The following is a 142,110-nucleotide window of genomic DNA, read 5'->3' on the forward strand; positions in this document are numbered from 1 at the left end:
ACTCTTAAAAACTCTTCTGCTGTGGAGTTCACTCTAAATTCCTTTCACTTGCCATTGGCCAAATGGTTTTGTAGACAAAAGATTGTGCCTTAATTGACACCATTCCTTCAAGTGTAATGCCTCTGCCCTATTTTCTGTTTTCCCGGTTATGTTAATTGGTGTGACTCACCTGCTCTGAGGGGGGAGCAGTCAGCTCACCTGTTTCTCTGCCCGAATACAGGCAGTTGTTAGTGAAGCACATGGAAAATGTTCAGAATCACCACAGCTTCTGCGCTTTCGCCCCTAATTGGGTTGTGAATGAAGATTTTACTGTGAACACAACGTGGTGGCTGTGATGGACCTTGGCCACTAGTAGTGCTAACCAGCTGAAAACGTGGTTGAGAGATTCAAGATGATAAAAAAATCCCCAAATACTAATCTGATTTATTGGCAGCTGATTGAGTCCTTCTCTTCAGACTGAATGGTGCTGGCTGCAGAGAAATGAGCATAATTAGGGCTGGTGCATGGCTTGGAGAGGAGTGTGAGTGTTTGCTACAGGCTGGTGGATTTCTGTGAGCAATGAAAGAGGAGATGGAAATCCCATCCTGTGGCAGCGCAGTGGGGTTTAGGCAGGATTGCTAAACACACTGTTCAGTGAGGAGGGCTAGCATGGTTTAAAGTCAGGTGGCAGGAAGGAGACTTGACTGCTCCATCAGCTGTTCTAAAACCGTACCTTTTGGTCTCAGAGCTTGGGTAGAGTTGGCAGAATCCAGCTGTTGGACTGATGGAGGAGAGCTCTAAGCTTTCAGCATTACTTTACCAAAGTCCCACTTAATGCTGTCCCATCACTTGGCCACTCATCTGAACGCCTATCAGACTGAATCAGGCACCCTCTGTTTGTGGAGGCTAGGGGGTCTCCAAGGCAAAAACAACACTACTGCACTAGAGAACATGTAGCAGCTCTGGTTCTGAAAGAGGAAACCAGACAGATCTGAAGTGTCTGTCTGGTGACTGACAGGTTGTGCCCTATGCTTAGATGCATCCTGCTGGCCTGTGGTAGAGGGTTTCCAGCTGCTGTCATTTGCACACATTTCACAGCCCTGCTTCAAACGCTCAGGCAGAGCTCCCTGGTTTAGATCTGACATCCTGGAAGGATACCTTGAGAGGGACACAGATACATACCTTGTTCTTCCCCACATCCAGATGATGCAGAATAAATTCTGTCTTGAGGAGAGAAAAAGTGGTGAGTGGGCATACTGCTGCTGAAAGCTTTGATGTGTCACCTGCCTGGTTACTATCAAAAATCCCTCTGGAAATGGGAGTGGGGGAAACTTTTCTGAAACTTAATAATGTCAGGATTCTTTTTTACAGCAATAAACTTAGAATCATAACATGCCCTGGTTTGGAGAGGTCCTCCAGAGCTCATCCAGTCCAATGCTCCTGCAGTGAGCAGGGACATAGAATACCAGGTTGGAAGGCACCTGAAGGATCATCCAATCTGACTTTTCAGGGCAATAATACAGTAGAGATGGCTCAGCACTCTGGCCATTTGGGCCTTGGGGCACCCACCAGCTCCCTGGAGAGTTTATTCCACTGTCTGATGGTCTGAATAGCAGAAATATTTCTTCTACCATCCAGTGGGAATCTCACCAGCAGCAGCTTGTCCCCATGGCTCCTTGTCTTTGCCATGGGCCTCTGTACAAACAGCATCTCCCTCTTCATGATGACTACCCTTATGTACTTGTCTATGGTTAGAAGGGCTCATCTAAGGCTTCTCCAGGCTGAACAAATGCAGCTTTCAGCCCTCCTTCATAGGCCAGGGCTGCCAGTCCTCTGACCATTCTTGTGGCCTTTTTTTGGACCCTCTCCAGCCCATCCCCATCCTTGTACAGTGGGGACCAAGCCTGTGCAGGGTGCTCAAGGTCTGGCCTGCCCAGCACTGAGCAGAGTGGGACAATGACATCTTTATCCCTGCTGGTGACACTCTGATTAACACAACCCAGCAGCTTGTCGGCTTTCCTTGCCACTGCAGCTCACTGTCCAGTCATGCTTAGCCTTCTGTCCCCCAAGATCCCCAGGTCCCTCCAGTATCACTCTCCAGCCAAGTGGCTCCCAGTCTGAGCTGCGTTCCTGGATTGTGTGTTCCCACGTGCAAGACCCTGCATTTGGCCTCATTAAACTTAATACAGTTCCTGCTTGACCACTCAACCAGCCTGTCAAGGTCTTCTTGGAGGGTTGCTCTCCCTTCTGGAGTGTAAACTTCCACACTTATTTCTGTGTCCTCAGCAAATTTCCATCAGGGTGCTCTTAACTCCAATGCTGGAGTCATTAATGAAGACACTAAAGAGTGTTGGACCCAGTGCTGATCCCTAGGACCCCACTAGCAGCAGGCTGCCATTCTGAGCCATTTCCCTAGAGCTCATAGTGCACCAAGAGCCTGGGCCAGTGGCTCCACACTGGCAACTTAGAAACCAAACCGGAATCTGGAAGGCAAAGCATCTCCTCTTGTGAGACACAAACCCAGAGCTGTTACACAAGTTCCAGGTTTATTTTGGGCCTTTTTCATATAAACACATTTCCCTGCTTTTCCCTCTCAGTCCTGTTGTCAGAGGAACTGTGACTAAGGAGCAGGCGGGGGCTGGAAGGTAAGTGCACTTCTTCATTCAGGGAAAACAAGGTCTGTAAGAGGAGGCAAGTGTGACCAAATCACAGGTTGGAATTTCAGATGAAACACTGCTCCAGATTCAGTTGGTTGGAGGTGTGCCTCCACTCACCACGTCCTTATGCTCCTGTCACACACTCATTACTGCTCTTTGCTGCTGCTTCTGTCTATGCTGACCATGCATGGAAACTCAGGATATGTTTTAGGGGGCATAGCATAGGCTAGAGCAAAGTTTCACAGGAGAGAAATAGCTTTGTCGTATTGAGTGGGGTTTGGAATAATGTGTGTGGTGTATGTGAGTCTAGAATTTTGAGCAGAATGTTTGCAGGTGATGATTTTGAAGTCTTGTGGAAAGTGCAAGGTACCTTCTGTGTGCTGCAGTGATCACTGCAGTGTGGGTGCTCTGCAACTGCCAGAAGGCTGGAAATGGGTAAAAATTGCACTGGACTGTAGAAATTTTTAAGTGCCAGTGAAGGCACCAAAAGCCTTGCAGTGTAAGAGCTTCATGAGTCAACTCTGGTCTTCTGAGAAGTTATTTTGGTGCTTTAGTTTGTTTGGCGGTGCTCCTTCTGCAAGAGAATGAAGGCAGTCTGCTCACCTGAGCAAGGGATCAGAGTTCTTTGGTGTATAGACAGGGAAAAAACAAAAACAGAGCAAAAAGGCTGAAACGACAGCCTTGGTTTGGAATTAAGCACTGCTGCATGCCTTTTAAAGCCTGCACTGTGGCTTAAAGGCTTTCTTCTTCAAGATGAGTTGAAGTGCAGCTTTAGATCTTTTAAGTGCTATATGGCTAACAACTGCCTTTGGATGAAGACTGAACTGATGCAGGTTGCAGGTTGGGGCTCTGAGCAACCTGTTTCAGTTGCAGTTGTCCCTGCTGAGTGCAGGGGGGTTGGACTGGATGAGGTCTACAGGTCCCCTCCAACACGAATCATTCCGTGGTTCTGGACACAGCAGCCTTTAGAACACGAGGGCAGTGTCACCTGGAGTGGGTGAACCAGCAAGGCTGCAGTTTATATGCTCCTGGAATTTCTCAGGACTGGACTAGGAGAAGCCATGGCTGAGCTGCAGCTGGTGCTGATGGTGCTTCAGGGGGCAGAGGAGATCCCTTACAGATGATAATTTTTGTGTTTATGACAGCATCTTGCTGGGGTACAGGGCATGACCATGTTACCCTGGTCTTTCTTTCATCTCACTGCTGTGAAGCTGCCAAGACTCTGGCTGTGGTTTGCAATACATCAGCTAAACAAAAGCAGAGGAGGATCCAAGAGCTTCAAACCGTCATCAGTTCAGCTTTCTGACCTTGCTGATGGCTGCATCATCCCACCTTGCACCGACCTGAGACAGGTGATGGAGGAGGATCAGCACAACGAGGGGTGAGTGTCATGAGTGGGCAGATGATGAGAAGGCTCGACTGTGCACATGCTTCAGCACAGCAGTGTAAATCAAACTAAGCCTCTGCTGGCTGGTCCTCTCATGACTTCTGTGTACATCTTCCTCCCCGGATTTTCCCCAAACATAACCAGAGTTTTTTTGAGGGGTCACTTTGGGCTTTTTGGGGGGAGGTGTTTGGGTTTAAATTTTAATTAGATATATTAACTGTTTTCTGGTTTATGGATTTAGAACCAAAAGTGCTGAATGGTCAGAGGGATGTACTATCTAACATGATCAATTGATTGATCGGGCTGAAAGGCTTTGGCTTGGCTCCCAGCTGTCTTTTTTTTCAGGAGTTTGCAAAACCACCCCCCTCTGCCTCCCTTCCTGATTACAAAACCGACTGAGCGTGCCCTGTCCCTATCATAAATGTGTGCAAGAGTGGCCAGCGACCACTGCTCTCTGCTGCCCCATTTTACCAAGGGAAGGGCGGGCCCTGGAGGAGCCTTGTCTGAGCAGATCCTGCAGCGTTCATTCCATGCTTGACCCACTTTGCAGGCAGCTCCCATCCTTTTCCACTGCTGCATCTGTCCTCAGGGAAGATGAATGCAGCCCACTGCTGCTGGAGCAGGTACCTCTGCCCAGGAGAGGGGGTGCCATAGCTCCGTGACAGCATGTTGTCCTTTTCCCCCCCTTTCCTGGTGGTGGGTTGCATGTTTCTGCTCAGAAGCTCGTCTAGCTTTAGTTCAGCCATCTCAAAATTACACTAAACTGGCCCTGGCCCCTTGCAGTCTCACTTAGAAAAGCTGTACGAGTTGTACGAGTTCCTATGGCCTTGCAAACCTCGCAGCAACTGCTCTTTTACCATCTGTGGCACCAGAACCAGCCTGGAATCTGCATTTTGGACTCTGGACAGCTGCAAGGTTGAAGCCCAGAGCCACAGAGCCCTTCACAGCCAAGCCTCGTTCACTGCCTCTCCCGTGTGGCTCTGCAGGACACTCGCCGGTTTAGATGGTGGTTTCTAGTCCTTCTTAAGACCGTTTCTAAAGCAGGTCCCCTCTGTGCCCCCCGCCCACGGAAGACGCTTGGGGATGAGCCTGGTGGAGCACTCCCCCGTCCGTCGCAGCGAGCCGCGGCGCCCCCGCGTGGCCGTGTCCCGTGCGTCCCCGGCCGTGCCCGTGGGGCTGTGCCCCAGGGCCGGCTGTGCTGTCACAGCGGCTCGGATGCACACGCTGAACTGCCACGGGCATTCGCCAGGCGGCTTCAACAGGCTGGAGGTGGCAGACTCACGGAGCAGCATCTTCCTCAGCACCAACACAGCCACAGAGCCATATCTGGCTCCTCCTGAGCAACCCCATGGATTCCAAATGCTCCTGGGGCACAAATGGTACAAAAATTGGCCTTTTTGTTTGGAGATGGGAGAAGGATGAGGGTAGGAAGTAGATAAAATAATTGGAAAAGACTTTTAAGATCACTGAGTCCATCTCTGAGCCCAGCATTGCCGAGGTGCTGCAAATCCACTGGCTGTGGCTGTTTCTATTTTTAATCCTTTTGAAATTTTCTTCATCTATCTTTAGTTTTCTATCTTGGATCTCTGTAATTATGTTAGTGGAATAGGAATCTGTTAGAGGATGAAAAAGAAGCCAATGGAGAAGCAGAAGAGTTGGTGCCTGCTGGACAGGATTTGGTTGCTGGGCTGGGTCAGTCTGTGGGTGTTAACTGAACTCCTCATCCCACCAGCAGGCTGTCCCTGCTGGGGCGCAGCCTGCATGGAAAGCAGCAGAACCTTCTCAAGGATGCTCCTGTGATGCCACTTCTGATCAAGCAAAAACGCAACCATTGTGCTGAGAACAAGAATTTTCCTCCTCTTCTGCTGTTGTGACATAGCTTTAAATGAGTAGCACAGCCATGCCTTTCTGCCCTGAGTCACTGCTGTGTTCTTTTACACTAGACTGGACAGTTTGATTCTTTTCTAACTTGTTGAGGTGTTCCTCTTTTGCAGCATCTCACCCTCCTACATGTGGCTTAGGGTCTGGTCCAGACTGGCCTGGTCACACCTTGCTTTCCACCAAATCGTACCTGTCTCTCCTTCAGCAGCTCTGGGGATTTTCAAGCTCTTGCTGGCACCTCTCTTCCTGCAGTTCAGGGAATCCAGGCTGAGTTCTGTGGTGCTTATGGTTGGACTCCATGACCTTAAAGGTATTTTCCAGCCTAAATAATTCTACTATTTTAAGTTTCTCAACTTGTCAAAGGAGTAAAGCAGTGATGTCTCAAGCATGGCTCTCATTAGGCTTTGACAATGTCATGCCACGCTTGTGCTATTGAAAAATAATCCCTGTGTTATCTCCAGAACCTCTAACCCACCACTGGCAGAAAAAAATCCCACCAGTTTCTCTGTGAGAGAATGTGAGGTGCTCCGAGGGATGGAGAGGAGAGCACAGCAGTTTTGCCTGGGAGAAATAGCCAGGAAGAGACTGCAGGGCTGTGGAGTGGATGCAGGGCTGTGTCCGGGTGTTCAGCCTGCTCAAAGCCCCTTCCCCTGCGGCTGCGTGGCTGCTCAACTGCCTGCACCTCCAGCCCAGGGACACTGAGAATGTAGGTCAGAGCTCTTCTGTATCTGGGAACTGTTAAATCAGGCTTGCACTCACCTCGGGTGCTCGTCTTTTCAGGTATTTGCTTTAGTGCTTGGCTCCCCCTTTCCTCCTCTGGGGGAAACGTCCTTGCCTTGGAAGGTAGCTGTGGCTGAGACTTGGTGTTGATTGCTGGGGACGGTCTTCTCAGTAGGGCCTGCTGTGACAGGACAAGGGCTGATGGTTTAAACCAAAAGAAGGAGATTAGGACTGGATACAAGGAAGATTTTTTTTCCCCCTGAGAGTGGGGGGAGCCTGGCCCAGGTCGCCCAGGGAGGTGGTACATGTCCCATCCCCGGAATCATTTGAAGTGAGGTTAGTTGGGGCTCTGAGCAGCCGGCTCCAGTTGCGGCTATCCCTGCTGAGTGCAGGGGGCTGGAGTGAATGAACTTTGAAGTTCCCATCCAACCCGAAGCAGTCCATGATTCTGTGACTGTCTCTGCAGCTCAGGGTGGCAACGCTTGGGTTTAGGATTATTTGCGTTGCAGTCACCACCTCCGAGTCTAACAATCAAACTGGGCCCCCCACTTTGGGAAAACTCCCGTTCTTTGCCTGCAGGCTCGCCGAGGGGAGGGCTCTTCTGTCACGGACTTGCTGGCAGGATGGCAGCTATCAGTGCTGCAGCAGCTGCTTTGCCACCAGATAACAGCATCTGGCCGAGCTGGGGAGGTGCACTGTACAGCATGTGCGGCACAGTGGGAAGTGGCCGCGGTGTGATTATGGTCTATCTGTGACAGCCATCTGCCACTTTGTTGGGGCGTGGGGTGTTTTGGTTGGTTTAGCCTTTACAGGCTTCGAATGCAACAGCCAAATGTTAAGTCTGAAGATAGACTCTTCTTTAGAGAGCTGTATCAAGTGTAAAGCTCATCAGTAGTAGCACACTGAGTTAAATTCATCACAGCCCATAATTAAGCATGGATTTTAAGCCTTCTGCCTTACCCTTGATTTTATTAGCTTCAGCTCATGCAGAGAGCAAACCCCATCCCCCTAGGCTGAACTTGATCTGCAGTCTGAGAGCTTGTGCTTGCTGATCATGAGCCAAATAAAAAACACTGGTCTTTGGCAGCAGCAGGAAAGGGGATTTAGGGTTTGCAGATGTGTTTTGCATAGATCACCTTCTGTTATGGTTGGATCCCTGAAAGGAGTTTTAACATAAACAGCAAACAAAAAAAAGAAGAACATTTAAAGGAAATAAAAGCAGTTTCTTTTTGTAGTGCAATGAATGAGCACTGGAATACAAGATGGAGTGAGTGAGGAGGAAAGAGGTGAGTGTGAGGATGATACAATCAAAAAGTCACTTTAGGTGTAGTCTGGAGGCCTCGTACATCTATGTTTACAGATGTATATAAAAAATATGGTAACTAGGTCATAATAATTAGATAAGCTGTTTGTCCACCATTACTAATGCTAGGACCTTTGAGGAACCTCTGTTAGCATCAAAGTCTGCAGTATCACCTGACATCTCTGGATGCTCACTCAGCTGTCATGAAGAGTTCCACTGAAGCTTGTGTTCTGGCAGCATATAGTAATTCAGGCTGCAAGAGACCACTGAGCTCCACTGGGCCACACATGGAATTCAGATCCGTTTTCAAAGCTTGGTCAGGTGGCTCAGAGCCATCTTCAAGTGTGTTGCAGATAACAAGCTACTCAGTATCCTAAAACCTGAGAAACAAGATTCCCAAGTAAATCAGTTAGAGAATCCCAACTCCCTGCAGCCAACAGGGACAGCTGCAACTGAAGCAGGTTGCTCAGAGACCCAAACAACCTGACCTGGAATGCTTCCAGGGATGGTGCTTCTACCACGTCTCTGGGCAACCTGAGCCAGTGTTTCCTCACCCTCTGTGTGAAAGATTCATTTTTTAGACCTAGTCTAATTCTCCCTTTTTTGGTTTGAAACCATCAGCCCTTGTCCTATCACAACAGGCCCTTATGAAAAGTCTGTCCCCATCTTTCTCACTGGCCCCTTCAGGTACTGAAAGGCCACCAGAAGGTTTTCCTGGAGCCTTCTGCCAGAGGCACAAGAAGGAGGCCTTTGCCAGAGCCTCTGGAAAGCTGGTTCCAAGAGTTCCCTGGAATTTCTGTAGAAACCTGTTTCAATGATATGACCTGGTGCAGAACAGCTTCCCTGTAACCTGGGCTCCAAGAGGAGCTGTCTGGCTGAGCATCTGTACTTGAAGCTTCATCTCTCCAGAGTTAGCCCAACCAACAGACCGTATGAAACACTTCTGATGCTTGTGGTCTCACTGGTAACATCACTCAGGTAGGAAACTAAGCAAAGCAAGAAGACTTGATCCTTCCATGGCTGGGGGCTCTGAAATGATAAAAGCAAGCTTCTGAACTGAGACTTTCTCGGTCCTATATGTTCAAAGGTTATTCACTAGTGGTCATGGCTCTTGTTTGTTCACCAGTGTGTGTGGTGCACAGCTTGTGACCCTCTGGGACCCCAAGGAAAGGGAAAGCTGTGATTTGTGCTATAGTCATGCTCTGCAGGGCACTGCTGTTGAGATCTGCACTGGAATGGTTTGAAAACCTGCTCTGGTTCTAAAAACACCTGTGTGGTGGTTTGGGAGTTACCTGCCCCTCCCCCACACTTTGGAAATCACCCAGACTAGACTCATCTGTCTTTGGAAAATCTTGAACGAAAGCTTGTATTTACAGCTGGCACAATATACCAACAGATATTCACAGTATAAACACTTATGGACAGAAATAGACAAGGTAAAAGGTAATACAGAAACACAGCAGCCCTCCCAGAAACCTGAATGCCCAGAGGAGCTCCCAACTGCCCTTCCACCTTCTCCCACCCCTCTACTTACCCCAGACGTTGCCTTGTTGCCCAGGGAAGATGTGGAGGGTTTGGCCAGGGGGGTTAGGAAGCAAAGTGGATTAATCCAGAGAGACAGAGGGGTGAGGTTAGAGGAGAAATGCAGCCCACAGCCCGGACGAAGATGAATTACCTTAATCTATGTTGGATCCTTGCTCTTACACATCTCAGCAAGCTATGAGTGAAGTAGACAGCACCACTGTTTCTCTTCACAGCCCTGTGATCTAATCCTCACCAAAACATTCTAGCTAGCTTCAAACTAGCACAATTTGTCAGCAAGATTTGAAGTAGAGTTTTAACTGTGGGTTTTCACTGTGTAAATATCTAATCTAAAACCACTTTACTGATGCAAAAATACAATCAACAGCATAATGTGGAATGAATGCTGTTGTGTGAGAGCACAGCACACATCTCAGGCCGTCACGGTTTCCTCTGTGGACTCATTGCTCTGCCTCCCTCACTGAGCAAGAGCCTTCAGATCTCTCCTCTTCAGAGAATGGTAGAGCTTGGAATAGACCTTTGGAGATCCAAGTCCAACTCTCCTGCCAAAGCAGTTCACCTAAAGGTCACACGGGAGCACATCCAGGTGGATCTGGAGCCTCTTCAGCGATGGATACTCCACCTCTCTGGGCAGCCTGTTCCAGTGCTCCATCACTCTTAATTTATGCTGAAAAAAAATGACACCTGTTTCCCCCTGGCACATTCTGAACCTTTTAGCTGTTGCCTGTGCTGGGGTACACTGTTCAGGTAGAAGTTGTGATACAGCAGCAGTGCTTTGGCTGTATTTCAGCGGCTCCTAGCACCTTGCCTGTTGCTCCAGCGTGGTGGCTCCTTGTGCAGCCGGAGGTGATTTATCAGATGGCTGCAGCCATGTACAGAGCCGTAGCGGCCTCAGTTCCTGCTGGGGTCCAAGGCAGGTGTTCAGTGATTAGTAGTCAGACTCAAATCAGTTTCTAGCACAGTGAACCGTGCCGAGCAGTCGCTCGTGTTTCCACTCGAGAGCAGCTCGTTGTTGCCGACCTTTGAAGCGCAGGAGTTTGCCAGCTGCAGCGCTCTCCGCTGCCCGCGCAGCCGCCGCGGACCGCTCCGCACGCAAGGAACAGAAGCAGCCGTGCCCGGGTCGCTGCTCTGCGCTGCCCTCGCCAAGAGCCAGCACCCCCGGGGCCTTGGCCCTTTCCCCCGTGAAACCTGGCTGGGAGGAGAGTACCCAGCGTAGGCTTCCTGTGACCGGTTCGAGTTCCTCCTCCCCACCACCGACTTCCAGCACACAGGACAGCCATTTCCCGGTGAGAGCACCGGCCCGGCCCCTGGCCGCCACAGGCCCCGCTGACACCCCCGCCGTGATTTCCACAGATTTGATTCTCCTTCACCGGCAGCGGCCCGAGGCCGCCCCCAGCGCCACGCCCGGGCCCAGTCTCCCCTCCCCGCCCGGGCCACCGGGGCCGAGCAGAGGCCGCGGCGGCTCCTCACGGCCGCCAGGGGGGGGGGGGGGTGGGGGCCGCCACGGCCGTTGGCCCGCGCGACGGCGCCCCGCCCATGGTGCGGGTCCTGAGGCGGCAGCGCAGCCGCTTGCCTGAAAGACCCGAGAGCCGTCGCGCTGCCCTCCCGCCTCGGTTTGGCTCCACATCCCTTCTCCTCACCTCTCAGAAGCGCGGGGAAGCTCCGGCTGTTCTCCCGTCCGCGGCGCTGCTCCGCGTTTGGGCGCCAGGGCGCCGCGTTCCGCTCAGGCGGTGCGGGGGGCAGCCCGGCGGTTGCGCGGCAGCGGGGGGCGGGCGCTTCTCCCCGACTCCCCTCCCCGCCCTATAAAGCCGCCGCCGCAGCTGGGCCTCAGCGCTGCTGCCGCCAGCTCCACTCAGCACCGGGCCGGACGCTGCCGCTTCCTCACGGTGAGGCCTGCGAGGTTTGGGGGGAGGGAGCTGGCTAGCGACGGTTATCAGCAGGGCGGGCTTGGGCGCTGGAGGCGGTGCGGCCTGCTTGCTGCGGGAAGTGGGCCCGGCCTGACGCGAGCGGAGGGCGGCCGTGGCGGCGGAGCGCACAGGTAGGGGTCTGGGAGGGCCGCTGAGGGAGCAGGCCGAGGTCTGGGCTGTTCCTGGGTGATGCGAGGCTAAAACCTTCAAGCGAGCTATGAGGATGGGTGAGGAGGCGGCTGCGAGGTCTGGTGAATAAAGTAGAGGCGCTGCCCCCGCCCTGGGACGCTGACGCCCACGGAGCTGGGCCCTCCCTCACCTGCGCGTCTCTCAGGTTGCTCTGAGCCACCTTTGGTGTCTCTTTCTAGCGAGGGGAAGCTTATGAAGTGGCAGTGCAGGCAGAGGGTCCTCAGGTGTGGCTTCAGTAAATAAAGGCAGCGTTACTCCCAGCGGCGGGGAGAGGTGGAGAGGGGAGGAGCGGACACTCACCGGAATAGCTTGGGGAGGTTCGGAGCTGAAGTAGCGTTGCTTTGGATGTCTGAGCTCTGCATTTGGAGTTTATACATGCAAATTGCCATTGTAATTCAGGTTTGTCTTTGACTGGTTTCCAGCCTGTTTTGCTCTTGTTGAACAGAGCTTTGAGAACTTAGTCACCTGGCTGTGTTGCTACCCAGGGCCTGCCTGTTTCCAGAGCTGTATTACAGTTTCATTATAAATGCCTTTATTTTTTCCCCTTTTCTTTCCAGGAGATGGAGCTCTGTGTTATAAAAATAACAGATCAGAATTTCATCCAAGTGCCATTATCGGTGATGAGGCAGTAGAGGAACTTTGTTCTGCAAGATTTGGGCTCTCAGTGATGGCCTAAAGGCCTTGATAAAAGCAGGTTTGGGTGCTGCAGGGGTCTCAATACATATATTCTTGCAGAGGCTGGACTTGTGAAGGCAGTATCCCTGTCTTGGTAGCTCTGTTGTGCAGCATTATGTAATCCTAGACACAGCATGGGAAGGCTGGCATCTGAAGCTGGGCTTGTTCTTGAGCGCTCTCAGACACGCACTGTAAGAACAGATGAATTCAATCTGAAATGTGTGCCTGGATAACGTGTTGGGTTTTTGTGTTGTTTTTTTTTTTTTCCTCACAGCATGGTTCAAACTCTCAACTCAGAGCTGTGTTTTAATCCAAATTTGTTGTTGGTATGAATATATGTGTCTTTGGAACAATCATGACTGTGGCCCTCCAGCACACCCATCTTAATTAGAAGTAGCGATGTCATATAGGGTTACATGACTGTGTAAACATTAACTAGCTACTAGCTTTGCCAAATGGAAATTAAAGCAATGAGGACTTCAGGCTGGTGTGAGCTGCTTAATAGCATGCTTTGGCTGGCCTCCATTGGACTGGGGCTGTGGTAAGACTGTCAGGCTCGGCCATACTGATGAGCCGCAAGAGGGATTCGGAGTGGGATAATGCGAGTTTGCTGAAAGTGGTTCAGCTAATTCAGTTTTGGTAGTTCAACTGCTGCTGTAAGGAGCTAGCTTGCACAGCCCTTTGGATTGGTTGCAGAAGAACATTTGGAAATGGAATTAATCCAAAGTTCGTTCTTTCTAGAGCTAATTTATCTGCCTTACAGGCCATATTGACAAGTCTATGCTTTAGAGGGCTACAAGCAGGTAACCTGAGGAAAAAATCCACAGCTGTTTTAGTGATCTGATGCTAACAAATGTTCTGAGTGTTAGAGGAATTTGTAACACGTCCTCTTGGTTTGAGAACTAACTGATAACTGTGCCCAGGCTGTTGTTTATCATGTCCTTGAAGTGCAGCCACACTCAAACAGATTTTATGTTGCTTCTAGCTGAGGTAACCCAGTAGCTGCTGTTTCAAGGACATGATTACTGGGTTTGAGTTAAGTATCTGAGAAGATGTGCTCTTGTGGAGTTTGTTTATTTTTCAGCTAGGGAAATCTTTAAAGTCTAGCGCTTCTGTTTATGATGGGTTTTATCACAGTATGTTGGAAAACCTTAAAATGCATAGTCATCTTAGTCTTTCCTAATGGTACTGAAGTGCTGAGCTAACTTTCTACTCTGGAAGGGTGGTATTGAGTGCTAAAAGCCTGCCTTGTAGTAGTCTATTGCTTTTTAATCCTTTCAGGAAGTCAGACACTTTTCTGAAGGAAAGCCTGTGTTAACCTGCTCTCTTTGAGAGCAAGGGAGGCTGGATTAGGCAGTCTAGAGGGTTCCTTTCAACGCCAGTGTTGTGATTCTGTCATGGAGGCTATGGTTTGAAAACTGCTTTTGAGGTTTGGCTTCAGGTAGTCAAAGCGAGCAGCAGTTATTTGGATTTAAGACAAGCTGTGCTCTGGAAGTGTGAAGAGAGGCAGTTCTAGTGTTGCTGTTATACACTAGTGTTGTGTATTTCATGCTTTGAAATTAAAGTATTCTTAAATTGGTGTGTGTTAGTTCTCTTAAGGATGTCGATCTTTGCCTCTTAAGCATGAGGATTAATGAATTGAGGCCTGTGATTCAAGCAGTGAATTACCTGAGCACACCAACTGGCACTACCTGCTGTTGGTAGGAAGCAATATAAATAGTAAAGGTCTTTGGGTCAGCTGAACTTGTAACATCTGTTGAACAGCCTGTAGAAATAACTCTCCTTTTCTTGTAGATGCCTTCAATTAAACTACAGAGCTCAGATGGAGAAATATTTGAAGTTGACGTCGAAATTGCAAAGCAGTCTGTAACCATCAAGACTATGCTGGAAGGTAATATGGAACTTTGAGGATCTCTAACTCATGCAGAAATAGCGGGTGGGTTCAAGGAGGCCTCTTGAAGAGGAGTTGTGATCAAAGGAGACAGATGGGTGCAGTGCTAGAAGAGGATTCCTAGGCCTGTGAAGCTGCTTGTGTTTTGTAGAAGTTACTCAAAGAGAACATCTACTAATTAAGTTTAGTCATGCAAACCAGTTTTACAATGCAAATATCTTTTGAATGGGATGGGGGAATCACAAACCAATGCAATGAAGAAAGCTCAAGTGAAACCTGTATTGTGAGCTTATGGATGCAGTTAAATTATTTGAGATAAACACTTGAGTTCTGATCTCCTACTAACATTTGAAACAAAGGGAGGGTGGTGGGGGTGGGGAATTCTGCCAGATGGCCAGGATACAGAGCAAGCTGTGTCTAATCCCTCCACTGCAAATCCTCATTGTTTACTGGTGTTTTTTTTCAGTCTTTGGGTGTATTCATGAATTAACTTAAGAAGGAATAAAGCCTTTCTGTTCATGTAGTTAAAGTTCTTGGCCACAAATATTTGTCTGGTGGTGACACCTTATGCATCAGAATGATAAAAATAAGGTTGAAGTACTCCAGCCACTGAATGTTTGTCTGCCTCGTAAGATGCTGTTGGACGTAGCTGGCAACATGAGCAGGAAGCAGCAATCTGCAGGAATACATTAAGGAGCACAATTCTTCTCAGCTTCCTCATGCAGAAGCTGTGTCGCTGCTGGAGTTTAGGGGCACTGGGGGTTGATGAAGAGAAATGACAGATGGTGAGTGTAAGGTAGACACCATAAACTAGTCACTTACTGATCTGGGCGAGAACGAGTCTCCCAATACAGTGAAATGCATTTGCAGTAGAGTTGGTTAAGCATCACTTACTGTTTTGTATTGGATAGTGCAGCTGAGTGGGGAGGAGCTAGAAAGAGGGGTTTTGTTGAGCGTCATGGGACCAGGAATGAAGTACCAGTTTTCTGAGAACAGATGAAATAGATTTGGGGATGTTTGGTACAAGTTGAGCAGAGATGACTAGGCTTGAGAGATTGCTGGAATTCTTTCCCCTTACCAGCAGTTCTTACACAGGTCACTTCATACACAGGTATCTGCCACCATGTTCAAAAAGTGCGTTTCAGTTTCCATTAACTGCTGATGCACGCAGAACCTTTTCATGTCAGTGTTTTTCTCAGTCTGGAGTTAGTTGTTCCAAACAAAAGAGCTGTGCTAATTAATATCCCACCACTAATAGCAGCTAAGTTGCCTAACTAGAGAGTATTGGAGTGGTGCACAAATGTGATCAGTGATGATGGGGGGATAGTCACCTGATCTTAAAAGCAGACTTCCGTGAGGATGAGAATTTGGCTCATCTGTGTGTGTAGCAAGTGGAAGGTGTGTGTAGTTAATTACATAACTGATGACAAGATTTTAATCCTTGGGAGCTAGGGTGTCATCCAACTGTTAGCAATCGTGCAATGAAAAGCGTATTCTGTACTCAGAGGTGGCTCATGTGGCATTTGTTCTGTCAACTCCAAACTTGAATTGGTTTTACCATTTTTTACTGTGATTTCTTATATCAAGGAGACAAAGTGACAAATTTTATCCAAATCTATGCTGAGAATGCTGACAAGCTTTTAAAGCAAGAAGTGTCAGAAGTGTGTGTTGTAAATGCTTTTTGATTGAAGGATCTGTGCTGCTGTCTTAACATGTGAACTTCTTGAGCTGACAAGAGTCAGTACAAGTGCTTCAGAGGCCAGGTGACTGCCGTCTCTAGGGCTACAGGATTTGCTGCTCCTAGACAGGACAAAACTTTGTCTCTGCTTCCCACAGTAGGTGTGAATTCTGATTTAATAATAAATGGGTGGGACCTTTCACTTGGAATGCTTTGGTTCAACTTGGGAATTGAACTGCTGAAAATGTGAAATGTGGAACGCTCTCCTTATCCTGCTACATGCCCTTCAGGATGCTGAATGAGCACATCGTGATCTGACAAGGAACTGACCACTTAACCCAGAGGTGGTTGATCCTCTCATTTGAGGAAGCCTCATTCACTCCTTAGCCTAAACTCGATGTAACCTAGTGTGCATGGTGCTGGCACAACTCCACAAAACCAGCTTTCTAAACACTTCTGACTTCATTGCTTAGGTCCTTTGCCACCAATCTGTTTGGTGAGAACTGGTGAAGAGGACCACTTCAGAGTAAATGGTTTTGCCTGCTGCTTAGTTATCTTTCTCTCTTAGACTGGGAATGGATGATGAAGGTGATGATGACCCAGTCCCTCTTCCAAATGTCAATGCAGCTATCTTAAAAAAGGTAAGATGCTGAAAGTGGTCACGTGGTATGGCAGTAATGAAATGTGAAATTGAGGTTGGAGTTGGGCATGACTAACTATAGTCTTAAAAATCATCTCCTGCTGCTAGCTACAAGCTTAGTCAGATTGAGGTGCATGGGCATCTAGGGTATGAGAACAGGGGTGAGGCTGTCAGGCAGATAATGGGAGAAATAACTACAGGAGTGACCTGGGACAGCAGCTGGAAACCAGGCAAGCTTTCTGAGGTGCTGAAATGGTGCTGGGCATGTGTGCATACTCGTGTTGGATGGTGTTAAAGCACTGATTCTGACTGGATTCTGTTAGCTGGGGTGATGGAGACCAAAACATTAGGATTAAGGGACAGGCAGTGATGAGAGTAAGTGGCAGTGCCTGTGTGGCAGTTAGTGTGTAAGAGGCACTGTGCGCCCTCACTGGTGTTAGTCAGTATTAGACCATGGCTATTGTTCAGTCAGCTGAGAGGAGCAAAAATATGTTCCTTTTTTCTAAGATGCTTTCTGCTCAGAAGAGTAAACTGAAGTATTGTGCCAGAATAAGCACTGGACCATTTGGGGGTAAACAGAGGTTTAGGAATTCCTAGTGAACATACACAGAAATAACTATAAGAACTACAATCCCAGATCTATTGGGCTGGCTCAGTGGAACAGGATTTTACTTGCAGTAGAGCCTTGCTTTTAATTGTCTGTGCGATGAGACTGCTTGTTCACAAGCTAGTGTTTTCCTTTTAGAGCAAACTTCTGCCAGATGAACTTTGTACTGGGGTGAACATGTCCTGCTGGTAGCTGTTACCACTCTGCACACGTCCCCTGTGTGGTATTCTGCTCAGTAAAGACTTTCTGCAAACATTAAACACTGCAAAATGAGATTTAGGTTTTCTTTGCACAGTCCTATGTTGTTAGTACAGGGATTAATAACTTTATAACCTCCACATCAGCAGACTTTTCAGGTCATGAGTGATTGAGTAGCTACTTAACTACTTTATTACTATTTTACCAGGACTGGGAATTGATTGAAAAAACTAAAGGGTATTTGAGCACGTTTGTAGAGGATACTAATGTTAATCTAGAGAGAAAAGGGAAATTTCTTCTAAAATCAAGCTATCATTGGGGTCTAATGGGAGAATCATTTGGGTAAAAGTTTAATGTTTGAACTGTAACTAGGTGATTCAGTGGTGCACTCATCACAAGGATGATCCACCTCCTCCTGAGGATGATGAGAACAAAGAGAAAAGAACGGATGACATCCCTGTGTGGGATCAGGAGTTTCTGAAAGTAGACCAAGGCACACTTTTTGAACTTATCCTGGTAAGTATGTTCAGGAAGTGCAGAGGCTGTGCTCTGCTAGTGCACTTAGCAAAGGCTTGATGTTCCTTGAATTACTTCTTTGTTGGGAGGGGAAAAAGTTCTGGCAACCTGTGCTGATGTTTAGGGTGCTGGAATGGTTGTTTGCAGCATACTGGACACCAGACTGAGCTTGCTCCTTCACTGTGTGCTGTTCTGAATGCAGGGCCTTGCAGTGGGTTTTGTTCTTGTAGCTCTTCAGTTGTGGCTGAGGGCTTGCTACTACAAATGGAGTTCTGGAGATCTGCAGACAAAGTTAAATCCAACTTTGATTTAAAATTTGTGGACCAGCCTTACTTGGCTAGCTAACACTTCATCACTGAAGATCTTGGCTGTCTGCAGGCTTCCGAAAGCCTTTTTGAAAAGGAGCAAGGGGATGTTTATTTCATGACACAAGTGAATTTCCCTTCTCTGGGGAGCAGGTTTAGGTACCATTACTTCAAGGTTCTAGCTATAAGCCTTTTAGAGTGGAGGTGATCTGTTTGCAGTATTCTGCAGTTTCGGTGTCAGCAAACTCTGGTAGTACATCTGCAGAGGCAGAGTATTCATGTGGAGGCTTTACATATGGAAACTTTCTACAGGCTGCAAATTACTTGGACATCAAAGGTTTGCTTGATGTCACATGCAAGACAGTTGCAAACATGATCAAGGGGAAAACTCCAGAAGAAATTCGCAAGACATTCAATATCAAGAACGACTTCACTGAGGAGGAAGAAGCACAGGTACTTGATCTGGGCTTGCAGTTTAGCTGGGTTTTCTGTGATGAGCGATTCTGTGGCACCTCATAGTTTAATGTGTGATGTCGCTCTCTTGTTAACAACTGTGTAAGTTTATATCATCTTCTCATAACTGAGCTGCTACTGGTGCAAGGCCTTTTGGTGCCTACAGTGCTTGCAGCCCCTTATTAACTGCACAGGTCAGAACTGCTTTCCTAGCTCAAAGGCGCCAGTTAAAGAATGTAGGATTGTTTGTGGCAGCCTTAGTTTGGAGCTGTAGCAGGAGTGCTGAAGGTGTATTGATACATGTGGCTAGAAAGATAAGATGTTTAGATTTTTGTCTTTACATAATGAGGGCATTGATCTTGGAACTTGAACAAACCAGCTGCAAAGTGGCAGAGCTGGGAAAGATCAGAGCAAGATACCTTGTTTAAATACATTCTGGTTTGCCTGTGGTGCTATGTCATGAGATGAGCAATTTAGTGTTAAGTTGATCCATTTGTTTAGTGGAAAAACCCTCAGTTTCAGTCTAATTTAGGCATGAGAAATAAGTTTCTTGGCTTATTTGCTAAACAGGTCAGTTTGGGAGACTGACTTTCTAATTGCAAACTCTGCCTAAAAGATTAAAACTACTTCCAAGTTTATGCCTTCCTGCAGAAAGCAATCTTGGATGCTTGTGGGAATTTACACTTCACTCTTGGAAGTTCACTGCACTATTAATGCTTGAAATGTTCTTTCAGGTACGTAAAGAGAACCAGTGGTGTGAAGAGAAGTGAAGTTTTGTGCCTGACACTTGAACACTGTAAGGATTGTTCCAAATACTAGTTGCACTGCTCTGTTCATAATTGTTAATATTAGACAAATGCAGCAGCAAATGAAGTTGGTGTTAGCAGGATATTGTTCCCTTTGCATGTGTAGTGGTTTTTAGTACAAATTTAAATCCTCTTGAGGTTTTTTTTTCCCTAGTGTATTTGGATGTCTTTTTACTTTACTCTGCAGTGAATAAAACTGAACCAAGTGTGGATTCTATATGGAAAGTAGCACTTAAGGTTATCATTTTCATTACACTTCAAAACTGTTCAAGTCCAGTTGCAGTGCTGAGGATTGATTCCACTGTAAATAAAACCACCTGATTTCTTCCTCAGGAAGAACAAAACACTTGTATTTACAGGGTACTGGGAGCTGCAGAAAGGAAAACTAGAATGTGTTTTGGGGAGCTAGGTAAAGTGGAAGTGTAACTGACTTCTTCCAGAAACATTGCGGGGAAAGTAATGCCCTTTAAGCTAACTTCCCAGGTGGTTTTTGTCCTGCATTAAAAAAAAAAAAAAAAAGAACAAGAAAAACAAAGGAAAAAGTATTTGACCACTTGTCCTGTTAGTCTTGCCTTAGGCTAGTGAAAGGTGTGATCTAAAACTCAGCAAGCTCCTGACAGCTCAATTTGAATACTTCAACCATGTCTTGAAGACCTGCTCTACCTGGTAGCAGATGAAGTGTGTTGCTTTCTGCACAGGATAGGTGTGTGTTTATACATGTTACTATGAAATGTGGAACCCAGATTTGACCAAAAATGACTGACATTACCAAAGTTAATATATTGACCTGTGCATGCCATTAGTGAGTTTTAGGCAATCTTAAACAACCTTCGTGATGTAGCTCCTTAAAACATGGTTCAGTGTGTCCACAGGAAATCTTAATGCCTCTGTATGTGATACTTCAGCTTAGAGAGACTTAATTATTGCATACAAAGTTAATGCAATATCAAGCTTAACTTCTTTGGACAAAGCCACTTGCAACTAGTTAAAGTAACTGGTTTTCTGATTTTTAATTTTTATTTTACAGTTCCCTTATAGGGAGTAGGGATGGTTTTGTGGTAGATCTTTGAGGTGTGCTCTTAGCTTGTATTGCATTCCATTCTCTGTATAAACCTTAGAGTAGAATGAACCTTAATAAACATACTTATCTCACTTAATAGCAGCGTTTCACTTCTGAATTAATAAAGGGCTTTTAAACTTGCTTTGCAAATGGTTCTAGTTATTTGAAATTGGACAATCTTATTGTCACTGAAGTGTACAAATATCCTTGAGGCAGTGGTGAGTTGAGATAAAACCAGATGTATAGCTTTTGACTAATGCAAGCCCCATGTCAGTCAGTGGGCAGCTTCTCAAAAGAAGCTGAAATCTAAAGGAGTAATCCAGCTAATTTTTGATGGTTTACCAGCCTTTAGGTAGTCTGCTGTGATGTAACCATATAAGCATTTAGAACTTCAGACCTGTGCTCTGGATCTTGCTGATGATCTTATTTAGGGTGCTTGTGTGCATACTACATGGGCACATTATAGTTTCTGTGTTGACAGGGGGCATGACATAAATCAGTGCTGGAGATGGGCATGCCAAAACCTTTCCAGCCTCCTGTATTGTGAACCTGACACACCCCAGTTCAAAACTGCTACTAGAGAAAGTCTTCTGATGGCATTTCTGTAGCTGTATTTGTAGTTTGTTTATTCACCTTGACCTGGATTCTTACAGGAAATAAACCCATTGGAAGTCAGTGCTCCATAGTGCTCCAGCTGAGCCTTGGAGTGCTGTTTCTGTGTCAAAACCTATGTCCTACCATAGAAATTCCTTTAAGTGTCTGTCACCAAACTGGGATCCATGTTTGTCAGCAGGGTGCCTTGCTGTGCTGCACTGAAGAGGCAGAGGTGTAGTTTTGTCTTCATTACCTTTTCTGCTTTCTTTGCAATGCCTGCCTTAAGCATCCCTGTGGTAAGAGTTGTTACAACAGCTTGCCTAGAACCTAACCTTCAGTGGTCAAATACTGTCGTGGTGCAGATTCTCCCGAAGCTGTTGGCTGTTGATGGTGGTTTAAGTGTGGAGGTACAGCACAGAAGCATGCAGGAAGGGCTAGTCTGGGTGCTCCAACTATTAGAGCTTTGACAGACTTAATATCCTTAGTGCTCTTGGTAGTTAGGATTCCATGCAACTCATTTTCTCTAATTGAAATTCCCCTCTAGTGCTGCCTTGGACTTCATCCAGCCTCAAATTTTGTAGCTGCCTGCCATGTCAGTGTGAGAAAGCACCTATTTTTTGATCTCAAACTACGCCCTCTCAGTTGACTTATCCACTCTAGACATATTAGTGCTTGGCTGCTCTTTATGAGGGTGGTGAGATAATATGGTCTGCTACAGCCTGCTGTGTGGATTCTCCTCTTCAGCTTTAACTGCCTGCTGCTGTCAGAGCCCAGTTGGGTACTCTGAAATTCGTGAGAGGGGAGCAGACTGTCTTATTTCCAGCTGTTACAATTTTTCTGTTTGAATCCTGCAGTGCTGCTCTAACAGTTTCTCTTTTTTAAAGTCATGGCATGGTCAGGGGTAGCTCTTGGCTGAAGTAAGCAGAGGGGGAAGAAGGAAGGGAAGGTGTCAACTGGGACTGCAGAAGTTCTTTTCTCTTAGTCTTGGTTTACTATTTCAGTCTTACCCACTGAGTCTTGGTTTACTATTTCAGTCTTACCCACTGAAGACTTAAAAACTACTCAGATATAGAAATCCCCAAGGACAAAAAAGGCAGGAATCCTAGAATCTAGGAAGCAGTTATGTGAGAGCTTGATAAGATTATAAATTCCCAGTGGCCTATTTTTAAGTGCCAGTCTGGCAATTACTTTATTTATAAAGCTGCAAATGTATTTTGAACATAAAAGCAAAAAAAAACCCTCAAGTAAAAAAATTAGAACAAACGATGGAATAGTAATTGGACAAATGAAAGTACAGCTGCAAAACATTTATCCCTGCTACATACATACAGTGGTTTTACTTTGGTTTAGTGAAGTGGTGCTTCCATGGCTTCTACATTCAAGCTGATTTCAGGAGTTGCAATACCAATTTCAGGAAGAGTTGAAATTGCTGTAAAAGAACTTTAAAAGTATAAAATTAATCCTTGTTGTGATTGAAAACTTGAGGGCAAAGCTTTCCTTCTGTTAGAAAAATATTGATGCAAAAGCTACCCTTCGTACAGCATTTCTGAAGACACTTTTTTTGGCACTAATAAAAGTAACTTTGTTTTGGCATTGGTTATCAGCCCTGGCAAGCATGACAGAAGCTGGCCACGCTTGCTGTTTTGTCTTGGAGATGGGCAACTTAAAGGTCTTGTCTCTTGTGGGTTTTGGGGGGGGAAGACAAGATATGTTCTCAGTTACACCACTACAAACAGCATGTTGCAGTGTGCCAGGTGACCAGCCTGAGTTTATACTGGGGTGGCTGAAATCTCAGGGTAAGGCTGGCTGTAACCCTGTACAGCTAGAGCAGAGCACAAGGGCAGAACAAGAGCCTCACTGCTTCAGCTCTGTGCTCATGGAAATGTTTCCTGTTGGGGAAGGGCTCCTGGAGGAGGGCAGTGGGTTTTACTAAGGAGATTATGTAGGAAGGAGTCGAGACAAAATGATGAGCAGAAGCTGTGGTGCAGATGGGCCTTTTGCTGGTCAGTGTGCCCTGAATCAAGGCAGGCACCCACACCACTGTGGAGGGTGGAAGTCCTGGTAGGTTCTGAAACGGGTGGTGGCTGCTTCTTGGTCAGGACCTCCCTCTGGATCGCCTCTGCTGTTCTTTGCACACATCTGCTTTCTCTTTGACACTAGCCTTTGCTGCTGGCTATGTGCTTTGACCAACTACAGAGTGCCTGTTGGGTATTCAGTTATGCCAGCTTTACACCCTGTTACCTGAGGCCACTACAGCTGGTTTGCCACCATTTCAACAGCACCTTGCAGCAGAGGGTCTCAGGGTGACAGACTTTGAGCTGCAACACAGCCACTGAGTTTTAAGTGCTCTTCCTCCCCCTGGCCCCTCAGTCAAGTGCAAAGAGTCTGTCAGCTGCAGGGAGTGATGTTGGTTCAGCACTGCAGCATCCTGTTGTCTGGGCTTGCTACAATCAGTTACAACTGAGCAGACTGCACACTGATCTACTGCCACAGAGTTAACTCTCTGCAGGAAGGTTGTGACTTGGTGTACAGTTGGCAGTTGCTTCAGGTAATGCTCCTTCTCTAAGGGTTAAGTGATGCTTCAGACTGTAGCTCTTTTCAAACCTTTAAGTCTGTGCACACAACTTTCAGTGCTTCTGAAGTTGCATTTACACAGGAGAGGAATAAAGCAATAGGTTTAACTACAACTGAAGCTAAAACCTACACTACTATAAGCAAAAGTACCTCAATAAAAGTAATAAACCCAAAGCTGCTCTAGAGACTAATCACATTTGGCTGATTTTTAAATTCTCCATCTTGGAGGCATAAACCTGTTTTTAAAATTACAGTTAGTCCAGAGTAAAAAAAGTAGGGTTTGTGGGGGGTTGTGTCAAGAAATATAAAAATATTTTGTGTGTGATAATGGTCACCCTCAATTTCTTGCAGTTCTACAATAATATTACTGCATGATTTGTATCCAGTACTCTAAAACCTGTTCTGTAAAGTAGGAAAAACCAGATACCCCTTTCCCCTCGATGGTGGCATTTTTCTCTTCAGCAGTCTACAGTACATTTCCTTAAAGAACAGAAAAAAATCTGCACTGGACTCGGTTGTGGTCTCTGGGAGAAGTCTGTAAACCTAAAGTGATTCAAGAACTTGGGCTAGTTTGGGATTTACAGAGGTTCAGGGAGATCACAGTCTGTCCACAGGGTTTGTTGTTCATCAAGCTTAAGATATAAATAAAATGCCAGAAAGTGGCAAAAGGTTTTCAGGCTGGAGAGAATGCAGCATTTGGCATTGTCCTGCGGGTGGAGGGAGGACCTTGTGGAAGAAACTAGAATAAGGTTAACAATGTTACACAGCAAACCGTGGGGAAAAAGGGTTTTGATCTCAGAGGACCCACACCAACAGCTGCCGGGGATGAAGAGCAGGGTAATGTGCTGTTGTGCTGCCAGACTGTCCCAGGGAAGGAAAGAGCCAAACCTGAGGGCAGAGCTTGCTCTGCTTCTCAACCCTGTGTGCTTGGGCCAGTGTGCCAGTGTGACCCTTGGCCCTGGACCAGCCTGCTCACTGCCTGGGTGTAGTTAGGTCAAGGCTCTTGCAGCAAATTGGGTTTTGAGGCTTTGCCCAGCCCATCTGGTGAGATTTGTCTGCAGTGGACAATTCCTGACAGCACCTGACTTAGGCAGTAAGGAGTTGACTATCAGTGGTCCCAGTGGCTGAGCCCAAATCTCCTTGGGCTCTCTGGTTTGTGCTGCCTTTATTCTGCCCTGCTGCACACTCATGGAATGGGCCACATCTGCATACACACCTGTTGTCTGTAAACAAATCTTCCTGTCCTCAGAACAAGAAGTTTCAAGAATTCCCCTTGCTGGTTTAAACATTTCATTTGTTACCTGGGCAGATCGGAAAGTGAGCATTCAGACGTAAAGGCTCTTTAAAAATGCTCCTGCTCCGGCTTCCCAGCTCTGCTGTGATGGCTGTGGGAGGTCTGAGAGTGAGTGACTGCACCTGAAAGCATCTCAGGAGGCAGGGAGTGGAAGCCAATGTTAGACTGCTAGCACCTACCATCTACTGCAGCGAGCTGGGAATTTTGTCTCTGCTTTCTGCTGTTCTTCAAGAAAAGGCAGGGAAAAAACCCAACCACCACCACCAGCAATCCCCACAAACAAAGAGAAAAGCAGCACGGGGCAGGGACAAAAGGCTTGTTTACTCATCAGCACTTTCCACCTTGGCAAGTACTTATTTTGGAAATGGTTTTCTATCTTTAACCCCCACCCTTCCCCCTGCAAAAAAATCCACGAGTTTTCCAGCATCCTTAGGTCAGCCTCCTGTTGCCTAACTTGGCACCTTTTACAGTGAGATGGGGAATCTGGATGGGCCTCGGGTCCGTCTCACTGGGTGGTGAAACCAGGTGGAGGAGAGCCGAGTGCCCGGTGTCCCGACCAGGCAGGGCACCTGGGACTATGTCCCCGTGGAGGCCGTGCTGTACGCTGGGCACTCAGTGGGTACAGAAGAGGACCTGGAGGCCAGTCTGGAGGAGCAGGTGGTGGCTTGGAGGTGAGCAGAGGTGGGGAAGGGGTCTGGCTGTTCGCTGTGTGCAGAGTCAGCGGGGGCTGCAAGCTTGTCTGAAGGGAAAGCTGAGGAGATGCATTGGAGTGCGTCCAGAGGAGAGGGAGGGGAGTCTATAGCACTTCCATCGGAAGAAACTGGGCTGGCACAGCGTCCTTCTCCTTGTAGGTACCGAATGCACTTCTTTTTCCTCCTAAGAACAGTGGAGACAGTTATTTGTGAATAAAGGGTGAGCTCACGGTCGCACAACAGACATAAACCAGCGCTCGGGGCACGCAGCCAGCCGGAGACTCGAGACCCATCCCCGTTCACCGCAAATTCCCGGGACGGGCCCTGCCTCCCCGGCCGGAGCTTAACCCTCGCCCGCGGGGCGGCAGCGGCGAGGCCGCGGCTGAGGCTGGGAGCACTGGGGGCGGCTGGGCTGCGCGGCCCTGCTGTGCCCGCTAGGCGGCGCCCTGGCAGCAGCCGCACGAGCGGCGCTGGCGAGGCTGGGGGGCGCGAGGGGAGCTGGAGTGGGACTGCCCCAGGGGGTGAGGGCAGGAGGCCACGGGACAAAAACCGGAGTGGAAAAGCATTGGAAATACAACGTTAGAAACAATCACAACAAAATGAAAGTGCTAACGCGGAGCTTTTAAACCCTGAAGCACCCGAAGGGATGGCTGCGGACTCAACGACAGCAATAGCGCCGTTAAAAAAGCCATTGGGATGGAAACGGAAACGACGAAGTTCCTCAGCGGCCACCACCCAGGCCTCTGCTTCTGGGGGCCGAACGGGACAATCCGCACTAAAGTACTGCCCCCTCGATGCCTAGGGCCGTTCCCGCGGCTGCAGAGCACAAGCGGAGCACACGGATGCGTGTGTGCCCACGGTGTGGGGCAGGGCGGGGCCGGGGCCGCGGCACGGAGCCACCACGGGAGGCGGACAGGCGGCGGCCGGTGCTGGGCTGTGCCGCTGCGGCAGCTGGCAGCGCCGTGCTCAGCAGAGCGCGGACTGCCCCCCGCACCGCTCGCGGTTTTCCGCGCAGGTGACGCGGCCCAGCCCACGACCCGGAGCTCTGCGGGGCTCGTCGCCTAGCTTCCTCCCCGCTGCCCTAGACTCGAGCAGTGTCTTCTGCTCTGCTCTTCCGTCTGCAGCAAAAGCCTCTGCTCAGGCATCTGCATCTCAAAACACTCCACAGCCGCTCCCCAGCCATGACTCAGGGACACAAACTCTGCACAGCGACGCAGAAAGAAATGTCCTGGGACTGGCTGGAGGAAAACATGGTCCAAGGCTGCCCGAGGTCCGGCTCTGGACAGGATCACAGAATGGCGGGGTTGCAACGGACCTTTACAGCTCATCCAGTGCAACCCCCTGCACTCAGCAGGGGCAGTGCAACTGCAGCAGGTTGCTCACAGCCCCAACCCACCCGACCTGCAAGGATCCCAGGGATGGAGCATTTCCCACCACTTTGGGCAAGCTGGGCCAGGATCTCACTACCTTCTTTAAAACGTGTCAGACTAGTCCCGAGCCCTTCAGAAGCTTCGCTGGCCTCTGGAGGGTAGATCACCTTCTAAGCTGCCAACTAGGCTAAGGACAAACAACCACCTCTGACACTCCAGCCGGCGGCGTTGCCGGGCTGGGACTACTTGCTGAGCTGTCCCCATTCAGAAGCACAAGTACAGAACAATGTGAACAGACAACCCGAGAGAGGGACAACGCAGAAGGACCTGAATGGATCTGCACCTGTGAAAGACTCAGTTCCAAGCTTTCATTCTGTGGCGTGTGACAATCAGAGCTGGGGAAGGATTGACTCACTAAAAGGACTTTTTACAGCAAAGTGCCCCATCAGAAGTAACTCCCCTACAGAAAAAAGGATGAGGAGGGTCCAGAAGACAGCAGTGCCTGGGCAGCAGGGATCAACCTCCCTTCATCCCCAGGAGGAGATACTCAGGTTCTCTACTTGTTCATGTTATGACTTGGACATGTCAAAAATAGAAGTGCTCAGTTAGCCTTGCCCATTATTCTTGGATTTGGGCATGGTTTCTCCACATCCCTTGATAATTCTGCTGCTATTTGACTTCCAACTGTCATCTCATGGGCCCAGACTATGTCAGCCACTCCTGTCTAGCCAGCCCTTCATGGTGTCTTTACATGCCTTGAGGTGCTTTTCCTTTCTCTGCTTTTATTTCTGTGACAGAAGAATCATAGAATCATAGAATCAGCCAGGTTGGAAGAGACCTCCAAGATCATCCAGTCCAACCTATCACCCAGCCCTAACCAATCAACCAGACCATGGCACTAAGTGCCCCATCCAGTCTTTTCTTGAAGACCCCCAGGGACGGTGCCTCCACCACCTCCCTGGGCAGCCCATTCCAATGGGAAATCACTCTCTCTGTGAAGAACTTCTTCCTAATATCCAGCCTATACCTACCCTGGCACAACTTGAGACTGTGTCCCCTAAGAAGCCTCATTTCACCCACTCTGTGTCTTTGAGCATCTCAAGTGTAGTTTTAAACAGGAGAGCTCCCAGGTTCACAGAATCACAGGATGATAGAGCTTGGAAGGGACCTCTGGAGGTCATCTAAGTCAAATGGCCCTGCCACAGCAGGGTCACCCAGAGCAGATTGCCTAGGATGATGTCTGAGTGGGTTCTGAATGACTCCAGAGACAGAGACTCCACCACCTCTCTGGACAGCCTGTTCCCAGTGCCCCACCACTCTCAAAATGTCACCTTAATGGCAGTGAGGGAACAGGTCCTCTGCTGGAGATGATACTCATGACTTCATGGGTAAGACAGCCAAAGGAACATCTATCTCCCTCCTGCCCAGCTCCCAGCTCCTCATTTGAGGAACACAGATCAAATGGAGAACTTGCTAACCTGTCTGATCTCACTAATGCAGTCCAGTATTAGATGTGGCTTTGCCTGGTGGAAAGCAAGAGAAGAACTGTTGCTGCTGTTGGTGTCGTTGTGAGCTGTGGTGGCCCAGTTATGGAGCCATGGAACGCAACAGCCCTGCTGAGCCCAGCACTTGCCTCGCAGGCTGCAGTTTCCCAGAGCAAAGAAGCCTGAGAAGCCATGTTTGCCACAGACCTCTTGGGAAGGGCAGCCGCAGGACGGAGGTTCAGTGCCCTGACTGAGGTGACACAAGTCTCTCCAGCTGATCTGAAACTCACTGATTTAAAACACAGCAGGGAGAAGGGCAGGTCTGACACTGCAGACTGGTGGTGATAACCAGCTGCTGTGTTATGGTGGCTAGCACACAGCTAAAGGAATTTATCCCTCTCCACTTAGGAACTCCAGCACCCTGGAGCACTTTGTTATGGCAATGAGGAGAAGGGTGGAAGCTCTAGAGCAGGAACAACCCATTTTAACCAGTTAACCTGTTCTGCAGGGGAAATCCTCTGGTAGAAGCTGCTCTCCACAAGGTGACCTGGAGCCCTTGAATTGGCAGCAGCATGTTAGTAAGGGGAGCTGCAGAACAGCTGGGACTCACGGCAGGTGGAGAGGCAGAGGTTACACACTTAGAGCATGCCAAGGCCTCTGAGCGCTCCAGCAGCCTGGGTTAATGGAGAAGCAGAGATGAAGCTGAATTAAGAGTTCCAATGAAGGTAGAGTGAAGTTGGAGGAACCACTTGCAGAGCTGCAGCCATGCCCTGCACTGTCCTGTGAGGCTGCCAGACTGCTGGCACTGTTGTGTATGTCCTTCCTTGGACATTCAAGGTGAAGAATTAATGAGACATCAGGGGAGCTCTGGCCAAATCCTTCATCAGTTGGTCCTTGATAACATCACCGAGTGTGTAGCAGGTGTGTAGGGAAGTTTGGTGTAGCCCAGCACGCAGAGGTGGCTGCAGGGAGAGGAGACACAGACACCTGAGCTCAGGCTGCCAGCAAGGTCATCAGCCAGCTGCTGTCAGCACATTGCAGGGCTCTTCGTTAGGGTTCAAATCTGGGTGGACCAAGTGACGTTGGTCACTTGAAGCTGCAGTAAGCATGTGAAGTGATACACCAGCTTCTGCTAGTCCTCAGTGCATTGGTACAAACATGTGCTGTGAGCCAGAAAATCATTTTGGTTGGACGAGACCTGTAAGTCCAACTGTTAGCCCAGCACTGCCAGGTCACCTTTGAGCCAGGTCCATCAGCACCCCATCTCCACAGCTTTGAAACCCCTCCATCAGCGATGGGGACTCCACCACTGCCCTGGGCAGCCTGGGGAAAACCCTTCTGGAAAAAGTTGTTCTTCATGTCCAACCTAAACCTCCCTTGGTGCAACTTGAGGCCATTTCTTCTTGCCCTGTCACTTGTTTCTTGGCAGAAGAGACCAACCTTAGACTTCTGTACTGATTGAAGCCTCTCCATACTTCACTGCTTAGCTCCAAGAAGCCTCCCAAGAGCTTCTCCTGCCTGCGGATCCTCTGAGCCAGGTAGCACTTGGTTTATGCACAAAGCTTTACTATCACTATCACTTGGTCATGCCTATCATCTAGAAGCTTGCAGCATGGGGCACTTGCAAGCTATCTCACTGCTTGAGGCTCTCCCACCCATTGTGGGTGATGCAAAATTTCAGTGTCAAGAAAATATGGATCTTGAAATATAGGAAAAAATAAACTCATTAACTACTCACTGCCAGCCCTGGGCTGCTGTTTATGCAAGAGGAAATCTTTAACACGGAAAAAAAGCTTCACATCAGAGGTCTCCACCCTGGAAACAAGCTTTGAAGACCAAGAAAGTCCATCAGCCAAGGAACTTGTACAGTGTTACACCAACACTGCCCCGGCGAGCTGGATGAGGAGCCCAGGGTGCAGGCTGCTCCTTGCAGCTTGGCCAGCAACTCCTGAGGATGCCCAGAGATGACCCCCTAGAATCAGAGTCATTCTGTCTGGGAAGGATCTTTAAGATCATGGAGTCCAGTCATTATCTAAGACTACCAAGCTGGGAGCTAAACCATGTCCCTCCGCACCAGTCCTCTGCATGTTTTAAGCACCGCCAGGGAGAGAGATTCAGCCACCTCCCTGGGCAGCTTGTTAGCATTTCAGAATCCTTTCAGTCAAGACATTTCTTCTAATATCCAGCCTAAACCTCCCATCCCCACCTGGATGGAGCTGGGATGGCTGCAGGACACAGGGAGCCAAACCCCCTTGCCAGCACCCCAGGAGCACCCCAGGAGCAGCAAGGAGCTGCTGATACACACCTGCACGGGCCGCACCAGTCCGTTTGTTGGTTGAGGCCAAAGCGAGCTCTGCATTTCTTAGGAGAGGCAGGATCTGAACACAGAAGCATGCGTGGGGCAAGGCAGAGGCACAAAGAGGAGGAGGAGCAGGAGGAAGAGAAGAGGCAACATCATTTTAACCACTTTAACACACGACTAACAGGCTACACGTTGGCTTTGCCTGGCACCACCTCTCCTGGAAAAAAGGGATGGTTAGGCAAACATCAGTGATCACTGTTGGCAGCTGAAGAAGGAGCTTTGGGAAAGCCTCAGCTCTGGGAAATGTGGACAGTTACAGGGAAATTCACGGCTCTGTGAATTCCTGAAGTTTGGAAAAGCTGCCAAGTCCCAGAGGTGCTGCCTGCCTCCTGTGTTTGCATCCTTACCTGCTCCCTGCCTTCCTACCAGTGACTAAAGTGGGCTGCCAGCAAGCTTGGACTGTGCGTGGAGAAGAAGAGGAGGAAACGCTGCAGAAGCAGGCTGAAAGCAGAGTTAGCACCAAGGATACCCAGGCCTGGGTTATTCTGCTCTGTCCCCACCATTCCCCTTCCAGTCTGAATGGAAATCTCTTCTCCACAATCCCTTTCCACAGTGCTGCAGTTTTACTGTGCCATTATGGGGCTCCTTGGGGTGAAGCCCTATTTGTTCCAGGGCACACCCTGGGTTTTCTCCAGTGCTGTAAATGGGATCTGAGCAGCACATTTCTGTGCTGGATTCATGCTCCCTCTTTCAGCCACCACCAGTGCCTCTTGCTGTGTATGTTGGTTTTCAGTTCATAAGGGGTAAGTTACAGTCTTTGTATCACAGACAAGATGCAGCTATGGATATATAAATGCAAATATAAATATGCTCAGCACATGAGCCTCAAAGCTCATACTGCACTCAGTCTAGACACAATGAGATCCACAGTGTTAACTAAACTGACAAAATCACCAGGACACAGGCAGGGACTTGCCAAAGAAGGTCAGCCAACAGTCATTCATTATGTTCATCGGATAATCTGAATCTGATGCGTGCAGGCTGCGGGATTCTGCCCCAATGGACATGGAATCCACAGCACTAACACCAGAGCTGGGTTCCTGCGTCTTAACCAACAGCTGACACATCCAGATGCAGCCAGCTGTGCACCTTGGGGTGCCCAGCTCAGGTGGGACAAGTCTTTGCGGGGTGTGCAAAGCCAGGAGAGCAACAGGCTGAGCTGGCACCCTCCCCAGGGAGTACTTCTGGAGGGGAAGAGAGCTTGTGTTCCACTTAGCCAACAGCCTCTCAGCTGGCTGACTGCATTTTGTCCCAAGCTGGAGCGAGCAGTGAAGAACTGGTGGGCTGCAGAGGGGGAAACGCTTTGTATGCCTACAGGCAATCACAGAATGGCCATACCAGTAAAAAGAGGCTGCCTGACTTTGTCTGCATGCGATGCCATAGGTAGCAAGGACAGTCCCTCAATGCTCCACACTGAATATTTAGGGGTACAGCCATAATTTATTCCTGACGTGGCAGAACTACTTCAGAAACTAGTATGGGAACAGCCCTGGTTGATGGAAATGTGTGTGCCAAGAGCTGAGATCTGTGGAAGGGACCTTTTGTAACAAGGGGTGGTGCAGGGAGGCAGCTGGTGCTGGGCTTCAGTCTGATTGCGCTTGATGTCTAGGTCTTGTGGGTGACCTTCAGTCCTGTTCCTGCTGTTAGTTCCACACGCAGTGTTGATGCATTTGGGAGGAATTTTCTTAAGTAATGGTGTCTGCAGGGCTGCTGGGGACATTCACTCTGGATATTTTTAATAGAGTAAGCTTAGTGATAGTCTCTACGAAGTGACCCACTTGTCAGAATCAAATCTCTCCGGTTTTCACCCACTGTCCATGTTCTAATGCAAACGTGGCCATGGAAAAGTCACAGAAATGTTCATTTACTCTGGCTTAAAGAGAAATAAATAAATATGTACTTCTGTAGTTAAGCGTAGATGACTAAAAAAAAACCCCAAACATCTCAGAAGAGTTAAAAAGCCAACAAGGTAAAACATAGTAAGTGCTGTGGACCACCCCTCTGAGCAGAACGAAGGGGCAGCCAAGCTGTTACCTGAGCTGGCATCTTGCTGCTTTTCCCGTGTCCGTCTCTTCTTTTTGCCCTAGGGAGGCAAAGGAAAGGTCATTAGCCTATGCTTCCGGGAGACCAAGGAGCTGCCCAGGGTTCTGGGGCCAATGGGGCTGTTGGAGAAGGCAGCTGCTGTCCAGGGGAGTGGCCAGGTGCAGGAGAGACTGCAAAGCTGCTGAGAAACCTGGAGCATCTTTTGTAAGGAGCAAAGACTGAGAGCCCTGGGGCTGTGGAGCCTGGACAAGAGCAACCCCAGAGGGAAGCTGAGCAATGCTCAGCAAGAGATAAAGGACCTGTGGGGGACAAGAGGATGTGGCCAGACTCTGCTCAGTGGTGCCCAGTGAAAAGACAAGGGTCAATGGGCACAAGCTGGAACTCAGGAGGTTCCATCTGAACAGGACAAAAATCTCCCTTGTTGTGAGGGTGCTGGAGGCCTGGAGCAGGATGCTGGAGGCCTGGAGCAGGCTGCCCAGAGAGGTTGTGGAGTCTCCTTCTCTGAAGAGACTCCAAACCTCCCCTGGCCATTGTGCTCCCGGGCAAGCTGCTGTGGGTGCCCTGCTTTAGCAGGGGATTAGACTGGATGATCTCCAGAGGCACTGTCCAGCCCCGATCATGCTGGGATCCTGTGATTCCCTATTTCTAAAAGGTGCTGTGTTTTGGTGTTTGATGTTTTATCATCTGATGCCTTACACCTGAGCAGAAATTGCTCTAGAACATGTTACCAGGAGGAGCATCTCTGACTTCAAAAAGGAAACTAAGCTTAGGATGTGCATAGAAAGTTGTTTTAAAATAATAACCATCTCTCTGTTTCAGTACTTTCACAGCTCTGGACCCATCTCTCATTCAGTTTTCTGCCCTTGCTCATCAGAAAATCCAATTTTATCCCCAAACTCACAACTCTCCCCATCTCCCAATGAGCTTATTAATGAGGGCAGAGCACTGCAGTGGCAAATCTGGCCTGTGCGGAGCTGGTAGCTCACAGGGTTGCCTCTGACCCATGACTTTTTATATGACTTCTTGTGGTTTGAGTGAAGGTGGAAGGCTCTGAGCTGTGGTAAGATCCTTCTTCAGTGTGGGAGCAACTGTATTTCCTGCCTGGTATCTGCATCGTGTGCCGCAGAGGTGACCTATATTCACAGAACCACAGAATGGGCTGGGCTGGGAGGGACTTCCAAAGGTCATCCAGTCCAACCCGTGGAGAAAAAAAGCATCTCTTGCAATGACCACAAGACCTGATGCAGCTGCCTGCTGGTGCTGGGAGTGCCAATGTCCACTTTTGGAGCCCATCTTCTGGAACAAGGAACCAGCCCTTGATAAAGTGAAGGATGCCATAGTTTGGGATCTCCATGGAGGATGTGCTTGATCTTGGAGCAGCATAGTGCCTTGCTCTCCAGATGCTGATGTCCTCCAGATGTGTGCCTGTATATGCTGCTGCCTTCCAGAGCTGACCTTGGAGACACCAGGGCAGCACCTTTGGGGCTCCAAGTTCAGCTCTGGAGGATGGCAGCATTCAGCACCGATCCTGCAAAGCTGCCTATGGATGCTGAGCTCCCAGTCTGTGCTTGCAAGGATGCAGGGTTGTCTGCGCTGCTGCTGGGAAACACAGGCTGGGGGCTTCCTGGGTTTTTTTGCATCATCTCTGCCCTGTTTTTTCGGGGGGGTTGCTCTGTTTAAGGGTGCCTTCTCACCCATAGTAGAGCTTGGGCTTTCTGGAAGGAGGGCTAGGGTCAGAGTGAGTTGGATGGGTGCTTGCTGTGCATCTCCCAGGAGAAAGAAAATGCCTGTGAGGGAAACAACGGAGCCTTAGATCAAAGGGCAGAGCCCTGGAGTGAATGGATGGACATCTGAAGACTTAGATATGCTTTGCTTCAGGGCTCTAACGAGCTCGTTAGGCACGGAAGATCAAAACAGCTGAGAAAGCCGCTAGAAAAGGCCTGGAGTGTAACCGGTGCTTCTGCAGCACCACTGCACCCATGCAGCCTCGCTCAGCACACTGCTGCTGAAGTGTTTCCTGCAGCTAATAGGAAATCATGGGGTGGGGTGGGGTGTTTAAGAGGCTTCCCCAGGGCTGGCCCTACCACCACAAACAGCTTCATCTCTTAAGCCAGCCCAGGAGCTGCTGCTGCTTGCCCCTGGGGAACAGGAGACCATGGGCACCCTGGCTGTGCCAGTGTGGGCAGTACCCTGCAGCTCTCTCCCAGAAGAGCCCCCATTGTAGATGCAGAATCAAGCCAGATCTGTCAGAATGGAAGTGCAGGTTCTTCTCTGCTCACAGCTCAGGGATAAGTTTGGCATCGATGGCTGCAGCAGCATCCCTCACAGCCAAACTTGGGGTTGTTTGTCCAACACCAGTTTTCAGCCCACCCCTGGGTCGTTCCTGGCCTTGACAGAGGGAGGGGTCCAAACCACCACAGCCACTCACGTAGTTGTCTCTGGCAGACCAGCCTGGGTAGAGCTGCATGTGCAGCTGCCGTTCCTTGCGAGCCAGTTCGTAGTACTTGGCCTGCTCCTCTCGGGACAGCGCGTGCCACTGCAAGGACAAGGTGGGTGGTGAGGTATGGCCCTGCTGTCCCCTCCCAGTCCATCCCACTACAGCTGCCCCACACCGGGGCATACAGAACCACAGACCTGTTGAGGTGGGAAGAGAACTTTGAGACCACTCACCTAGAGCTCACAGTCCCACCACTGCTGCTAAGCTGCTACCACTAAACCACATCCCTCAGCACCACACCCATGCATCTTTCATACACCTCTAGGGATGGGGACTCCACCACCTACTTGGGAAGCCTGTTCCAGTGCCTGAGAACCCTTTCTGTGAAGGAATTCTTCCTAACATCCTCTGACTCCACATGTTTAATCACAGAATCATTAAGTTTGGAAAGACCTCCAAGATCATCAAGTCCAACCATCAGTCCAACACCACCATGCCTGCTAAACCATGTCCCAAAATGCCATTTAAAGGCGTTTGAAAGCAGATGCTTGTTACGTGTTTAAGAGCAGCTGACAGGGAGGGAATGATGGCACTCAGCCTTGCATGCTCTTACCCTCCTGCCCAGGATCTGGTTAATAGCAGCACTCTCCTTCAAGGTGCACTCAGCAATGACTTTTGCCCGCATTTCTTTCATATACAACATGAAAGCATTCAGAGGCTTCTTGATAGTGGGCTTCTTGGCTTCCTTCTCTCTCTTTGGTTCTGGTTGAGGTTTCCTTGAAGGGGCCAAAAGAGGAGGTGTCAGCATCAAAGTCACCCTCTAGCCCAGCTGCCTGGTGTCACTGAGCGTAGCAGAAGACTTGACATCAAACCCACCCAATGGGTGGAGGCACTGAGACCTGCACCTCAGATGTGCACCACTGGTTCATTCACCCTCCCCCTGCCCAGTGCAAGCAGCAAGAGGGAGACATGAAAAGGCTGTGCTCTGGCAGCTCCTCTGACTTACATGTTCCGCTCGTAGTGCTCCATCTCTTGCTTGCCGGAGTGGGGCACGATGGCAGGGTGTGGGATGCCAGTGGTGTGCACGCCGGAGCCCAGCATCAGTGGGTGAGTGAACCTGCAACAGAGAGTGGATGAGCCATGCCAGGAGGGCTGGGGGTGGTGGAGTGGCTGGAGCGGCATCACACCAGGTGGCACTGGGACGTGGCAGAAGCAAACGGCAAGTGAAGGACACAGAAAGCAAACCTGTGGGTGCTGCCAGGCTTAGTGGCCACCTCTAAGTCACCCCCACCACTCTGGCAGCTGGCACAACTGGCCCAGCCATGGACACATGGGTGGATAAGGTCCAGGTGCTGCTGTGAGGAATCCAGCCCGCGGCAGCAGCCAGCCCCACCGAGATCAAGGGTGCTTTCAACCAGCGTTTCAGCTACTCAGATCTCTCTTGTTGGAATATCTTATTAGTGCTGCGGAAAGGAACAACAACCTCCAGCCAGGCTTTGGATGCGAGAGATTAGGACCACCCCACACCTTTCTTTTAACAGAAACAGCTTAAGTCTGAACATGACCCCGGCTGCAACTCTAGGAGGTGCACCTTGCCTAAGCAATGCTCTCCACCAACGCAGGATGAGATCACCAGAGGTCTCGCTGGCTTTCAGGCTTCATTAGCTTGCTCTCTTGAGTCTCAGAGGGGAAAGCCAGCACAGTCAGCTTTGCCAAGCCTGCCACTTTATGACTGCAGCTTGAGATGGCAGAATTGCCCATGGGAGATGAACTGTTCATTAGATATGCTGGCACAAAAAGAAAAGCTGTTTAATTGAATCCACCAGCACAGACTGATCCTTATCTGACCAGGTGTACTGCTGCAAAATCCACCCCAAAATCCTGCAAGCAGGAACTCCTGTGCTGGGCTCCAGGAAGCTACTGGACCTCTGCTGGGAACCATAAGCTTCTTTCTCACCTTTGAGGCTAGGAAAAGTGATGCCTCATGGAGGGCTGGCAGAGCTCCCTCACCTCTGCTGCTGCACTAAGGGCTTGCATGGATGGAGGGTTACATGGACGGAGGATGGCACGGATCAAAGGCCGCATGAATGAATGGCTAAATGAATAGAAGGCTGCATGGGTGGAGGGATGCATGGATCAAGGGTTCCATGGATCCAGGATTCCAGGGTTGGAGGTTTTTGCATGGCTAAGGGCTTGGAAGGAAAAGGGTTGCATGGTTTTCCTGTGGGAAACCTCTGCTAAAGGCTCTTTGGCACAACATGAAGCAGAAGCAGAAGCTGGTGCATGAACACACACTGTACAGACATCCCCACAGCACTGCCATCCTCCTTGGAGCCACTACCTTGTCTGGAGGGGCTGGGCTCTGCGACTTCTGCCCACAGCAACAACTACCTGAAAGGAGGTTGTAGCCAGGTGGGGTTGGTCTCTTCTGCCAGGCACCCAGTGACAGAACAAGAGGACACAGTCTCAAACTGCGCCAGGGAAGGTTTAGGCTGGATGTTAGGAAGAGATTCTTCATGGAAAGAGTGATTGGCATTGGAATGGGCTGCCCAGGGAAGTGGTGGAGTCCCCATCCCTGGAGATGTTCAAGAGGAGGCTGAACGAGGCACTTAATGCCATGGGTTAGTTAATTAGGATTAGGTGATAGGTCAGACTCGATGATCCTAGAGGTCTTTTCCAACCTGGCTAATTCTGTGATTCTGTGATTCAGATGTATTTTACACACTGTGACATCACTGGGGTCTGGGTTTATTCAGAGAGGGCAAGTTTAATCCTGAGTGACCAAAAACTTGCAGTGCAAATGATTTTGGGACTGGGATATGTGGCTCAATCCCCTTGATATTTAAGGCTGGTTGTGCCACAGGGCTAGTTCCTGGTGGAGGGAAGCAGGACAATGATGTGGTCAGCTCCTGCTGCCTCCTTCCCACCTGCAGGGTCGGGTCCCACACTGCCCAGAGATGAGACAGGGGAAGCAAAAGCTATTCTCAGATCTCTGACAGATGCACTGTGCTGGTATGGCATCAGCAAACCCCTGCCTGCTGCCTGTCCTGCTTTTAAAGCTAAGACCAAGTAGACTAGATCAGCTTCTTTCAGAGCAAAACTCAGTGGGAGTGGTGGCAGGGATATACTCAGGAGCAAAATGCTGAGTGATAGATTTCACCCTGCTTTTCCAATGCTGAGCTGAAGCTAGGGCTTTCTGGCTTGGTTTTGATTTCTGCTGGTTAAAACCCATCATTGTGCATCCTCCTGGGGTGCTCCATATTCCCCAGCACACCCTTTGGACCAGACACTGCCTAAAAAGCACTTTTCTTTCCATGGCCACCCTGGGGAAGGTGCGTGGCTATCCCCAGGTGGCCGTGGTCTGCTGCAAGCTCCCAGCACACAAAAGTGCAAGCTGCAGGACCTGTCTCACAGCTGATACTCACCTGGAGAAAGAAGCCCCAGCAGAAAGCGCTGACGAGTACGGCTGCCTAAATCCACATGACGGGAGCGGATAGACAGACTGGCTCTGCCTGGGAGCGGGAAGAAAGAGGCTATAAAGCATCCACAGCTACGGGGGGGGTTTCCTAAAGATCCCCTTTGCTAAGGGGACTCTGCACCAGTGCCCCAGGAACTCTGCCTGGGGAGATGCTTGGGGTGTTCCCTGGGCTCACAGGGACTTTATAGGACTTTATTTGGCTTCCCTGCAAAGGTTGGATCCAACTCTGACCCCTGCCTCCTTCCCAGTTTTGAGGCAGGCTTGCAAAAGGTATGCTGAACAATTAGGAGAGCTGCTGCTGTACAGAAGAAGTTGCCTAGAAGAGCACAGTTTGACCAAAAGACCCTGAAATACTGGTCAGAGTCTCTCTGTGGTGCATATGAGCCTGCACTGTTGCAGGCTTCACCAGTACGATGTCCAAGCATGGGAGCCTCCCAAGGTCTGCAGAGAAAGCACCTACTCTGTACTCTACCTGCTTCAGAAATGCTCTGATTGCCCCAGCACGTCATTTTAAGGATGTCTGTCATTGTTAAATGAGCCAAAGCTTGATCCTACCTTTCTTTGGACATTGTTTCATACTGGGCACTGGGTATGTACCAGGCCTGGAGCTGGAAACTGTGTTTTGAGAGAGTAAAGATGTGGCAAGTTCCTCGTTCCCAGCAAGGGAAACCCCTGTTTTCACGTGGAATTCCAAAATACCTTGGCTTGCTCTACAAACCTACCAAAAGATGCTTCCAGCCTAAAATGTCTTGACACAGAGACGTGGTACCGAGGGACATGGTTTAGCACCAGCCTTGGTAGAGTTTGAGAATGGTTGGGCTTCCTCAACCACAGTGATTCTGTGGAGAGCAAGAGATACCTGAGGAGGCCATGACAGGATGCGTAACCCTGCGCAGCTGCTTACGCTGCTCCAGCCAGGCTGCACTGAGCTGCGGCCAAGCCCAGCACCAGCTATTTTCAGCCCTAACAAGCCAAAAAATGAGCCCTTTGTTAGTAAGTGCAAAGGGAGGAACCATCCTAGATGCCAGGGATTTTTCAGGGCTAAAGGCAGTTTCTGCCCTAAAGAGGAATAACAAGTCAGGCCCTTGGGCTGTGCCAGGAGGCAGAAGGAGGCTTCTTTTGCTGCTATGTCTTGGCTTGATGGAAATCTGCAGGATCTGTCAGGAGGAAAAGCAGCTGAGGCGGCAGGGCACTGTTTATACCCTGCCAGGCAGGGGCCCTCTCCCACCGCTCAGATGTTGGTAGGTATAAACACACCAACAAACAGCCAAATGCTGCCCTGCATCGGGAAACCCAAACAGCCTTTGAAGGAAGCTGCCCCGGGGCCGAGAAAACACGCAGCTAATCCAGGAGTGACACCAGTTACTGGAGATACTGGGAGAGAGAAAAAGCTGGGCACTTGTGGCTTCATCCAGAGATCTCTTGTGCAAATCAGTGCAGCTGCACAACCAGTGCAAGTGCACAATCAATGCAGCTGCACAACCAATATAAGTGCACAACCAATGCAGCTGCACAACCAATGCAAGTGGCACAACCAATGCCACTGCACAACCAATATAAGTGCACAACCAATGCAAGTGCACAAGCAATGGAACTGCACAACCTATATAAGTGCACAAACAATGCAAGTACACAACCAATGCAGGTGCACAACCAGTGCAAGTACACAACCAATGCAGCTGTACAACCAGTGCAAGTACACAACCAAAGCAGCTGTACAACCAGTGCAAGTACACAACCAATGCAGGTGCACAACCAGTGCAAGTGCACAACCAATGCAGCTGTACAACCAGTGCAAGTGCACAACCAATGCAGCTGCACAACCAGTGCAAGTGCAGAGCCAGTGCAAGTGCACAAACAGTGCATGCAACTGCTAAATTGATCCCTGATGATGGGAATTGCAGCTTGTACCACCTGGTGATGGGAGGGTGATTTGCAATAAAGAGGTGGATGGGCAGGGAGGGGCTGCCCTGTCACTGTCACTGCTCAGGTGAGTGGCACGGTTCGAAGGCTCCCAGCTGCTGTTTGCTGCCAGACTCACAGAAGCAAAACGCACTCGACCGGAGCCTTGGAGGCTTTCATCCAACTGTCGTCCCAGCTAATCACAGAGAGTGACTGCAGCTCCTCCTTCCGAAATGCTCGGCGAGAACAAAGCCTGCTTCTGCCCAGCTGCTTCCTGTATGCGGCTGCCCTGGCTCCCTGGCATCTACACAAGCATGGCCAGCATGACCACTCCCAGCACATGCCCGCTATGCCCTGCACTGGGGTCAATGTTGCTGGGTTTTGGTGTTTCTGCAGCCACTTGCACCAACATGCTGAGCCTTGGCTGAGGGCTGAGCATTTGGGGCTTCCTCCATAAATTTTGGGCACGATGAGCAAAGACTGTGCTACAGACACAGGTGCTTCTCTCCGGTGGCTAAGTTTGTTGCTCTCCCATATCTGCTCTATGAGTCACTAATGAACACATCTGATGAGGCTGCTTGAGGATGCCAAAGCTGGCAGATGCTGGAGCAGCTCTCAGGGCAAAGATCCTTCTGCTGCTGACCACCAACAAACTTTCTATACATACTAGATTTCTTATTTCTTTCCCTCCACACATCCAGGGCTGTCCTTAACATCATCCCACCCAAAAAGGGGACCTTGCACTTGGCAAGCAGGCTCCCTTCTCATCGCCAATGATGGCTTTCATGTTACAGCACAGCCACCCCGTTACTTTTTCCTGAGGATGAATCCTATCAGTGAGGAGTTAAATCATCACCCAAGAGTAGCAGATTTAGCACAGAAGGCAAAATGTAATCTCTTTGAAGCCAGACTGAGAGCCTCAGCCTCTCTTTCCAGGTGGTCAAATATCTGGAACATGAAAATCATAAACACAACAAAAGGAAAAGTGAATATTTTGCTTTTAAATATGTTTGGCCTCTCCTGTTTTGCAACACATTCTTGTACCAGGAGGTCTCCATTAAGCTTTGCTGGGGTTTGATCAGATGGAACCACAGGGGACCTGGTTTCTTGCTTCTGTGACTGCCCTCTTTGCTCTCTGCTCCCATCCCAGGCACCACAACCTGTGGCCACCAGCCTCCATGTGAGCCTCTGCAAGGTCCCTGCTTCACCAACCAGGATTAAAAATTGACCTGAGGAGTGACAGTGCTCACAGGGCACCACCTGCCAGACCTGCTCCCTCCCTGTGTCTTGTGTCGCTGCCCATGGGAGGGGGTTGGGACTGGATCTGATTTTTAAGGTCCCTTCCAACTCAAGCCACTCCGTGAGCGTGTGCTTAGGAGCACAGGGACAAAAGCCAGGGGCAGTGACCACAGAGGATGTGTTTTTAACTCACGTGCCCGGGGTTTCCCAATGGGCTGTGCTTTGTGGGATGCTCCTCAGGACTGGCTCATGCAGTGGGGACATTTTGGGAGTGCTGCACCTCACTGTCCCTCCTTCCCCGTCCCTCCTGCGTCACAGCTGGGCTTGCAGGTACTGGGATTGTTCGGCAGGGTGGGTCTCTGCTATGATGGATTTTTGCCCTGCCTCAGACCCCAGGAAGCACCATGGCCCATGGATGGAGCACGGTGCCGGGTTATGCCATGCTGGTGGTGTACTCAGGGAAAGCCCTTTGTGCTGAAGCCCCAGGTGAGGGTGACAGGAAGCTCTCACCGTGTTTCGTAACTCGTGCAGGAAGTTGGATGCAAGGCAGGAGATGGTTTTGAACTAGGCAGGTTGTAACCCTGCACCAGGGATGTCCCAGCTGGGAGAAAGCCTTCAGCCTCTCACAAAATCACAGAAAGACAGGGTAGGAAGGGAGCTCCGGAGATCATCCAGTTCAACCCCACCCTGCTCTAGCAGGGTCACCCAGAGCAGGTTGCACAGGATGGTGTCCAGGTGCATTTTGAATGACCCCAGTGCTGGAGATTCCACCACCTCTCTAGGCAGTTTGCTTCAGTGCTCCACCACCCTTAACTTAAAGAAGTTTCTCCTTATGTTCAGATGGAACTTTCTGTGTTCAAGTTTGTGCCCATTAACTCTTGTCCTGTCACTGGGTACCACTGAAAACAGACTAGCCCCATCCTCCTGACACTCGCCCTTGAGGTATTTATAAGCATTGATGGGATCCCCCCAGAGCCTTCTCCTTCCCATTCCTGAAAGCCCCAAGTCTCTCAGCTCTCCAGCACAAGACAGATGTCCTAGTGCCCTCACCATCTTCGTAGCTTGTTGCTGTACCCTCTCAAGCAGTTCCCTATCCTGGGGGGAGCCAGTTCAAGAAGGAGCAGGATCTCTCCCCAGATCTGCTCCCCATCTCTAGAGCAGTGGTAAATCTCCTTCCCCATCACACAGCAGCAGGAGGGGTGAAGCCAGGGTGAAAGCACCGTGGAGGTGAGGGAGGGTGGCTGGAGTTAGCAAGGTCAGTGAAGCACCCTGCAGGGAGCACCGGGGGGCATCAGCATCCCATCCTCCCACACTCACCATCCCATTGGTGGCGTGATCTGCCCGACTCCAGCTGGAGGCAGTGGGTAGAATCCGGGGATGTCTGAGGTCTGGGAAGGGCGGTGCACTCCTAGGAGGAGGGAGAAGATGAGTTAGACCCAGCTCTGCACTCCTTGACTGACCCAGCCATCTCCTGACCCTCAAGGTGCTCTGTCTACAAGCTCTTGTGGGCAGGGGAAAGCTGTGAGCTGTCTGCCCACGAGTGGCAGGGTGTCCCAACTGCCCTTTGTGTTGCTATGGGCACAGGGTAGGTTGTCCATGTTGCTGCAGAACTACAGACATCTGTGTAACGGGGTGGAGAAGGCAGCTTTCCTGCACAGTCATCCTCCCTGCTCCATGCCACACAGCAACTTGCTTTAGTAAGGATCTGATGGACTCTGGACATCCCTCTGCCCTTCCTAGAGAGCCTGTTCAGGTGCACAACTGATGGTCAAAGCCATTTCTACCCACCCCTTCCCATCAGCCATCCCTGGGACCCTTCATGAGCAGCCAGCAGGAATGCTCCAGCTGGCATCACTTCCATCTTGATGTTAAACCACCAGAGTCCCTGTTCAAAGCAACTGTCTTATGGGTTCTGTGGGCACCAAGGAACAGTGGAGGTGGGTATGGTGCCAGCTGGGAATTCACCCTTTGCATGGAGAAACCCTGTGTGGTCTTCAAAGACACTGGCATGGGTGGCATAGCCAGAGCAGACAAACACAGCATCCATCCCTTTCTGTCTGGGTTTGGAAACAGCCTGTGGAGCCTGGAGCTGTGTGTGGGACTCAGATAACTATGGTGCTGCCAGAAAAAGCAGCCTCCAGTTGACCCCAGGACTGGAAAACTGGAGGGGAGCTGGGGCTGATATCTGCTGCAGCATCATTTGACGTTGACTCGTGATGAGCCGCAGACGAAAACTGGTGTACAGACCTTGTCCAGCAGCTGTCCTGGGCACTAAAACCAGTTCAGGAGTCAGTGATGAGTTGCAAGCAACCTCAGAAGTCTGGGCTATTCTCACAGGTGTTACATTATTAATTAGGAGTAACACCAACAGATGCCAAACATCTTGTTAGGAGTTACCTGAGCAGACAGACAGCTGAACTGAAAGGAACAAATAACCTGGTGTGGGATGCACCTGCAGCTGCACTCAAGTGGGGTGCAGCAGCCCACTGCAGACCCAGCATCCGTGCCAGGCAGCTGCCAGCATTTTGCCAGCTTTGGACCTCCAGCAACATCAGCTGTGTAAGGCAGAGTGCAAGTTCCCCTGGCTGCTCCAGTGCCTGGGGCACCAGACATTGACTCAGAAGATCCTGTATGTCCTTGTCTGCATGTCCTTGGGCTGCTGTGAAGTACTTTAAAGGGGTGCTGTGAGAATGACCATGATGGTGGCTGTCAAGATCCTAGAGAATCATAGAATCATTTCAGTTGGAGAAGACCTCCAAGATCATTGGGTCCAACTGTCAACCTGACACCACCATAGCCACTAAACCATGTCCTGAAGGGCCATATCTATACATTTTTTGAACTCTTCCAGGGATGGTGACTCCACCACCTCCCTGGGCAGCCTGTTTCAATGCCTGGCCACTCTTTCAGGTAAGAAATCTTTCCTAATATCCAAACTAAACCTCCCCTGCGGCAACCTGAGGCCATTTCTTCTCATTCTATCACCTGATAACAGGGAGAAGAGACCAACCCTCATCTTACTACAGCCCCTCCTCTCAGGTAGCTGTGGACAGCAAAGGCAGTTGTGGAGAGCTCATGCTAGGTGATAGTAGAGCTATTTCAGCAATGAAAGCAGAGATGGGATACATCCAGGAGGACTGGGAAGGAAACCCTCATCCCAGCAGCACAGGGATGCGAGATGCACCATGGAGGCAGGTCTCACCTGGGGATGATGGTCTGACTCTCTCCATAAATGGGAACTGGGAGGTCTCTGGGATGGACAGACTTCCTCTGCCTCTGACATGACTGTACAAGGGCTGACAGGACACTGGGAAGTGCCTGCACTGATGATGCAGGTGGGTGTGCAGCCAGAGAACAGCTTCCCAGAATTACCCACCTGCTGTGGGGATGAATGACTGGGGACTACTCCAGTGCCAACTGGAGCCTCCACAGAGGGATATAACCAGCTCATCCCCTGGGTGAGCTTCTGTCTTGCATAAGGCTTCCCAGGCTTTTTCAGGCTAATGGCAAGTCCCTGGAGGCAGCTCATGGCCAAGGGCTTTTGTGCTCTTTTTGTGCTCTGTAAGGCATTTGCAAAAGCAGTGTGGTGAAAGTGTTGGGTCACCTTCCTGGGAGACTGAGGAAGCTGCATACCTCCTCTTGAGATTCCAAAATCTGCCATAGCTGAGCTTTTAATGGGTTTATTTTTGTTAGCTCTTCCTGTTTTTCCGCTTAGTTTATTATGCTCTGATGGCTGACAAGTAAAGTGCTGGCTGGAAGAAAACCAGAATGCACCTGGGTGTCTCTTTACAGTGGACCTAAATGCTTCCCACAAGTGAACCTAGTGAGTCCAGAATGTGGCCTCCAGGTTCAGACCAGGGACAACTCAGCATGTTCTCCAGCTAAGAGCACCCTGGACACTCCATCATTTTATCAGTGATGTTAGTTTGGAGAAGCCAATGTCTGACAGTTTGGGTCATTCTTGAGTTTGTCCAAATCAGAACAGTTGGGTTTGTGCCTCCTTTTTTATGTACTGATGGGCTCTGAATCTCTTCCTGAATGTCATTTGACACAAAAACATGTTTTTGCTTTGCTTTCATGTTAAATCAAGACCAAACCAAAGTTTAGGTGATCTGAGCAGATGTTGGAAGATTCTGTTGCACTATGGTAGGGTTGAGAACAGTTTGATCCTACACTCAGCTTGCCAGTAACCCACCAAGGATGATGGGCTGGGGTGAATTCCTGTGCACCTACCCATATTTGACAGTTGAAAGGTTAACCTCTACCTACTCTACTTTCCTCATCACCTCACCAGTTCACTGAAGTGTCCTGGGCTCAGCCAGGAGCCAAAGCGCGTGCCAGAGCAGAGCGTGTGGCTGCGGGCAGCAGCAGCAATCCAGCCAGCTCTCAGCCAGCAGTCCGGGTTAGTCAAAATATTTCCTGTGTCAAACATTCATTTTCTCAAAATGACAACCTGACAACAGTCTGGGTATGAGTCAGAGGAAAGATTACTTTCCATTTTCTGGCTGACATCACTTTGCTGGCTCTGGTCTTGTCTTGAGCTAGAGGACATCTTGCATGGAGCTGAGCATGCTCCATCAGCAGGGCTGGCAGTGTGGGCACCAAACTCTTCTTGACCAGGAGTACAAAGCACTGCCAATAAGCTAAGTAAAATCCTGTTGTTCTGCACTTTTCCAGTTGATTGGAATCAGGAAGGTGACAGCCTTGATCTTGGTGTTCTCCAGCCCTGCCCCATTCTCACCACGCAGGTCCCCAGTGGTGCCATTACCTTGCTTCTGGTTGATGTCGGCGGGCAGGTGGGGGGAGTGGGACCCGTGGCTGAAATGGTCGTTGCTGTAAGGGATGAGTGGGGTGAGAGGGTGGACTCCATGGGACGGCTGCACCACGGGAACTTTGTTGGACTGCAAGACACAAGGAGGGAGAGGGCTCAGAGAATGGTGAGCTCCATGAGCAAGGAGGCTTGGTGTCCTTTGCACAGTCCTGTCACTGCAAGCAAGGCTGGGAATTACTAAAAGTCCCCAGTGACTCTCAAGGCCAAGCAGAAAATGTTCTTGGTTACTTAAATGAACACCACAGTATCCTGCAAGAAAAAACACAGAGCCAGAGAATGGTTTGGGTTGGAAGAGACCTCAAAGATCATCTAGTTCCACCCCCTCTGCCATGGGACACCTACTAGACCAGGCTGCTTAACGCTGCATCTACCGTGGCTCTGAACCACCACCACCCGTAATCCATAACCGGCAAACCAAGCAGTGACAACAGCTGGCGCGGGGGGAGGTGGAAACCAGCCCAGACTGACCAGGAGCTTTCGAAACTCAGAACTCTCTTGTTCCAGGATGGATGCTATGGGCATGTCACCCGATGCATTGCTCTTGTTTTCTGCCTTGTGCTCCCACAGGGCCTGAATTCAGACTTTCACATCCTGTCCTTTCCTAACCGGGGCTCTCAGGCAAGGGCAGCTTTAGGGCGATGTCTCTGAAACTGTGACATGGTCACCAGCAAGCCCCGAGGCTGAAATCCACCTTGGTCCCAGCTCCAGTGATGGAAAAAGGATCAGCAAGAGCTCAGGCAGTGCTGGGGATGCAGCAGTGCCAAACTTGGCAAAGAAAAGTCCATCTCCTCTTGCAGCTACTCCTGGTTCCACGTGGCAAGGCCATCAGAGCCCAACACCTTTCTGGAAGGTGCTTTTCCGTGAAGACTTCTGCGTGTTGGAGCAGAGCGAGGGCAGTCTGCTCAGAAGAGCCTGAGGAAAGCACAGGCACTGGCTGCTGTCTCCAGCCAGCCTCCTTGCTGCCCACGCCCCAGCCTGCTCCCTACATGCCTGGTTTCGCCCATGGCTGCCTTTAAACCCAAAAATTGCTTTGCCTTGGTGGTGGAATGTTAGGATTTGTCCCAGATAAATCCAGAAAGAGAAACAAGACTGAGTGTGCTCCAAGATGGAGAGAACATAAGAACAGACCAGGCGAGATAGCTCCCCAGGGGCTAGAAGCTGGGTTATTGGTCCCCAGGCCTCCTCTGTTCCACCAAGATTTCTAGGGATGATTTGTTGCATGGCTTTTGACAAGTCACGTCAAGCTTGATCACTGCTACCTTCCACTTTGGTAACGACTTTACTCAGGCAGAGTGTGTACAAAATGCTGGGCTTGGTGGTGGCGGCGGCACAGCCAGAGCTGAGGGCTCTGGAGGACCAATCCTTTCTGCCACTCTGAGCTTCTGGCACAGCAGCCCAAGAGCCCTGGGCAAGTCTCTGCTTCAGAGGAGGATGCCCATGGAGTAGAAAGGAAAACAGACCAATGAAGATACTGCTCTGTATGTGTCTTTCTTACAAAGGTTTGCTCATGCAACTAAACCCATAGAACCATAGAACAATTTGAGTTGGAAGGGACCTCCAAAGGTCTAGTCCAACTCCCCTGCAGTCAGCAAGGACATCCTTCACTAATTCAGTTTGTCCAGAGCCCTGATGAGCCTGACCTTGGCTATCTCCAATGATGGGGCCTCAACTATGTCCTTGGGCAACCTGTTCCAGTGCTCCACTACCTCCACGGTAAAGATCTTTCTCCTAACATCCAACCTAAATCTCTTCTCTAGTTTAAAACCACTGCCCTTCATCCTGCCACTTCAGGCCTTGGTAAACAGTTCCTCTTCAGCCTTCTTGTTGGCCACCTTTAGGTACTGGAAGGTTACTATTAGGTATCCGTGGAGTCTTCTCCAAGCTGAAATCAGAGCATGTTTCTGGCTTCCTGGTAGACGTCTCTGCATAACTGTTGTTCGTGATGAAATGTTACAGAATCTCACTGCTGACGTCTATTCAGTAATGATTTGTATATAATTTTGTTACATACTTCAACTTGATCTCCAAAAACAGTAAGCAAAAATATTTCTCTTTATCCAGTCTGTAAAAAAAATAAGCTAAGCTGACAAATGTGAGAAAGGCAAAGGCAAAGAAACACAAGGAAAACAGGACTGCCCAGATTCACAGATCGCTTGCTGTGCAATTTAACATTCAAGATGTCTGCAAACAGACCATTCCATCTTCCTGTTCTCATCTCCATCCTTTTCCTCTCCATTTCCCTCCCTTCTCCACCACATCCACCTCTTTTTCACCTGCACAATGCATTTCCCCCAAACTCATAACACCTGGGTTCTGTTGGAGTCTCCTCCCACCCCAGGTGTCACCACTTTGCCCTCCCTGCCTACTCTCCTTTTCAATGTGGACTTTATTGGGAGGCTCCTCCCACCCCAGGTGTCACCAATTAGCTCTCCCTACCCACTCCCCTTTTCAATCTAAGTCTTGTTGGGGTCTCCTCCCACCTCAGGTGTCACCACTTAGCCGCCCCCCCCCCCCCCCACTCCCCTTTATAAGTGGCCCCAGGAAAGGCAAGCCCTAAGCTTGCCCAATTGGGCAGAAGAATCCTCCTCAGATCATCACCGGTGAGTCCTCTGTGGTGCATCACTGGGTGAATGGTGGAGGGGATTCAAAGGCCGGGGGGCCTGGTGGGCCCCCCGGCTAGGTAGGGCTAGGCTTACGTAATCACAGTATCATCAGGGTTGGAAGAGACCTCACAGATCATCAAGTCCAACCCTTTACCACAGAGCTCAAGGCCAGACCATGGCACCAAGTGCCACGTCCAGTCCTGCCTTGAACAGCTCCAGGGACGGCGACTCCACCACCTCCCCGGGCAGCCCATTCCAGTGTCCAATGACTCTCTCAGGGAAGAACTTTCTCCTCACCTCCAGCCTAAATCTCCCCTGGTACAGCCTGAGGCTGTGTCCTCTTGTTCTGGTGCTGGCCACCTGAGAGAAGAGAGCAACCTCCTCCTGGCCACAACCACCCCTCAGGTAGTTGTAGACAGCAGTAAGGTCTGCCCTGAGCCTCCTCTTCTCCAGGCTAACCAATCCCAGCTCCCTCAGCCTCTCCCCAGCCTCGTCGCCCTTCTCTGGACACGCTCAAGCATCTCAATGTCCCTCCTAAACTGGGGGGCCCAGAACTGAGCACAGTACTCAAGGTGTGGTCTAACCAGTGCAGAGTACAGGAGAAAGGCAGGTTTGCAGCTCAGAATGAAGGGAATCTCTAATTCCTGATGCTTACCAAATGTAGACTCACTGTGCACGGCAGGAAATGGGATGCAAGCCCTCTCCCCAGCACAAACTGGTGTGGCACAGGCAGTACAGTCACAGGCTATGTGGTTTTCCCACTGAGTGTGGTGCTGGGCTGGCTCCTGCTCACTTGAACATACTCAGAGCTCTGAGAGTTTGCTATCCTTGCCCATGACATCACATGAAGAACGCCTTTTCAAAGACAGTTCCAACATTTCCTAGGGTCTAGCTTATTTCAGAGTCAGAAAAGCCTCAATTAGGGACTCACCATGCTACATGTACATTTTAAGATACTGGAGCAGAACAAGGTCGATACTGAGCTGTTTCAAAAACCTCAGCTGAAGCATTTCTGCTGTTCAAAGTGGGGCAGATCTTTCCTTGCCATTTGCATTATGCCTGCACAGCACAATCCACCAGCCAGCCTCACTGCCCCACCACTGCCATCAGTCTTTGGAGCACAGTCCACTACAAAGGCAGTCAAGCACTCCCAACGCTGATCCACAACACACCAACGGTGACAAGCACAGAGCATGTGTGATTACAGCAAAGAACTGGCTGCCCTTCATCCTCATCACAGCAGAGCATGACAACTTGGCACTACAACAGGTTGCAGCTCCATTACTCAGATTTTCCACCAGTTCAGATGAGAAATGAGGTGTTGCATGAGGAAGAGCTGACCCTTCTCATGTCCCCTCTACACTTGCACTTGCTTTGCTGATAAACTTTTACTTTTTAAAGTCATTACAAGCTGGTGGGGAATGATGCTCAGGAGGGAGTTAAGACAAAAGTTCCTGCAAGAGGCTGTTCATCCCTCTCCTGTTTCCTTCAGTTAGGATTTTGTTGCAGGAACCCTTCTCCCAGATTGAACTTATCAAGGGAAGAAGGAAATATGGCACAAAGATCTGGAAAACCAGAAAATCCTCTGGAGCTGATTTCCAGTTTAAACACCACAGCTGCTAATGGCCATGGCCCATGACCTCATCTAAGCTCCTGGTCTTCACCAGATGTGCTGTGGCTGCTACACACGCCTTAGGTGTGAAATCACAGAAATCCATGTGCTAGAGAGAATGGGACCCATTCCTCTTTTTCACAAGGTCTAAAGTTGGTTTCTGAAATCACCTGCATTACATGAACCTTGAAGAGACTGTAAATGTTTTCTGCCAGATGGACTGATTTAATGTGAGGGCAGTTGGTTTGGCATCCTCTCAGCAGGTGCCCAGGAAGGATGCAGTGAGATGTGCTGCAGTTTGGTGAAGCACCTCCTTCCATCTCCTCCCCAAAGTCCTGTCTCAATACAGCTCTGAGCAGCAGTGCCAGAGCTGCTGGCCACTGACCCATTCACCCAAAGCAAGGCAGCTGATGCCCAGGATCATGGCCCCAAGCTCAAGTCATTTCCATTCCTTGGGCAGCCATGGGAGGACACAGAAGGGCTCTGGGGGTAGCTTTGTCTCACCTCTCCCATCACCGTCCTTTGAGGGCAGGTTGGAGAGTAAGGTGTGCAACCACAACCACACTACAGAAAAGAAGAGCTGCATTTACAGCAACCCCAGAACGGTATTGCCAGAGAGGATGGAGCAGCAGAATGTGTTCTGCAAGCCTAGAGGACCTTTTCCCATATTAAATTTGCTAAGGTGTGCCTCTCCTGAGTGCCCACCAGCACATGATGCTCAGTCAGGTCCCTGTGCACCACTCAGTGCTGGGCCAGCACTGATGCTGCAGCCCAGCACTCTGCCAGCATTAATCAGACCCCCCCAGCTCTGCTGAAAATAATGAAAACTAAACTAACTGTGAGGTAAAAAGCTCCCACTTTGGAGGCAAGAAGTGACTTTACTCACTAGAGGTAACTGGATGAGCAAAGAGAAAACACAGCTGCAGTAACTGCTAAGAAGGACTAATTGTTGGCAAAGCAAAATGAAGAGAGCTCCCTGCTGGCGCATGGTGCCTGTCGGTAGCCTGAAGGCTGGCTAGGAAATGCTCCTCTTGCTGAGCACACACAGGCCCAGCAGGTCTGGAGCATGGGATCGCCCTCGCCAGGGAGGTTAATGCTCTCTGGCTCCGAGGTGCCTGATCAGGCCCTAACCTTTCACTTTCATTCCCTTCCAACACTGGGCCACTCACTACAAGAAGGACATCAAGGTGCTGGAGTGGGTGCAAAGAAGGGAAACAAAGCTGGTGAAGGGTCTGGAGAACAGGTTCTTAAGAGGAATGACTGAGGAACTGGGGTTGTTTAGTCTGGAGAAAAGGAGGCTGAGGGGAGGCTTCTGGTGCACTACAAACTCCCTGAAAGGAGGCTGGAACCACATGGGGGGTCAGTCTGCTCTCCCGAAAGAACAAGACAAAAACAAAAGGACTCAAGTTGTATCAGGGAAGGTTTAGGTAGGACATAAGGAGCAATTTTTAACCCAAAAGGGTTGTCAAGCCCTGCACCAGGCTCCCCAGAGCAGTGGTGGAATCCTCATCTCTGCAGGGATTGAAAACCCACATAGCTGTGGTGCTGAGGAATGTGCTTTAGTGGTGTCTTGGCAATGATGGGCTAACAGTTGGACTTGGTGATCTTGAAGGTCTCTGGATCCAAACCATTCCATGAATCCTCCACACTGGCAGCCCTTCCATGGAGGCAGAGAAGTCTGCAGGGAGAGGAAATCTCCAGACCCCTCTGCAATGCCCAGAGCCAGGCATTGCAGGCCAGGGTAGTCACCTCACTTTGACAATTTGACTTTCAAATTGTCCCACACTGACAGCCCTGAAGAGACTGAAAAGCCAGGGACAGCTTGGTGGTGGCCAGCCTGGGGAAAGGAGCCTGGCCAAGGGACCGTGGTTGTGCCACGTTGGTGGCTGCCATCACCAAGGCAGAGGTGGGTTTTGGCAACCCAAGAACCCTGTACCACCCACCCTGCCATGTGTCCAGCTGCTGAGAGCAGCCCCCCAGGGCTGGTCCTGGCTCAGAGCTGGCAGGAATGGGTTGAAGTCCGAGAACATTTCCATGCTCTGCCCTGCTTGGGTGTCTCTGGGATGAAAACCCCAGGTGCAGCACATGTGCTGCAGGCTGCAGTCTGACCCCAAGCTGCCCCAAATGTGTTTGCTTCGACGTCACTTCTCAGAGAGGACAAGATGAGCTGACACACCAGCCGTGAAAAACAAAACCTGAGAAGCTTTGCTGCTGCTGCTGTGGTGAGGAGTGAATTCCTTTTCGCTGTGAAATGAGTCTTCGTGCCACAGGGAGAAAGGTCTGAGGTCAGGCTGCCGCGAGCACATCCCACTGCTGGGGAAAGTGACCATAGCAGGGATGAACATGCATTTGCTCTTTACCCAATAATCAATTCCAATTATCAGATTATTAGGGACAAATTACTAGGTACACAGAATCATAGACTAGAAACATAAAGTTTGGAAAAGCACTCTAAGATCACCAAGTCCATCTACCAACCCAACACCACCATGCCCACTAAACCATGGTCTGAACAAGTGCCATGTCCACACATTTCTCTCCAGAGATGGTGACTCCCCCACCTCCCTGGGCAGCCTGTTCCAGTGCCTGACCACTCTTGCAGGAAAGACATTACCCCTAATATCTGATCTGTCTGCTCCTGGGATTGCTCAAGGGCAGCACTGTCACTTAGGGTGCTGTGAGACCTGAAGTCCACGACTCAAACACAGCTCTGCACAGTTGCAGGGCTCCTCCAAGTTCTGATAAATCTCCCACCTCAAGACCCCATGCTGTGTAGCAGCAGACATCTTTGCTCTTCTTTTTCCCATGGTGTTGCACCAGGAGCTATGACAAAAGATCATCCCCAGTACCTGCTGCAGCCCGTTTTGGGTGCTGCCTGCAAGCACCGGGGCTGGAACCCTAGGCAGCAGCAACTCATTTCTCATCTCAAGACATTTTTTTCTCTTTCTCACTTTTGCTGCACTCACATCACCCCAGCCTGCTGCTGCAGCAGAAAGGAAGCAGGGAAAGTTAAAGCCACCCACGCTCAGGCTGCCCTCATCCAGTCATGCACCCCTTCGGCAAAGCCAGATTTTGATAGCAGTAGCAGCAGCAGCAGCATCTCCCTGGCTCAAGGCTGCGTCACTCAGCAGGAGGGATGGAGCTGGCCTTTACTCTAAACGTCACCAAGAGTTCCTCCAGGCACCAGGAGACCACATCTCCTATGACCAGAAGAGTCCTGCTGTCCTGTGTACCCCATCTTTGGCTGGCCCAGAACTGCTTATAAGCAGCAGTCAAACCAAGGGGAAATAATCGTATGCAGCTATCAATTCTTGCATTAATTGTGCATGGATAATGCAGCAAGAGATGATGGGGTTAGGATGGGCACAGCTCATAGAGGCAAGTAGTGCCCTTGCTGAAGTTTTCATCCAGACATTGTCCTTGCTCAGCTTTTTATCCAGTATTGCCCTTGCTCAGGTTTTTTTTAGAATCACAGAGTTGCTTTGGTTGGAAAAGCTCTCTAAGACCATCGAGTCCAACTGTGGGACACTAAACCATGTCCCCAGGTGCCATGTCCCCACATTTCTTCAACACCTCTGGGGATGGTAGCTCTACTACCTCTCTGGGCAGCCTGCTCCAGTGCCAGACCACCTTTTCAGTAATTTTTCCCTCTGGTATTGAGCCTGAACCTCCTGTGGTACAACCTGAGGCCATTTCCTTTCATTTTATCACCTGCTACTAGGGAGATGAGACTGACCCCAACCTGGCTCCAACCTCCTTTCAGGAAGCTATAGAGACTGAGAGAGTCCAAACATCCCCAGGTCCCTCAGCTGCTCCTCCCCAACCCTGTTCTCCAGATCCTTCCCCAGCTTCCTTGCTCTCCTCTGGACACACTCCAGCACCTGAATGTTTCTTGTAGTGAGTGGTCCAAAACTGAACTCGGCATTCAAGGTGTGGCCTCACCAGTGCCCAGTACAGAGGGACAATCACTTCCCTATTCCTGCTCTACACACCACTGATGATCCAGGTCAGGATGCTGTTGGCCTTCTTGGCCACCTGGGGACACACTGCATCATCTTCAGCCAGCTGCCAGTCGGCATCCCCGGGTCCCTGTCAGCTGGGCAATTCTCCAGCCTCTCTCCCCCAGGCCTGTAGCCTGTTTATCCAGCACTGTCCTTGCTCTGCTTTTATTCAGTGTTGTCCTTGCTCAGGTTTTTATCCCTGCACTCTACATTTTGTGGCTGATGGAGTGTGCATTCCCTCAGCTCTTCCCTTTCCTCTGATTTCTTTGAGCTTCTTTAAAAAACAAATCTGCATTGAAGATGCAGAGCAGGCACTGGAGCAGCCCCAATCATTTCTGCACATTGGAGTTTTGCCTCAGTGACAAAACTCAGCTCCCAAGATGCTGACTGTCCCCTGCGACTCAGACACGTGTCACAGCACCAAGCATCACTTGGGTACCAGGGGACAAGCTCCACGGCATTTAACACCTTCTGTGCCCCAGCAGCCAGAGAGGTTACCTCTTTCCAGACACGAAGGGGCCAAACACAGAGAAAGAACTTCAAAACCTTTCAGAAGTTCTCTGTGACCTTCTGTGCTGCTGCTGGTTTCTGTTTCTAAGCACTGATGGTTATTGTGAAGTTAAAACTGCAGGGGAAGTAGCTGAGCTTTTCATCATTTACGGGCACAGGAAGAGCTGCTTCACTTGACAAGTAAGAGAAAGATGTAGGTGGTTCTTCATGAAGACAGAAACAAAAAAAGCATGGAAAAAATCAAGCTCAAACATTCCTCCAAAGGCTGCTTTCTTATGGGCACAGGGGCTAAGTGTGGAGGCAGTTGTGTCCCATATCAGAGGAGAAAGCCCCTGAGAAATGAACTTCGGCTTCAGAGCCCTCATCTTTACAGTGACACTCAGCAGAAGAGCCACCTCACTCCAGAAGCCTTCTCAACCATGCAGGAAGCTCCCTGGCTTGCCTTGCTTGGGAAACACTGCTGCTGTGATGCTAAGCAGAGCTTCGTGTGAAAGAGTGGTCAGGCACTGGCACAGGCTGCCGAGGGAGGTGGTGGAGTCACAACCCCTGGAGCTGTTCAAGAAACGTGTGGCCATGGCACTCTGGGACATGGTTTGATGATCATGGTGATCTTGGATTGATAGTTGGATTGGATTATCTTAGAGGGCTTTTCCAACCAAAGCAATTCTATGATTCTTTGGTGCTGCATCTGCTCAGGAGGGATGAAAACATCCTCTAGTGCCTATGTGCTGGCTGCCACAAAGGGCAACGGTGACATTTGGCTTCACAGAAACAAATGCTGGGGGGACATAACCCAGGGACTTCACCACGTCCCCATACTCCACCTATCTGCTCCCCATCACTGGGGCAATAAAACCCTGGGACTGCATCACCACTGCCTTGCTGCTCTACAACATCTGGTCATTGACTTTCTTGTCTTCTGGGCAACAGAGGAAAAAACTCTTGCTCCCCACTTGGTTGTTCTGTGAAAATGAATCAAAAGCTGCAAGGCCTGGAGTTCCTGGTAGCTCTTGAGGCTTCAAGTGAGGAGACATCTCCTTGACCCACAGAGGCTGATAGTATCTGACCTCTTTTATTTCACTGCTTCTCAAAGACCAGCAGTTGGTCAGATACCTGGAATTAATCAGGGAAGTGTCCAAGTGTGACACAAAGCTGAGGCTCACCCTTTGGCAAGGCTCCAGACAGAGCAGACGTGACCACCCCCTGGGCAGCAGGAGAGAGCTCTGGCAGCTCAGATGCAGATTTTCCTTCTATTTAAAACAAAACCAAAACCAGCACAGGTACCTGAAAGGGCACAGGGGGCTTCATGATAACACCTAAAATCTCTGCTGTGATTTAAGGCATTTTCATTCTCCAGACATTAGAGAGGGTGAAACCTACCCTTTCAAGCTGCAACAGTGCCAAGTGGCATGGCCACGATGAGTGACACTGTCCTGCTGCTGTCACCAGAGCATCTAGACAGGAAATCTGTCACAGGACTTTTGTCCCTGTCTCTGGGCTTGAGATGGGACCGATGCCAGCCCCCACACTCCTAAAACAAACATTTATTTTATTTTAAAAAAGATTTATTTCTATCTATTCTGTTCTATTCTGTGAAGCCCTGGACTAGGCTGCCCAGGGCAGTGGTGAAGGCTCCATCCCTGGAGGTGTTTAAAAGCTGTGTATGATGTGGTGCTGGGAGACATGGTTTAGTGGTGACCTGGCAGTGTTGGGTTCATGGTTGGACTTGATGATCTTAAAGTTCTTTTCTAATCAAAGCAATTAACAGTTGGACATGATGATCTTTAAGATCTCTTCCAGCCAAAATGATTCTAAGATCCTATTGTATTTCTTTTCAACTCGCTCAGCCTCAGGGGAGATCTCACCATGCAAGAACATCAATGAAAAAAAGAAGACAATAAACCAAAAGTGTCTCACCCCATCTGAAAGACTGGTGACTCTGCTGTGAGCAAGAGAGCAGCAAGGACAATAATAACAAGGATACTGCTGTTCAGAGAAAGCTTCTTCCTGTGACCATGCACTCACAACAGCATCAGGTAACACCAAGAGAAGATCTTTCTGCATGCTGGAGGTGCCACCAACACTAACAGGGAAGAGGATGCAGCCAGGGATGGTAACTGGTAGCAGTTCTCTCTGCTCTTGGGCATGCATTTCTCTGCTAGGGTGGAATCCTTGGATATTTTTATGAGTGCCAGGAGCATTTCCAACGTGGACGGCCATGACCGAATGACCCGTGGCTGCTCCCAGTCTCCAGGGTCTCTCCCAGATCTTTCCACAGCATTGCTGCTGGGACAGCATGGGGATGGCCAGCTGTGTCTTGGGATGTCACTCTCACCCTCATTCATTCTTCCAACCAGCTGTGAAGCCCAAGGGCAAGGGCTGTGGTGAAGGACATCCCTCCTCAGTAGGAGCCCCAAAACCCATCAGAGACCATTGGCCAGGACTAGGGAGGGCTGCCCTGTGCCCAGCCCGAAGCCATCCCCGCCTTATCCTAATCTGTGCTCACACTCATTTCACAGTTTCCCTGTTAAACGTCTCTCTGGAGGACATGGGGGGAAGATAATCCCCCCTGAGCCAGGGGCTGCCACACCGACACCCTGCAGCTGTAAGGAGATAGCAGCTTTCCTGCTTGCTCACTTCCAAGGGTGACAAGTTTACACAGGGTGCTACAGCCACTAATCCCGGATCATACCCTGGGTCTGCCTGGGAGAAATCCTAATTTTCCTGATAGGAGGAATTAGTTCCTTTAATGCTTAATACCCTTTCCCCCCCTCTCAAAGCAAGCGAGTGTTATTGTGCAGAGAGGAATAAACATTTAATTAGAACGCGGACTTCATCTCCCAGCCGGGGCCGAACCAGCCCCCGCCGAGCCCCGCTCCCCGCTCTGGGTCTGGCTCTGATCTCTTAATGCAGTGGCTGCGCTAAACCCTGGCCTCGCTGGATTTGCATATCATCAGAGAGCTAGGGAAACCAGGAGGGAACTGCACGGTTTTCTCCTCTGCCCATCTGATGCTTTCTCCTGGATTAGAAAGAGTCGACTTTGTTTAACGACTGTACCAATGCATTAAATATTATTTCATCTTCTTTGTTTGTTCTTGGGGGCTGGGAAGCAGACAGGCTAAAGATCCAAACTTACACTATGGTAATGAACACCTCCTATTGTGGGAAGCAAATATCTTTGTAATTAGGATTAGAAAGGTATCCTAATGAATCTTGTTCTGTCACTTGACTTCTAGAAGTTCCTTAAGTGTTACCTTCACTGAGATGTAGAACAAGGAGCAGTTTAAAGGCTCCCTAGGTAATCCCTGCAGACAGAGGCGAAGAGCTGCCGTGGCCACCGGTGGCACGGAGTGAAGGGTCCTTGAGCCTCCTGCATGAGATTTAGGACTGAGTGATCTAATCCCAGCATGTGAGATGGATTCAGGCTGCAGGAGAACATGCAGCTCTGAATATCCTAACTCCCCACCATGAACTGGAGCAGCTTTGTGAGGAACAAAGGCTCCTCCACAGCAAAGGCTGTGGAGCCCGGAGAAGAGCAGCCCCAGAGGGGATCTGATCAGTGCTCAGCAAGAGCTAAAGGGTGGAAGGCAAGGGCCAGACTCTTGCCGGTGGTGCTCAGGGATGGGACAAGGGGCAATGGGCACAAACTGGAAGCTAGGAGGTTCCAGCTCAACAGCAGGAGAAACTTTCCTGGTATGAGGGTGCTGGAGGCCTCGAACAGCCTGCCCAGAGAGGTTGCGGAGTCTCCTCCTGTGGAGAGCATCCAAACCCACTTGGACATTGTGCTGCTGGGCTTGGACTGGATGATCCACAGAGGGCCCTTTCAAACCCCACCGTGCTGGGATTCTGTAATGAACCAAGAGAGAAGGGACGCCCCAAGTGCCACAGCAGTCCTTTACTCCATACAGCCAGTTTTTCAGCTCCTCTACCTTGTTTTCATTTGGTCTCATTTTCAGACTGACACTCAAGAGATGGGAATAAAGGAAGAAACTCTAGCCCTGTGCCTTGATTTCACCTCCTCTGCACTTGTGATGCTGAAGATTGCCTACCCTGCTGGTATTAAGTCATACATATTTTAACCTGGTTCTTGTCATGTGTCATCAAATCCTGTTTTTCAGGTAGTGAGATTCATAGATTTAATTGCATAAGATTTTACTACAGGAGTGAATGGTCATGAGATCATTTTCATCTCTGGGTCTCAGCAGGGAAAGCAACTTTTAGAGAGCTGGCTCCCACACTCCAGCCCCTGGCTGAAGGTCTCAGCTTCTAAATCCAACTAAACTAAACACAGACTAGGAAGGTGTCACAACTGGGTCTAGTGATGAAACACAGTAAACTGTGCTTTATGCTAAGGAGTAAGTCAATAACTCCTGCTACAGCCAGACTGGCTTCTAGCAGATTTTTTCCAAGAGCTCTGCTAAGTTTTTGGCTACAGCTCTGTGAGAGTGACCGGGTAACAGATCAGACATAACACGGCCAGCATGGCAGTGACAGGTTCTCCCTTCGAGAGCACAGGCCACACAAACTGTGTCTGGGCTCGGATTTCATGTTAACCCAGGCTGATGAAAAGTGCACAGGGCAGGACTGATCAAAGGCTTCACACTGAAAGAAATGAGAAACTTGGAATTTGAGATGGTTTTGATGAGAAAAACACTTGATGAAACTTTGCTCTTTCAGCTTGGTTTTGCTTTGACTTTGGGGTTCATGGGAATACAAAAAGCAATGGAAGCAAAGCTGCAAGGGCAGAAATCTTAGCTGAGTTTTAGTGATCTGGTTCTTACTTTGGGACCTCTCCATCTGCTCCAGGACCGTGTGTGATCAGGAATTTATTACTGTGGCAGTTATTATTTTGGACACAAAGCCCAAGTCACGGAAGCCACAACTCCTCGCAGGGTGCATCTTCGCTCTGGTTGTGCTGGGAGAAGCTTAGGTCCAGGACAGAGCTCTGAGACACCTCCTGGTTGATGCACCTGTCTTCCTGGGAAGCAGAAGACACAAACGCGAGCCATCCCCATCCTGAGTCTTTCACGCCCCGATCGGGCTGCACTACAGTTTCTACTGGCTCATGCTGGTTTTATGCCAATCACGCTGGCCAGCCGTGAAGAGAGTGCCAGTGGCCCGACCTTGACCTGGGAGGGCAGCCCAAGCGCGGTGGCTGGAGGCACATGCCCATTCCCATCACCGTGAATTTGAGATAGGATGATTTCATGCAGACAGCGAGGAGCAAAAATGTTCCAATGCCAGCTTTTCTGGCTGAAGTCAGGCTTGCGTTCCAAACCAGCTCGCCCTGCCCCGCGGCCACCCACAACACTGCACCCCACGGGAGAGGTTCCCCAGCGCTGCCAAACGAAGCGGCGCTGGGCGAACGCGAGGAGGACCCATGCCAGGCAGGGGTCAGGGCTCTGCACCGCCAGCAGGCAGCTGTGTCCCAGCACGCTCCAGCACAACACTGGGACGCTGCTCTCTGCAGGATCAGCCTGGACTTGCCTGAGCTGCGAGACCCCAGTGACGACGTCACGCAAGATGCTGGCGGCACCAGAAGCGTCCCCAAGGGCTGCTGCCTGTTTTCCTTCAGGTCATGTTGGAGGGATTCGGTGAGAGGTGGAGGGTGGTTTCTTAGCTCCTCCCAGGGTCAGCTCAGGGCAGCGTGTGGGGGCTTCGACCCTCTCTGACATGAGCAAGAACCTGTTTTTCCACGGGGCCATTTGTTTAACTTGCTGATTTGGGTCCTGTTCTGTGTCTGCTGCTTCTGCCATGAAACGCAAACTGATTCGCCCCAGCAGCATTTTCACTCACTCAGGTAAGAGTTAAAGAAGGAAGAGCAGGTGATCAACCAAGGTACCATCAGTTTACAAAGCTTCTGGCAGAGGTTCTTTTCCCTAACCAGAAAATTAACTAACCCAAGCCACTCCAAGAGTTAGAGTAGGTAATTTTGGAGGACAGGATACTATTTTTTAAACCTCCTTGTGGTGCCCTCTGATCTGCTACAATAAATGGGAGCCCCATTTGCTCAGTGATGAAACTGAAGCTACAGAGAACATCAATCACAGTGAAAAAACGCATCTATCACACCTACATGCACACTACCTCCACGTGCCTACAGTGCAGGTTTTAGTATAGCTATTACTTAGGGCCTGAGCTGGAAGTCCACATGTCCCACCTTTGCTTTCTGAAAAGCTGGAAATGAAAAACCTCTCTTGCTATCAGGACAATAACTCGAGGCAAAAGAAATTCCTTGTTTCAGGACATGTCAAAGCCTCTACCAGTATCTAATTTTTTCAAGCAAAAGTAGTCATGATAGCCAGTGGATTGAGCACCGGCTAAAAAATCCAATTAAAACACTATTTTCATTGGCTTAGGGTTTACTTTTGTCCCTACTGCAAAAGGTAAAACTCATGCAGATTATAAAGGATTAAGGCCTTTTGTATGCCACTCTTAGTTTTAAGCAGACTGCCACACAGAGAAAGCAATTTTGCAGGATCACAGTGTCACAGTATCATCAGGGTTGGAAGAGACCTCACAGATCATCAAGTCCAACCCTTTACCACAGAGCTCAAGGCCAGACCATGGCACCAAGTGCCACGTCCAGTCCTGCCTTGAACAGCTCCAGGGACGGCGACTCCACCACCTCCCCGGGCAGCCCATTCCAGTGCCCAATGACTCTCTCAGGGAAGAACTTTCTCCTCACCTCCAGCCTAAATTTCCCCTGGCACAGCCTGAGGCTGTGTCCTCTTGTTCTGGCGCTGGCCACCTGAGAGAAGAGAGCAACCTCCTCCTGGCCACAACCACCCCTCAGGTAGTTGTAGACAGCAATAAGGTCACCCCTGAGCCTCCTCTTCTCCAGGCTAACCAATCCCAGCTCCCTCAGCCTCTCCTCGTAGGGCTGTGCTCAAGGCCTCTCCCCAGCCTCGTCACCCTTCTCTGGACACACTCAAGCATCTCAATGTCCCTCCTAAACTGGGGGGCCCAGATCATCTATGAAGATGTTAAAGAGGATGGGGCCCAGCACAGATCCCTGAGGGACACCACTAGTGACAGCTGCCAGCTGGATGTGGCACCATTCACCACCACTCTCTGGGTCCGGCCCTCCAGCCAGTTCCTAACCCAGCACAGAGTGTTGCCATCCAAGCCATGGGCTGACAGCTTAGCCAGCAGTTTGCTGTGGGGGACAGTGTCAAAGGCCTTGCTGAAGTCCAGACAGACCACATCCACAGGCCTCCCCACAGCCACCAAGCAGTCACCTGATCATAGAAGGAGATCAGATTAGAGAGGCAGGATCTGCCCTTCCTAAACCCATGCTGGCTGGACCTGAGCCCTTTGCCATCCCTCAGGTGCGCTCTTATCACCCCCAAGCCAACCTGCTCCATCAGTTTCCCTGGCACTGAGGTCAGGCTGACAGGTCTGTAGTTCCCAGGTTCCTCCATCCCACCCTTCTTGTGGATGGGGACCACGTTGGCAGTTTCCAGTCTCCTGGGACCTCTCCAGTGAGCCAGGACTGCTGGAAAATGATGGAGAGCAGCTTGGCCAGCTCAGCTGCCAGCTGTCTCAGTACCCTGGGATGGATCCCATCTGGTCCCATGGACTTGTGGGTGTCCAGGTGGCTCAGCAGGTCCTGAACTAATTCCCCATGGATTTCCAGGGGAACACACTGCTCCTCGACCCCATCCCCTAGTTCAAGAGGCCACTTGCCCTGAACTCCTCCCTCCTTACTGTTGAAAACTGAGGCAAAGAAGGCACTCAGGACCTCAGCCTTTTCTTCGTCATCAGTTATAATGTTCCTCTCCTGGTTCAGTAAGCAGTGGAGGCTCTTCTTGCTCTTCTTTTTAGCATTGATAAATTAAAAAAAGTGCTTTTTATTATCCTTCACAGAGGTGGCAGCCTAAGTTCTAGCTGGGCCTTAGCCTCTCTAATTTTTCTCCTACATAATCTGTCTACATCCTTAAACACGTCAGGAGAAGCCTTCCCCTCCTTCCAGAGGTGATGCACCCTCTTTTTTCCCCCCAATTCCTTCTCCCCAAAAGGTTCGTAAGATGTCTTTTTGTTTGTTTTGGGTTGGTTGGGGTTTTGGTTGGTTGGTTGGCTTGTTTTTGTTGGGTGTGGGGGGTTTTGTTGTTGTTGGCTCTCTCCTCTGTTTCAGAACAGATTTCTGGGGCTTTCTGATAAAATCAATCCCCAAATACAGCCAAGACACAATCAATGGGATTTGGAAGAAAGCTCATCTTAGAAGAGGTGAGTCCAAGTCCCTAGCTGGAGTGTCTGGAGCAGAATAAACTGCCCATGTGCTCAGGCCATAGAGTCAGAGAATCATTCTGGGTGGAAGAGACCTCTAAGATCATCAGGTCCAGACCACTGCCAGACCACCACTAAACCATGGCCCTCAGCACCACAGCTACACGGGTTTGCAATCCATCCAGGCATGGGGACTCCACCACTGCCCTGGGCAGCCTCCCCTGGTGCAACTTGAGGCCATTTCCTCTTGTTCTATCACTTCTTCCCCGGGAGAAGAGACCAAACCCCACTTGGCAACAGCCTCCTCTCAGCAAGCTGCAGAGAGTGAGCCTCCTTTTCTCCAAAATAAACAGCCCCAGCTCCCTCAGCTGCTCCTCACCAGACTTATGCTCTAGACCCTTCACCAGCTTTGCTGCCCCGCACCTACATTTCCTGCACTGGCCCTGAGAGGACATGCCACGCTGCACCTCCAAACAGCTTGTATCAGAAGTCTAAACTGTTCACTTCATAGGATAGAAAACAAGATCCATTCATGCTGCCGGTGAACGTTTTCCCACTGCCAGAGATGCGCTGTTGCCTCCAGTGCTGGCAGCTGATCCTGCAACACCACGCACGGAAGAAGCACAGAAGAAAATCACTCTTAGACGTGGGAAATTTTAGCCTGTGGAGGTCTGCACTGTCTGAGCACCTCTGCTTCAGCTTGAACTTATTCATTTCAAAAACCCACTGCACTGTCCAGTCGTGGTCCAGCAGCTCTGCTGCTGCAATGTTCCCGGCTCTGGTTCCAGAGCAGAACCACCCTGATCCCAGTCCCCAGCCCCACCACATTCGAGCTGCTGGGTTTTGGAGGACCTGTGTGCTGAGCAGAGACCACAGCACTCAATCACCAGTTACCATTGGTGCTCAGGGTTCCTGCAGGAGCCTCACGCTCACCCTGACCCTGCCACAAGACAAAACACTTGTTCATTGTGTTCTGAGGAGCTGGAGGCACAGCCCATAAAGCACTGCCTTCTGCTGATTTCACTTATCTTTGACCCATCTGCCTCAGTGTGACTGCTTCACGTTCATACAGGGCTGTGCTCAGACCAGGAAATGCATTTCTTAACTGCAAAGTGGCTTTTAGGGCAGAGACCTCTTATCTCCTGTATCTGGACAAGATCAAGCTCCACAGACTCACTTCTGGTTCTGATCTTCAGTACAGGAGATTTTATACAAGATATTTCTACACACCATTTCGAAGAGTGCAATAACAACTGCCAGTTACCAACCAAGCTCCCACAATCAGCTCAGTGGTATTTCTCTGCCTGGTGACCTAAGAGAGAGAATCACAGAATTACAGAATAAAAGAGTCACCGAGTTACAGAATCAGAGCATCACAGAATCATAACATCACAGACTCACGAGCACAGAATGACACAATCATAGAACAACAGAAAATTCTGTTTGGAAAAAACCTTTAAGACCATTGAGTCCAACCAGTACCAAACTACCGAGTCTGGTGGAGGAGTGGGGAAATTACCAAGCATTTTTCCCCATTTTATCTTTACAACAGTGAATTTCCCCCGATTCCCACAGGAGCATTCTCTGTCTCTGCAAACATTAGCAAAGAGCATTTATGAGGACCAGAAACTGGTTTGAAGAGCAGGAGTAGACAGCAGAGCGCATGCTGAGGCACTCCTATGCACGCTCCACACACTGTCCTCCGCTCCAGCAGGAGCTGAGGAACACTTCCAGATGTTTCATGCAGTGGGGCCCTGTGGTGCATGTGCTGCAGAAGGCGTGATGCTGGCACTGAGCTGAACACTTCCGTGGGCTCGTTTCCATGTGTCTGCAGCGCTGCAGTCTGACAGCGTGCTGGGGACCACAGCTACCGTGCTAACAGACAACGTGCAGTGGTGCAGCTGTGAGCTGCCCCCTCGCCATCCCAGAGCTGCTGCACAGCGTGTCTGTAGGGTGTCTGCACTGAGGAAGTCTGAAATTATTTGGAACTGATGAGAAAACAGCAACAAATCACCTGGAAAGGTGTGTAAGGACAAGGCATGGAGACCCCCAGCAGCACGGCTCCAGCACACTAACCTCGACCCTGTCATACCAGGAGGTGACACAAAAGCAATGTCTAAATGGCCTGTTTCCAGCGACCTGGCATGGGAGGAGATGGTACCTGGACAGGTTTTGGGTGAAGGGGTTGGGCACGGCCCACAGATGTGGCCAGGCTCTGGGGACTGTGCAGCCAGAGACTGATTTACTGCTGCTGAGGCTCCACCGACAGCAACACAACTGCAACACAAACTACCAGGTCCTGGAGACACTAGGAGAAAACAAAGGATAGACGCCAAGATAACAAGTACCAGCACTGAGTTGCTCCTCTAATCAACACCCAGCTCCTGGCACATCTCTGAGGTCCCCATGAGCCCCTCACTCGCCTCAGAGGAGCCAGCGTGGGAAAGAGCACAGAGTGTTACCCAGGAACACCCCACCAGCTCTCAGTGAGGAGGGAGAAAAAAGTTCCTCGCATTCCTTAAGAGCCTGCTGGGCACCAGCTCCCTCAGCCCAATGTTACTGTGAAGGGGGAGCCCCTCCTCATTAATCCTCAGGCTTATTGGGGCCATCAGGACCGAACCAGCCCCATCACACACTATCCACTTGCCTGCCCCTTTTCCCTTTAAAGTATTAATATTGTAAATTACTCTAATTTGTGCTTGGGACTAATAAATCATAATTAGTCAGTAGAAAACAAACTGTAGCACAGACTTTAATCCCTCATATCTACTCTAGCTACTCGTGACCTGGCAGTCAGAGCCTACAGGACATGACTTTTTCATTCCCATTCTCCATCAGGTATTATCTCAAAGAACACCTGCAGTGCCTCGGCTCTCATCCTGTCCTACGCTGCCCTGGCTGCAATGACATCTGCTGGTGGTTACAACCCTTCTCAGCTAGCCAGATGTTACCCGCCATGGGAAGGCAGCAGCTCTGTGCCCCTGCACTGTTGGGTTTGTTTCCTGAGTTGTTTGGTTTGGATTATTTTTTCCCTCTCCCAGCCCAGTGCAGAGCTATGGCAGAGTCTTTCTTTGAACAGAGATAATTATGCTACATCTGAACAAGCTCAAGAGGTCAAACTCCCTGACCTACCCCAGCAGCCCATAGTGCACAATGCTGCTCTGAGACATCTCGGTGGTTTCTCTGACAGGTCCTTGTGCCATGGAGAAGGGAAGGGCAGATTCCACCGTGAGGGAGGAGTTGGGGCAGTTGTGAGTTAGGGCATCATGGCAAAATCCAGAGCAAAGAAAGGCCTTTCCAGTGGCATATCTGCAGCAGCCTCTAGGAAAGATAACCCCAGTTCTGTCTGGGTGGCAAAAACACACGGCAGACACAGCAGAGCCACAGGGACTGGAGTTGTGCAGGATTCCTAAGCTCCCAGACATCGAACTCACAGGGTTTGGGTCTCACTGAAACCTGCACACTAAAGGCTGAGCTCCCTCTGTGCCAGGATTCACAGTATCACAGTATCACCAAGGTTGGAAGAGACCTCAGGGTCTGCAGGGAACACAGGAGAGGAGACAGCCACCAAAGCCACTGCATTCTGAAATGTAGGGGCACCCTGAGGAGGACAATACGTGAAGGAGTTCGTCATAAGCAAGCAGGGCAGCAGCCACGGAGGGTGGTGCTGGATGGTAGCGCTCTGCTGAAACCAAATGCCTCGTGCTTCTGCACCACAGACTGCTGACTGCAGCAGCCCTGCCTGGCCAGGGCAAGACAGCTGACGCTCAGGGCATGGAAGGAGGCCGTCACAGTCTTCCCTGTGGCTTGGGATGTTTTTCCTGGAAGGTGCACTACTAGAAGAAAAACACTGGAACATCCTTCAACAAACCTCCACAAAAAGAGCCTCCAGAGTGGAAAGAAGAGAATGCAGTCTAGCATCTCTACATCAGGGAAACACTTTTCATCATCACTCTGTCATAGAATCACTGAGGTTGGAAAAGACCTCTAAGACCATCAAGTCCAGCCATTGACTGAACACCATCATGGCCGTTAAACCATGTCCCCAGGTGCCATGGCCACACATTTTTTGGACACCTCCAGGGACAGTGACTCCACCGCCTCCCTGGGCAGTCCACTCTTTTACCACCTCCCCTGGTGCACCTTGAGGACATTTCCTCTCATTCTATCACTTGTTACTAGGCAGAAGGGACCAGCCCTCACCTCACTACAGCCTCTCTTCAAGTAGTGGTAGAGAGCATGTGGACCTCTCCCTCCCATGCTATCTCACTAAGCTCAGAGTTATTTCGGCTCTGGAGAAGGCCACATGAGGGGGCTGCAATCAGATTTCCCGCAGGGAGAAATTCCAAGTCCAGCAGCCATCTCACACCACAATCCGTGGACTTCCAGATGAGGCCAGCCGGGTGAGGTGAGGGTGGGATGGCAGACCGGGGGACGTGAAAGGGCTTTGGTTGAGTTTGGCGCAGCGCCAAAGACCGACAGGCTGTGAGCTCGGGAGCTTTGGAGAGCCTGACTTGTAAAAGCGAAAGAAATGCAAAGAAAATAATTAAATTACCCAGACTGCTCACCTAGCATTTTCCCACCTCAGGCAGGCGCTCTGATTAATGCTAATTAGCTTATCTCCACATTAGATCCTGATGATTCATCACTTACTACCCCAGGAATTATGACGCACTGGGGAGAGATATATTTGCAGATTCCATGGGTGTATGCCACGTCTGGAACACTTAAATGAATTTGGCATGAAAAGGGACCAACCACAAGCCCAGCTAATCAAACCAGCATTTCTCAACCCACACCTTCCAGTAGTTACAACAAAGATTCAGAGCAAAGACAAGAGTATGGCACTGAAGACAAATTTATCTGCCCCATCGGTGCTGCAGAATCTGTGCGGAACAAAGGACTCCAGAGGCAGCTCGCCAGGAGCCTGTGGCTGCTCCTCCTTTGCATATAAATTTAAAAGGAATTTTAATAAGTGTTAAGCACACATGATTATTCCTTATTTATAGCTGAAAGTAGGTGTGAGCAGTGCTTTATAAAACAGAGAGAAAGGGGGCGGGGGGAAGAAATCCCTTTGGAAGTCTGAATGGAAATCAATGGAAAAACCTGCTCCCGCCTTCTCTGAACTGCCTGCTGCCTCCGTGGCTTGTTCTGCTGCGGGCACGGGCACAGCGGGGCTGGGTTTGCAGCGGAGCCTCCTCCCCTTCGGATGCGACACATCAGATCAGAAAGAACCAGCTCACAGAGGTGTGCGGCTCCCAGCAGAGGCGTGCAGATGGGAGGCCTCCCCGACTCACCTGTGACTGCCACTCGACAGCGGTTTGGAAATGGAGCATCCCCATGCAGCTTTGGTCGGAGTGCGGGTCTGCAGCGTGGGGACAAGCAGCATGGGGACATGCAGCCTGAGCTGTGCTTCGGCCTCGCGTTTCGCTGCGGCAAGCACACAAACAGCCTGGAGCTTCTCATAGTTTTGGAGCGGCTGGTTACAGAAATGCCACATGCAGAACGAGAGGAGACGTCGCACTCTTTCCAACCAGAACCACGACCTGGAGGTGTCAGCCAACACCGAGCACGAGTCCGCATGCACCCAGGCTCAGGAAGGGCACTGCCATCAGAGACAGTGTGCCCAGCAGGACCACGGCACAGCCTGTCCCTCTGTACTCAACGCTGACCAAGCTGTGCCTAGATTACTGGGGTTACTTTTGGACCCCTCACTACAAGACGGGCATTGAGGTGCCTGAGTGTGTCCAGAGAAGTGCAACATAGGTCGTGAAGGGTCTGGAGAATAGGGCTGGTGAACTGGGAGCTGGGGTTGTTCAGCTTGAAGGAAAGGAGGCTGAGGGGAGACCTCATCACTCTCTACAACTCCCTGAAAGGAGGCTGGAGACAGGTTAGGGGTTGGGCTCTTCTCTCTAAGTAACAAGCAAAGGATGAGAGGAAATTGCCTCACATTGCACCAGAGGAGGTTTAGGTTGGACACTACAAGAAAGTTCTTCCTTGAAAGGGTTCTCAAACACTGGACTAGGCTGCCCAGGGTGGAGTCTCTATCCTTGGTGGCGTTCAAAAGATGCAGGGATGTGGTGCTAAGGGGCATGTTTCAGCACCAAACCTGGTAGAGTTAGAGAATGGTTGCACTGGAGGATTATTAAAGGCCTTTTCCAAGCCAAATGATTCAGTCCTATTCTATTCTGTTCTGTTCTATTTTGTTCCGTTCCATCCAGTTCCCTTCCATGCCATTCCTACCTCTCAAGCTCTTGTCACCAAGCTGCAAGGAAAGGAAGGTTGTTCCCTTGGACATCACAACCCCCAGGGCCTGCCCCCTCCCTGTCTTAGCTGTAATCAGGAGAAAAGAAGGAAAGCTGCTTCAGGCTTGTGTAGGGGCTGAAGACTCAGCTGCCTTTCAGAAGTGCTGTGGAGCCATGAAACAGAAGAGATCAAAGCCTTGTTTGTGAACTTGAGGGTGTTACTGGATACAGCACCTTCTCAGTGAAGGCATTCTGTACCTCTTCTGGAATTCAGATGAATTTCCTCAGAAGAGATCCCTGCACGTGCAGTCCACCAAAGCACTTTATTTACAGGAAGTTAATTAAGGAAGCTCTTCTGGTCCAGTCATCTCACAGTGGTGACACCAGATACCCTTCCCTGAAGCTTGATTTTTCCAAAGAAGACATTTGTCAGACTATGCACCTATGATACTAACTTTTATTTCACCCATGTGACAGCAGGCAGGGAAATCTGGGACAGGAGGCTCTGCTCATTTGGAGCAGCAGCACAGGTGATGCTCCACACCATCAGCACTCTCCCATTTTTGCCGGCCTTATGGCGGCTGTGAAACATGAGCCTAAACCAAAACACAGCTTAACTTGGAGAATGATGTTAACCCCAGATCCGACCCTCCTAGTCCCATCTCATGAGATTCTTGATTTTAGTGTAGTTTCTACCAAAACCAAAATCATTCCAGCAGCTCCATCAGACTCCTGCTTTAAGGCAGGTTGGCTATAGCTTGCATCTTTCTGGTTGAGGTGAGTTTTGGTTAGGGTTAACATTTGACATGGGGAAACCAATGGTGTCGAGGCTGGAGTAGGTGCTGGGATTATAATCCAGGCCAGAATGAAGTCAGGTCATTAAAAGTTTCAGTGGAGCCTTGAGGAGCAAAATTTGAGCAGAGTACACAGAGAGCTTTGAGGCCATTTTCTTTTGGGATTGGTGAAGGCTGCATGAGGCTGGATTTATCGTAAGAAGCTGATGGGCTAGGATAACAACCGATTCGGGTGGGACAGCACCAAGCTTATGTTGAGTGAACTCATAAAGCTTTGGGTTGGAAATGACCTTTAAAGGTCAGATAGTCCAACCCTCCCACAGTCAGCAGGGACAGCTGCAACTACAGCAGGTTGCTCAGAGCCCCAAACCACCTGACCTGCAGTGGTGCCAGGAATGGGGCATCTGCCACCTCTCTGGGCAACCTGGGCCAGTGTGTCACCACTCTGTGTGGAAAAAATGTCTTCCTTATATCTAATCTAAATCTAGCCTCAGTGTGTGACTCCTTTGAAATCTGGGCTCACCTGGAGTCATCAGAGCAGTGAAAGGGCTGAGGTTAAGGTCAGGTCTAGAGGTGAGTTCAGTAGATGATGTGGTGGACTCTGAATATGCCATCTGGAGCCATCATATTTAGTTTGGTAACTGGGACATGTCCCTAGGCCCAAGCTGGCACTGAGTATAGGATTAGGGCTTGAACCAGGGGAAACCACTGAGAGCACACCACAGAGGAGAGCACTAAAGCAATCTGAGAGCCGGAAAGTTCCCTAGGCCACACTTCCAGGCATGGCCAGCAAGGCAATAATGGCCAAGGCTGAAGGAGCAGGTAAAGCTCTGAGGTAGAGCACCAACTAGGTAACGAATCAGCCAAATCTTGATCCTATAATTATACTTTCCTATGCATTGTCTTCTAGCAACCCTAGTGTCAGCATGCTGCCCTGGTCCCCAGGCTCACCAGCACCAAACCCTCACCCTAACACATGCCTTATCCTAACCCAAACCCAGGTTCATTTCATTTTTCCCCTAAATTGTACATTCAAGCCAATTCCTCACCAAGTTGTTGCTTTGTGAAAAAAGATGGAGTCTTGGTCCTCCCAATGGCAGCTGATGTTCTAAGTTCAGCTTGTTGTGGGTCTTTGCACCAATGAAGGAATAAATGAGAATAAGAAACTACACAAGAAACCTCTTTCCTCCAGGGCAGGTGGACTGAGCTGTGAAACCCGCACAGGTTGAGTTACAGACTGTAAACCTTCACCATTGCGGGAGGAATCGAAAGTGAAAGCAGTCATGAATGTGGAAGGCAATTCTCTCACCCACCCATCAGTGCATAATGATAAACACATCCAAGTGTCCTTTGCATGGAGTCTACAGAAGGAGACTTCTCTTTTTTTCCCAGTCCCAAGGTGGAAACTCCCCATTTCAGATGATGCACTGAAGACTTTTTCAGTCATACCTTCACCCCGGACTTTCTGACTAACGAACAGCATCAGCATTGAGACTAGCATCCTGTCTTTTCTTTCACAGGCATAAGTGACTGGAAAACAAGCAACACCTCTAACTATGCTGCTAAGAGAACAAGACATGAAGGACTCACAATCTCCTTGCATCTTTGGGCTTTACTCCCTGGATCTTGGTCCTCATCATGTTTGAAAGCAGAGCAGAGACAGCCTAGATGAGTCCTGAGCACAAGTAACTCTGCCCAGCTCACTTAGCTCCTGCAGAATGGCCATTCCCTACCCTTTCTCTGTCACTACCAAACTGGGAAGATACTGCCATCCCTGTGGGATGATTAAAGTGTGTAGGCCTTGGACTTAGCCAAAGTGAGGAAGATTTTCATGCCTTATTTCTGGGAAAGTACTTATAAATCAAAGACCCTTACAAAGACTTGAACTTGCCTGCAAAGTTTTAAACAGGATAAATGTTTGTTTAGGTTTGTACAAAACGTGACTAAAGTCATCTGAGAGTTGGACTAGATGAGCTTTACAAGCTCCTTCCAACCCAATGCATTCAGTGATTCTATGATCTTCAGGAATGCTGACCCTCGTCCAGCATCCTAGTGAGCTCCTGCCCTGCAGAACCTTCCAACCACGGCTGGAGGGGTTGGAGCTCTGCTCACGCACTGCTCCAGGGGTAGCTGCTCACTCCCTACCCAACCGCTCTGCAAACAAAACCAGCAGGAGGAAATCACCCTGCAGCAGCATGTGTGTGTGTTTATCTGCACTGGCCTCCACACTCACACACGAAGGAAGCTAATTTTAGCCTCACATCCGAAATTCTTCACCGCCTGAGCTGCGCGCGGGGTCCTCTGCCTGCCCCCTGCATCTAGTGCAGTTCAGGTGAAAAACACTGTCTCTATTTTCCATGGTAAACCACAAGGGGTTTGAATTCACAGCACTGTATTTGCAAACAAGCATCCTCTGCATTCACAGAGTCCTGCTTCCTTTGAAACCTTCCCCCACCCTGCCCCACGCCTGCCTGACGTTAGAGCGAGTGCAGAAAGAAGAAAGTTCAAATTCTCGACCGCAAGAGCAGAAACCTCACACTGGCCCCACTGCATCCTGCACATCATTAGTGAAACAGGAGCCTGTGTTTTGATTTCCATGCCATGCTGTCGTTCTGGTCTGGCTGGGCTTGGTCTAGACTGTATTCTGAGCAATAGTTGTTAATCCTGCACCTCCCCCCCCCTGCACCTCTCTGCGACACGGGATGAGCCCAGACATTCTCAGGAACACGAGCAGAACACTCACCCTGCGGAACCACACGTTCGTTTGTTCTGCTCTGTTCCGAAATTCAGTCTCTCTGCTTCGGTTATCACTCTTGTTTTCCACCCAACTCACAGCATGAGATTTTGCAGGCTAGGTATTTCAGGCTCTAGGGCCCAAGATCCTAATTCCCCTTGTCTGCTCCTGCCTTCCCATGCTATGGGAGGCTTTTGTTCACTCTACGCATTGGCTGAAGAATGGGAAACAAAATCAGGGCTCTAAACCCACTTTTTACCACCCAGACAGTTCATTATATCACTCCCTTTTTTAGCAGATGCTTTAAGCAGAAAGAGGCGGCCGAGGGAAAGGAAGATTAATCCGTGGTGAGCGACCAGATACTCTCCTCAGCACTGGCTGCTTAGTCTTTTCCTCGGAAAGTTGCACCACTGCATCTGGCTTGCCTGCATTCCTTGTAGGTAAGGTAACCCTCATTTAAAAGAGAGTTTGTGGCTGTCCAACATCACTTGTTACCTCCCTTCCACAAACAGCAGTGGAAGGCAGAAGATGCAGAAATGAGACTTTTATTGTTGGCTTGCACTCTATGGCACGGCTGAGAGCTTGGTTTACCTCAACAGAAGTGTACTAAAAAAACGACGATAAATAGGCTGAATTCCCAATCCCAGCTCCTGCATCATCAGCTCCAGGCAGCAATGCCCAGCATCCAGAGACAGGATAGATTTGGAATACACTCGACCTTTGCCACAGCTCCAAGTACCTCCCTGTGAGTAATGAGCATCATACACTGCCAGCTCACCCATATTACTCACGAGTAAATCCCTGCATGCTGGCTTGGAAATGAAACACAAGAAGAGATTTTTATATAAGGATCTATCCAAACATGTTGCTGAGGCAATGAGCTGGACTGAACACAGAAGTCCTGTGCAAGGCCATGCATTTGCCAGGAAAGCAAAGGAGTTCTCCCTGCTGTGTCCAAGGAGTGTTCCACTGCTCACTAATGGATCGTTTCCACGCATTTCCACTCCCACCTGTGATTACAGCAGCTTGAGCTTCTCTCCTCCCTCTCTTCAGGTGTGTTTTGGGGTGACCCAGCAGTAGCCTGGATCTCCACAGCTAGTGGTGGCCCCAGAACTTGAGGAAAACTCCTCACTCATGTTCAGGAGAGCTGACTCCCCCTCCTTGCTTCCATTTCACCCATCCTCTGAAGGGAAAATTGACATCTCTGTGAAGCTGTTGCTCAAGGAAGCAGGAGAGCAGAGACCAAGACACAGCAGTTCACAGACTGCTCTGCTCGTCACTTAAGAAGCAGGGGTTTAAAAAATACATCAGAGTAGCAGCATTTTGCTCCTTGTATGCTCTCTCTTGACCCAATGCTCACAGAACACATCAAGTCTTAACCAAAGGCACCAACAGGCAGTGCGAAGCAACCTGCTGAATCACCCCACCTAGCATACTGTGTCCTGCAACCCAAGGGATGAACCTGACAGCTGTTTCTGCTGCCTGTGGAAGGCAGGACATGCCATATGCATGAGACACAGAGATTGAAACAGCTGATAAACAAAACAGGCTACACTACAGGGCAAGGCAACAGCAGAACCCCAGCGTGGTACCTGAGGATGCTGCTGTCCTCAGGAATGTACAACCCCATGGGCTTCGTGGGTACCTGGGACGTGGCTGCCGCTGAATTAATTCCCTGTTTCATAAGCACCACCATGCTGCTGCACCTCCTCCCTTCACATGTGAGCTACCTGCTGTCACCATGCAAGAAGTGGGCAAATGGAGACTCAGCTGGAGGATGAGCTGCAGACAGAGTCCTTTGCCCCAGTAAAATACCCCACTGCCACCCTCACCTGCATCTGCCCCCCAGCAGGCAAACTCCTCTGAGGATTGGGGAAATCCCACATCATCACTAGATTTTCTGGGAAGGCTGGATGACATAAAAGGCAACTGCCTCCATTTCACTCTCTAAAACCTTAGAGGCCTCTCTGCCAAGTGGAAATGCAATCAACACAATAATATGGAGTGGTTTGTGGGATTGAGATAATTTGATGTGGAGGTATTTCGAAAAGGCAGGATCACCACCACCTGACAATAGTCAGAGCCAAAGGTACCTCTTCAACAGCAGAAGAGGTGCCCTTCCCAAAATGAAGTGGGTAGAAGGAGATATGTATTTACAGCTACTCTCCAAGAGAAAAGTTAACAAGTTAACTCTTTTTTTAAGCTCAGCTGGATGCCCATGTTGGGTTCCATGGCTGTCAGCCTGCATTTCATAATGCAATGCCAAGCTGAAATTAAATGGCTGTTTTTTAAACTGTTAGTCATGCAATCTTCCTCTGGAGTCTGAATGTCAAGCTGGGTGAAGCCCTCTCCTTCCTCCACACGGTCACCATTTCTAAGGAATATATAGGTCAGATTCGGCTCCTGCAAAGCTATTATTTCAAATTGTGCATCAATTACAGATGCTGAATTTAGCAACTCTTCCTTTTAAATGCAGGCTTGCTTGAGGACTTTAGAACTCTTGGTGTCTGCAGTTAAAATACTTTGCGTTAGAGTTGTTGTCCTGAATCTAGACAGGTCAAGAAGAGAATCAAAGTTGTCTTTGCCAAGGAGCTGTGTGGTGGCCTTCGAAATCCATTTCTGAGGGTCACAAAAACTTAGCCAGCATAAAACCTCAGCACCGCAATTACTCCCAGCACCAAGAGGAAGAAAACATGGGCAGAAAAAATAGTGATGGCAAGAACCTTTGCTTTCAGCTATGCAGGAAACTTGTAGAGTGGAGAAAATTCTGTTCACATGTAACTTAGGTGGAGCTGGCAAGGCTGGATTAGAGTTAGGATCTAAAGAAAACATTAAATAATTATATTCCTTGCTTTGCATGAGGCAGTACACATGAAAAAAACCCCACCTAAAGCACAGAAATAAGCATAATTCGTTCTCTTTCACCTCATCTGTTCATCAGCAATGAGCCCTGGATAGCACTACACATACGGCAAACCAAAAACGTAAGAAGCCAAGCACAGCCCAGGGTTTGAACAATTAAATGAAGAAATTCAAGCAGAAGGAGATGGAGGCGAAAGGGAACTTCTGAATGATGCTGTCTGGAGTGGCTCTGCTGCCCTTTGCTGCACCATGGGCTGGTCGGCTCCAACAGCAGGACACCAGGTCGTGGATGTTTGGCTTTCTTCCTGTACTTTTCCTTCATACACTGGAGATTATAGATTTGTGAGTTAATTAACCAGAACTAATCCTCTTTTATTGTTTAAGCACAGTACTGACAGAGGTGACAGAAAGCCATGATGGATCAAGCAAGAAAAATTCCACTTGAGATGTGGACAGAGGCCAGCTGGGGAGCCAAGGTACCCTCAAACTTTCTCAAGCAAGGTTTCACTCAATTTGATGATCTCACTGCCCTGCACTCAGAGCACAGCAAGTCACAGGCTGCTGGTGAATCTAGAGAACGCAGACTAACTCCTGCCAGCTTCCAGACCACATCAATCATGCTTGGGATTTTCAAATTCAAAACATGCAAGGAAGATGATCCCTTGTGATACCACAGAGGGCCTAAAATGTCTTCAGGACTGGGATTTAGCTTTCGTTCTCTGTAGATGAAGTCTACAAGTGCCATTTTGCAAGATCTGGAAAAGCCATGGCCTGCTGCAATGCTGAGGTTCACTAGGGACATCACTTGGGAATGTCTGGGATAAAAACCTATGGTGGCACTTGGGCCAGGTCTTTTTCCACATCTGACAGAGATGGAGGTGCTGGGCATCTGGAGAGGTCATGAGCTAATTTAGCAAAGAAAAGAAGTTTGATGGCTTTGAGGTAAAGTCAGTTAAAGCAGTGGTGTAGCACTGCGGTAAAATAACCAAAGACATGAACACTTCATCACCCTAATCTCTGTTGAACCAATAGCATTGAAAGAGGCTGAGAAAAAAAGGTACACCTCATTCTGCCAAAAATACACATTCATGTGATCTAGACTGCTGTAAACACTTCACTTGAACTGCTGCATCCTGCTGAATATCCTTTGGTTTATCCTGAACATTAAGATGTTATGAGCACCCCGGTGCCGCTCACAGAAGAGCAGTGGCTGCTGCTGAAATGCACCAGGACTTAGGCAGCAGAGATCCCTGATGCCCATCAGCAAAGCTCTTATGGATCAAACCAGAAAAATTCACAAGCCAAGCCCTTGAACTTGCCTGTGTAATCCCAAGATGTGCAAACACAAACACACAAATACTTCTCTGCACAAACTGCTAGGCTGGTTTTGACAAGACATCATTTCCTGCGTGAGCAGCTGCAGGCCTGAGCCTCATGCGCACAGCAAGGGCTTTGGGAATGCTGCCCACAGAAGAGGCAGCAACCATCAATTTAGCAACACAGGGTGATCATGGCCATAAATCTTCAGCATCCATATAGATCAGACAAGACCTGAGTTTTCAGTAACTACTACGTAAGCTATGCTGCTCAGGCTTTGGTGTTCTCTCCACGGGACCCTTACCCAGAGATGGTGAAGCTGCACTGGTTCAGACCTCTCTTGTAGACAGGTTGTCCAGTGCAAGCCACAGATTGCACCAGGACCTTATCTCAGACAGCATGCATTCATTATTTAAGAGAGCTGCAGAATCAAAATGGGATTAAACCAATAAAATACGCAGACATTCAGCAACCACTTTCAGAACTTTATCTAAACCCCAACATTGTTTAGAGAATGATGCCCATTAACTATGGGGTGGAAAGAGGTTGTAGTAGTTTAAGGATTATTGGAATATTCTAATAAAATAAATTGGTACTTTCCTGAAAGTTCTGTGCAGAATCTAACTAAATTAGATCACTGGTTGTAAAGAATAATAACGTATCATTCATTGCTTTGCTAACTGGTATAAAATCCAACATATAAACAGTCTCGTCCTTCTTGGCTCCTGGGTGCTGGCTCTCTTTGCTTCTCTCTCTAACTGACCTTAGCTGACCAGGTAACAGGTGAGCCTTGCTGGTTGTTCTGTCTGGGCAGAGAGAGGGTGTGTGTTGGCTCCTTCTGGGCTTACCTTGTCCGGGGGGGGAAGGATTGGATTTCTGTATTATTTCTAGATTGTATATAGTTGCAACTACTTGTAAATATATTTTGTATATATGCTTGCAAATGAAGTCTTGCTGTAAATATAGCTTTATCCTACTTCCAAGGAGTCTGAGCTGGTCTGGGAAATTTCATCTGGGGGGGCATGTGGGGGAAGTTCCTAACCCACCACATCTATAGAGCCCCACGACTGGAGTGCCAAAAAACGAATGTGGTGAATTTAGAATGATTCTATGAAAGCTTCAGAGCTTTTCCAACTCCTACCAAGTACTCAGATCATATTCATGCCAATCCACACCCTGTATATGTATACAGGATGTCACATTCCACCTTTGGAGCTAAAAGGAACAGATTCCCCAGCAGCAGAGATGGTTGACATGTTTTGCAAGATCTGGGATCCACCACTCCCAGATCTGCCTCTGTCAATTTGTGCAGAAGGCAGCAGATCCCATTCTTTCCTGGTGAGATACGTCGCACGCTTGCACTTCAGACAGGCTTGTAATTTATTGATGTACACCAGAAAGTAGCTCATTTGCACCCCTGACTGGATACCCCATTGGAGGGGTTCGAATTCTATGAATCAGCAAGCAAGCTAATGAAGGAACAATTAAGGAGTGAACAAAGAAATGCACTTTGTTTGCTGCTTTTTGTGAGCCCGAATAATGCATTATACTAGCAAATGCATTTGGCTGAAGCGATGCTGTCTAGACAGTAACCCACCCCAGGTACTGAGAGACTTTAGAGAAGTGAAATGTCTGTGCAGGGTGCGATAATGAGAAGCCAGTGAGCCAGGCAGGGCTGCTGAGGGCTTGCGTGTGAATCCAGTGATGATGGGTGAGAGCGACAGGCAGGCAGGGAACTTCTGTCTGATGGGTGAGCAGATGACTGAAAAAGAGCAATGTTACAGAACTGCCTGGTTGAAAAGACCTTAAGATCAAGTCCAACCACAACAACCTTGAAAAATCTAGGTTTGGATCCTTAAATACAGCTGCGGGTCGACAAGCATGCAGCTGTTATTTGCACAGAGGAAATCGATGCATGTAGAGGAGGCAGAGATTCAAGTGATTTGTGCACGGTGCGCCTGCGCCCCGGGCCCCTAGGTGCTGCTGTCAGTTGACGATGTGTGGGTGGGGGGACGGCTGAGGCTCTCAGCTCCCAGAAAAAAGGTGACACGAGGTGCTCCCACAGCGCATTCCCCTCTGCTTGGTGCTCTCCACCCCCAGCAGGAAGCGTGGCACATCTGCACCACACCGTGCACACCGTGGCCAAGGCATCTTGCCTTCCGGTACCGTGCCATGGGCACGCAGGCTTCACACAAGATGTGCCCGGCAGCTCTGAAGTGGCAGGGGATGCCGGAATGCCAGCCCTGCTTCCAAAACTGGGGACACATCTGTGTACTGGCAGCTCCACGGTTGCTGGTGATGGGGACACTCGAAGCCTGCTGCCAAAAGGTGGGGCCACGGCTGCACACCAGCAGCTCTGCTCTGCTTCCAGCCCCTGTGCACGAAATGCTCCACTAGCAACCAGCAGCTCCAGCTGGATGGCTCTTTTTAGGCCAGCTATAAAGCTGGTAAACACTTGGACTTGTCTGACAAAACATTTGAGCAGGAGGAAATGGGGTGTGTGCAGCAATACTCCATTACATATTGTAATGGCAGACATTAATTCAATGTTAATAACACTTTGCACTTTTCAATCACATATTCTAAAACCCTTTAGATAGGTGGGGAAACATTTGGCTGATGATTACTGGGCAGAGCCCAAAGGTGTATTCTTCCCTTAGGCATGAGGAGATGAAGTGACTTGTCAGAGTGGCAGAGATGGGAAGAGAATCTACATCTACCCATTTCCAGGCCTACGTTCCCATCGAGTTGCCAGAAAGAGGAGTTAATTTAAATATCACCGTTTGCTGACCTACTTACGGCGCTACCATCAGATGCTGGGAGCTGTGCTCAGGTCTGCTCCCTGCACGCTCGGCCCTTTCCAGGAGAGCGCTCGCTTTGAAGTGTGCCTCTCTGCTGCGCTGCACGGATGGAGCATTATTATTCGCTCCACTTTCTTAACGACTGCCTGTTTGCTGCGGAATTTGGATAGACTCTAGCTCAGCCTCACAAGTCTGAGGAACACATTCCCAGCACGGCAGCTGCTGGCTGTCATTAGCGCCCCACGGCCACAGCCACACCTACAGACACGCTGCCTGTGCAGACCCAGTGGAGAGTTTGCGACGCTGCCCGTATCTTCTCCCGCTTCTCTTCCTCCCCTTGGTTTTCTTTCTAAACAACCTCCTCCTCCCTCAGCCAGCCCATCTCCAGGACTTAGTGACTCACCTTGTCACCTTCTATTGCCAGTCTTCCTCCTCTCTACCAGAACCCTAAACCCCTCTCCTGCTTGCAGAGAAAACTACAAGCACAACCCAGTGCCGACCACCACAGTGTGCAAGGTCAAAGACGCGTTCAGAAGACACACTGCCTCCTTCCCAGCAGCCAGCACCACCTGTCATAGCTGTCCTGTGGCTACTTGGGGTCCTGAACCCTCACAGCTCACCTAGCAGAGCAAAACCCCACAGGAGGTTTAAGCCACTGCACCAGATTAACAAGCTGATAGTGAAAATCTGAAGCCAGAAGACAGAGGAAATGGTCAGTGCTGTGCCCAGTCTTGAGGGCTGACTGCTGATCCCTAAGTAGGTTACACCACATGGAGGGGAAATCACTGTTGTCTGACCTGCTGTCGCTGAGCTCTCCAAAAAGTGCCTCCTTGTGGATGGTCACCCTGACCGTGCCCTGCTAGTCCCACACACTGCATGGTTAGGCTCAATGATCTTAAAGGTCTCCTCTAGCCCGAGTGGTGCTATGATTCCGTGAAAGCCACGGAATCTCAGAATCCCAAACGTACAGCAAGGGACTGCTTCTAGCCCAGAATCCCAGCATGGTGGGGCTGGAAGGGACCTCTGCGGATCATGCAAGCCCCTGCTAAAGCAGGGCACCCACAGCAGCTTGCCCAGGAGATCAATGGCTGGGGGGAGGGGGGTTGGAAGCTCTCCAGAGAAGCAGATTCCACAACCTCTCTGGGCAACCTGCTCCAGGACTCCTGCACCCTCATAGCAAAGAAGTTTCTCCTCCCAGTCAACTGGAACTTCCTGGGTTTGTTTGTGCCCATTGCCCCTTGTCCTGTCACTGGGCACCACTGACAAGGGCCCCCCACAGGATCACAGGAACACAGATGTCAGCAGTTGGAAGAGACCCAAAGAGATCATTGAGTCCAACCCCCCTGCCAGGGCAGGACCATGCAATCCAGCTCAGGTCACACAGGAACACATCCGGGCAGGCCTTGAAAGGCTCCAGAGAAGGAGACTCCACAACCTCTCTGGGCAGCCTGTGCCAGGGCTCTGGGACCCTTACAGGAAGGAAGTTCCCCTTGTGTTGAGCTGGAGCCTCCTGTGCTGCAGCTTCCATCCATTGCTCCTTGTCCTGTCCCAAGGAGCAGTGAGCAGAGGCTGTCCCCCGCTCCTGACCCCCATCCCTCAGGTAGTTATAGACATTGATTCAATCCCCTCTCAGTCTTCTCTTCTCCAGACTAAAAAGGCCCTTTAGCTCTTGCTGAGCACTGATCAGATCCCCTCTGGGGCTGCTCTTCTCCAGGTTCAACAGTCTCCAGGGCTCTCAGCCTTTGCTCCTCACAGAGATACTCCAGCCCCTTCAGCAGCTATGTAGTCTCCACTGGACTCTCTCCAGCAGTTCCCTGTCTCTCTTGACCTGGGTGCCCCAAAACAGGACACAACTCTCCAGATGTAGGTAGAGGGGGAGAAGAACCTCCCTCAACCTGCTGGTCACACTCCAGGATACTGCTGGCCTTCTTGGCCACAAGGGCACATTCCTGGCTCATGGGGAACACCTGTAAGGGTACAACCATGGCAGGGGTGAATTCCCCATCCTGACAAAAAACACCATCTCCAAACCCTGTGTTTCTTTCCCCACACTTGCCCATGTCCCCAGGAGCCGTTAGACAGCCTCAGCCTCCTGCTAACCTCCCTCTCTACAAACTGTTTACAGACATCTTGAGGTGCCCCAGGTGTGGATGCGGTTAGCGGCTCCGCGACTGCTTCCCTCATCCTCCTCTCTGCATCAGACTGTAACAGACTGTACACAGCATCAGATAAGGATGGTCCTGCACTCTCAGCCAGCTCAGCTGCTGCACACTCCACTCACACATGCACTGGAGGACACACTGCATCTGCCATCCTTGCAGTAAACCACACTTGAGCTGCTGCTATCAAGTGTCTGCTTTACCTCATTTTTTTTCCTGAAGTAAATTGTGCTGAATTTTTTTTCCTTCCCCTCCTCCTTTCAAAGCTAACACACAAACGACAGGATGTTGTTGAAGGAAAATATGAGCTTTCATAACCTATTATTATTAGCACATGCGCACCTCTGAGCTGCTTTGATCTCACTGCAGCTTTCTGTTTATTCCTCCTGACTCCCTACTATCTGAACTCAAACCTGATGTCTGCTCTGATTGTCATTACCAACAATTAACAGTTGGATTTGCTAGCCCAAACATCAGGGAGCCAGAGCTACAGGACTAATGGCAAGGGTGACTCTACACAGCAGTTCTCCCCAGGTCTCCGTGCCGTGCCGAGGTGTCTGCTGCAGAGCGGAAGGGTGGCGATGTGCACAGAACCAGAGCTCTTGGATATGTCACATGTAAGCTAGAGCATGCTCGGCTTTTGTTTGCAGCACAACTCTGCTTCTTCCATTGTTTTCTGAGCAGAAAAAACCCAAGCCAACTTAAAAAAAACCCATTGCAATCTGCCTTAAAAATGGTGTGAAGGCTTCATAGCTGTCTCAGGTGGTTTCAGCAGCCAAAATAAGTTCATATATATTCATACATTTATAGAACTGTTTGGGTTGGAAGGGACCTTAAAGATCATTCAGTTCCAACTCCCCTGCCATGGGTAAGGACACTTCCCACAGCTCAGGTTGCTCAAGGCCTCACCCAACCTGGCCCTGAAGACCACCAGGGAGGGGGCAGCCACAACCTCCCTGGGCAACCTGTTCCAGTGTCTCCCCACCCCCACTGTTGAGAATGTATAATATATATTACTATATACAAGGAGGGCATTAGTGCTTATACTGGCAGCAAAGCCAATCCTGCTGTAGAAGAGTAATTCTCAGGGTGTTTCTTCTTTAGTCATCAGGGGAATGGTTTGCTGAGCTGAAATCAATCACAGATCCCGAACTGAAGGCAGGGGAGTTGTACAGGCAATACTCAGGACACGACTTACTGGTGATGCACAGAAAGAAAAAGCTCTCTTGGCTCTTCACCCCTGGACTGAATGTCTGAAGCTACTGACTAGAAACAAGCAAGTGGCTTTTCAGTGAGCAAACAGGACTTGATTATGAGTTAAGTCCTGGAGACTGCAGTACCTGGTAGGGTTCATTTGTGCTTGGTGCTGAACAGCCCTTCAACTGCAAAGCCAGCTGAGAACAATGCCTTTTACCAAGGTATGGGGAGGGAATGAGTCAAAGGGAATAAGTTAACAATAATGGGAGATGTGATTCTGCCAGCTGGCTTCATGCACAACAATTCTAGATGGCCCAGCCAGGCTCTAACACATCAGCAAAAGGAGGGAGGAAACACTGCAGTGGTGGGAGACTCACATCTGGAGGGGAGACTTGCCTCTCCATGCATCTGCTGCTACAGCTTGTGTACGCCAGCTCACCGAACCAAAGAGTCATGGAATGGCTTGGGTCAAAGAGACCCTGACCTCTCATCTAATCCAAACCCCCGCAGTCAGCAGTCAGCTGTAACTAGAGCAGGTTGCTCAGAGCCCAAATCAACCTCACCTGGAATGGTTGCAACCTGGGCCAGGGTCTTACAACCCTCACTGGAAAAAAAATTCTTACTTATATAAAGTCTAAATTTCCCTCTTGTAGTTCAAACCATCACCTTTTGTCCTGTCACAGCAGGCCCTGCTCAAAAGTCTGTCCCCAGCTTTCTGATCAGCCTCTTTAAGCATTGAAAGGCCACCAGAAGCTCTCCCTGGAGTCTTCTCCAGGCTGAACACTCCCAGCCCTCTCAGGCTGGCCTCACTGCAGAGAGCTTCCAATCCTCCCACCATTGCTGTGATGTCCTCTGGCCCTGCTCCAACAGGGGAGCTCCCCCCTCTTTCGTCACCCTGAAAGTGTCAGGGAATGCCCCCGGGTTTGGAGGTGAGACACGAGGTGGCAGGTGGGTTACAGCGATGGCACCGGTCCACTGCAAGAGCAGATGTGTGTGTGCGGGAGGGTGGTGGGAGGCTGCGTGACAGGAGCACTGGGCGGCTGGAGAGCTGCATGAAAAAGACACCGGCGTGAAAGAGCACACTGGGGTTAAAGATCGGATTGCGGGTGGATGAGTCCGTGATGATTCTGGCCCAGTGAAAAACGCTACCTCTTCACAGGGGTGAAAAACAACATCAACTGAGCAGTCTTTGAAAAATGCCAGAGACAAGGATTTTGCAGAACTCTGGAAATTCCCCATCTGCCCTAATGACTGCAGAAAGGGAATTGGGAATGGCAGCAATCACAGGAGACAGCAGCTGCCAGCACATCTGAGTGATATGTACATCACTGTCCTGCCAGCACTGCCATTACTGGATTATCAGGGTGGATTAAGCCCTTAGCCAATTACCCCGACTGGTAAATTGTAGATTGTCTAGACTTCTTCATGTTCAACAAGATGCATGAAGTTTCTCTTTATCGCTGCAGCATCACACGATGCTCTTGTGGGATCTAATCCTGCCCTTCCCCGGGAGGTTCAGGTGAGCTGTGCCTGCAGCTCTGGGCTGCCTTAGTGTGGCCCTGCACACAGACAGATTTATTTCAGGCAGGATTCTCAATAAATTCAGAACGACTTCCAAATTTCTTGACTAGGAGATCAAAGAGGCAAGCATTTGCTTCATGCCATCTGTGGAGCTGCTCAACAGGGCAACGCAGTCTGGGGAGGGGGGAGGAGAAGGGAAAAAAGAAAGCCTCGGAGATTATGCCCTCCAAAACAAGCTCAAATGCCACCCTCACATTAAAAAGCACTGGTTGGCAGCAACAATTAATTTCTTAACTGAAACCCGCCCAACTGTATGCAAGTGTTTTAATTTGCCTATTGCTACAATATGCAAGGGAGCTGGCAGTAATGGATTTGCAATTAAAACTAAAACTGGCAAAGAAATCGCAAAGCTGGCAAAAGAGCTAATCTGCAAGCCATGATCACAAGATTACAAAGTGTTTATGCACATGCTAATTACCCCAGCACATCGCTGAGAATGACTCGCAGGAGAGAACGCTGCCTTGGTGTGAGCCAAATCCCTGGATCCCAATGGCCAGCCCAGCCAGCATCCTACCTTCTACTTCTCACAGTGGGAACAGTAGTGGCCCCTGCGTGGAAGCAGGGAGAGAGACAAGGGACAAGCAGGCTGACCCCCCCCAGTACCATCCCATGTCGCATTTAGGGCAGGATTGTCCTCCAGCAGGTCAACACCACTGGTCACCGGGAGCCACAGCCTCAGCTGGAATATGGACGCATCCATGGGAAATGAGAGTCACCTCGAGTAAACTAGCACCCACGTATTCATCCTATTTGTTTTCATCCTGCTGCTTCTTGGCTCTAAAAATAATCTCCTAGCAGACAGAGCCCCTGGAGATTGGTGGGATGCAAAGCACACGTCCCTTAGCTGCAACCACCAAGGACAAGCGTGCTGCCATGAGCACCAAACCTTTGCAAATTACCTGCAAAGGACAGGATGGTAGGGGAAAAGGACTTAAAAATGATCAAACACCCGTGCAAATAGCTCATAACAGAAAGCAACAGTGGTCATGGGCACCATGAAGAGCAATTTTGAACCACAGGAGAGAATTTCAAGGACAAAACAGAGTGGAAGAGTTGTCCCAGAATAAAAAGCTGCTGGGAAAACTGAAATTCTTTAATATATAGGATTAAGGATTGCCAGTATCCTCAGGGAGGAAATGCAAATGGGGTTCAGACCATTTTTTCCATAAAAATTAGGAAGGAGAAAGAAGAGACTTTGAAGTTCAACATGTTAGTAAATGAAAGCACCAGCAAAGGAGACACAAAGAGAAAGCAAGCCCTGGACGCCTAGAATTAGGTCTTAAACACTTGGTACTGAAAGACAGAACCCGAGGTGATGAGGAGACTTCCCTTCATGCCACGCACAGATCCCAGAAAATCTCTAGCTTAGAAACTGCCTGAGCAGTTGTGCATTGCACAACAAAGGCAGGATGGAGTACAGCCTTCACATGGGACTCCTCAGCCTTCTCCAGCCAGCCAGGATGACGAGGCTATGAGGAGCACACCAGTGAAGACCTAGTGCACATGCCAAGCTGCTCTCAGATGCTTAGAGCAGAGAAAGGATTTCCTGATGGTGCCTGGAGCTGTATGAAGCAGTGCCTGGAGTTGGTGTGGAAGGAGGTGACAGCTAATGGACATCTATGGAGATGTCAGAAATCCAACAGGCACCTCTAGAGATTTTCAGGCTTGTGTGCACCGACAGAGGTTGATCATTCCCAACACCCTCATGAAAAGCCACATGGTTAGTCCAGGCTGCATAGAGCTGGTGAAGGCCCAGAAAGACCTTGTAAGGATGTACAGCAATAATCATTGCTGTGCCTGGCAGGGGACTGTCTTTGTGGTGACTTCTCAGACATATCAATGGCCTTGCTCAATTCTGGCAAGTTGTATTTGGCTGATGGTCATTCCATCAGGTACTTGGGTAAGGCAATTACAGAGTTCAAGCCATCGTTACGGGCGCCCAAGGAATGCCATGTGTCAGGAAATGGCACTCGACCATCCTTGATGCAGATAAGCACCGGGGAGTTAATCAGCACTACACAAAGGGTGGTTCAAGGGAGAAGTGCTTCAAAACTTGGCTTGGAGATTAATTTATCCATCTCTGCCTATCAGGCAGTTAATGGTATGTCCAGCTACTGGAGTAACTGAGTGAAATCCAGGAGTCCCTGGGCTAGAGGAGATGACACATCGTGACAGAGTGTTGGGTCCTTCAGACTACAAATGCTAAGACTCTACAGCTGCTGCTTGCTCCAAGTGAGATGTGTGGACTGTAAGAGTTTAAGGAACTGAACACAGACACAAAGTGCTTTGACTTTTCTCTTTTCTTTCGTTTGCATTTGAGAGATTTTCCCCCTTATGCTCAGAGATTGAGTTGTCTTCTCTACACTTGCTAGCCAACACCTAAACCAGGCTCTAGCTGGGGTCTGCCATTCTGTCTTTTCAAGGAAAGCCCCAGATACAACTCTTGCCTACTTCAAGGCTTCTACAAACCAGTTTAATAAAAGCTGACTGCATATGCTTCCACATTATTAGTTCTGCCCCAAAACGCTGTTCCTGGCAACACAATGTTCCACACTAATGAGCCAGATCTTCCCCTCCCATGGCAGAACTCCTAAACCTCCACACCATTCAGTTCACAAAGTTACCACCCTGTTTTCCCCTCGGGGGAGGGAAGGATTGCAGCTGCAGAGGGGGTTCTTCAAATAATATGAAGGCCAAAGATCTGTGGGAAAATCTGCTCTCAGACAAATAGCACTTGGGGGCATCTGCAGAGAGAACCAGCCCCTCTTCTGTCTGGGTCCCACGTCCTTCTGGCAGCGGAGTTTTTTATGAACCAGGCTGCCACTAATCCCCTGCCAGTTCCTACACCCTGCCATCTTCTGTGGGCAGACAGCACGGAGTGGGAGATGCTGCTGCAGGGAAGTGGTGTTTGCTTCAGCTGGGTTCTGTGGCTTCGTGGGGAGAAGCTACTCGGGACAGTTACTTCTCGCCCCCTCCTGCTGCAAGGAGGCAGCATTTGGTGTGTACTGGGACAACTTTGCTCAGCTCCTCCAGTGATTTTTTCACCCGTTCTTGCCACTTTCCTCCCTCCAGCACCGAGTGCAAGACAAAGAGCAGCTGGAGGCTATAGTGCTGCAGTACTGCTGCTCAGATTAGAGAGCACTCAGATAATCCCAGCACCTAAATGAAACTCACTGCTAGACCTTAACAGAGAAATGGCAACGCCTGGGAGCTGAGGACCTGCTGTCTTGGCAAACACCCCCAGGGCATCCCTGATGAGCTAGAGGGATGCACCTTGGCTTTCCTGTCTGCTTGTCTCTGGGATGTGGGGGTGCCTGAGGTGCAGAGATACTCAGGGTGCAGAGATGCCTGGGGTGTAGAAATGCCTGGGGTAGAGAGATGCCCAGGATGCAGAGATACTCGGGATGCAGAGATGCCTGGGGTGCAGAGATGCCCAAGACGCAGAGGTGTCTAAGATGCCAGGCAGAGGCCCAGCCACCACAAAAACGTGTGGTTTTGGTCTCCATCCACTCACACCTTGAGCCTCCAGTATGGAAAATTGAGGCTTAGAACTTGACATGGGTACAACTGATGGTTTTAATACTTTATAGATAGAGGACTGGATGGTCCAACACACGCCTCACAGCTCCTTGTTTGTGAGGCTATTAAACAAAATGTCATTTCTTATTTACCCACATGGAAGGAACATGCTGATGGGACCAAGCTCCATGATTGCACATTTCTGGACATGTGTAGCAAAGCTCTGGATGCATAATTCAAATTCCTTATCATGAAGAATGAGTCTATTTACCTTCGAACCTTCTTTCCTTAAATGATAATCTCTAGGAAATCACCTGTTAGCAGCAGTTAGCTGCCAGTTTGTCAGTTAATGGCTTCAGGCAAAGTCAGAAGCCAGTGAAATCCTTTCCAGGGAGATGCTGCTGTCTCATGTGGTGCAGAAGGGTTTGCTGATGCTGCTCTGAAATCGCCATTTAGGCTGAAAAGGCAAATTCACTTTTCAAGAGAGAAAAAATGCCAATCAATTGAAGGAGTTGTGGTTTAGGGCCACCTGCAACTTCCTAAAAGAGGATGGAAATCACAATTTCATAGAATTGGTTGGAAAACACCTCTACGATCATAGAGTCCAACTTTCACCTGCCGCCACCGCGGAGAGCAGACCGTGTCCCAGAGCGTCACATCCACATGTTTCTTGAACACCTCTAGGGACAGCGACTCCACCACCTTTCTGTTTAGTATCTAGAAGTAAATGGTATAACAAGCAGCACAGCTGAATTTTTTTTGACTGGTCCTCTGACAGCTTCCGAAACAACTCCTCCTGCAGCAGCCTGTGCTGTATTTTATGGGTTCTTTCGGTATGGCCACAGCCTTCCCCACAGTGCTCTTCACACATCACTGAGACATGAAACGATAAAGCTCCAAAATGCTCCTGAAGAAAACTGAGTCACAGAAAAACAAGCTCCTGGGGGACTGGGAGTAGAAGCTGGGATAAAACCACGCTTCCTCCACCACAGCCCTGCACGGCAGTTACAAGACTATCCGGTTCCTCCGCTATAAAAGCTGGTAACATGCCTCACTTCTTACCTGATTTTGAGAACATCCTGTGTTAACACATAAACAACTGGCACTGCTAAAATCTGATTATTTGGCTATTTACACATGTCTGACACAACACCTGGTGCTCTGCAGTAAGAGAATCGCTCAGCTCTGTATTAATCCAGTTCCCAGGGCAAAGGCTCCCACTCACAGCACACAGAAAAGCATCCCCCAGGAGCCAGACATTCACCACAGCACTGTTTGAAGAAGAAGATCTGAGAGACGAGTGGATGCTTTTGGACCCAGAAGCTGATCTTTCAGGGGTCCCAAGCCTGGAAGCATTCAAAGCCAGGTTGGATGTGGGGCATTGAGCAAGCTGGTCTAGTAGGAGGTGTCCCTGTGCATGGCAGCAGGAGTTGGAACCAGATGACCTTTAAGGTCCCTTCCAACCCAAACCATTCTGTGATTCACTGTAGCCTGCCTCATTCTTCCATATGCTTTTATACACAGATCCACTGGATCAGCACAAATAGTACACTACCATTTACCAGCATTTCATACCAAGTTTGAATACATGCAGCTAGTTACAAGCTATTTCCAGTGAATGCAACAACCAAGCAACTGGCACTGATGCATCAGGTAATTTTCTGTCCTCTTGGGTCAAGAAATTAAGTCTTGCCACCAACTCTCGTGTTCAAGTGCTGTCAGAAGTCCCAGCTAGCACACATGCAGTGTTTTCACCTGAATTCTGCTCCTAGAAGGAAAAGCAGAGTTCACTGGAAGAGCAGAAAATGTACATTGCCAGATACAGTCCCGCTTGCAGCCACCAAATCCACAATGGCAAGCAGAAGAGTTTGGGCACAATGCTAACTTCACACCCGAAGCATTCAAAAGCTTTTTGGCTTTTTCTACAGAGGCGGCATCTGTTGGACTACAGGCAGCATGTTGCCAGCATGAGCCAGTCTCAGGTGAAAATACATCCCCAAAGTGCTGCTGCCTGTGTGTAGAAACGAACGCACTTCCTCTTTGTCAAGGTGTTCCCACGTCCCCCTGTCCAGCTGTTTTAGGGATCTCAAAGAGCAACAGCCAACAGATTTCTGTGATGTCATCTGCGAGACTTGATTCCTCAAAGTAGCTAATTGCCTGCAAGAATCCAACAGACTGATCTAAGAACCTGACAGCCAGTTCCCACCAGAAAGGGACTGCAGAGCTGGACAAGAGGCAGGAGCTGCTCTTTAACCTGAAGCAAGACAGAGAACAGCTGTACGCCTCGCAGTGCATGGCTCTGAGCTGTTCTGCTTGAAGAGTCTGTCCTGTCCCACCGCACCCACAGCTACGTCCGATTTGAATGACACTTCACACTTTAACGATTTTCATGCCAGCTATTTAAGAAGCAATGTCATTTTCTTCAACACCCTATTATGTCATTCACCATCTCCCAAGATGTTGCTCCAATTCCAAAAGCAAACTTATAGGCTGTTTCCAACTGGCTTTAGAGGGGGGCACACACTTGAAACCCTGGACAGGCTTAAACCACAGCCTTCAGACATCCTCATGTCAGAGGGTGCACGTCTCCAGCATCCCCATCTCTGCTTGTAGAAGAAAAATGCAAACATGAGAGCAGCAGTGCAGGTTCAAAAGCTAGCCCCACCATAATGATTTCAAACAGGTAACGAGCTACAACCTAAACACACCAGCAGTAAAATAAAATCTGATGCACTCTTCAAAAAGATCCCAAGTGATATCAGTTGGCAGGACTATGTTGCCTGTCCCAGAGCTATGCAGGGCTTTGCTGCAAACCCACCAAAGGCAAGAGGCTGCATCTTTTCATATCTCAAAAGAAAAGCCATGTTCTGATGGCTTTTGTTTTGGATACATTATTGTATAATTGCTGCAGATTCCATTTACTTTCTTTGGACTATTACAGCAGATACAAAGGCTGGGTAGATGTGCTAGCTCCTCATGCTATCATCTAATGCTCTGGGTTTATCTTTGACAGTTACCCCTCCAAAACATCAGGGATGTGTGTGTCTGTTGAAGGCAAAATACAATATTTCCACTGCTAAGAGACAGGAAAATACAACTCACATTGTCAACTGCTGTCCAACTGATAGCAAGGAAAGTCTCATATAAAGGAAGTAAAACAGAATCACTTACCCCAAACCACGGTTAAGGAGCATGGGGAGGAATTTCAGAAGGGAACACCACTGGGCAAGGGACTACTCAGGGGAGCAGAATGTGGAAAATTCCACAAAGCACAAACGTTGCTAAGAATATTCAAAAGTCAAAGCTTTCTGTGGGTGTGCATGCACAGAGATGTCAACACAACCATTCCATGATCACCCAAATTGCTACTAGCCTGCATCCTCTCTCAATGGCTATTTTTAGGACCCAGCCTTTCATGTGGTATAATGATGTGGATTTTACATGAGCATTTATAATGTGTTTCATATGGTGCTCAGTCCTGGAGAAATTGCTTTGTATCAGAGAAAGTTAAACAAAAAGGTTGGGGTGGGTTTGGTTTGGGTTTGTTTTTATTATTATTGTTCTATTTCTTATTTTACATTATTGCTTCTGGTTTGGATTTAGGGTTCAGATGGGTATCTTAGTCCCAAAGGAGTACTCAGCACAGCAGGATGTGATCCCACAAGCCATCATCTGGCTTTCTGAATCCCTGTGTGCCTTTGGAGGGTCAGATCAAAGCTGGCAATGGCATGGTCTGCAAGTTGTCACAGGAAGCCAAGGCACAAAGGCTAAATTCTGGTTGGTGTCAGGGCCTGTGCCCTGTCTCCCACATCAGAGTCAGCCTTTCTTCTTTCAGGGCAAATCTCACAAAGCCAGGTTTGTAGAGATGACTCCTCCTCACCATCACCATGCCAGCAGTTCCAGAGCAGCAACACGGAACGAGAACCAACTCATCAGCCTCTCCACACAAATTTTCACGTGGTAGATCTAGCCCTGGTTTATTTCCCACACATGAAAGCAATCTCCACGGGATCATCTCCTCGGCGTTGAGTCCCACATTTCTGATCCTTTCTGAGTGCTTTGCTGGGAAGATCTCCCCAGTGCTTCTTACAATCGCAGCCCCCTGTGCTGACTCAAGCACACTTTATGATCTTGGGCTTTCACAAACCAGGTGATCCTTAAGGTGCCTTCCAACCGTGCCATGATTCTACGCTTTAGCTTTGGAGCAAGTCCCATCGCAGGAGGACCTCTGTTTATGCTCCTGTGTGCTGTCCCCAGAGCAAATCGCTGCGGCAAACAAATTCAACGTGCAGCACTCAAGCTGAATCGCTTAAAAAAGGTTCTGGGTGGTTTTTTTGGTCAGTCCATGATTGCCATGTAGGTCTTGAAGGCAGATGTGTGCCTTGTATAGGATAGTTGCAGATTCTCCATGGAACAAAGAAGTCATTGTTGAGATTTTTTTTGCCTATCATTTAATCAAATCTAAAGTTGTTATAAGCAGAGGGGAAAGTGATCCAGATTCTAGGATCCAGCTTTACTTTGGTTTCAAAGACTCACCACAGCATTATTGAGTTTATTGTTTTGTTTAACAAAACACTAATTTTGGAAGCCCATGCAACACAACTGAAGTAGATTCCTCTCCTTGCAGCTGAGCTGTGTTTGGCATGGAAGGAGCTGATGAGAGAGGAGTGGTGGTTTAAAGCCACTTTGGTGACCTCTTGACCAGTGCTTCCAGCCAGTGGGATGCTTCTGCGTACTGCTAATTCTGCCAGGTTCTGCTAACCCTCCCTATCCTCAGTACTGACCAAATGTCTCACTTTCTCCATGAAATTACCTCACAGAGGCTGAGGTAGTGGAGTAGTCCTTCATGACTTTGGGAAGGCTCATAAATTCAAAAGACCCAAAGACAGAAATCTAGAGGATGTGCCATAGGACAGAACAGTGACAGCTGAGAAGAGGTGAGAGCTCTTTGTCTGAGATCATTAGGAGGTGACCAAGATAGAGATCCTGTTGTGATCAAGGCTCAGAGGCACATAATGTTGAGTCAGGTAGGTGGGTTCATGAGCCACAGCAGCATGTGCTGAACTGGCAGAACCAAGGTCAGAACGAAGACCTCAGCCAACATTTGCAAAGGGCTCGGTACAGACTTTGCAGGTTCCCAGGACATCTCATCACTCACACCATGGAACTCATCCTGCCTGGGGGCTGAAGGAAGCCATGCCCTCCTGGACAGACTGCTGGACAAGCCAGCAGACACAACTGGTGTTCAGTCTTTACTGATTCAGCTGGATTAAAACTGGAAAGTAGGAAATGACCAGCTCTGCATCCTGTTACCAACCCCCTGAGTCACAGGTCCAGCTACCCAAGCTTTGTTCATCCTTCAGACACAGACTGATGAGTAAGTATCACATTACAGACTGCTTTTTAAAGGGAGATTTGGAAAAACAGCCCTCGAGAGAGCCTGTGAAAGGGACTCACAAGTCTCATCTTGGCACCAACCTGGGATATGGCTGGGCTGAGAAGCTCTCCCTGCTGCAGTGGCTACGCAACGAGTTCAGGAAGCAATTTGTACCTCCTCTCCAATTTCTGTGCCCTCCACCCACCACTGGTAAATTATGAGGTAAGAGCCCATCAGCCTGGGAGAGATGCTGACATCAGCCATCTCCTGGCACCACAAGCAGTGAGCTGGAGCAGCAGAGGTATGGGAAACCAGGGAAACGAGCAGTGAATGGACTTATGTGGTAGCTGTGGACAGCCTAACATCTCAAAGGGGCGAGAGAGAAGACACCACAGTGCCAATGTCCTCTCCAAGAGGAGAGTGTTATGGATCTCTAGCAACACTTTCAAATCAATGCAACCCATGTAGAACACAATCCTTGAGGATTTCAGGAGGGATCTCTAACTTGCATACAGTGCAGGAGATTTTAGTGACTGAACTGCTCTTTATCACACATGCTTGACTGAAACCCACCCTGTCCAGCACAGCCTCCTTGTGAGCACCTGGGATGTTCAGAGGCCCTTCCTTCACCTTCTCTATGGTGAAATAGTGAGGGGGCTGTACAAAATCAAGACTAAATGTGGTCTTGCTGAATCACTCACAGTCAAAGGGCAGCCAAAGAAGTGTGGCTCTGAGAGAAACAAGAAGCTGTAGGTATTTCCTCAAGACTGTTGGTATTTCCCAGCACTTGATGGTGCTCTACCAATAACCATCATGTCCTGCACACCCAGACACACAGAGGCCAGAGCAGACTGCAATCTAAAGTGTGCAGCTCACACCACCTGTGTCCTGAAATCCTGCTTCACTTGCAGATCACTCCAGAGATAAGAGAGGAGTTCAGCCAGAGATAGGATCTGGCCCTTCACAGATGATCCATGAGAGCAGCCAATACTCATCCCTGCACCTCAGCAATGTCTGTTTAGCCACAGGAACACACGCAACTTGATCAGGTACCTCAAACAGCAAATACCAGCACACCCAACCACGTGGACTGCTCAGTTTCCACTCAAACACAGGGATTTAATGGTGCTTGGAGAGTTACTATAGGGAAAGGGCTGCAAGCTGCAAGAAGACACGTGTCCTGCTGGTGAGCAGCAAAAGCACGTTGCAGAACTCCTCATCAGCGTCCCACTGCTCCCTGCTTCTCTCCCTTACAGCTTTGGATGCCAGAACAGCTGTTCTTTCATCTCCAACACGTCGGGCACTGCCAGATCCAAACCACTTTGTTCTTCACAGTTAAAATTTCAAAACTATCAATCATTAACATAGATGAGCTCTGGGAGTTTGGGCTGATGTTAGGCTTTTGCTTTCCTCTCAAACTCTCAACCATCTGAACTAAAAACATTTCACAAACATCTCCAGTTAGCAGCTTATAAGAACCTTCACCATACAGAACCTTGTAACAACTCACCCCCCACCAGAACATCCCTTGCCCGGGAAGCCAGTTCCAGGGTAGCCTGAGAAGGAATCCCAGTGGGAGAGCAGATAGCGTGGCACAGTCTGAATCACGTGCAGGCTCATTCACATCCACACTTTGCATAAAACTTGCTTTTGTTTCCCTGTGACATTTCCCCCCCTCCTCTTTTTTTCATTCCCAACAATTTTCAAACTAAGGTTCTCTTAGGACCACACACAGGCAGTGCTGTATCATGTCACTGCTTCTTAGGCAGAACTCTCACTTATTTCAAAGGGAAGTTCTGCTTCAAAATTGAGGGTGTGATATGAACTCACAAATTAACACAAGAATTTTCCTTGGGGGGGAACCAAGGCTGACTCAGACATGCAAGAAATGACCTGGGGAGCCCTGTGCCTTGATGCATCCACCTAGCTGACATTATGTTTTAATATACAAAACCACATTTTTTCATCATTATCCCATTTGGAGCTAGGTGGAAGAGCTGGAAGAAGTGGATTTGCACTGGTCAGGAGGGAACAAATTGCTCATCTGTCTGTCTGCCAGCATGTCCATCAGCAGCCCCCACGCTCCTCATGCTTTCTGCCAGGAATATAAGAATTTATGGGGACAGATTAACATGCTGGCAAGGTCCTGGAGTTGCCAGGGAATCCGTCTGGGATGCTGCTGGAGATGTTGCTCTCCCTCAGAAGCAGGCACTGCCGGGAACACACAGAGCTACTGTTTGCTTGCGGTTGCCCTCCCTCCATGCACAGCCTCTGGAGAGGGACACAGCAGCCCAAGTGCCCATCACACAGTGACTCCGGGGAGTTTTCCCACTGGTTTCAACAGGATTAGAGCACAACACAGGAAAAAGCAAAAAACTATTGCCCTGACAGTGTGAGCTAAGACAGAAAGACCTCTCCACTGCAGCAGTTGAGCTGCATATTTCCTTCCACCAAGTGTGGCAGGGTCACCAGCCTCTCCCCTTGAAGGGATAGAACGACCTTGAGGGAAGGGGACTGCAGCAGAAGCCACCAAGTCCCAAGGCTACTTGAGTGCTACTGCTGCTGCTTGAGCTTCTGTCTGGTGAAGGGCAGCAGGAGACTCAGCTCCACACTTTCTGACCACGTGTTAGACATCTGGGACCTGTGGCCCCAGGCCAGCAGCTGTGCTTCAAGCATGCCCTGCCCAAGGGGACATTTCAAATCCAGCCACTAGGAACCAAGCTCAAGAAGCCAGGTGGACCACAGGGACCAGGCTCTGGACATGGGCATTATTTCCTAGGCCTGAGCTTGGGAATGCTCCAATCATCCTTCTGCTCCTACCTGAGCACTATTTAGACAGTTTGGCAATTACAAAAGCAAGGCAGCGTCTGCTTTCCAGAGGACCAGAGCCTTGTGGAGCTCTGCTTCTCACACAGACAGAAAGTCCAGCTCTGAACATCTGAATTCTGCCTGCACACCTCACACACAACAAGGGTGCACAGAAGGCGTGAGGACCTCTCCCGGGAGCTCTTCCGTCAACTGGAGAGGGAATGCTTGTGCCCCCCATACGGGACAGCACAGCTCACTCCCCTATTCTTCAAACCTACTTATAAAAGGAACCTAAACTCTCCTTCTGCCATTTAACTGCCGCACAGTACAAGATATAACAACGTTCAGAAAACCCCCTCGGGTCTAAACTCAATTATACAACTGTAGCAAGAAAAATAGTTTAATCTGATCAAAGTTTTAACATGTTTGACCATGTCTGACCTCTCATGTTTGTAACCACCTGAAAGGCTGATGTTCTTACAAAGGATGTACTTAATTTGATTTAAAGTCATTTGTACTATTTAAAAAAGGATATAGTTTTGTGATTTTCTGTTTCATTTAGAAGAAGTTTCTCAGCTTGTTAATATTCTTTGGAAGTTTCCTGCTGATTTTTACTCTACAGATTCCCCTGGACTCTGCGAGCCAGGAGAGTCAAATACAGCTCACATGTGACACCTGGAAGCTGGGCAAGAAATGATTCTTTGGAGATTTCAGATGAATGCAGTCTGCCCTGAGGTGCTCTTACACAGTGGATCTCGAACATGCCCATCTCACCCAGCCAGCTGAGGGGGGTTCACTGGACTCTCCCGAAACATGAGACTCAAGGGTTCAGCTTGCTGCCTTGCTCCCAACACCAGGAACAAATGAATGTCCTGTCCACATCTCAGTCCTGCTTTCTCTCTTTGATAGTCCTACTGACTACTTGCTAAAATCAGTATCACTTCAGCTGAATGTCTTCACTCAAGGGGTTCTCAAACCCTGGAAAAGACTCCCCAGAGAGGTAGATGAAGGTCTATCCCTGGAGGTGTTTAAAAGATACAAAGATGTGGTGCCGAGGGACATAGAATCACAGAATGGTTTAGGTTGGAAGAGACCTCAAAGCTCATCCAGTTTCAACCCCCATCATGGGCAGGGACACCTCCCACTAGAACAGGTCTCTCAAAGCCTCATCCAGCCTGGCCTTGAACACCTCCCTGGGCAACCTGTGCCAGTGTCTCACCACCCTCACTGTAAAGAACTTCTTCCTAACATCCAGTTTCAGTCTCCTCTCTGCCAATTTAAACCCACTCCTCCTCATCCTTTCATTACAAGACCTTGTCAGTAGTCCCTCCCCAGCCCTCCTGCAGGCCTATGTCCTGCAGACATGATGGGACCAGACTTGGCAGACTGAGAGAATGGTTGGATTCAATGATCTTAAAGGTATTTTCAACCAAAAGGATTCTATGACTTTATGTATTACTCTAAACCAGTGTTGCAGCAAAGGTGGGTCACCAGGATCTGCTTGCTGTGGGGAGGCTATTGCCATGTCCCGCTGCTTGCTGGGGACATCAGCTGGGCTTGATGCTGCTACTTATGTCAGGTACCTGGACACAGAATCATAGCATTGTTTTAGTTTGAAAAGTCCTCTAAGATTTGAGTTCAACTGCTGACCCAACACCACCATGCCCACTAAACCGTGTGCCTAAGTACCACGTCCACATGTTTTTTGAACACCTCTAGGGATGGGGACTCCACCATCTCCAACAAGTTCATCACCCCAGAGCAACACCAGAGCAGGTAAATAACACAAGTGGACGTGTTTTGCTACAAAAAGGGCACAGTTTTGGCTGGGGACACAGTGGGCAGTCTAGCAGGATGCTCAGGGGAGCAAAGAACAGTTAACAGGCTCCAACTACCTCAAGGGAAACAAAAGTGCTGCTGCTGAGAAGACAGCCACAAAGGAAAGCAGCATGGTGAGAATGCCAGTAGCAGCAATTGCACGTGGGCAGGCACTTTGGGATGGCTCCAGCAGCCCTCGCAGCACCTCAATAGGGCTACGGGGAAACCATGGAAAGAAAATGTGGTTTTATGGGGTGTCACAGGGTGGGGGCTCCATCCACAGCATCAGTGCTGCTTCCTCTTTGCCTTTCAGGGAGCTGTATGAGAGCTTTAGTCAGGCAAAGCCCTGACTGCTTGCCAAAATACTCCTGGGTTAATGGTTTTACACTTTTGATTTTTTGGAAGATTCTGAAGTTAATCCCAGCTGCAAACAGCCATTCCAGGAAGCCTCATTAACCAAAGCGCAGCAACCACTACCAAGTGCACGCATGATGGTGATACGTAACTCCGCTCACTCACACGAGCCCTCCTCCCCGACTCTGCCTGTGCTCAAGTGTTAATTAAAACCACTTTTATGGCTAGTTAAGTCTCTGCAATCTTCAGTCACAGATCTGACCTCCTCAATTATTGGAAGCAGCCACCAGATTATAGCCCACACTTCACCTAATGCACACAGCAGCAATAAATCTATATGGGAGCAATACATCATTGGCCACGATAAACTTTGCACAATCCACGAACACATGAGACAGAATTGCCCAGAAAGATACATCAGAACAAGCTGTTGTGCCAAATCAGGGAAGAAATCTTCCTGCTTTCTGCTAAGGGTTTGGGTGTTACCCACCCCCCACACTTGTGAAAATCACCCAGCCTAGACTCAGCCGGCCTGGATTTTCAGCTGAAAACATCACATCAGCTTTTTAATTCACACAACACAAACTGCAGCAGGACCTGAACAGGCCTAAGAGAAGCTGGCCGAGGGGTGGGTGTTTTCCATGGCTCTCAAGGGGATGGGATCCCCTCTTCTCTGCTTATTCTGTTTTCTCCTCTTTGAGTTCTGCACACTCTACTTACTCTGACAGCAACTTCTTGGGTTTTTATTACATTATCAAAGAGAAGGGCGACTCACAAACCACAGCCTACTTTTTAGCTTACTTGCCAATAGTCTTTTGCACTTTGTTGCCCATTTAGTAAGGGTATGGGATTAAAAGTAACATTCCACTACAAGTGGTTGCTGGGCTAATGTAACTCTGGATTTAGAATCATAGAATCATAGAATCAACCAGGTTGGAAGAGACCTCAAAGATCATCCAGTCCAACCCAGATTCTACACCAGGGAGCAGAGTAAATGTGTTCAAATATGATAATTCAGTATAACCACTTCAAATTTATGCAGAAAGTTTACTGTTTTAGGGGGATACCTGGTAGGGAGGAAAGGACATGAGGTGAGAAGGAACAGAGTAAGTGGTCATTTGGATTATAATAATGTACACTGGCCCTGCCTTGCAAATGCATCTTTTCTTGCTGAACGAAGGGGACTAAGCTTTTGCTGACTTTAGGGACTGATTCTCAGTACCCGCAAACCAATCTCAGCAAAGTTACAGCAATCTGCACGCAGGACTCAACTCTCCAAGAAGGGCTGTGCAGAGGCATGACCAGGATCATGGAGGGACCAGTCTTTTGCTGCCCAAGCCATCAAGGCTGGGCAGGAGCCGGCAGTGATTACAGTGAACAGTATTTCGTCCACTTTGAGTTTCATACTCCACAATCCATCCATTTTTGATCATTCCCGTTTAACATCCTACTCCTCCAGTGAGCAAAGTGTTCAAATTAAGAAGAACATTACAGATTCTTTCAAACTTTCTCCCTTTACAGGTCAACAACTAAAACGGAACTGAAGTGTCTGGTGTTCTGTTCTCATTTGCCAACTGCAAATGCAGAGCAAGATCCGAAAGCAAGGCAGCAGTGCCAGCTTCCCAGGAGCAACGTGAGCACTGACTATCTGCTGCAATGCTCTGACATTATTTTCCAAAGTTCTGATAACTTTGTTTCGGAGAGAAGCCTTTAATTTAATTATCCAGACAGTAAAAACATATGCAAGACATAGAATCACTAAAGCTGGTTTGACCCCAGAAGGACAAACTTTACAGGAAGAAGACAAGAATAATCCTTCAGCAGTATTAAGCCTTTTCCTAAAAACCTCAATTGCCATATTTGAAGCACAAAATCCACTTTTTGGCCCACAGAACAGAGCCCTAACTGAAGGCAGACTGAAACCTGGCTGGTTTACAAGCTGATACATCAAACTGTGATTAAGCTGCAGGACAGATCCCTGAAAACAAACACCAGAAGCTGCTTGCCTCCAAATCCTGTGGCCCAGTGAGAGGAAGGGATGTTCTTCCATTAGATATTAGGGCTTGGCTGCTGGAAGGGTAAAGGAAAACCCAGATGATGGGCAGGCTGAAAAAGAAGCTCCTCCAGGAAATCTGGAGCGAAGCAAGCATTCGCTGCTGAGAGCCTTTCCCCCTTCCCACTCCTTCTCCCTCCAGTTTGGACAGCACAGCACTAAGCATCTTAGAAACCAGGATAAAAAGCACACACATGTGCTTGAAGATACCTGTGACACACTTCACCAGTGCAAGAGACCACAAAACTTCTCCATGAGGAGAGGCTGCACTCACCAGTGGTGACATAGATCCATTTGGCAGGTAAGGGTCGGAGAGCATGAGGAAAGGGTAGCCAGAATACGTGGATCCTTTGTATATCCCTGGGTCCTGATGCTTCATACCTGTGAAAAGTCCATTTCCCCGTCAAGATTCACCTTATGACAGGTGATTCTCTTGCCTGATGGGACGCCCTGGAGGGGTCATAGCACATTTTGGGATTTTTCATGCCCCACACTGCTTGGGGAGGGTAACGGGGGAGTGCCACAGTTCCCTAAGATGTTTGGTCCCACATACGGGGCACTGGTGTGGTTCGTCACTGCCACGAACAGTTGTCCCCAGGGGTGTTGTGTAGGGCAGGCTGGCAGCTCTCATTCCCGAGGATCACGGAGCGGTGGGTTAGGGACTGAGGGGCTGGATGGGGTGGCAGGGTGGTGATGAGGGAAACACAGACCCAGGGCTGTTACCGTGACTAACCATCATCCATGTGCTCCGGGAGCTTCTCCTGATAAACCCTCTGTGGATCCTGCACACGTCTGATGGCCTGCATTGGGGGGAGAGGAAAAAAGAGGGGCAGCGCGGTGGGTGGCAGGGCGGAGGGCGCGAAGCCGGGGCGGGGGATACGCGGCTGGCTCGGCCTGGTCCCGGCTCACCTCGGGATCGGCGGTGGCGACAACAGCGGCGGCGGTGGCCGGGCTACCGCTCCCTTCTGACTCGTTCACCAGCGAGGACTTGAGGTCGGCCAGGTCGCGCTCCGTGAAGGCGTTCTCGGGGATCTTCTCCTCCTGCTCGCCCTCGTCCTTGAAGGCCAGCATCTCGTCGGTGGCTCCCAGGTCGTCTCCGCCGCCGCTGCCCAGCTGAGGCATCTTCCCGCCGCGCCGCGCAGCAACTTCCCCGGCGACTGTTGTTCCGCGCCGCCCGGACCGAGTCCTTCCCAATTTATTTTTTTTTCAACCTCTCTCAAACTTTTTTCCCTTGAAAACAAAAACCCGCCAAATTTTCGCCTTTTTTTTCTTTTCAAAGTTTTTTTTCCTCTTTCAACTTTAAAACTTTTTCCAATCCCCCCCGCCCCCTTCCAACTACCTTTTAAATGGTCAAATTGACTCGAATTGCTTTTTCCTCCCTAAAATATCTTCCTTCCTTCCTCCTCACCCCCACTCCTTGCCGGGCCGCTGGCGGGGGGCTCAGCAGGCTTGCGGGCGGGCAGGCGTTGCGGGATGCCGGGTAGCGACAAGCCACCCCCCCCACTACCACCCCCCGCCCCGGTACCGCTGCCGCCGCCGCCCCCTCAACCCCTTTCTTTCTCTTTTTCCTTCTCCTTCTCTCTGAGCCCCGAAAAGTTTCCCCGGGAGCAGCGGGAGACGGTGGCGGCGGCAGGCAAAAGCACGGAGCGCCCGGTGCCTATGTGCGAAAGCGGCGGCGCGGCGGCCAAGGGCTGCGACATCAAAGCGGCCGCCGGGTGATTGGCAGCGGCGGGGCGGGGCCGGGGGCGGGCACACATAGACACGGACACACAGACACACAGACACACGCACGGACACACTCACGTATGTACACACCGCGCACGCCAGCCTGCCTTAAAGGGACCGACGGCTCAACCCGGTGGCCTCCGCGTTGCGGTGGTGTGGTGGGGTGAGCCCCCTGGCTCGGCTCGGCTCGGCTCGGTATGGGGAGATGGGGTCTCACTGGCCACCGCTGCGGTAGCCTGAGCTGGTTGTAGGGTTAGGGGTAGTCTGATGTGGGCTGGTTTTGGGGGATCGGTGCAGCCCCCGGAAGTCTGTGCACGGCTGTATCCACAGAGATACTCGTAAGTTTGCATGTCTGAGTACACATTTGTCCACACGTGTACACGTGTACACGTCTTGCCTGCACATACAGCTGTGCGAGCACACATCTGTACACACTCATGTCATGGAGAACATGGAGGTGTTGGGTAGAAGAATGGGCTTGATGATCTTGGAGTTCTTTTCCAACCTTACCAAATCTATGATGCATGCACATGTGTACACATCATGCCACCACATGCAGCTGTTTGAGCGCGCGCCTGTACACATTTGTGTGTACGCACATGTCTGCCCAGACGTCTGTACACACATGCATCTCTGTGCACCTGTGCTCGTACATGTGCACACATGGCTACACATACAGCTGTGCACACACACATCCATACACACACATGTAGGCACATGCATCTCTGCAGACACATGCACACAGTTCTCTCCTTACAGTGCCTACATGCATCTGTGTGCACACAGTGATCTCCATGCACTCTTCCTACACATCTTCACCTGCATATATCTACACATGTAGGTGCTTATTTGTATGCACACATCTGCACACGCCCATCAGATGTGTCTGCACGTAGATCTGTGTTCACCTCCCTGTGCATGGACTCAGATGTGGCTCTGCAGTTGTCTCCATGTGCATCTACACACACATCTGTACACATCAGCATGCACAACTCCACATCTGGCATATATGAGAAGTCATTCACATTCACACACTCGAGAGATCCATGTGCATCTCCTAGCACATCAGCACAGGCAAGCACACAATGGCTCACATCTGCACACACAAACACATCTGCATGCCCCTCTTGGCCTGTGGCTCTACATCAGCAGCACATAACTAAACACAGTGGAGAGAGGTCTGCACGTGGAGCTGCAGACACACATTGAGACACATATGTGTGCACACAGACACATACTGGATGTGCAGAGATGCACACACATCAATATGTGTAAAGGTACACACAGACACAAATCAGCACATGTATGTACACCCTCACATGTGCCCACAACTGTGTCATTGCGGCCACAGACAACAGAAGCATATATGGCTGCAGCCACTCATGGCACCTTTGGACACAGGACGATATTCATAGAATCATGGAATGGCTTGAACTGGAAGGAGCCTGAAAGATACCCAGTTCCAACCAGCTGCCATAAGCAGGGACACCTTCCACTAGCCCAGGTTGCTGAAAGCCTCGTCCAGCCCGGTCTTAAGACTTCTAGGGATGAGGCATCTACAACTTCTCTGTGCAGCTTCCCACCACCACTCCCTCATCCCTGGCCCCATCGCCAGCACAGACACAACACTGGATGGCAGAAAATGATTCGTTTTCCTGAGCGGCCCAGAGGGCCAGGAAATGTGGAATTGCCAACTTTGCAGCCCATTTCCAAGGCAGTAGACACTTGTGTGTTGGCGTCGGAGTTTGTTCTGAAGCAGTTCCCATGGAAAAGGAAACTCCCCATCTCTTCTGATCGTGTACGACAGGTCCTGTGCATGTCTCCAGTAGCTTAAAACAACACCCAGATATTTGTTTTCCTTAATTAATATTGCATAAGATAGCCCTGGGACCTGGAGGCTTTGCTACAGACTGTAATGACGCCATGTAAATTGTTTTTTATGACCCAATATACTACATATTGTCACATTCAGACCTTGAATAGGAAGCTGAAGATCTTGGTCCCTGTTTTTTCTTGGTAGTTAGGGTATTATTACTTGGGATATAATCTTATTACTTTTGGGGGAGGAGAAGAACTAGTTGCAGCTACTTTGAAAAGTAGTGAATATATTTAAATGAACCCAAATCCATCTTTCTGCTAATTGCTGATTTTGCATGACATAGAATTATTGTTCTGATTTACGAGGGGGGAAGACAGTTTAGGCTGGGCTAAAGGAGGTGGGAGAGGGAAGGGATGCTCTTGACTGTTTCCCCCCTCCCTCCACTTCACTCCCATCCAGATGAAGAAGTGGGTTACCCCATAGACAGCTCTGTCTGTAGATTTCTTCTCAACACTACCAAAATAAAACAAGCTGCAGCCACTTTGAGCAATAATCATTTGAATGAAATATTTGAGACTTTAAGATTTATATTCTCCCCCCCTCCTTCTTTCAGAAGATCCTCTTGTTTTGCATGTGAAAAAAATCGTCTGAGATTTACAGCCCTCCCAAATGGAGATAAAGCCTTGGCAATGAGTTGGAAACCTGTTGTAATCTGTGATCCAGGAAACAAAGAGCCTCATTAATGCAGAGACTTTGGTGAGCCTTTGATGTTAGCTAGCATAGCATTCACTCTCAGTTCCATTTGCATTTAAACATTCATAAAAACATCATCTCTGCTTCCTTTGCCTTAAGCAATTTAGGAGTAAAGTATAGCTTCTATTTAAAGAAACCCACTGCGGTGAGGCTTAGAATACAAATATCACATAAGCTTCAAGCAGAGCAAATATTTTAGCCTACATTTCTGGTGGGCACATTTAATAATATTATATTTAAGAGCCAAAATCAAAGATCCATCTTATTTTTGTTAACCTTGCACCATGTATTCTAGGGGAAAACAGCAAAAGGGACTCAGCTCTACATATACAGAGTACCAATTTGTGGGAAGTGAGAGAATCCAGAGGATTTTACATTATTCACAGGAGATGAATCTTTGAAAGCAGGGTGCCTGCAGCAAGGTGTCTAAATCTGTGTGGAGAGACACAACAGGGAAAATTTGGAACAAGCTTAGTTTTACAGGTTTATTATATATGTGGTTTTCTGAACTGCAGAATCTTCATCCTGGTTTTAGAATGGAATAAAAAACAATGCTGTTTGGTTTTTTTTACAAGCAGAAGAAGAAAAGCAAAACACAGAAAAGCTCAGAATAAGTAAAACAACAGTCAGAAAAAATAAAACACACAAAAATCAGAATAAGTAAAGTGGAAAAAATCAGAATAAACAAAGCTGACAAAATCAGAACAAGTAAAGCGCAAAAAATCAGAGTAAGTAAAACACACAAAACCCCAGGACAGCTAACACACAAAAATCGGGAGTAAAACACACAAAAAACTCAGGGTAAACCAGAAAAAAACAAACTGAAATAGAAAGAGTAAAACACACACAAAAATATCAGAATAAGGTTTTCTTCCCAGACGGAGGCACTGTTGCTTCCAGACAGTGTCCTGAGGGAATGCCAGCAGGGAGGGAATGTAGAGAATCACTCAGAAAACCGAGGCCCAGAGACTTTCTTTTCAAAGAGTTATCCACCAGCACACCTAGGAGTGGGACAGTGCTAAAAATGTTGGAGGTGACCTGACTTGGTGCTTGGAACTCTTCAGCTCCAGTTTTGCGCATTCACTGCACCAGTGAAAGTCACCGAGCTGGCTGAAATGGTACAAACAAAAGGGAACCTTTACGTTTGCTGCCACGAGTCAGTTCAGCCAGACTGGTGTAAGAAGCCTTCCAACCAGCTTTCTTATATGGTTGAATATCCAAAATGAAAAACTGAAATGGAGAACACTTAGAAAACAACTTTACCTTGGATAAAATATTTCTGGAGCTGGATCAAAGCGAACCCAAAAGCCTGGCTTACTTGTCAGATCATATCTGCACTGAACTTCAAGGTTTGATTTGTGTTATTTACATGGAAAAGGTCCCAAGAGACCAATTTGGCGCTAAGGATCTTCATTACGTTTTTTCGCTTGTACGGGTGATTAAATCAATCTAGGGCTCCTATTTGAATTTTTTTGGAAAGGTGCACCCATCTGTGAATTGAGGGACTTTTCTGATGTCATCTTTGTGCTTCAGACATATTTCTTTCCCCCTCTCTTTTAAAATGAAAATACTTTTAAAGGAGCGTGCTTCTGCTGCTGCTAAAGTTTCTATTTGCCCTTCCAGTAACTGTTGAGAACTAAAGGTGTATAAGAACTTTTAGAACATCTTAACTGTAACACCTGCAGATAACAGTAAAGCAGATTAAATTATAACCAAGTCTGCCTGCCAGTCAGTCTGTCTGTCCCTCCTCCTGCATTTATCAGCATGTTCTCTGAATGCTGTGTGAAACTCAGCACATGTATTCCTCTACTGCATTATGTGGCTTCCCCATACACATTAGATTCAGCGAAGCCTCTCCTTTAAACTCAGTGTAAACGTTGCTACTAACTTCTCTCAGGCTAAAGTTTCACCTTCTGTTCTTTAGAAGGGGCTTCAGAATGAAGCACTTGGCTTTACTTCATTTAGCTGATTTGGTTGTTGTTTGGGATTTTTACTAGAGGAGTAGCTCCTGCTTTACTCCACATTTTCTCCTCTCACCCAAATTCATTTAACGTGAGCAAAGAATGCGTCCGCCCCTGGCAGCCGGACCAGCCGACATCTGCCTTCCCATTGCATTGTGCTTGCAGCAAATACGTTTCCCTGATGCGCGTGCATCGAAGTGTGCTTTAATGTAAAACCAGAATTATTTCAAGGTGGATTTTTTATATACTCAACTCTCAACTAAATATTTTTCTTTCTTTTGGAGAAAGATTGTCCTGTAAGGGTGGCCTGACTGATAGATTGGCAGTGCAAACGTTTCAGATGAGAGGGATGAAAACCCCTGTGTGGGGCTCCAGCTAAGGGCAGGTGCTCCTGGAGGGTAGGCTTCTACCAGCTGAACTAAGCCTGGCAAAGCACCAGAGTAAATCAGGCCACTGAAAGCTCTGTTTTGCCCAAAGGGGTTTACACTGGTGTAATTACTTCAACACAGTCATAGCAGGAACATTTCCTTAGTCTAGACAAGCTCTAGTAGGTAAAATAGATCTATCGTTTGCAACTGAAGCATCTCGACCCAGCAAAGCTTGCTGTTCTTTCCACTTGGCCTTTCCTTTACTGCTGTGTGCCTGAGCGCAGCAGGATTTTGTGCTGGCTCTTGGAGCATCCCCCAGTTTTGTTAATCTGCAACAGAAAAAAAGGGTCAAAGAGTTGCTCAGCTGCTTCCCTACTTGACTCACTCTGCCCATCTTAATCTTGCATGATTTTAAGTGTTTATTTGACTTTGCGCATTGATCTAAACATACTTAAAGGGTTCACCGGCAGCAGACAGAAAATTGCTTCTGAAACACCAACAGAAAATTGCATTCCTGACATTGCAATATTTGGGTTGCTTTCAGATGTCTACACTCTTTCCTGGCAACGTTTCCAGCTGTTAGGGCTGGAGAGTCCTGTTTTCTCCCTTGGGAGGCAAGGAGCAAAGGCACTGCAGCCTGCTGACTGGGGCCAGCATCCTGCTTTCTCCAGGAAAAGAGGATAATGTCTCACAAAGGACTCAGATGTCAAAAGCTATAGTCTGAAATCCACTTTGGAGATGACTCTTCAGAGAACTCCCTGCATGTACAGCACAACGTGGCAGAAGCCATCATCAGGTCTCCCACCATCTCTCCTTTTTGGCTTTTCGTTGGTTTAGAGGATATGGTTTTGATTTTGTCAGGTTTAAGCCCATCTCTTCAGGGCGATTTTCACTTAACAAGTCTTTTCTTTCTTCCCAAAGGATTTTAATAGACTCATCCATTTTTCACCCCACGTGTTTTGTTCTCCTGTTGCTGTTGGAACTGGACATCTGGTGAGAGTATTTCTGATTACTTTCACTGTCAGGTTCTCAAGGGCTTGCCCTACACTGAAAGATCTGAGTTTCAAACAGGAAGGAGCATGTTTATTTGTTTACAAAAACACTTTTCCAGAGCTGCATCCTGTGGTCATGCAGTCATCCATGTAGTCCCCACTCTGATGACTCATGGCTCTAAATTAAAAGGACCCATGAAGATGGATTTGCAGAATCACACTCGTTGCTTCCACAACTGTTTTTTCCGTAAACCAAAGGGAAAATATGTTGATTTTCGGGTCCATAAAACCTTCTTTACCAACCCAAAGCACTGGATTCCCTTTTTCTCTGCCAGCATTCTTTATAGTTTAATAAAATCCTTACAAGGCATTTGAGGGATATGGAGATGCTGAGGGGCCTGGAGTATCTCTGGGTCTGGATCAAACCTGAGAGCCTTGGGGCTGTGGAGCCTGGAGAAGAGCAGCTCCAGAGGGTATCTGATCTGTGCTCAGCAAGAGATAGAGGGTGGGGGAAAGGGGATGGGGCCAGACTCTTGCTACTGGTGCCAAGTGACAGGACAAGAGGCAGTGGGCACTAACTGGAACCCAGGAGGTTCCACCTGAACAGGAAAAGAAACTTCTTTGGTGTGAGGGTGCTGGAGCCCAGGAACAGGCTGCCCAGAGAGGTTGTGGACTCTCCTCTGGAGAGCTTCTGAACCCACCTGGACATTGTGCTCCTGGGCAAGCTGCTGTGGGTGCCCTGCTTTAGCAGAGGTTGGACTGGATGATCTCAAGAGGGCCCTTCCAACCCCCACCGTGCTGGGGTTCTGGGATAGGAGCGGTCTCTGGGTGTACGTATGGTACCATTCACATGAAGTACACTTTGTCCTGGGATTCCTCTTTGTACACAGGATGGAACAAAGTACAGGAGAAATCCAAATATTGTTCTTTTAGCTCAAGCTCTGCTTAGACAGACTGCCCGGCTGCAGCTGAGCCTGCCTAAGAGCTGCCTTCCATGTGCTTCTGCCTTCCGTAGGCCTGGCGGGTGCTCCGGCAGATGGGGCAGCACATGTTCACACGGAGGCGCCGCCCGTTTGCTTTCTCCCCTGATGACCCCATTTCTAGAAGCATATTTCTGGGAGCCCATCTCTCACAAGACTCATTTCCAGACCCCTGGCTGAGATAGATCTGAATGAGAAAAGTGCCGACAGAGGGGCTGCCTGGTGGCAGTGAACTGCTGAAGTGAGAGGCAGGCAGTGAAGTGAGTTTTAGTTGCTGTGACTTGGGACACCTGAATGGAGAACTGCTGTCTCTGGATGCTAAAGAGAGCAATGAGAGGAATGAGGCTCAAACTAAGGATTTTTCAGTTGGAAAGGACCTTTCAGATCATCAACTCTAACCACCCTCTAACTCTACAAATCCTGGTGCTAAACCATGGCCCTCAGCACCACATCTCTGCCTCTTTAGACACCTCCATCACCTGGGTGATGGGGTTCCATCACCTCCCTGGTTTCAGTGTTTGAGAACCCTTTCAGTGAAGGAGTTCCTTCTAATACTCAATTTAAACCTTCCCTAGTGCAATTTGAGGCTATTTCCTCTTGGCCTACTGCTTGTAACTTGGGAGAAGAGACCAAATCCCACCTTGCTCCAACCTCTTTTCAGGGAGTTGTAGAGAGCAATAAAGATTTCTCTTGGTCTCCTTCACATTAAACAACCCCAGTTCCTTCAGCCACTCCTCATAAGACTTGTTCTCCAGACCCTTTGCTAGCTTTGCTGCTCTTCTCCAGAACCTCAATGTCCTTCTTGTAGGGAACTCCCTAAAACTGAACACAGAGGGTGCTTTGCTGAGAATACCTGCAGGGAATGGTGCTGCTGGGGAAAAGTGAATTCACGAGTTTGGGATTATTACGACCACCTTGGCTGCAGCTCTTTCTGTGGTCCCCACATTAGCACATCAAACTGCTGCTGAGCAGAGCTGGAGGCTTTGGCAGTCTCCTGCCTTACACCAACACGCGTCTGAGTCCCCCTGCAGGAAGTTCTCCCCGAGTCTCTGCAGTCTGATCATCCCCTTCGCGGTACTGGAGCTACGCAGAAAGAAAGGGGCAGAGAAATGGAAACAGCTGGTAGGAAGCGAGGCTGAAAAGAAATTGTCAGGTTAATGGTGGTGGGGCAGGGCACCCGTGTCAGAAGCCAAAGGAGAATGATTCTAATGCCTGAAAGCCACCCATATCCTGTGGAGTGTATTGATCCCTTTTGATGCATCCAGCACTGCTCCAGACCCACTGCAAATGTGTCTTTCTCTGCACTTCCCAGTGTTTCACTGGTTTTCTTCTGCATTGTTTTGAGACTGTGACTGCTGTGAGAAGGATGAAAAATAATTGAAGAGATGAGGGGCAAAATGAAGCAGGGAAAAGAAGATGGGACTGGGACACACACACGTGCTACATTTATAAATGTTCCCACCAAAATTATTGAAGAGAAAAGGAGGAAAGAGCTGAACACATCTACAAACCTGACTTCAGCAGGACAGAGCTTTTGGCTCATGAGTGCAGAACACTTCCTTTACTACTGGGAATAGATTTTTATTTATGTTGCAGATTCTGTTTCTTTCAAATCTTTACTGATGGCTTTCTCCAGACACACTGACAAGGAGCCAGGCTGAGCTTGTCAACATCATCCCTCTCCGTACTTCAGATTGAAAAATGAAAGGAAAGTGAGGAAAGGTAAAGGCAGGAGGCTTGTATTGCTGCATCATTTATGCCATCCCATTCCATCCTTTCCATGTCCCTCTTGCAGACAGTTCCATCACTTCCCCTAGTTCCAATGGATGTGGGGGTGCCTTGTGCAAAGCACAGCCTGCTTGCTCCTATCTACTTCTCTGCACTTCTGAAGTGACTACCGAGGGAAAAGCAGAAGAGAGCAGCGCTAAAAGCTGTGCTACAAGCCCCACCGAGACAGTTCTTTTTGTTTGGGGCTGGGTGACCAAAAGGGGTGCCTCGGAGTTGAACTACATGTTTCAACAGCGTGTTGTTCTGAAAAGCGTTGTGTATGTGCTGCCGGCGTGTGTACGGACCCACGGCTGCCAGCTCCTCCTGATCTGAGCGAGGAGAGGCAGTGTCAAACGCATCTGTCATCGGCAGTCGTTCCGCCCCCCGCCCCCCAGCCTTAGCATTTGGTTGTGCAATAGATGTGAGCAAAGTCAGCCCGGTTATTTCAGATGAACCTAGGCCAAATAACTGTACTGGAGCTGACCTCAGAGGCTTGAGAGGAGTTGCTGGAGTAGCTCTGCCATAAGTAAATGCAAACACTATAATGCTCCTTATTCTGCTCCTTAGACAGAGTGTAGCAGTTGGAGGGAGGGAGAGCCCCTAAGAAACAAACTATGCAGCTCATTGCATCACGACTGAGTGATGGAATGGGCTGCCCAGGGAGGTGGTGGAGGCACCATCCCTGGAGGTGTTCAAGAAAAGCCTGGCTGAGGCACTTAGTGCCATGGTCTGGTTGGCTGGATAGGGCTGGGGGATAGGTTGGACTGGATGATCTTGGAGGTCTCTTCCAACCTGGTTGATTCTGTAATTCTATGACTCCTATCAAGTTAAATCTTGCAGGCAAAACAGGGCTAGGCCTAGGCAGGGCTTACAAAGGGGGCTCTAAGGAAACCCGTGCTGCAAGGGATGGTTGTGGCAACTCAGTAGGTGACAAAGGTTCTTCTGAGTCAGGACTGAACCAGTGTTTTTGCATGATGCTAGCACACCTGATCTTAGGATGTTTTCCAGCCTTGAAAGCCTGACAGTAAGGGTCTTGAGAGACTTTTGCACTCGTTCAGATGGTGATTCCAGTCTTCTGGCTAAAGTAGAGCTGTATTAACTGTGTTTTCCCTCAGTAACTTCTTCAGGTGGTGTCAATTATTGCCCCCTCTAAGGCTGTGACCATGGTCTATACCCTAGCTTCAAAGTATTACTGTAGCTGGTTGTGATGCACCTTTAACGAGGCAGTGGGAGACAACACCTGGGCATTGATGTCATCAGCTGCTCAGCATTTAGGCAGGGAACTCAGGGCCCTTTTCTTCCTGGTAATGACTCCAGCACCAGTGGTATGTGAACTCACTCATCTGAACCAAGCCTGTATATATCTCCAGGGGCTGTAGGCAGACCCTGGGATTCTGAGGTGTCTTGTGTGGCTCTGCATGGTACCACCAGCACTTCACTGATCATGGGGTATGCTCAGGACAAGTGGGCTGATAACAGAAGCCCTGAACACAGTCAGGACTCTGGGGTATGTCTTGCTGAATCTTGGTCCAGCCTTTAGCTTCTGAGACTTTCGGTTCTGGACTCGTGCCTCTGGGAGTTTGTGTCCTTAATTCTGGGGTGAATCTGTTAGCTGTCTGTATGTGGCATGTGTGGATCCAGGAATGATGCAATGGTATCAGATGATGCATTTCTGAAGGCTGTGGAGTTATGGAAGGGGTGCAGTTGAAATAAGCAGCTTGGTAACTGGCAAAGAAGAAGTTGCTAAATGTTTTGGTGGCTTGAGAAGAAAGCAAAGAAGCAGGGACTTTAGAAGGATAAGAGGGAAAAGTATGTAAAAACGTGCTCACCCATTTAATGGCTGAATGTGAATTATGCTATGAGATGCTTTCATCTTGGTATAGGTTAGCATTCCCCAGCTTTTTATATTTGTATATAAATATTTTTCTTGAAGTCAAGTCAGCCTAATTGGAAGTAAGAGCTGTTCTATGTCGTTTATTTTAATACTTTAATGCATTTCCCCTAGTTAATCATTGCTATTTCTAAATATAAATTTCCTTTTCTTTCAAGTCACTTAAAATGAAAGGGCTTGCTTTACTCTTTGACCTTGTCTAACAAGCAGACCCTTCAAATGCAGCATTTCCAGAAAGCAAGCTGTAGGAACAACAGATGGATTTAGTAAATTACAGCCTGCAGATGAATTGTATGAGGGCTCCGTTTGGGATGGAGACTGAAAACACACAGAAATTTTCTGTGTCCTAGCTTGTTTCTCGCTGCCAAACACTGCCTGGTAAATGTGTAGCTTGTATGATGCTGGCTCTCTGAACTGATTGATTTGTGGAAGCAGTTCCACCCCAAATTACCAGCTCTTTGGGTCTCAGCCTGCATTCTTACACTCTGTCCTCTAGGTATATTCCAGTGTTTTGCATTGCTTTTATTTGCTAAAGCTGCTGCGGCAGACTGCTTACACTGATCAGCAGATTCTGAAACCTGTTCCTGTTTTCCCAGGGATTTCATGGACAAATTAGTACCTGTGTATTTGCAGGACAGGTGACTCTTACATGATAAAAATGCAGTTTATAATCAAAGTGCCTTTCTTGTAACAATCTTGAGCTAGGCATTTGTTTATCTTCCAACATGTTAATTCTGAGGAGGATTAACAACTCGCTTTTCAGACACCTGGTCTTGCTTCTGCAGACCTTGCTGATGCAATTAAACCTTACAATTCATGGAGTGTTACTGTGTGCAAGGACTGTGGGAATGGACCTTCGCCTCAATGTCCTCCTCACGATTTAGCTCTTGCTCTGAGGTTTGCAACCCCATAACATGCTTGCTGCAGAGCAGCAGCACTAAGTTGTCATTGTGATCAGACACAAAGCTTCTGTGGGGAAGAATAAATCATTTGTGTGGGCGTGATGAAGGCTCGAAGGGGATTTGCTAAGTTGTGTGTTGAGCACCGGGAACGTTTTGGGAAGTGATCTGCGCTGCTCTCCATGGCGTCCCAAACCTAGCACTGAAGAGTGGCTGTCCCTGCCTCTGGTTGCTGCACAGTGTGGTTACAGGCCTTCTGCAGCCGAGGAGCCTGAGACAGCGTGGCCATCCCGGCATGAGCAAGCAGACTCAGCATTTTTTACACAAATAAGGACTTCTTTTGACTCTTGCATTCATAAGATGGTCCACACAGTCTACAACAGTGTCCTAGGCTGTGCCTGAGCTTGCAGTCTTTGAAGTCACTTGCATTTATGTCAGTCCTGTGACATACTTCAGTGGACCTCTGCATTAGGGTTTTAGAATCATGGAACTCTAGACTCACTTGGGTTGGAAGAGACCTTTAAAGGTCTAGTCTTATCCCTCTGCAGTCAGCAAGGATATCTTCAACTATAGCAGGTTGCTGAGAAACCCCAGACAGCCTGACCTGGAATGGTTCCAGGGATGAGGCCAGCTGAGTTCAGTAAGGGACTCGTAGGGATTGTCTGCTTTAGCTAGAACTCGTAAGGAAGATGTGTGTGTGCCAATAATGAGGATGCTAACAACAAGGAGTTTGTTAACACTCTGGAAACTTGCACTAAATGCTTTGCTGCTTGCCCTCCAAACACAGGCTGCAGCATCAGCACTTCTGCTGCCCGCTGGCCTGCTCTCCAGACTACCTCTGGAGAGCTCTCAGCTCCCACCCACAGGCATGCCCTGACTTGCCTACAGAGGAGACAAGTGCACGTGGGGGGCGGCCGTGCAGGCAGATCTGCTCCTGAAAAGGACACGGTGTGGGGTGAGGGGGAGCACCCAGGGAAAGGACTGCAGGGAGCCTCTGCCCATCAGTGTAGATACTGCCTCTGGGAAGCCTTCCTTCAGAAGAGCGTCTGGAGTTGTGAATGCTCTGCTTGCAGAGCAGGTCTTGGTGCTGCAGTAATGTGTTGGTAGCATCCAGTGGCCAGACTGTGAATGTGAAGCTTGCACTTGGAAGTGGTGTTACAAGACTGCAAAATTTCCCATAACTCACTGATCCAAATGGGGTTATTTCTATAATGAAATTGTCACAGAGCAATGTGACAACTTGAACAATTAACCACAGCAACCCTGGCCTGTGACTGTGAGTTTCCTGCAAGGCAGGCAGTGTGAGTGAAAATGCAGTTGTGTTTTTCCTTTTCAGAAGGTCCATCCCACCACAGTTATCTGCTCAGTAGGTTTCACTGCATTCCTAGAGCTAGTCATGTGTAAAAGGACTGCAGCAATGCACAATAACAGGAGTAGTGTTTCTGTGATGTGCTCCAAGGTCTGCAGCGCCATAAGGTGGGTTGTTAGTGCAGAGATTCTGAGCTGTCACAGTGATCAAGCAAAGCCACTCACGGCAAGGCTGTGTAACGGTTTCAGGTCTGAAATGTCCAACTGAAACTCTACAGAGAACTGGTTAGGGAGGCAGCATGTAATTAGTGCTCTGGGTGTCTGGCTACGTTGCCAAGGTTAGCACCTTTCATCTTGACATCAAATCTTTAATGACCACATGTCATAAAGACGTTTGTTCAACACCTCGTCGGGGAATATTGCGTATCCAGAGTTACAGTGTCTCTGCTGTCTTCATGGAGCATTGGTTCAGTGTTGGTCTAAAGGAAGAGTGCTGTCAAGGTTGCCAGCAATACTCCACAGACAGCCACACGTTTCCTCTGGAGGCTCCAATTTGAGTATAACCAAGACCTGCCAGTCTGGGGTTTAATTTATTTTTTCTCCTTTCCTCCAAATGATTTGATCCTCTGCTCTTCTTAGCAGCTAAGAGCAAGTGCTACAATTACTCTCGTTTCCAGGTTGCCAAGTAAAATAATTGGAGAAATAAGCATTGTGATTTTGGAAAGATACATTAGAAAATGAAGGGGAGCAATGACAGCATGTTCTGGCAGTGCCAGTTCAAACACTGCTGATGAGATGCAATGCTCCTGCCTGAAGATTCAGGGATTCCTTCAAACAGAAGGATGGCAGAATGGCTCCTTTTTGCTTCTAAGCATATGGCATATGGAAATGCAGCTGGGCAGTAACCTAGAGACTGACTTTCTCGAGCAATAGGTACCCTGTAGGAAGCAGGTGGAATGATCCAAAGCTTCCTAGAAGAGGGTATTTGTGGTGATATGTGAGCTGCTGAAGCAGAGAATCCTTTCTTACATTTACTGATTAGTCTTGTTTAGACTCTAGCAGACTTCTCTTTCTAACCACTAAGCCCCTGAAAGTTTCTTCCCTGTTAATCTCTGCTTAACTGTAAACTCTGCTTAAAATCTAGGGTATGAGGGCTTAAGGCACATTGAATAGAGGCAGGAAAACAATGTGTACATGATTGCAGAGGAGACCTTGAATGCAAAATGTATCCAGGCTGTAGTTCTTAATGGACGTGGAGGAATATCTCTTCCTCAGCAGCACTTTCAATTGATGTATGAACAACTGGATCCCAGCTTTTTACCTTATCACAGACTCTGATCCTCTCCATGTGCCAAGGTGGTGTACCAGGCTTAAGTCTAAGTCTTGGATGTTTCTCCCTTGATTGTGAATCCATGATATGAAGGTCTAGTCCAGCACATCACCCCCATTGCTTATTGGTTACTCTGCAGTGAAGGCCTTTGAGTACTTTCATTTTGTATATTGGGAACATGAGGCTTAGATGTTGCTTGTACAGTTAGTCACAAAATAAGTTTCTTAGCTTCTATTCTGGTACTGATGCTGGTGCACACCACTGTGAGAGCAAGGAGCATTTGGGTTTGTCCACCTCTAATAGCACATCAACTCCTGAGCTCAGTGTGAACCTTTCCTGGCTTCTATATAAAATGGTTTTGTTCATATCACTAAAATTCTGACATATGAACTGAAGCATGAAAGGGCTAAACTTGAGAGGTCTTTTCCACCCTTAATGATTCTATGATAAATTCTTCCCTTCCAAAGACCTTTTTCTTTTCACATTAGCAGCATTTATCTGCTTCTTATCAGTGCAATTTATAATCTGCTAAATGAGTCAGTCTCATTTCTGCCTAGCATCTGCCACCTTCAAACACGTATCTGCTACAGCGAGCTCAATGTGCTCACAGGTGCTATTGTCACTAGCTGTGCAATTTTGCTGTGCTCCTCTTTGGCTGTTTCTCTGGACTGCACCTGTGCTGGTGTCTCTCCTCAGTGGGATTTGTAAAGCAGCAGGAGCGAGCTGAGTGGTTTCTTGTGCAGTGTGACCATGCACTGAGGCAGTTTTCTTGGGAAGAAGTGTTGCAAGCCAAAACAAGGAAGAGGCTTGTAGAATGTGTTTTCCCTTAAGGTGTACACATCCCAAAGAGAAGAGAGTGGCAAGGAGAAGCTAGAGTGGTTGCTGGCAGCAATTATAACCACCACAGGCCTTGCCTTTTGCTGTGCCACATCCTTATTGAAGAGCAGCAAGAAGACCTCCATGATCTGTGCAAGTCTTGCCAAGGATACCAGCAGCTTCGCAGTCTTGGTGGCATATTTTGTGGTAAGATAGCAGTTTTTAGCAAGAGATGAGCACAAAGGCTCTCAGATACTAAATGCAGAGGTTAAACATAACTGAGGCTGGAGCATCCATAGCAGTATGAGGATGCCCACAGAGCTGGCCATGTAGAGATGACATCAAGATAATTTCGTCAATTGCGGTGCAAGTTTCTGCTAGGAGTTTTCCTTCATTGTGCTTAAACAAATGCATGCCTGTCCACCTGGGACGTGGCCTGGTCAGCTGCCTCCAGAATCTGGCCACGCGCTTTGCTCCAGCGTTTCAGAATGTCTGGGTTGCTACACTTTTGGCTTTTCAAAGAGGTGATAACAAAAAGAAGCACGTACTCTTCCTCAACTGGTGTTACTGCTGTTGCTCAGTATGAGCCTTTTGATGCCATGAACAGCTGTGAGGCAAACCTGCAACCACTACTTTAAGTAGGGAAGGGGAATAGTCTCGTGAGCCTTATTGTTTTAAGGTATTGGAAAGCAGAGTTTCCACCTGGTTTGCATTCCTAGTGCTGAAAGCCTGTTGGCAATGGGGAGGCAGTTCCTATGCTGAGACCTGTGATGGGTCTGAGCCAGGACTGCTGTTCTCCTTCTTGCTCTGCTGACCGACTCTTGTCTGTCAAGCACAGAGTGTTTGGGACATGAAATATCTTGTTGTTCTTTTGGTAGTGTCCTTATAGATTAGGAGACTGCTGACAGAACTTGGGGCAAACCTCATGGCAGCAGTCGTCCAGGCAGGTCTTGTGGTGGGGCTTGAGTGCCTGGTGGTGCCAGGTGATGCCATCTGTGGTTAACTTGCCTCACACTAGCTGCCCAAAGCCGTGCAGACTCCAGCTGGGGCTCTGTCACCTCACAGGGCCATGTGTGGGGCTGAGGCTGGCAAAGCATCCAGCCTTCCCCTCCAGGCCAGAGCCTGCCACCTCCCGAACAGCAAGACAAAAATGCTGACAGCCAGTTTGGAAGGAAGACTACAACTCTATACAGACCTGCACTCATGCTGGCCCTGTTTCTCCAAACCTTAAGTGCAGAAAAGCGAATGTTCCTTGCTGGTTTTGGTGCTGTGGGCTTGGCAGGACTGTGGATGCTCGCTGGGTGGCCAGCACTTGCTGAGGTGCCACCTGTCCCCGCAGGGCTGCCGAAGGAGGAGGCTCGGGGACAGCCATGCTCCTCTATCCTGCCTGCCCCCCTCTGCCTGCCCTCACGGTGCTTGTGTTGGCCTCCTGCCACATCCAGCTGGCTGTTGGACTGCAGCGCTGGCCTGGGGATGCCATGTGCCTCAGCAGCCACTGTGCCTTTCTCCCACACTCACCATGCCCATCTTGTGCTGCTTCTGAACTTCACAGATGCTCATAAGAGTCGGTAAGATTTTCAGTCCTCACTCTGCACTCCTAGGGCTTGGCTTTCTGTCTTGCTGAAAAATCATACTTAAGCATCTAGCTTGGAGAAAACAACCCTGGTGTCCCAGGCAGAAAGGAAGAGAAAGCCTGGGCATCTTCCTCAGTTCTGGGACTTTTTTTAATCTCATGATTATTTTTTTAAACCAAACTTCTCTTTTCCCCTTGATTTGTGTGCAGTCTGACTAACGAGTTTTGTACAACTGTGTTGGCAGAACTAGCAACAGCTTACATAAAATGACTAATTGTTTTCATTCATCAGCCATTCATTGCACGAGCAATTAGTTTCAGCGTTCTGCCCCCAGATGAGGGTTGGATCCTGCAGTCAGGTATTATTTATGTTACCTGTCTCCCTATTTACATTCTCTAGCACAGAGATGACTGTTGGGTGTCCAGGCCCTTTCTTGTAAAACCTGCTTGCTTCATATCCGGGTCAGAATTTAGGCAATTGAGTGTACCTGCTGCTGCTTTTGATTTCAGACAAGGAATAAACTGCAATCTATTCCTGCAGCTCGATCTGTTCATATGGTGGTAGGTGGCTACTGAAATGTTAAGATGCCCTCACTTACCTTTTTCTTTTAAGATAAAATTCAGCACCAAAGGCAAGTTGTCATATCACCAAGACATCAGGTTCATGTTGTGAAGCTTATTACATATTTCCAACTTAATAATTCATTTTCCCACATGGAAGATTTAAGAAAAAAAACAAAACCTAGCAAAGCTCAGGCTTCCTTGGTGAAGCAAACCAGTGGAAGACCCAGAGATAGTTCTGTTTGAAATGGTTAGGTAAAAGACTGCTCCTTCACCTGCCTTTTTGACATGAGTTGTAGGACTGAGCAAGCTGCTTTGGGAATGGAGCTTCTGTTCCCTAGCACCTTGGGTAGGAGTGAAGGATGAGTCTCTAAACGGTCTCATTGTCTGGGATCTTGTTGTAGTTGTGTGGTTAGAAATCATACCAGGGTGAAACAGGTCAGCAGGGATTCAAGTCCTCTCTCCTCCGAAGGTGCAATTGTGGTCACGTATGCTGCCTGCAGCACAGGGAGTGCTCGGCCGGTGTGAGCAGTGGGAGATGTGTAGGACTAGAGTCACGTTGCCATAGGCACCTTCATCCGTGGATCCTTACTGCTTTTTGTGCCACTTTGCCGAAGCACGGAAGAGGCACAGAAACGATGTACTTTGTCTCTCTTAGAGCTTCACTTGACCCACGAGCCCATGGAACGACAGCTTGTCTGGATCCTGCTGCATTCTGGGCATGGACTGAAAGTTTTTAATGTTCCCTTGTCCTTCTAGCAAGCAGATGGGGAAACTGAGGCTTTTAAAAATCACTGAAGTCTACATAGGGAATTTCTCATCTAATCTGATCTTCATAGGTTGATTCTATTTCTGTCACTGCAAACTACACTTGTAGTATACACTGAGAGGTACAGTACTCATTCCTAAAGCCCTTCTCTGCCTCTTGCCTACAAAGCAGCTGTAGTTGATAGCAAGTAATTGGGGAATGGATCAAAGTGAAAATACAATCTTAATACTACTTTGTACTTGGCAGATCTCAAACCAGTTTGCTGAGTGAAGGTGCCTAATTTTAAATCCTTCCAATGTGCTAGTTAAGAGGAGGGAGGAGAAGCATTTATTTGTAACTGAGCTATTAAATGTAGGATTTGTGTCTTATAAAGTGTCAATGTTGCATTTCAAGGCTGATTAGGAAGAGTGAATAGATTTATATCCTGTAGTCCTTTAAATGTATGCAAACCTCACCCAACTTCAATGGGAGATGGATAGAGAAAAGTTGTTCCTGTTCCAGCATCTTCCCCTGTGACTGTCATGAGCAACATTGTCTTGAATTGCACTGGTACACACCTAGGTTTTGAATATTCTGGAAGTAATCCTTAATGCTAATGGGTAGCAAAGTGACACAAGAAACATGGAACTTCTTAGAATGTCATTTTGACATTGCAACTGACAGCAATGCAATTCTATTACAACATCAAAACTACTTTGCATATATATATTTCTCTTTTCCAAGGCTCTCAATATGATTTATGAGCAGCAATTAAGTAAACATTTTGACACCACGTGACAGGTTTTTGCAGGCCCCATTTATGAACTTAGCAAGCTGAGGCACAGAGGTGTCAAATACAGCTTAGCAGCAAGGAATATCTGTTTCAGTCATGGTCCCAGGAGGGTCAACAGGGTGTTCTAGGTCAATAGCAGAGGTGTACCAAGCATCAGCTGATGATGGAATTTGGATATGATTGAGTGTTTTAGGGGGGAAAATAAAAGTTTATGAACGTCCTCTTGCCAGTGAGGGTGGTGAGACACTTGAGCAGGCTACCCAGGGAGGTCGTGGATGCCCCATCCCTGGAGGTATTCGAGGCCAGGTTGGATGAGGCCTTGAGCAACCTGGGCTAGGCAGAAAGTGTCCTTGTCCATGGCAGGGGTTCGAATTAGATGATCTTCAAGGTCCCTTCCAACACAATCCATTCTATGACTCTGTATGTTACTGCACTGTTTATAAAAGTAACTTAGAATGTAGCTTGTGCTTTATTACCTGCAAATACATTTAAGTTAGTAGCAGAGTCCAGAAGATCTACCTTGGTGTTTGTGGAAGGATAGAAAATGTGAAGCCATGAGAAATATGGCTTGGGGAATTGCTGTGTGCTTAAATCTTGGACAAGGAAATGTTTTATTCACATCTGAAACTAGTGGCTATGTAGTAGTGGAAGATGTACTTTCTGTTGTACAGGTTGCTGCCTCATGGCAGCTGACTTCATGAAAAAGAAGAAATCCCCTGATTATGAAAAAGGAAAAGTAGACTACAGATGTGGGTAATTAAATATAGGAGCTCCTAGTTCTGTGTTTAGTCTGAGTGCATTTCTTATTTGTAAACATGATTCATTTGTAAAGACACACAGGTCAAAAAATGGGGACACACTCAGAATTATCCCTGTCCTTCTATGAGTGTGAACAGCACTGCACAGGCTGGTATCAAGATGTTCCCCCATAATGGTCTGGGCTACCAGTACAGTTATTGCTGTCACTGATTTACATCTTCAGTAATTTTCGCATGCAACTGTACTAAACACTAGGCAGTGTTCTACCTTTTGCAGATAAGTCCTTTAATGAGAAGCAAGTAAGCAGATCACTTTGGGACATGGTTTAATGGCCATCGTGCTGTTAGGCTGATGGTTGGACTTGATCTTAGGGTTTTTACAACCTAAATAATTCTGAACTTGTGATAACATTGCTGAAAACACACTCAAGTATATAAACCTCATTCTCAAAACCAAGGGCAAAACAAGTAACCTCTTAGGACTCTCTAGTCCAACAGAAACTTTACAACCCATAGGACTGGATAGTGTGACATTCCTCATCTTGCTCTGGCATCTGGTTCAACTCAAAATCTTGGAAAAATGTAAGGCAATCCCTGCCTATTGCTTGTTTGGTGCATTTTGTTTTCTTTCTTTGACTGAAGGTGTGAAGTAAAAGAGGTCTGTGGTCTTCCTGCCATTACAGCCTGTGAGAGTTTGCTTACACTGAAGTCATGGACAAAACCCTCAACAGCTTTAATGGTGGCAAGAACAGGCTCACTGTGATTTAGTCCAAAGTGCTCAGCTCAAGGCAGAAAGATGGGGCTCTTTGAGAACGGCAGCTTGTGGGTTCTGGAGAGGTCATTAACGTATTCGTCATGGGGGAAAGAGGGCAAATAAGGAACTTGAAAAGAAAGACAAATATTAATTATGCTTCAGACAACATTGCTGTGTGCTGATGACATGCTGGAGCTCTCCAGACAACTAATTTGCAAGCGAACCCAACAAGCATGAGACTACAACGAGGCGAGCAATTAGTTCTTCCTGAGTTGCAAGAGTGACATCATGTGTGCAAAACATGCCTTCGTCTTCAGCAGCCTGCACAGACTTACTCCTCCTGCCGGGTCATGGTTTGCTGGGAGGGCCACTAAAGCGTGCCTCTGCTGCTAACTTTAGACACTTCATGAACCCTCGTTCACTAGGCTTAAAGCAACTCCGATCTCTGGAGGAATGGCCTGTAGCTGCCTTATGAAATTCTTGCTTTGCTCCGAGCCCCTTGCTTTGCTCCGAGCCCCTTGCTTTGCTCCGAGCCCCTTGCTTTGCTCCGAGCCCCTTGCTTTGCTCCGAGCCCCTTGCTTTCCTCCAAGAAGTGATTTAAAAAAAAAATGTTTAATTAAAAAAAAATATTTTGGAGGGGTCTGAAATTTGGCAAGACATTGTTGCAAAAGGTGAGGGGTTACTTTTATGAGCTCATGGTGTAGAGATCTGAAGAAATCAATGATTTTATTTAAGGATATATAAATACCTAAGCAGCGATGTTAGGGTATTGATTTTGAGTACTCTGTGTGGTTTCATAGGTTGGCCATTTAATGTTTTGCATTCAAGACTTTATCAGAGACTATAAGGATCCATCTGATAATGAAGAAGCAGTAAATTCTGGCATTGATCTATAAAGGCAGTTACATTTATTCTTTAATTGGATATGTAGTCCCACTGGAGCCACAGACTACTTGCCCACAGTAAATTAAACTCCTGCTTAAGTACTTTGTGGAGTCAAGCACCAAAAAGATCTTAGGAAGATTTTTCAGCTCCTTTGCCTGCTAGAACTTGTCATGTAAGTTTTGATATTTTGTGCTGGATTAATGTAAAAGAAAAATGGGATGTGAATATGCTTGACCTCAGAGATTTCAGTGTGTGAGAAGCTTCCTTGTATTTGAATAAAACTGCTACTACAAAAGGAAAATGAGCAGTGGGCACAAAGATGTGGCAGAGCAGATGCAGAATGGGGCCACAGCTGAGGAGTCTTGCTGCAACTGGGAGCAAGTTTCTCCTGCTGTGGTGAGGTGCTAGACAGGCTTGATACTTGTCCTTGTCATCTTTCCCCAGTCCTGGTAACATTTGGTGCTCGGTGTTGGTTGCTGTCAGTACATCTCAGTGCCAAGTTTGCTGTCTCCCAGTGAAGCCGGTGGCAAAGTTCCTCTTTTTAGCAGCAGCCCAGTCAGACTTGTGTTACTCCTGTGTTGCATCTTGTTCTGCAGTTCTGTGAAAGTCCAGGGCAGTGAATTCAACCTCGCAGGATATTTAGATCTGGTCACCCACCCCAAGCTCCCAGCAAATCACCTGCTTGGTCCTTTGGTATGTTTCTAGCTCATGTGTTTACATAGGCCCCAGAAGTGTCTAAAATTAGAACCTGAGGAAAACAGAAACCTGTTCTCTGAAGCCAGCAGGATGTTTTAATAGGACCTGTTATTGCTATTATTAAGAATATTAATAATCTATGGTAACCAACAGCAGGAATGAATCTTCTGCTGTACTGTGCCTGGAATGTGTGACATGTTTGTGTGTACTTAGAAAGCTGTGGCAAAATGCATCCAAGAGAGATGGTCAAGGTGATGATGACTCTTACAGCATGGAGCTGTGCAGCTTTTTAGTCCTTGCTGGTGTGGACACCTTATCAGTGTCCTTGTTCTGTTCGTGACGACTCATCCAGCATAGGGAGACAGATTGAGTGCAGCATTCAGCTTTCTGCAGAAAAGTCCTGGTTTGATTACAGCAAGGAGGAAAGGTAAACGTCCGAGAGTGTAACAGTAATAGCGCCAAGCGGAGCCCAAAGGGCAGAAAGGCATTCAGAATCGTGTGAAAAAGTGTGAACTGTGCTCCTCACCTTCAAGTGCAGGGACTTCCCTCTTAACTGAAACCTGAGGATCCCTTGGTGTGAGTCCGTTCAGCTAAGTTCTTTATCTGTAGCTGCCAGCACGGCCACAGATGCAGTGGGGGAAGGCACTGGTTTCGGTGGTGCGGTCGGAGGAGCAGCAAGGCATGTCTGCATGAACTGTCGCTCTGGCTAACGAGCTCTGCGCAGCCTGAGCCTCCCACAGAGCCAGAATCTGCCTGCTTTGTGGGCCGTTCTGGTTGAATTATTCCTTTGGCAGGGCACCCCACTGAGCTCCAATTTAATGTTGTGAAGTTGGTACCAGGCTGGTTTAGGCTTTAAGTGCATGGTTTTGATTAATCCACTACATTTCAAGGGCAAAACAATGTGTAGACTTGGGGTTTTTTTGGTCAATACTACACCATTTTCCATGTTCACCTGTCAAGATTTGACACCTTTTCTTTGCCTTCCTGACATGGTTCTCCATGTACCTCAGAGAGAGAGAGAGCATGGGACACTCCACATTTAAACCAGCATTTTATCTACTCGCAGTATTGCAGCAAACCAGAGGTTGTGCAAGAATTATTCTGGAATCAATCTCAAAGTGGTTGCACTTTCTGCTCATGCATTTTGAAACATAGATCCGTGTCTTCTGTTCACCTTCCCATGTAGACACATGGTGTGCAGAAGAGCTGAAAATGGTCTCTCTTATAGAGACCTATCTGCCTGTGTGCTGATGGACATACCACCAAGCCCCCACAGCTTGGTGGTTTTGATGAAAATGCCATTTCAGAGCTCCTAATGGTCAGCAGCTGAGACAATGTGTGCAGCTCTCCTCCATCTCTAGAATTAATTGGGAGACTTTTGGGTCGTGTTGTAGCTTTTACTAGGCGACTTTCCTGATGGATTGGTTGTAAGAAATCTTTTCAAAGCCCGTGGTGGTTACCACAGAAGTACACTAGCTGCAAAGAGAGGAATGATTAGTTTATGTTTGCTCCTTTGTGTCTCCTAATTTCTTCCATTCAGGATTTTTAAGCATATAATTAAAGGGATTATTCAGCTTTGGCTTCCCCCCACCTCCCCTCTATAAATTCATTACAGACAAAACTCTGATGTCTGTAGAGTATAAATAATGATGATTATATGTGGTAATGACTCCGACCTGTTTGTCCACTTAGCAGAAAACAGTGTGTTTTCTGTTGAAAGCCTGCAATGCTGACTGCTGGTCACTCTCAGCCTGCCCCGTGATGTTCCCAGTTGTCTCCTGTGCCTCAACGAATTACCCTTATCGAAATGGGTTTGGAAGTGGGCACTGCAGGACACTTTCCTGTGTCATTCAAGTTCTTGAGCAAGCTGGATTTGCCTGAAAAGACACTAACAGGCTCCAGAAGTGTCTAGGGTTAGGTGGAAATTGACTAAGTACCAAGATTATTGCGACACTGGAGTTCAAGGTAGTTATTTAAGTCCTCTGCCCCAGCAGGATTTGCTGAGTAGGTAAAGTTCTGCCTGTCTGTGCAGAAGGCCTGAAACTTGTAGGACTTCTTCAGCAACACTTGTGATGAACTGGGCTCTGTGCAGAATGACGGCTGTCCCCAGGTGCAGGAAAGGGTGTTGAAGCCCTGGAGAGCTAAAATCACTTTGCAGCAATTCTCCACTGGGAAAAATGCTTTTTCTTAAAGGCTCCAAGGTGAATAAACCAGAAAAAGGGTCTCATCCCGGAGCTGCACACTCCTGCTCCCTTTCTCCAGCCCTATCAATCTGGAAATGTTCCACACTAGGTCAGGGTAAAACACCAAGGGCAGGACTCTGTTGCCACTAGACCTGTGGTTTGGTGCCTGCAGACCTCATGGAGGTGAAAGTTATGGCTCTGTGCTCCTGGCATCGCAAAACAATGTCCTGATCTCAGAATTTTTCTATGGAAGAGATGAATACTGCCAGTACCTGATCTGGAATAATTACAAAACCTCTTCTGGATCAAACCTTTCAGGAAAAATGGTAGCAATCAGTGCTGTATGGCTTTGAGGGCTCATATTGAGCTAGATATTGAAATGTTTTGGCCTGGATATGGCTTTGTCTCTGTGTCAATTTAGTTACCTCCAAAGGAATGGGAATTTTGAGTGTTGCTATGCTGACTGTTGGGCTTTGTCTATATAAGTCCAACTGTATGAGTCTTGTTCCCTCTTTGACCACAATATTTAAGCTTCTCTATCTATCAAATGTCTTATAGCCTTTGTATCACTGAGAACAAGAGCACTTGAGTTCTGTATATAGAATCAACCAGGTTCTAAGAGACCTCCAGGCTCATCCAGTCCAACCTAGCACCCAGCCCTGTCCAATCAGCCAGACCATGGCACTAAGTGCCCCAGCCAGGCTTTGCTTCAACACCTTAAGGCACAGCGACTCCACCTGGGCAGCCCATTCCAATGCCAATCACTCTCTCTGCCAACAACTTCCTCCTAACATCCAGCCTAGACCTCCCCTGGCACAGCTTGAGGCTGTGTCCCCTTGTTCTGTTGCTGCTTGCCTGGCAGCAGAGCCCAACCCCACCTGACTACAGCCTCCCTGCAGGCAGCTGCAGGCAGCAATGAGCTCTGCCCTGAGCCTCCTCTGCTGCAGGCTGCACACCCCCAGCTCCCTCAGCCTCTCCTCACAGGGCTGTGCTCCAGGCCCCTCCCCAGCCTTGCTGCCCTTCTCTGGATACCTACCAGCACCTCAGCATCTCTCTTGACTTGAGACATTTTGCATTTGATTTTATTTGTCAGGCATTGGAGCAGACCACCCATGGAGGTGGTGGAATCTCTTCTGGATGTGTTAAAAAGTGTGTAGATGTGGCACCCTGGGACATGGTTTAATGGCCACCGGGGATTGGACTTGATGATCTTAGAGATCTTTGCCAACTGAAACAGTTCCATGATTCCATTTTTACATTCCATTTTGTATCCTCTGAATCACCTAGGAACAGAGACACTCAAGTTCACCTGAGTACCCTGAACCCCGTGTTCCCCCTGCTCGCTCTGAGCGCACCCACCTCCTCATCTCTAAACTCAGCTACTTGTTTAAGGGTGTGAACAGGATTCCACTCAATGTTTTAACGCTTGACCTGCACTGGCAGGCGTGGGAGAGCATGCTGGACCTGCCTGAAGGCTGCGAGCACCGCGAGTGGCGCTGCCTGCTCTGCGCGGGCGCCGGGGCGCGTCCGGGGGCGCTGCCGCAGCTGCCCTTGCCGTGTGCGGGCTCGCGGAGGCGGCGCGGGAATTGCGGCGCCCTCTGGCGGCCGGGCTCGTTCCTGCCTCAGCTGCTGGGCGAGAGTAGAGGATGCAGAGCTCCGAGGAGTGCTGAGGGTTAGGATGGGGATTAAAGATATGGCTCAAAGCTGGACATTCCATGGCACCAGCTGTACCCTGGGCTGATACCAACAGCATGGGCAGCAGGTGGAAGGAAGGAATTCTGCCCCTCTGCTCTGCTGAGATCTCCCCTGCAGTGCTGGGGCAGCTCTGGAGTCATCCAGCACAGGCTGGAAGGGCTGTGCTGTGAGGCCAGGCTGGGAGCGTTGGGGGTGCTCAGACTGGAGAAGAGAAGACTGCAGGGAGACCTTCTGGTGTCCTTTCAGTGCTTAAAGGGACTGATCAGTAAGCTGAGGACAGACTTTTGAGGAGGTCCAGTTGTGTCAGGATGAGGGATGGTAGTTTGAACTAAAAGAAGGAGATTTAGACCAGAGAGAAGGAAGATTTTTTTTATATATATATATACTGGGAGTGGTGAGACCTGGCCCAGGTTGCCCAGAGAGGTGGTGCATGCACCATTCCTGGAACCATTCCAGGTAAAGTTGTTGTCTGAGCAACCTGGTCCAGCTGCAGATGTTCCTGCTGACTGCAGAGGATGGACTAGATGACCTTTTAAAGTCCTTTTCAACCCGAATCACTCAGTGATTCTGTCATTATGACTTCCTACTGTTTGTCACAGCTTGTTTCCCATGGCCAAATTTAGGATAAGCATGCGATCACCTGCTGGAGAGGGCTTGCAGTTCAGACTGTTTCAGGAACACTGCTGGCTGGCGGAGAGCTCTGCTCATTGCCTGCCTCGAGGGATGAAGGGACAAAGCACACATCTCTAGTTCTGATGAGGCTTTCAGTGAGTTCTGATTCTGTCAAAACCTAATTTGCACTTTGACATGGCCTTTGATATTCAGGATGTAATTTCCAGTGTTTGTTTTAACGTCTCACATGCATGAACTGTCTGCTTTAGCTTCTTGAAATTAACTTCCTAACGCATGGATGACTTTTGGTAATAGAATATAATATCCGGGAGTGGGCACTCAGGATAGAGCATTCCACTTAATGTAATTCTTGCACAATTATGAGTTGTTTACCTTAAACATTATTCTGAGAAGTAATAATAATACTTAAAAAAAAAAAAAAAAGGTAAAGTAAATTCTGGTTAATAACCTGGGCAAAACAATTATCCTGCTAAGACTCTTTATTGAATTATGTATGCAAAATACAGAAGGTTTTCATAACAGATGTATTTAATCTCGATGCAGTGCTTGGTTTTAACCCCACAATGTCTCACAATTCCGTCAGATCTAGGCTGGTTCTGGTATGCTTGCATGGAAGAGACTGAGCCAGAAGCCTCTGGCATCACAGACAAGCCTGTGCTGTTGTGGAAGCCCCTCAAAGTCTTGTTACTGTCCAAAAGTAACCATGGCAAGAAAGCTTGGTAGATCGTTTGCATTGCAGTTGAATGGCTTGGTTAGTTTTTGTAACTGTCTGCAAGAGCCTTCTGGAAGCTCTCCCAGTGTATATTGAAGTAAATGTCGGGGTGAGATTATTGTGTTGTGAATGCAATACTGATGATACTGTGTACTGTGTGTAAACTCTGGCAATGGGAGAATGACCTCCTGGCATGTCTTGCTCCAGAGCTTTACCCTTCTAGGGTGCACTGCTTGTGCTTGGCTCCTGCTGTCGCTAGAAGTAGTGGTCAAGTGTCCTGGAGCATATCAAAGGCTGCAGCCTGTGGAGCTGCAGCAAGACTGGCCACGTGAAAGTGGAGCTATCAAGAAAGGCTCCCCCAAGAGCAAGCGTGTGACTTCACTGCATCGTGTCCCCCAGTCTTGTCGGGTGTCACTAGGATGCTAGAGCTCAGAGCTGGCAAAGCACTAGTGGGTCCCTAGACTATTTCCCTGCTTCACAGAGGCTGATTCTCTCATCTGAATATTTATTAGGGCATGCTTTACTATGCTTGATTTTTAAACTCTGCAGTGAAGGAGTCTTCTACAAATGACCTTTTCGCTCCCAAACTATTTCATATTCCATTGTTTTCCTCTTTAGCTTTCTTCCCTCATATTGAACCTAAATTATTTTTACTCATTTTCCTCTAATTGCTCCCAGTAATCCATCCTATCCCATCCCAGATGCTTCCCTCCCCTCTCTGAAGCTAATACCTGCTAGATATCTTTGGACTGCTTCCTTCTGTCAAAGATATACAAATGCAGTTCCTCTAATCTTCCCTCTAGCTCTATTCCCTGAGCATCTTCACTATTTTCTATCCCTCTGTTGTGCTGCTTCCCGTTTATCAACCTGGTCTAAGCCAAGGGTTTCCCTGCCCGTGGTGGGGAGGTTGGAACTAGATGATCCTCAAGATCCCTTCCCACCCAAGCCATTCTATGAATATATGAGTACTGTTATATGATGATTTCTGACCTGCTCATGATGCCTGCCTGTCATTTTTCTCTCCTCTTCCCATGGACACACATCTCACAAAGGTCATGGGTGATCCCCTTTTCTTAGCTAAGGAAGCTTTCACAGCCAGAGGATACCCCATCCCACCATGCAGTCATGTCCTCTGCAAGCAGGAGTATGCTGTGTAGTGACTTGCAGTCAAATATTTCTCCAGAATAAAATGCTGGTGAGCATGACTGATGAGGGATCACATGACCCTTTCTGAAGGTTCCTCCAGTGCCTGAGATCTTTGCTTGCCTGCCTTTTTCCCTTTTCCTTTTTTTTTTTTTCCCAGGCAGGAGAAGAGAGCAAGAGCAATCACTGAGACCAAGGGATGAGCCAAGCAACCTGCTTTTTCAATCACTATTTTCTGTCAATGTGGTCATCTGAGTCCGCTTTCAGCATGTCTGTCTGCTGCGTGCTGGGACTCTTGCCACCATGGCATTCTTGTGACGATAACAGAACGTGATGCACTTCTGGTGGGGTGTGGGGCATGTGCCTGTGGTGTTGGTTTGAGGGCTTTGAACATTATCAGGGAAAATAAGCACTTAGAGTCTGCAAGTGATGTTGGTTTGGAGTAGGAACATTTTGAGACTGGACTTTGCTTTAGTCTCTGATATAACCTTCAGGTTTCATTCTGTAATGGACAAGGATAATTGGGGAAATATATGTTTAGGAGTCTTTTTATAGTAAAGAAATATGTTAATATGTAGAACAGAAAACAACTTTTAAAACCACTAAGTGCTAGTAGTAAAATATAGTGACCACCAAGTGTTTCAGCTCTGAAAATAGACCACCAGAGAAATGTCTCTCACGGTGTTTTGCTGGCGAACATCTTTCTCACAAAGTTAATCTTTGCAAGAACTGAAGAAAAGGCTGGGATGATAAGTTCACATTAAATAATTGGGTGAGTAGATGTCAAGCCGGTCAAGGGAGCAGAACTTGTGAGCCTCGTGCATATGGCCTTGTGTGAACAAGGAACCAGACCTTGACTGAAACGGGCACCTGACCCTCCTTCGGGATTGCCATAACATGAGGATTTGGCCCAGGGTTTGTGACTCTGATGTCCTGGGTCTTTATCAAAGTGCAGGATGTTCTGTCGGTTGTTTGACTTTGCCTTGACCAATGCTGAGAAGAATAAGAGCAGGATATGAGCAGGAGCTTCTGGGACAGAAGTTGCTTTGCTCAAACACCATGCAATGCTGCTGCCTCTGGCAGTTGTCACTCATGTCCTTGCTTTTTAATTTCTTCTTGGCACTTGGAAAGCCTGATCTCAGAAGTGACCTCTCCATGATGGACAAAGTCTTAGTGTTCTTTTCCATGCTCTGTTACATCGATGGGGGAGCTCTGAAGGTGGTGGGAGAGCATAATGGACAGCCATCTGGTGGGTGGGGAGGGAAACAGGATGACATAAGATTTAAGAGATCTGTCTGTGCTCTTAGTTATTGTTAGACACAGACGAAGAAAGAGAACACATACTGAAGATCCTTCTGTGGAAAAGTACTTTGCCACTGGAGCTCCATCCTTCTCACTCGAGCCGAGACAGCTCTTGGCAAACTCTGAGTCTAGAAGTGAAAAGCAATCAAAATGGACACTTCTGTGTCCCCACCATAGACCTGTCAGCAGAGTGGAATTGCATCATCTCTGTGGACCTTCAGGGCAAGGTTGGCCACTAAGTGTTGTTGAGGGTTTAAAGATCCAGAAAATAGTGTCATTACAACACCCATAAGCCTGATGTTGCATTGCACTTGGTTAAGTGTTCACTTTGATCTTCCTGGAGAACTTAACCAGAGCGAGCTGTTTAATAAGCAAGGAAAGAACTTCTCAAGTCTTCTGACCCATCCTCTGAACCACTAGAGGAAAAATTACCTTTGTCATTCTAGTGAAAAACTTGTTAATCTGTTCTTGGCTTTGGCAGGATGCTTGACAGCTTCTCTGGCCAGCCTGCTCCAGCGCTGCTCTCTCACTAGAGGGTTTTCTTGAAGCCTAAGTCTTTCTTGCCAAACTCTGTCCTCCTCATTGTATCATCTGTGGATGTGCCTGATGAACTAGCTGCTTGCTTGAATGCCTTACAGGGACTGGGATCATGTTGTTTTCCTAGCTGCTGAACAGAGGATCACTTTGAGGGTACTGGAACCCTGGATCAGACTGCCCAGAGGTGTTATCAAGTCTCCTCTGGAGAGAATCCAAACCAGGAATCTAGTTTGTGACCCTGGGCAACCTGCTGTGGGTGACCCTGATTTAGCAGGGGAGTTTGAATAGATATCTAGGGGTCACTTCCAACCCCTACCACGCTCGGATTCTGAGGCTGAACTCAGCAGCCTCAATTTTCTCATGGGCTATACCTTCAGGTTCTGGTCATTCCTTTCTTTAACCTTCACACCCTCTCCAACTCCTCTGTATCTTTCTTGAAGTCAAATCCCCCAAATGACTTAGTAGTCCATCTGGGACCACATTAATTCTGAACACAGATGAATCATTTCACCATTTGTCCTGCAGGAAAGACTGCATCTGCGTCCCAGTCTGTTAGCCACTGTTTTGGAAACAGCCTGCAATAAAGGACTCCAGTTCACTGCAAGCCTTTCACAGGGGGCAACTGCAGGCATCTGTTAGTGCTTGCTCCTTCCAGTTATGATATCTGCCACCTGGCCAGATCAGGCTGAACTTCACCTTTGCTCTCTGATGTGTTTGCAGTGGCTTCCACATTCACATCAGCTACAGACCCAAGCATGATTTTTCATCCCTGATTTTAGGGGAAACAGTGAGCAGAGCTGAATCAGCAGAAACAGAAGTGGTTTCCTGCAGATCTCTGACGAATCAGATTGATGATGAGTTGTTGCCATTCACCCTACAGGCATGACCAGATGCCTGACTACCTGGGAACTGGTACCCGTGCTGAAGAATGACCCAAGCTTTACAAAACCAATAAAGCTAAAACTGTTTTTATTTAGACTTGACAAAAGCTGAGGGCCTTTTGTGCCTGAAAAATTGTGGTAATTTCCAGTATACAACAGGAGCTGTTGAAATCCCTTGAGATAAAAACATTGCCTTCTCTGGCAGCTTGAAACAGCCCAAGAGCCACAATCTCATGAGATTTTCAGCTCGTATAGACTAGATTCTGTGTCGGTAGGAAGCATTGTGGTAAAGGGATCAGAAGGTGAGAAGGGTCAGAGAACGTTTGAGTGTAAACCAAAGCTCAGCAAAGTCAGTGGAAACTCTCTGACTGGCAGCTCATGGCCATGGGGAAGGCCAGCAGAAAAGCACAAAAAGAAAGAATATAGTATTGAAGCACAAAGATCATTCAGAGAGGAGAGGAAAATAGGTTTTGGAAGAAACTTTGAGGGCTGTGGAAAAAGAGCCTTCCAAAGTCTACTTGGAAATGTTTAGAGAAAGCCCTTTCCATTAACTAATAACACAGGACCCAAAAGCAAGGAGTAGGAACTGGAATGGAATCAAGCCAAAACAGAAATACAACAAATGAAGAAAAAATAAACCAAAGAAGCTGCTAACTTTCTGAAACTCCAGGTGATGTGGGCCAGCCTTCCCATGTTTTGGAGTTTCTGCCTTGAGTTTACTTTAACAAGGCCAAGGGCAGGGTTCTGTACTTTGGCCACAACAACCCCAAGCAGCTACAGGTTGGGGACAGAGTGGCTGGGAGCAGCCAGGCAGAGAGGGCCCTGGGGGTGCTGGGAGAGAGGAGCTGAAGCTGAGGCAGCAGTGTGCCCAGGTGGGCAGCAGAGCCAATGGCATCCTGGGCTGGCTCAGGAGCAGTGTGGGCAGCAGGACAAGGGAGGTTCTTCTGCCCCTGTGCTCAGTGCTGCTCAGGCCACACCTTGAGTGCTGTGTCCAGTTCTGGGCTCCTCCATTCAAGAGAGATGTTGAGGTGCTGGAAGGTGTTGAGAGGGGCCTGGAGCACAGCCCTGTGAGGAGAGGCTGAGGGAGCTGGGGGTGTGCAGCCTGCAGCAGAGGAGGCTCAGGGCAGAGCTCATTGCTGTCTGCAGCTGCCTGCAGGGAGGCTGTAGCCAGGTGGGGTTGGGCTCTGCTGCCAGGCAAGCAGCAACAGAACAAGGGGACACAGCTTCAAGCTGTGCCAGGGGAGGTCTAGGCTGGATGTTAGGAGGAAGTTGTTGGCAGAGAGAGTGATTGGCATTGGAATGGGCTGCCCAGGGAGGTGGTGGAGTAGCCATTGCTGGAGGTGTTGAAGCAAAGCCTGACTGGGGCACTTAGTGCCATGGTCTGGTTAATTGGCCAGGGCTGGGTGCTAGGTTGGACTGGCTGAGCTTGGAGGTCTCTTAGAACCTGGTTGATTCTATGATTCTATTCTTCTGTCTGGGTGGTAGGCAGATAATTGGTGCCACAAGGGAAAACTGTCCAGTTCTCCTCAGTGCAGGAGCAGCCTTTCCATGAGCAGCTGGGATCATAGAATCATAGAATGGTCTGGGTTGGAAAGGACCTCCAAAGGTCACCCAGTCCAAGCCCCTCCACAGTCAGCAGGAGCATCCTCAACTAGATCAGATTGCTTAGATCTTGAACTTCTCCAGGGATCGGGCCTGAACCACCTCCCTGGGCAACTTGCTCCAGTGTTCCACCACCCTCATAGTCAAGAACTTCTTCCTAATATCCAATCTAAATGTGCTGTAGTTTGAAGCCAGTGCACTTGTCCTGTCACTGCAGACCTTTGCAAATAGTCTCTCTGCAGCCTTCTTGTAGTCCTCTTCTGGTACTGAAAGGTTGCTATTAGGTTTCCCTGGAGCTTTCTCTTCTCTAAGCTGAACAACCCCAGCTCCCTCAGTCTGTCTTTGTAGCAGAGGTGCTCCAACCCTCTGATCATTTTCATGTCCCTCTGGACCCACTCCATCAGGTCCATGTCCCTCCTGTATTGAGGGCTCCAGAGCTGGATGCAGTACTCCAGGTGAGGTCTCACCAGAGCCACACCTCTGCATCTGCTGGCCATGCACCTTTTGATGCAGCCCAGGATGTTATTAGACTTCTGGGCTGCAAGCTCACACTATCTGCTCACGTCCAGCTTCTCATTCATCAGCACACCCCAGTCCTTTTCCACAGGGCTGCTTTCTATCACCTCATCCCCCAGCCTGTATTGATAGTGAGGATTGTTCCCACCCAGCTGCAGGACCCTGCACTTGCTCTTGTTGAACCTCATGAGGTTCACCTGGGCCACCTCTCCAGGTTGTCCAGGTGGGTCCTTCTGGACACTGTCCTATCCCACTGGTGTATCAGCAACACCACTCAGCTTGGTGTCATCTGCACACTGCTGATGGTGTCTCTGTCTATAGTAGTGATAAAAATATTAAACAGCATAGGTCCCAGTATGGGCCTCTGAGGGATGCCAGGGGCACTGCTCTCCATCTGGATTTCAAGCCATTGAGCATGCCTCTGGATGTGACCATCCAGCCAATTCCTTACCCACTGAACAGTCCACCCAGCAAATCTGCAACTTGGCAAGCACAATGTTGTGGGGGACTGCATCAAAGGCCTTGCAGCAGTCCAGATAGAGCACATCCAGAGGTCATCCCTTACCCACTGACACAGTTACTCTATCATAGAAAGCTACAGAAAGCCTCCGGCACCCTCACAACAAGGGAGGTTTTCCTCCTGTTCAGATGGAACCTCCTGAGTTCCAGCTTGTGCCCATTGTCTCTTGTCTTTTCACTGGGCACCACTGAGCAGAGTCTGGCCCCATACTCTTTCCCCCCACAGGTCCTTCAGCTCTTGCTGAGCGTTGATCAGATCCCCTCTGGGGCTGCTGTTCTCTAGGCTCTCAGCCCCAGGGCTCTCAGCTTTTGCTCCTTACAGAGCTGCTCCAGGCCCTTCATCAGCTTTGCAGTCTTTGTCAGACTCTCTTCAGTAGTTCCCTGAACACTTTTAGAGGGGACAGCCTCCTGCCAGACTATGGGTAATAACAATGTCTAACCTGAGTGTGGCTGCTGGATTCAGGGTGTACAAGCCAAGTCCTGTATCAAAGCATCTTGCAGCAACAACAGCTATTCCTGGGTGCTGACATGAAGCCTGGAGCTGGACCACAGCAGCAGCATAGTAATAAAAGACTGGGAGAAAAGAAAAGAGAAATGAGAGGCCTGGATTTGTTTGGTTTGTAATCTGTTTTCTTCAGCTTGACTCCTCTCATCTAGAATTACTTGGAGAATGAGCCTAACTCTGCTGAATATTCATTTGATATCTGTGAGAAAGGGAGGATGGATGAGGGAGAGTAGGACTGCTCAAGGGAGGTCCATCCATGACCAGAGGTTCCATGCAGGACCTTAATCACTATACCAGTTATCAAACCTGGAGTCCTCAAATTTTGTCTTTCCACTTTAGTTCTGCTGAAGATCCTCCATGTACCAGTACCCTTGCTTGGTAGCTCATTGCTATACTTGTTGGACTGGATGATCTTACAGGTCTTTTCCAACCAAAGGGATTCTGTGATTCTATTTGTCTGCTAAAAATATAAACAAATCACAGGCTAAACGCCACAGAAATATTTGAATCTGAGGTAATTAATTCACTTTGTGATTTACTGCAGGCTAAAGCCAAGCCCAGAAGCCCACTGTTGCTGTACCGTGCAGCAATGCTGGATGTGTTGTGATCAGCTGTAGTTCATGGAAAGCAGGTAAAGAAATGTATTGCTAAAGAAGTAAGAGAGAGAGAAATGGAGAGTTCAGTACACTCAAACTGCAAATTAAAGAAGTTTCCATTGTTTACTTATCTAATTAAGAATCTATCTCCATACAGGCACATGAACAGCAGGTACAACTGTATCTAGATGTCTATCTTTGTTCCACTGTACGTTTGCCTGCAGGTCTCTATAGATAGAAACACAGAACAGCGAGTATATCCTGCTGGCTTTTGAAACTCACAGCCAATTGCCAGCAGTTTCTTCTCTCTGCTTTGCTCAGATGCTTGTGGTTAGATATTCTGAAAGTGTAGAAGCCAGAAAAGGAGAAAGAGAAAGACAGAAAGATTCAAACACTTTGAAAATCAGTTGCTTTGTTTAAAATACCTTTTTAGTTTTTAATAAGCCAAGAACCCCAGCATGGTGGCGTTTGGAGGAACCTCTGAGATCATCCAGTTCAACCCCCTGCTAAAGCAGGGCACCCACAGCAGTTTGCCCAGAAGCACAATGGCCAGGTGGGTTTGGATTCTCTCCAGAGAAGGAGAGACTCCTCAACCTCTCTGAGTAGGCTGCTCTAGGACTCCTGCATCCCCATAGCAAAGAGGTTTCTCTTCCCGTTCACCTGGAACCTCCTGGGTTCCACTTTGTGCCCATTGCCCCTTGCCCTTTAACTGGGGCTGCTCCTCTGCAGGCACAGCAGCCTCAGGGCTCTCAGCCTTTGCTCCTCACAGAGATGCTCCAAGGCCCTCGGCACCTTAACAGCCTCTACTGGATTCTCCCCAGTAGCTCCTTGTGTCTCTGGAACTGGGGAATCCCAGATGTGGCCTCACAGTCAGCAATATTTTGATTCCCAGCCTCTCTATGTCCTGTTTGATCACATAAAATTTGGTCATTGCTGCTAAATATTAATTCAGAGCTGGAGTCAGGTGCAGCCACGTGGCGGCTGGACTGTCAGGGTACGCAGCGCGATTTACGGAGCAGGGCTGGATCAGGTGTTTGTTGCCAGAACAAGCTGGGTGTAATAAATGAAGCTATTGCTCAGATTGCGTGAGCTGTGCTGCATCTTATTAACTATCTCAAAATCCAAACTAAAAGGAGAAGTTGAAAGGAAAAAAAATACAAATACAATGAAGAGAATTCCTTGCAATAATGCTGTTCCAACAGGGATTGAAACCTTTGCTAGCAGCGCTTAAGCGAAGACTTGCAGGGAAAATTCCTTAATGAGATTGCACCGAGTGAACTGAAATCTTATTTAACAGAGTCAATCTGACCTTCTCACCTCGTGATTCCATTTGCTTATCTTCCTGGTTGTCCACGACTATTGAGAACCTGCAGAGAGTATGTGCAGACCTGGCCTCAGAATTTCTTACCCCAAGAGCGAATCAATAGGGAGAGCGCCGTGAGTGTAACAATCCAGGTGGAACTTTGAGACTCAAAGGCAAAAGTACCTGCAACGTCTTAGTCATAGCAATTTTACATTGGAAGCTAAGAAATTGGCCATTGGTTAGTATTTAATTAAACCCTTCTCTCTTGTAAATTGATGATGCTGTATATGAGGAACCCATTTTAACCTTTTTCTTTAATTTCACTGCTGTGTCACAGAGTAATTAATTTGCTTCTATTTCTAGTTACCATTCTGCTGGGTTTTCTTGTTCCTCATGCTGGGATGTTTTGTCTTATTGCTCCTCTTAATTCTGTCAGTTCGTGTCTAATTACACTGGTAGGACTATTACAAAAACAGTTAGTGGCTTAATCCTGATAGCCTCACATTAATAATGACTAGGGCAAAGACTTCAGTGACAAGAGGATTCCTCCAGCTTTCTCTTGTGATTTTTAATCCTGAGTCAGGAAAGTTCTTAAGCACAAGACAGTTCTTAACACATTAAGCCAACTCCACTTCAGGGAAGTTTCAGCACTAAATCATTGGGCATATGCTGTTTATATTGCATCAGCTTCAGCTGCTCCAGATGGTAAAATCCATTCAGTCTTTTTTTTTTTTTTTTGGGGGGGAGGAGGCAGAAGGTTACTAAATTTACAAAGATTAATACAGAAAAGCAGGAATTTATCTTAGTTTTGTCTCAGAAATGAAAAAAAATCCACACCTTATTTTGAGGGGATAACTACTTGTTGTTCCTCCTCTGAGGGATTGAGCTGTGCATTAGGTGTCTACAGAACCTGCACCTTTTCTTCCTGCCTCAAATGTGCTAGGTACTACAAGAAGCTCAGGGAAAGCTCTTCTGAGCAAAGTGGATTTCTGGCTAGCCCAGATCTGAAACCCCAGCTAGTATTTAGCTGCAGCTGGACAGCTGTGTTGTAGGGAATTGTTCTGCTCCTCAATTGGATGGTTTTAATTTCTCAGTTTGCATCCATGTGTATTCAGTGTGCAATTGAAAACTTGCTTGCTGTGAGCATTGCTCTAGTAGAAGAGGCTCACAACACCTGAGCTGGAAAGATAAATGATGAAAACTGAAGTAATCACAAAACCAGGCAGACTCAAACCGTTCTGTATGATGCTGTTTTCAAGTCTCTGTAGCTGTGACACAGCCCTGTGCTTGGGTCTGCAGTCTGAAATGTTCAGCTCTGTGCTGCCAGAGGTTTTTGAGAGGAACTCTCTGTCTATCACAGCTACATGTAGGTAGCCCTAAAATCAATGGGTTTGAAGTCTGACTACATGGTGCCAAGCACTTGTACCCCATCCTGTCACTGCACAGGGTACAGCCCAGTTATCTCCTGGTGGCATTTTGGCTTGGTGGTTTCACGATAAGGGTTCAAGGTGTTGATGTTCTCCAAGGAGAGCATTCGTCCAGGAGGATTGTGTCCTCTTCATTGTATATGTGTGCAGAACTGCCTCTGATTTTGTGGGAGCGCCTGGGGTTTGAGCTATGAGAAAGGTGGCAACCACCCAGAGTTGTGAGAATTCTGTCTCAATGAACGAGCTGGAGCAGCTCTAAGTGATTCATCTATTAAATTGTGTTGTGGAGCTGTGAACCAGGTGTAGCCTGTGACAGGACTTGGGTTTAGCAGAGCTTTGGGAGGTTTTTTCCTAGCAGAGTTTTTGAAATAGATGGCTTGTATTAGAGTGTAAGGAAAGTTGAGAGTTAGCCTTCTGTACACAAAGGCACTGTGACGTGACCTTAGGGGCGCTTGCAAGGAGTAGGCATCGTAAGCAAGTGAGAGCAGATAGGGATGCTGGAGCTGGAGATCTGCTAGTCGTGAGGAAGGGACTGATCAATGCTTTTGGAACTCGTTGCTTCATACCTGGAGACCTGGGCTGGAGCGTCAGCTGTTGCTCTGCAGACAACAGCGCTCCTTGTAAGGTGGTTGGTCAGCTGATTGGAGTTTATCCAAAGGTATGAGCAAAGGGGAGTTTGTAGAGGTTGATCTTTGAGATGAGAGGAAGCAGTATGTGGCAGGCTGTGTCATGAGGGAAATGGACTTTCAGCTGCAATTTGTGTTGATTCCTTTGGCAGAGTACACTGGGAAGCCTCTTACCAATGGTACAATTCTCACCAGCGTCTCTTAGAGCTGGGGTGGACATCATAGTCCAGTCCTGTCCTCTCTGTTTTCTGACAGGTCTGCCTGCAGTGTTCCCACCCAAATCTCTTTGCTTTCCTTTCTGCTGGAAAACAGCCTGGACCAGGGATACAGAATCCATCCTGGCTCTCACCATTGGGCTCTGCAGAAAGCACATTGGCATCATCCCTGTCCCTGCAGGGTGTCACCCAGCTGGGAGGAAACCAGGTTGTCTTCAGCCATTTTTTCCCAGCATCTCATTTCCTTTGCAATTGTTTGGGTAGTTCTGTTAGTCAAGAAATTGCTGTCTCTCTCAAGTAACTAGCGCTAGAACAAGGTGGAATGGTCTCAGGCCACACCAGGGAGGGTTTGTGCTGGACATTAGAAACAGTTTTTGCACTAAAAGAGTTGTCAGACATTGGAGCAGACTGCCCAGGGCAGTGGTGGAGTCGCCATCCCTGGATGTGTTTAGGCGGCGTCTAGATGCGGTGCTCAGGGATGTGGCTTACAGGTGGACTAGGGTAGAGTTCATGGTTGGGGTTGATGATCTTGAAGATTTTCCAGCTTAAAGGAGTCTATGAAAATGATACTAAAGGGAAGTTTTAATCTGAACAAACAAACACACAGAGAGAAAAAGAAACAGGCAAAAAAGAACGATCTGGAAAAAATCCCCCAAAGTCCTCTCACCTGCCACACACTGAGCAGTGGAAATAAAGGTGGCCACTGCCTGCGCTCCACAACGCCGCACCGCGTGGTGCTCTCAGGGGTATCTCGGGAGCATCGACCACACTTTACGGCGTGTCAGGCATGTCATCTGGAGCCCTTTGATCTCCTGTAGCCTGCTCACAAGTGCCTGTATTTCATAACAGGCCCTGTGCCCTGATAAAGATCTCTGAGTTTCTTCTGCGTGGTATCTGCAAACAATTCAAAGCTGTTCCACACAAACAAATGTGAGAACCCCCTGACCACAGACTGCCTTTAGAGCAGACCAAGATTTGATGTTACTCATATCTTCCAGTAGCTGTCAGAGTTCAGACAGGAAGCCTGGTTTTTCCTCTCATGTCAACAGTCTTTTCTTCTTTTCTGCCTT

The 142,110-nt window shown here is 48.6% G+C and overlaps 2 protein-coding genes and 2 long non-coding RNA genes across 8 annotated transcripts; 2 read left to right on the forward strand and 2 right to left on the reverse strand.

Moving 5' to 3' along the window:
- Window positions 1–2,506: 2,506 nt before the first annotated feature.
- Window positions 2,507–11,763, reverse strand: LOC135185447 (uncharacterized). Its single transcript, XR_010306490.1, has 3 exons — window positions 11,110–11,763; window positions 6,664–6,822; window positions 2,507–5,388 (listed from the first exon to the last, which is right to left on the reverse strand). It is a non-coding gene; the product is annotated as an uncharacterized LOC135185447 (long non-coding RNA).
- Window positions 11,764–14,034: 2,271 nt separating this feature from the next.
- Window positions 14,035–20,535, forward strand: SKP1 (S-phase kinase associated protein 1). The gene is made up of 6 exons (XM_064162207.1): window positions 14,035–14,134; window positions 16,380–16,450; window positions 17,627–17,770; window positions 18,388–18,528; window positions 19,263–19,743; window positions 19,775–20,535. Exons 1-5 carry the CDS (start codon window positions 14,035–14,037, stop codon window positions 19,296–19,298), a joined length of 492 nt encoding a protein of 163 aa, XP_064018277.1. The 3' UTR covers window positions 19,299–19,743; window positions 19,775–20,535.
- A 4,583-nt stretch (window positions 20,536–25,118) lies between these two features.
- Window positions 25,119–102,753, reverse strand: TCF7 (transcription factor 7). 4 transcript variants are annotated; one of them, XM_064162208.1, is made up of 13 exons: window positions 102,608–102,753; window positions 102,178–102,498; window positions 102,002–102,068; window positions 101,543–101,649; window positions 46,632–46,764; window positions 43,181–43,271; window positions 38,670–38,756; window positions 36,251–36,361; window positions 35,858–36,020; window positions 35,236–35,343; window positions 32,799–32,847; window positions 30,708–30,780; window positions 25,119–25,732 (listed from the first exon to the last, which is right to left on the reverse strand). In XM_064162208.1, exons 2-13 carry the CDS (start codon window positions 102,388–102,390, stop codon window positions 25,432–25,434), a joined length of 1,503 nt encoding a protein of 500 aa, XP_064018278.1. In that variant the 5' UTR covers window positions 102,391–102,498; window positions 102,608–102,753; the 3' UTR covers window positions 25,119–25,431. The 4 variants fall into 4 exon arrangements, with proteins under 4 accessions (XP_064018278.1, XP_064018279.1, XP_064018280.1 ...); XM_064162209.1 differs by lacking the exon at window positions 38,670–38,756; XM_064162210.1 differs by lacking the exon at window positions 30,708–30,780 and having other exon boundaries at window positions 25,564–25,732.
- LOC135185449 (uncharacterized) lies at window positions 49,224–61,775 on the forward strand. 2 transcript variants are annotated; one of them, XR_010306492.1, is made up of 4 exons: window positions 49,224–49,294; window positions 57,268–57,456; window positions 59,377–59,538; window positions 60,227–61,775. It is a non-coding gene; the product is annotated as an uncharacterized LOC135185449 (long non-coding RNA). The 2 variants fall into 2 exon arrangements; XR_010306491.1 differs by having other exon boundaries at window positions 59,377–61,775.
- Window positions 102,754–142,110: the final 39,357 nt, after the last annotated feature.

This window comes from Pogoniulus pusillus, chromosome 22, assembly GCF_015220805.1.
Source record: "Pogoniulus pusillus isolate bPogPus1 chromosome 22, bPogPus1.pri, whole genome shotgun sequence".
Taxonomy (NCBI): domain Eukaryota; kingdom Metazoa; phylum Chordata; class Aves; order Piciformes; family Lybiidae; genus Pogoniulus; species Pogoniulus pusillus.

Coding starts and splice junctions, on each gene's coding strand:
- SKP1 (XM_064162207.1), top strand. CDS start 14,035: ATGCCTTCAATTAAACTACAGAGCTCAGATGGAGAAATATTTGAAGTT. Junction 14,135..16,379: donor CAAGACTATGCTGGAAGGTA/ATATGGAACTTT, acceptor TCTCTCTTAGAC/TGGGAATGGATGATGAAGGT. Junction 16,451..17,626: donor ATGCAGCTATCTTAAAAAAG/GTAAGATGCTGA, acceptor AACTGTAACTAG/GTGATTCAGTGGTGCACTCA.
- TCF7 (XM_064162208.1), bottom strand. CDS start 102,390: ATGCCTCAGCTGGGCAGCGGCGGCGGAGACGACCTGGGAGCCACCGAC. Junction 38,757..43,180: donor ATCACGCCACCAATGGGATG/GTGAGTGTGGGA, acceptor TCCCGCTCCCAG/GCAGAGCCAGTCTGTCTATC. Junction 35,344..35,857: donor ACCAGATCCTGGGCAGGAGG/GTAAGAGCATGC, acceptor TTGTCCTTGCAG/TGGCACGCGCTGTCCCGAGA.